Raw genomic sequence first — 144,179 nt, 5'->3', positions numbered from 1 at the left:
ACAGTTGTGATGAACAGTTGTGATGAACAGTTATAGTAAACAGTTGTGGTAAACAGTTATAGTAAACAGTTGTGGTAAACAGTTATAGTAAACAGTTGTGATGAACAGTTGTGGTGAACAGTTGTGATGAACAGTTGTGATGAACAGCTGTGATGAACAGTTATAGTAAACAGTTGTGGTGAACAGTTGTGGTGAACAGTTGTGATGAACAGTTATAGTAAACAGTTGTGGTGAACAGTTGTGGTGAACAGTTGTGATGAACAGTTATAGTAAACAGTTGTGGTGAACAGTTGTGGTTTACGGTTGTGATGAATAGTTGTGTGGTGAACAGTCTTTTTAAACACTTATGCAGAGCATTGGATATGTTCATACGATATTTCAATAAGTTCTACGGTTAGAGAAGCCCAGAAAAAATTTACATGTTATTGAAGGAATCGGCCACGATATATATCCTATATTCCGAAGACACCCGAGAAATTAAAACATCCTGTCTGCATATTCCCATAAAATTTTGGCTTAATGGAAATGTTTGAATTTTAGAATATTAAGTTAAATATTACAGCCATTTCGGATATTAGAAGACTCAATAAACGACATTACTTTGATTACTATCTAGGAATCGTTCAACGAAACCCCACTGGTATCATGAAATAAGTTTCTAATATACGATTTTCATGAAAACAATTATTGCGTACCATGTGACAAAATGGCTGCCGAAGCACTTTTAAAGCAGGGTCATTTCAATCAATCCCAATGAAGGAACTAGAGAAAGAGAATGTATTTTCGAAAATTCCAAGATGTTGGCAGAGAAATATTTTAAAGACTGAAATAGGACATCGTTCACAGAATGGTGGACGTGATACAGAGAACGTGGTGTAGGGTACAGGGTGTTGTGTAGGGTACAGGGTATGGTGTAGGGTACAGGGTGTTGTGTAGGGTACAGGGTATGGTGTAGGGTACAGGGTATGGTGTAGGGTACAGGGTATGGTGTAGGGTACAGGGTATGGTGTAGGGTACAGGGTATGGTGTAGGGTACAGGGTATGGTGTAGGGTACAGGGTATGGTGTAGGGTACAGGGTATGGTGTAGGGTACAGGGTATGGTGTAGGGTACAGGGTATGGTGTAGGGTACAGGGTATGGTGTACATGATACAGAGACCCTAGTGTAGGGTACAGGGTATGGTGTAGGGTACAGGGTATGGTGTACATGATACAGAGACCCTAGTGTAGGGTACAGGGTATGGTGTACATGATACAGAGACCCTGGTGTAGGGTACAGGGTATGGTGTACATGATACAGATACCCTTGTGTAGGGTACAGGGTATGGTGTACATGATACAGAGACCCGGGTGTAGGGTACAGGGTATGGTGTACATGATAGAGATACCCTGGTGTAGGGTACAGGGTATGGTGTAGGGTACAGGGTATGGTGTAGGGTACAGGGTATGGTGTAGGGTACAGGGTATGGTGTACAGGATACAGGGTATGGTGTAGGGTACAGGGTATAGGGTACATGATACAGAGACCCTGGTGTAGGGTACAGGGTATGGTGTACATGATACAGAGACCCGAGTGTAGGGTACAGGGTATGGTGTACATGATACAGAGACCCTGGTGTATGGTACAGGGTATGGTGTACATGATACAGAGAACCAGGTGTAGGGTACAGGGTATGGTGTAGGGTACAGGGTATGGGGTACATGATACAGAGACCCTGGTGTAGGGTACAGGGTATGGTGTACATGATACAGAGACCCTGGTGTAGGGTACAGGGTATGGTGTACATGATACAGAGACCCTGGTGTAGGGTACAGGGTATGGTGTAGGGTACAGGGTATGGTGTAGGGTACAGGGTATGGGGTACATGATACAGAGACCCTGGTGTAAGGTACAGGGTATGGGGTACATGATACAAAGACCCTGGTGTAGGGTACAGGGTATGGTGTACATGATACAGAGACCCTGGTGTAGGGTACAGGGTATGGGGTACATGATACAAAGACCCTGGTGTAGGGTACAGGGTATGGTGTACATGGTACAGATACCCTTGTGTAGGGTACAGGGTATGGTGTACATGATACAAAGACCCTGGTGTAGGGTACAGGGTATGGTGTACATGGTACAGATACCCTTGTGTAGGGTACAGGGTATGGTGTACATGATACATAGACCCTGGTGTAGGGTACAGGGTATGGTGTACATGATACAGAGACCCTGGTGTAGGGTACAGGGTATGGTGTTGGGTACAGGGTATGGTGTAGAGTACAGGGTATGGTGTACATGATACAGAGACCCTGGTGTAGGGTACAGGGTATGGTGTACATGATACAGATACCCTGGTGTAGGGTACAGGGTATGGGGTACATGATACAGAGACCCTGGTGTAGGGTACAGGGTATGGTGTAGGGTACAGGGTATGGTGTACATGATACAGAGACCCTGGTGTAGGGTACAGGGTATGGTGTACATGATACAGAGACCCTGGTGTAGGGTACAGGGTATGGTGTAGGGTACAGGGTATGGTGTACATGATACAGATACCCTGGTGTAGGGTACAGGGTATGGTATACATGATACAGAGACCCTGGTGTAGGGTACAGGGTATGGTGTACATGATACAGATACCCTGGTGTAGGGTACAGGGTATGGTATACATGATACAGAGACCCTGGTGTATGGTACAGGGTATGGTGTAGGGTACAGGGTATGGTGTAGGGTACAGGGTATGGTGTAGGGTACAGGGTATGGTGTACATGATACAGAGACCCTGGTGTAGGGTACAGGGTATGGTGTAGGGTACAGGGTATGGTGTAGGGTACAGGGTATGGTGTAGGGTACAGGGTATGGTGTAGGGTACAGGGTATGGTGTAGGGTACAGGGTATGGTGTAGGGTACAGGGTATGGTGTACATGATACAGAGACCCTGGTGTAGGGTACAGGGTATGGTGTACATGATACAGAGACCCGGGTGTAGGGAACAGGGTATGGTGTAGGGTACAGGGTATGGTGTACATGATACAGAGACCCGGGTGTAGGGTACAGGGTATGGTGTACATGATAGAGATACCCTGGTGTAGGGTACAGGGTATGGTGTAGGGTACAGGGTATGGTGTACAGGATACAGGGTATAGGGTACATGATACAGAGACCCTGGTGTAGGGTACAGGGTATGGTGTACATGATACAGAGACCCGAGTGTAGGGTACAGGGTATGGTGTACATGATACAGAGACCCTGGTGTAGGGTACAGGGTTTGGTGTACATGATACAGAGACCCGAGTGTAGGGTACAGGGTATGGTGTACATGATACAGAGACCCTGGTGTAGGGTACAGGGTATGGTGTACATGATACAGAGAACCAGGTGTAGGGTACAGGGTATGGTGTAGGGTACAGGGTATGGTGTACATGATACAGAGAACCAGGTGTAGGGTACAGGGTATGGTGTAGGGTACAGGGTATGGTGTAGGGTACAGGGTATGGTGTACATGATACAGAGACCCTGGTGTAGGGTACAGGGTATGGTGTACATGATACAGAGAACCAGGTGTAGGGTACAGGGTATGGTGTACATGATACAGAGACCCTGGTGTTGGGTACAGGGTATGGTGTACATGATACAGAGAACCAGGTGTAGGGTACAGGGTATGGTGTACATGATACAGAGAACCAGGTGTAGGGTACAGGGTATGGTGTAGGTTACAGGGTATGGTGTACATGATACAGAGACCCTGGTGTAGGGTACAGGGTATGGTGTACATGATACAGAGAACCTGGTGTAGGGTACAGGGTATGGTGTACATGATACAGAGACCCTGGTGTAGGGTACAGGGTATGGTGTACATGATACAGAGACCCTGGTGTAGGGTACAGGGTATGGTGTAGGGTACAGGGTATGGTGTACATGATACAGAGACCCTGGTGTAGGGTACAGGGTATGGTGTAGGGTACAGGGTATGGGGTACATGATAGAGAACCAGGTGTAGGGTACAGGGTATGGTGTACATGATACAGAGACCCTGGTGTAGGGTACAGGGTATGGTGTAGGGTACAGGGTATGGGGTACATGATAGAGAACCAGGTGTAGGGTACAGGGTATGGGGTACATGATACAGAGACCCTGGTGTAGGGTACAGGGTATGGTGTACATGATACAGAGACCCTGGTGTAGGATACAGGGTATGGTGTACATGATACAGAGACCCTGGTGTAGGGTACAGGGTATGGTGTAGGGTACAGGGTATGGTGTACATGATACAGAGACCCTGGTGTAGGGTACAGGGTATGGTGTAGGGTACAGGGTATGGTGTAGGGTACAGGGTATGGTGTAGGGTACAGGGTATGGTGTAGGGTACAGGGTATGGTGTAGGGTACAGGGTATGGTGTAGGGTACAGGGTGTTGTGTAGGGTACAGGGTATGGTGTACATGATAGAGAACCTAGTGTATGCTACATGGTATACAAATTGTCAAGTTAAAGGCCAAAGAATCACTTACGCTATATGAAGTCGACGTGAGTCAGTTAGTGTCGGATTTATGATGAAAAATCAACTTTAAATAAGGATCTTAATATTCAACCCTTATATCCCAAAGTTACTTTCAAATGTTCTGAATCATCTTGGAAATCCATAATTTTATTACGTCCCGGGGGCGGATGACAAATACATATTGTGCTGAGATGATCACACTTCGAGTATACTACTCTGTCTGAAGACTTTCGCTATTACTAACTTACACTGTACGACTTCAGTAGCTTAACATACTCACGGTTGACTTAAAAGTATAGAAAACCAAGTTATAATTTTAGTCCTAAAACCTACTTAGGGAGAGGAAACAACTTGATAGCTCTATCTTAGGGATCAATGATTTGAACAAACACAGACAGCTCCTGGTACGTCAACTTATAACAGATAAGGCTAACAGTGTTGTCGCCCTTTAATGTAATAGGCGAGTCCCCGTGTTTTGTCAATTCCAATGAATAGACAGTAAAATATATTTTACGTGATCTTGGTATTTATCCTGCGCTTTAAAACGGCGAATAATCACTTATTGGTAGTGCTGAAGAATACATATAATTTGTTTAAGTCAAAATAATCAAGCATGACGTAACTTAGAACCGTGTTACTGTTCAAGTTTTAAGGAATGCCAGCAGGTTTACAAATGTATAAATGTCAATACTATAGATATACTCTTTAGCGTCTCACTCAAAAATGACTTAGTTACTTCTTTACCACCCATCACACCTGGTCATAGACACAGGGACCTGACACCAAGCCAGAACCAACAATAATGTATATAAATTTTATATATGCTCAACTATAAAGCAACTTCGAATCGCAAAAACGCGTCTGTGATCTTTTGGTTTATTTGGTTTATTTGGTTTAACGTCCTATAAACAACCAGGGTCATTTAAGGACGTACCCGGTTTGGATGTGGAGGAGAGCCGGACAACCGACCTACGGTCAGTACCTGGTAACTGGTGTCAGGACAACTTAACCACTCGGCCACTGCGGCCCCTGTGATCTTAACGAAATAATATAACACATTTGGGCGGTATTTATTGTCTATAAATTTCACAACAATTGCGGAATTATATGAATCACTCTTTTTTGGCAAGATGGAAGTTCGCGAGAGGTCTGAGTGTGAAAGGAAACCCAGCGAAAGTCCACGTGGTCGGCCAGGTGATCCCATAGCATTTCCATGTCCTATCGGGAAATCGAACCTCGGCCTAGCATTTTCACTGTGCCACGCGACAGCCAGGAATTTCCAGTCGCGTGAGGAGTGGTTTTGTATTGTTTATCTAAGGACGACCTCCCCTGTGTGCGAGCTGCATCCGCGTGATGTGTATGTGTGTGTTTTGGGAGGTTAAGTTTTATGGTATTGGCATGTAAAATGACAAAGGGATTAGTCATTAAGTTTTCCCAACTTATAGACGACTTCTCCCATAATGCATATATATATAATGCATAATGGTAGTCAAATGATGACATTTAAGAATACAAACTATTTTCAAATATTATATTAAGTTTGTTTTAAATGTACATTATGTATTATGGCTCATAAATTGTAGATAAAATATTCATATATACATAGATACGAGAGAGAGAGGTGGGGGGGAGAGAAAGGGGTGGAGAAGGATAGATAGAGGATATCTAACAGTGTCTTCAGTAATACCAAATATATTTCACTCGTGAGGCTAATATTTTGATAGTTTTCACAGGTGAGCAGCACGAGTGAAAATATTAAAATATTAGCCACACTCGTAAAATATATTTGGTATTACTGAAGACACTGTTAGATATTCTGTTTATTTCATTTTTTAGCAAAATATAACGGGACAGCTTTTAATTTCCTAATCGGCGTTTCGGTTTTCACTAGTGAAACAATATTACTTTTATAAAGAAAATAACAATCGATATCTCACTGGTAAAAATGTAATAAAAGGTTATTTTAACGTATAATACTACCAGTATAAAGGTTATTTTAACGTATAATACTACCAGTATAAAGGTTATTTTAACGTATAATACTACCAGTATAAAGGTTATTTTAACGTATAATACTACCAGTATAAAGGTTATTTTAAAGTATAATACTACCAGTATAAAAGTTATTTTAACGTATAATACTACCAGTATAAAGGTTATTTTAACGTATAATACTACCAGTATAAAGCATAAGGAAGAAGAACAATTTTTATAAAGGAGACGAAAGATAAAATCGAAAATTACGTCGCCTCTTACGATCATGAAATGGGGACAATAGGTGCGATTTTTACGTTTTACCTGTAGGGAGAGCGTGAGCAATGCCACTTTATGACAGATCGTAGGCGATATTCCGAAATCCCGTTTCCGATTCAGGCATTTAGATGATAAAATATGACTGTTCCTTTCTCGCCGATAATATATGGTGATGAATGCAATAATTTAAGGATAATAAAAATACGAAAATAACTCCGGGAAAATTTCACCCACACCAAAGTTTTTAAAAGATATAACAACGCCTATGCCTAAACTACCAGTCGTAAGAGTGCATAAAGGCCGAAAATTAGTGGCGGAATATGATTGAGCTTCTTCGGAATGCAATTAATTATTTATTTTAACGTAAGAAAATAAAAAGTGAATTTCATTATTTCTGCGGGGTGATAACAGCATAAAGTACAGAACTGTTTGTATTGCCTACAAAATATACAAATTCTATTCTTGCTTCCAATTGATCATAATTACTTTTTGTCAGAGATGTAGCATCTAATATCTGCAATTATTTTTGTTAAAACAAAAAAGATATCTAGAGTCATTGCCCTTTCTCCTTTGTCTTTGTACTACTGTAAATCAATTTATTTTCGCGGCGAATCAATATCGCATTTTCATGCCAAATTACTTTTCGAAATGATTTAATTTTGCGATTTACAGTCATAGCAGGCCTACTGTACCTGTTCTTGAAACTTTTTCGCGGCGATTCATTTTCGCGAACTTTAATCGCCCGTGAAACACGCAAAAATTAATCCCACGCGAAAAAAAAGTGGTTACAAATTGTGGTAATGTGAAATCTGTACAATTCACAATATCACCTTTGAGGTTAGACGGTGTGCTGTTTGTGAACCTATTTTCACATAATCGATTGCTCAGAATGTTTCTTGAAACACCTAACCTTCTAATAAAAACACTAACCTGGAGTGCCTACAAACACAGGTTTTGGTCAGTATAACCCCTTATGGTATGATAAACTATATATCTTATGCAAGGGGGGGGGGGGGGGGGGGTATAGCCAGTCTTGCTCTAAACTCTGGTTTTCTTGCCATTATTTAGCCATATGACAAAGTCAAGCCAATAACGGGTTCCCGATATCTGCCGATATTGCTCTTCTTGATGCCGAACCCCAAGGAAGGGGGTGAGCTGATCAGGTTAAAAAAGAAAAAGAAAAAAAAAGAAACGATATTGTGCAGATCAAAGAAATTGTCAATCGTCACTTTTGATATTATAACTGCTATATGGTAACACACGCAAGCTAGTTAACCTGTAATTACATATACAGTGGAACTTCGTTAACTCGAAGTCGACGGGACCACGAGAAAACTTCGAGTTATCCGAGTGTTCGAATTAAGCGAGTTGTCATTTTCGGTGCAAAGTTTTGTCAATATTTGTCAACATTATATGATCATTATAACTCCGCTCTGTCGCTCATCAGTTCAGTGTAAAGACTGGTCAATACATGTAAATGTATATGTAATATTTCGTTCTGTCACTTGTAGTTTGGTGGGGTATTCGAGTTTTCCGAGTTCGAGTTAACGAAGTTCCACTGTATATGTATTAATCAAAATGATGCAGGTTCATGTTATTACCTTGATAAGCTACTTCGTACTGGCGCGGCTATAAGGAGAATGACCCTTTGCGGATACATTTATGTAATACACAGGCGAGATTGTCGCCATCTTTGATTCAGGACTAATCCAAAACTTAGTTGTGAAGTATAGCTTTCTCTGTACATTTTTATTTTTCGGCATAGCCGTATAATATTATTTTGTCCCCGGAAATGACGCGACAGGTGGCGTTACTGGTCAAGATGAAGTATGTGATTGGTCAATGTAGCGGTAAATGCAAAATGCAGATATGCAGTTAAAAACGGAACAAAGTTAAGATTGAATGCAAGCTGAATAAGTGGATGCATCTTTTCAAATGACACATTAATACAATTATATTCCTGATTGAAATGCAGTCGTATTCAGGCGCGTAGCTGGCTATACGCAAATACGCAGTTGCATACACATCAGTTTTCAACAACAAAAAACAACAAAACAAAACAAACAAAACAAAACAAAGAAAGAAAAAACTCTGTTATTTATATGAGCTTATCTATACACAAACTATGAATGCTGTCCCTAGGTGATGGTTCTAGTCAAACCCACTAATTGATATACATACTAGTCATTACGTGGTAGGGAACTGCAATCAATCGGTCGGTTAAAGTGGGACAAAGAAAATTCCGAAGACCTGTTTCTTTGGAAGAAATTTCAGCTCGCCCCGCAGGAACCATCAGCATCAGAAACAAGTCAAAATGGTACACCTGATGTAACAAAGCTCCCTGGTGGTTGTCAGAATTGCAAAATGCTTACGCTAACATTTTAGAGCATTCAGGACATAAAAGATCAATGACAAATTTATGCATTTTATATACAAAATGTGCAAGACATATATGAGATGTTGCAAGCAAATTCTAAATAGCACACAAAACTTAGTTTTGATATCCAACGGTTTACACAAAATATGGGGAAAATGAAAATAAATCCAAATAATTTCAAAATTAGTTGTCAAATAAAAAAGATGCCAGATATATATACTAACATAGACTTAAAAACTTAATATAGACTTAAAAGTGTTTCGATAAGTTTAAAATGAGCTTTGATGAAAAAAAAACGTTAAGTCCTAAACATAGGAAACTTAAATTAAAAGAAAAAAATAGAATAATTCGATAATATTAATTTTGCAAGCTTTACTCTACTAAATGATTATTAACTTGATTCTGGTTTGGCGTTGTCCACCTCTCTTGTCTTGATCAATCAGTCTATTTGGTATTGTACCTTCAAAATAGAGCAAATTATTTTCTAAATTCTTCTAATTTTCTTCTGTTTATCTCTACTACCATTCCCTTTTACAATACATATTTATTTTATACGATTCAGATTATATTTATAAATATGTCTCAAGTACACGTATTTGCCTTTTTGCAGTTAGACGTACATGTAAAACCATTTCAGGTAAAAGTGGATTTCAGTTGATTCCACGAGGAAAAGGGGTATCTGAAAGCTCTTTTACACATGTCAGACAATCTAACAGCTATATTCAGATACGTGCTGAATGTAAACTATATAGCATTGTTAGATCTCCTATCCCTTAAAATGTATTTATTATCTTATATAAGATATGTTATCGCGATAATATGCCGACACACAATACAACATAGAATTATAATTTAACTCATTCCATTATAACAATTATACACAACGAGAAAAACTTTTTTTTCCAAATATGTGTGTGTATTTCGGCACAAATTGCATGAAACTTGTAGAAAAAAATCTGATACTTTCTCAATTAAGAAAAGTAAAATAAGCGCCTATATCATCTATTGTTAAACGTACATGTAGTGAATGAGCGAATAGTGAAAATTGGAGATGATATCTCATTTACATATTTAAATTGCTCATTTAAATATGATTTAAAATTTGGGCATAGTAACATTTAAAAAAATTTTCTGGGGTCTGATCTAGCCCACCATCCTCCCTTTGGTGCCATTCCTATAAAGGACTACTTACAACCGGAAACCAGGGTACAGTCTGATTTACATATTTGTTACTGTTAATCTTAAAATGAGTTATAAAACATTAACCAAAAGAACAGGTCCGGAGTTGTATATGCGCATAGAGTTCAAAATTCACTATTGGAATTTTCCTCACTACATGACAGTTGGTAAGATGCAGAAATGAATCAATACTTTTAAAGAATCGTTTGCTTTCAAACGTTAGGTGAACGTTACTATACGAATGCTTAGGAATGTTATTGAATATAATGAAACACAGCTTTCTGAACGCAGATAGACACAGAAATCTAATTTTCAAATCTACAGATTTTGATATTATATATGAACTCTTTGTCTGATCTTCAATGAAATTAGTAAATTAATGTATTTTTAAATCATTAGGTTTGCACACCAATGCTGTCACGAATGTTTTGCCTTATATATCAAGGCTGCTAAATAGTGGGATTAACGTCTCCAAACGAGACCAAGTGTGGTTTTCCTGGCTTGCCTGGGTTGTCACATGAACACAGTTCCCTGGTAGTTAAGCTTCTGAACTCTGACCCCTATCTGAGAGAGTGTCCTAGGCTCGGCTATAACCGGAACAAGGACATTAATCCTCGTCAATCAACCCCTCTCTGAGTATAATGATAATCGTTATAATTCCAACTTTTAACTTAACTCTAGAATACATGTCGTGCTATGTTATGACCAACGGTACAGTTGAAAGATTCATTTATATTAAATTTAATTCGAGTTTACTGGAACTTTTATAACTACAACTGTATTTTTATATATAAATGTATTTTACCTACACATACCGTCATGAAAACATCACCAATTGTCTCAATGATCATCCCAAAACGTCGTGTTACGGTAACGCGACTTAAATACAAGGTTGATCTCAGGTTTTTGGTCTTGATTTCATTCTTTTACAGTCCTTCCCACAGGAAAGGTATTGCTTTGCCCAATGGACTATGGTTATGTACGTATGGTTATTGAACACATATTTTGATATTATGTAAACGTGTTCCAAGCATTCAAAATAAGGTAAAGTCAACACAAATTATCATTCTAAATGCTGTACAAGGCTCGTCGTTTCAAGAAAACAGAACAACGTAACTATTCGGACATCGTTAAATGACGGACTTAAATTGTCCAAACACTTAAAACTGTATATCATAATACGGTACTCATTCACCCCTCATTTCATTTCTCTGCATACACATACAAAATAACTTGGCTGCGCGCATGGTATTATCACCAAAATGATTCAAACTGATATCATTTTGTTATCTGTGCTGAAACACATTAGTTCGTTCATTTATTTCACCAGCAGTTTTATATTATAAACACCAGCATTAAAACTCTGCCGTTTATCTTTTTCGGCATAGTCGTATAATCTTCTTTTGTTCCCGGATATGACGCGACAGGTGGCGTTACTGGTCAAGATGAAGTATGTGATTGGTCAATGTAACGGTAAATGCAAAATGCAGACATGCAGTTAAAGACGAAACATTGAATGCAAGCTGAATAAGTGGATGTATCTATTCAAATGACACATTAATAAAATCATATTTATGATTCAATTGCAGTCTTATTATCACCAAAAATGATTCAAACTGATAAAATTTTGTTATCCGTGCTGAAACTGCGCATTTATCAATTAGTTCGTTAATTTATTTCACCAGCAGTTTTACATTATAACCACCAGCATTAAAACTATGCCGTTTATCTTTTTAAAAGATATTTCTTGTTTAAAGATATTTCTTGTTGGCACTATGTTGCGGTTCCGGCGACGGAACACGTTTCACTTGAGTAATTTGGTTGTAATGTTTCCATATCTCCTTATATGGAATTGAGGTGGTTCTCGAGGGTATAATAAGCCTAGTAGAGCAAATTATCCAAAATCCTAATTTCTCTTCCAGACATTGGATAAATTCATTATCACAAGAGTTACCTCCCTTCTATTGATATATATGGTTGAAATCTTGCAATTGATTAATTTCCATAAACTTCAGGTTGGTAACTATGTAGATATTGAAGAGCTTGTTATGTAGTTATTATGGGATGTTTGGAATTATCCTGTAATAGAGAAAGTGATAAATTGATCAATATCTATAAATCTAATTACTAAAGTTATTAGAAATCATAATCTCTATTACCAGATATTTTGTAATAGTGAAATTGAATATTTTGTTTCTCAGATCATTATAAGAATTGACAGTAGAAAGTGCTTTTTACTCTCTTATTGCCAGTTGATATTGTTGTTACAAGAAGAAATGTTTATTTATCAAACGAGTTCAATTCAAGTTTAGCAATACAGAATCATTCTCATTGTCTACTATTTACTGCGACAAAGGAACTGTCTTCTGCTAACTGCATACTGCTTATTGTCTTATATGTTATACTTCTGCTATTTACTGCTTATTTTATAATATATACTTCCACTGTCTATCGCTTATTGTCTCATATTAACTTCTGCTTTCTACTGCTTATTGTCTAATATGTGCTTCAACTGCCTGCTGCTTATTGTGTAATATGTACTGTCTACTGCTTATTGTCTAATATGTGCTTCTGCTGTCTACTGCTTATTGTCTAATATGTGCTTCCACTGCCTGCTGCTTATTGTGTAATATGTAATGTCTACTGCTTACTGTGTAATATGTAATGTCTACTGCTTATTGTCTAATATTAACTTCTGTTGTCTACTGCTTATTGTCTAATATTAACTTCTGTTGTCTACTGCTTATTGTCTAATATGTGCTTCTGCTGTCTACTGCTTATTGCCATGCACTGTCTACTGCTTATTTTCTAATATGTACTGTCTACTGCTTATTTTCTAATATGTACTGTCTACTGCTTATTGTCTAATATGTACTGTCTACTGCTTATTTTCTAATATGTATTTCTACTGCTTATCGTTTATTGTCTACTTCTTACTGCTAACAGCACATTGACTATTTCTTACTTCATATGGTTTAAACCTACTACGTTGTGTCTACTGCTTATTTTCTACTGCTTGCTGTCTGAAGCTTACAGTCAACTGCTAGCAATCAGATGTAGTCACTGTGATGAAGTTCGAACAATGAAGTATTGTCTGAACTAATAATCCATCTCAACGATTAGAAAGTGGGAGACGTTGACAGCTATGTACCTCGGCACAGTACGTTGTAGTTTTAACTGCAAAAATATAATTCAGGAAGGAAGAGAGCTTTATATCGCCGAAGAAATGTTTTGACAACACGATACTTAGAACGCACACACAAATATACGTTTATTGAAATCATTTGTGAGGTCCGCTCTAGTCTATGGATGTGAAACTGCTTATTGTCTAATATGTAATTCTACTATCTACTGCTTCTAAATATAAAGGGTGGTCGGATGACACAGTGGTAACATACCTGCCTTTCACCTAGGCGGCCGGGGTTCGATTCCCCGATCGGACGTGAAAAGGTATGGGGTCACCTGCCCGACAAGTGGGTTTTCCCCGGGTACTCCGGTTTCCTCCCACAGTAAGACCCCTCGCGCGCTTCTATCCGGGCCAACAAGCGTGATTAATATAAGTTAATATAACTTGTTTCGCAATTGTTGTAAAATAAATAAAGTTTACATTGTCTGATATATACTTGGAACTTGGAAGACAATGACATAGCGACTTGTGGTGTACAGATTGCCAAGGCTAGGTAAAGTAAACTTTGATTGGTGGAACAATACTGTCTGTCATATAGTTTCCATCGAGTTCACCCACGCAGAATCCTGATGCTTTCAGCTTCATCAACACGTATCCCAACCGACCCATCCATGAATCTGTGGATGTATGGATCCTCGATACAAATAAAATTCCCGGGGGCCACATTAGGCCAAACGAAATATGGAAACGGAATATTGTAATCCAGATAGAATGCCACGTAGATCTCGTCCAGATCCTTGTCCTGTTCAAAAATGTAAAAAAGATAAGTAAGATAATTTGATAAAATCAGCTTCGGACAATGGTCCCTACTTATCTGGAGAAACTCTGTTCTTAATCGTCCTTGAAAGTGAAATTAGACTCATTTTACTCAATGTTGGATATGATCGTCCCGAGTGTAATTATTCCAATATTTTATCTTAATCTCTCGCTCTAATATCACATGTGACTGACAAGAAACTTTTGAGAAAGAGTAAAGTTAATGTTGGGACAGAAATGTGACCACTTGGAGCTCATTCTAAAATAACGTCATAATGACGTTGGTAGTAAAATGACGTTTTAAGTTTTTCAAAATCATGTAAAATGAAGATTTTTTTCTTTTTCAAATGCCTTGTATATAAATATGATGTTTGTGAATGAAGTTACATACTCATCCAATTGCATTGATGTCATCGTTTGAAAAATCTACAATTTATCAATGTGTATTTCTATTTTTAGTTTGTATTGGGGTATAAGTTCGGGGCATGCTTTCTGAAACACCCTGTACAATGAAATTTAATGTAAAGAGAAAGGCAAAATATGACTGTCGGCTTGTTTTGGTCTAAAGTGAGCCCTTTTTAAAGGCAAACGATCTAAAACATATAGTTACATCAACATATTCTGAAATAACCATGCCTGTTCAAAATCATGATCAGCTAAATACTTGAAAGTCATAATGAAATATGTGATGCAAAGCGTTGATGTAACGTAGACTTTTCAATATGGCACCAAAATGACGTCATGCTATCCAATCTCTCCCTTAGTGCATTGCGGTTCGGAACCGGAACCGCAATGCACTCTGTGAGAGATTGCATGCTATCATGTGATCTAATTAACTACTGTATGAATGTTAACACTGGCAATATGGAAGTTTCATTAAGTAAATAATTACCAGTGAACTGCTGCTTTGTATAAATTCCCCATTACCTCAATATAGATACAGTGCCTCATCCGGTAATGATGATATCTGGAAATGAATGCCACGAGGACGGTTCCCGTTGCGCCAGGTCGCTCTCCGAAATACATGTAATCCGATGGGACATCGCCAATGTCATCCAAAATTGTCTGGAAAGGAAAATGAAGCCGTGCGTTGGCTTTTGCTTTATCAAGTGATCCTATTTTACGTGTAGCTCTAGAATTCAAATAGTCGAGACCGGCAAGGTACTCCAAGGCGCCTGGTATTCTTGGCCTTAGTTCAGGGTTTGGCTGGGGAGTGACTTTGCATGCATGCTTATGACGGGGCCAATCCTTACGCTGACAACTCTTCGAACAATAGTTGGTTTGTTTACAACCAGTGCAGGTTTTGACGTCATTTCCTGTTTTGCCACAAGCCACACATTGTTTAACGACATTGGAAGGTGTATCGCCTCCAGTTGCTACACTTTCAGTTGGCTTCTGATCTTGTTTTGAGTTTTCTTTACACGAAAAGTCGGTGTCCCTTTTTCCAGTCTGCCCTTTGGCAGTTCTTGGAACAGTAGGACGCTTTCAGACATACGGTACATCTGCGCAGGGAAAGGCTCTGTATTCCACAATAGTCACACTGTTGAACCATTTTCTATAAAGAAACGATGAATTTTATTTCTCTCACGCACAATTTTTATGTGACCAGCTATATGAGATGTAGGGGGATGGGCAAGTTTGCAAAGGTGTCATCGTTGTCCACAGGCATACGGCACAATTTATCGAGAATCCTATTTGGTATATGACCGTGGGTAAAATAATCACCCCCTCCTTCAATATACCTTACAATACATCGTATAAGATTTGTTATGTGTTCCGCCATTTGTAAAATTTGCTTTTTATGTGTGACCTCTTAGTAAACACTGAAAATCTGAAATTTGAATCCGTACCGTGCCTTTGGGCTGTCCAATTAAACTTAAGACTGACGCGCATGTGATCGTGGCGGACATTTTGTTGCAGACAAGTTGCGGTCAAGTTTTGGTCATATTCCTTCTATAATCAATTTATTGTTTTAACAAGACTGCTACAGAGTAATCATGTATCCCAACCGCTATATGGCGATAAAAAACCCAAAAGGAGTTGTTAGGAAAAAACAACTAAGGACAGTAACTCCTACAAAAATTATCTCAGAGATCTCATTTTCGAACTCAATCATAGGTGATTAGCACGTTTATAAGTCAAAGACCGATTACAGAGTAGACTAATATATAGAGAAAGGTCTGGAACTGCTCCGTCCTGCAAAAATTGGTCAATTTCATTCAAAGTGTCAAAACTTTACCAAAAAAGATTTTCAATGGCGATAGTCTTAATCAAAAGTTAAGATAGTAATTTTTAACATGACACCAAGAAATCATACCTAAATAGTCTATTAATTTTACGCGCAGCTTCGAGACGCTGAAAAGGGATGGATTTTCTTTAGTCGGACACGATCGAGAACATTTTTTTCAAACGGAAATGTCTATTCGCTACACAGAAAACGTAAATTGAATTGTAGACCATTGCGTTTTCTGTGTAGCGAAAAGACATTTTCTTTTGGTCGGAGGAGTTTCAGACCTTTCTCTTGATATATTAGTCTATAATCGGTCTTTGATTTATAAACGTGCTAAGCACCTATAACTCAATCAAGGTATTGCCAATATATATATATCTTAGTTTTGATTAAAATCCATCAACTGATGTAGATTTGATAGCGGTAACAGCATCAATGACCAATCAGAAAACCACTTCCGAATATATGACGGAAAGACCGGAGTGGTTTTCCGATTGCATCAATGACACGAACGCACGAACGGATACCAGCATTTCTCATCTGTAGGGTACCGGAATCGGCCGAGGTGAGCCGAATGCAACATTTCTATGTCCCTTGTGACGCGACAAAAATGTACAGTTAGTAATTGTCTAGTATGCAGTAGACAGATATTTCACCTTCATACAAGATACAAGATACATTGTACAAGAAACTTTATTTGTCGTCGAATATTTAGAACATTAACCTGAAATGAGTGACATTTCACCGGCAGTTGATTCAAAGATATTGATGCATGTTTGAATTAATTTTGAATAAATATATTGTTGAACTAACTAGAGATACTGATAGCTGCTGTTAATGTAACATAGATCCCTATTAGAATGCATTTCAATGTATTACGCTCTTGAAACCGGTCAAGCTAACTATAGAGATCTTGGCCTCGATTGGACGGTTCAGCCGAGACTAGTAACTATGTAAGCCATATATATAGGTTCCTGGTTTGGTACAGTATCTATCGGACATTGAAAACATAAGGTACTACGGCCTCTGGCAATTAAAACGGGTACAAATCGGGTATACAGAGAATAGCCAGTCAAAATTACTATGTACACGTCGCGTACTAGCCCGAGTGTCCCGACATGGTGTCAGGGCCAGAGGAAACTCGGGCTCCCCAGATGTCGCTGTTTGGTTTACATTACTTACCTGCCTTTTCTCAAGCACGCCTCAGTCTCACTACTAATGAACTCTCCCGAAAATGCCTTCAGACAGACGTTGTTTAATTTTTTTACCTCTATTCCAGGTATAGCTCACATAACGAAACTGAAAGTACAGATCCTTACTTAGAGATCAATGTTGATTTCAGGAAACCTAAATGGATGTTATTTATATTTATGTTTTTGCTGTCGGTATCCGTTCATTCTTCTAGAAATTTAAACTGAAATCAAATCAACAAAAAATATCGTTTATTTTTGCGGGTTTGAATGATAATTTATGTGCGTTGATTACATTCTTGTGATCCGGGAATGTATCCGAAATCTCGACGGTACTGAGCAGAGACGAAATTATGTGCGTGCACCACAGGGGCATGTCTAGTTTTATATTTTAAAAAAATTGTCAGAAATACCTATATTCTGTCCCAAGGAGAGTCCACTAATTCCCCTATTAGAGCACATTTTCTGTCCCAAGAAGGGTCCACTATTTCCCCATATGGACACTCTTTCTGTCCCAAGAAAGGTCCATTTTTCCCCCTACTGGGCAATCTTTCTGTCCCCATGAGGGTTCACCGTTTCCCTTACTGGACATTCTTTCTGTCCCCATGAGGGTCCACTATTTCCCCTATTAGAGCACATTTTCTGTCCCAAGAAGGGTCCACAATTTCCCCTATTAGAGCACATTTTCTGTCCCAAGGAGAGTCCACTATTTTCCCCTTTTTGACCACCTTTTTATCCCCAGAAGGGTCCACTATTTCCCCATATGGACACTCTTTCTGTCCCAAGAAAGGTCCATTTTCCCCCCTAGTGGACATTCTTTCTGTCCCCAGGAGGGTTCACCGTTTCCCTTACTGGACATTCTTTCTGTCCCCATGAGGGTCCATTATTTCCCCTATTTGACTACCTTTTCTGTCCCACCACAAGGGCCGAGCTTCTATATACCGGGTATATGACATGCTTACAATGAGCCAATTTCTTAGTTGATCAGAAGGGTTCACTATTTCCCCTATTTTTCATTGTACTGATCAGCTGTCTGAGAGGAGTGACAAGCACAGGTAGGTTCCTGTTAGGGCAAATGTCTATTTTAAGTAACAATGATCTTCATTTCTGACAGATCATGCAATCTTTAAATCAAATGAAACTTAATAAAGCTTCATGAAAATTTAACATAGAGATTCACTCGAGTGATAAGGAATGACAGGAAGGAGTTTCTATTTTTAGCAATGTCCTTGACCTTTGACTGATCACACTAACATTTGACCTTGTTTTCTGTCATTATCATGCTCATATAAAAGTCTTTGCTGTACCCAAGACCAATCTCTCCGTTTGCATTGGGATCCCCTCCATTCCAAGGAATCTCTGATAAAATTACCTGAACACATGTAAACAACTAAAATATAATTAGAACTGAGCAATACTCTCACCCTCAAACTCATAACTAATTCAAACTATTCTTACTCCAGGATCTAAGCCAAATATTTTGTGATTAGGAGAAAAATATGCAAAATGATTAGCAGGATTCCGTTTATAGACAAACGAGGCCGCGCATTTTGGCTAAACTATAAAACATACTGAAATCTCAGAATAAAAACTGTTAGCAAAGATGAAAAGTTAAGTGTGTGCAGACTACATAAGCCTGAAAAAAATTTTGGATGAAAATTGTGTGCCGAGTATGTACATATCTGACCCCTTCTGCTTGACGATCACATATCCGGCCACTATATGACTGGTGATATATGCACATGTATCTTGTGGGATCCCAGAGTACCTATCTGTAAAAACTAATGAAAAACTGTAGTTGTCCGGTGACTGGTGAAGTTTTGTCTGCAAACATAGGAAAATGGGCTTAACTGCAATAAAAATATGTGAATCACAAAATCAAATGCAAGTGTGGTGACTATACACCAACAAAGTTTCACGAAGGTTTGATGAAAACTGCAAGTTTTCATAAACAGGACAAGATTTTGTATAATTACACAGATAGACACATGTAAAGAAAAACATACAAAGAAAAATTGTTTTGGCAGTTTTTATATAAATCTGTTTGTTTTTACAAAATACAGGCATGTAGAATGTGGAGAAATGTATCAATTGTCAAATATGGAAACATCAAAATACTTCTGTAAAATGTACATATATATATATATATAATATACCCTATAACTAGCCAACATCATCAGCACCCAGGCTACCTTTTATATATTTTATACCTATATATATTTATAAGTTTAAAGTTACATACATATATAGCTTAATTATATGTTGACTAATTGTGATATTAGAGTTCACTAATTACCAGGTAAAAATCTTGAGAATTTTGGCATGATAAATATCCCGACTTAACCTATACTGATGGAAGATGTGTCACTATGTTTAGTACATAAGCATAGCATATACCGCACACAAAATCAATGGAATCTATATCTAGTAGTAACTTTGATACACGGATATAATGGTAAGAAAAAATATAGTGTTCACAGAACTTGGTCATCAAAATGTGTTATCCGTATCAGCTATATGAAAATTTAATGACTGACGATACAGCAGAACTGGACTGGGCTGATTAATACTGATTAGAGCACATATATATGTCTAGTTTAAAGGTCCCGGGTTCGAGTCCTGGTTTGGTAGTTGCATTTGTTCCTCTACACCAGTACCAGCATATACATATATAGATGTATATATAGCTTGTTCATGAATAAAATGACATTTATACCATATTGAACCCTATAACTGAACATTCTTTATAAACATTCATGTTTAAATGACAATTTCACCATATAATGTGGTGACATTTAATATTTGACAAATAAATAGAAAATATTTGAACTAAAGCTGTGGCCAAGGGGTGCTGATAATGTTGGCAGTACTGGTAAACTTATAATCACAAATCATTTTCTAACTCTTGTACATGTATAAAAGTCAAATATTTCAGTTAATAATATAGTAAATTTAACACAAGTTTGAAAATATTTTTTTCAAGTTCAAAACATTATGAAAAACTGAAAATGGCAGTCTTTGCACCACAAACACCCATTAACAGGCCTAATTTACATTTGTACAACATGGTCAGTGGTTTATGATCAGGCAAATAACCTGATGTTTAATTTATTGACAACCGTTTTAAAAACAATTTGTGAAATAATGGTCATAAAACTGCAATTTTAGTTAAGGTATTGAATTAATTCCATAATCTTCGTGTCATACTTATACATATGCATAATTTAAGTAGACTTAATGAATCCAAATATTATTGAACTCAAACGATATATTTTACCTTATTATAATATGCTCAAAATTTAGATATTGTACATGTGCTGAGAATATGCCATGTTATTAAGCAGCACACAATTGCAAACTGGTCAAGAATTTGATCACAAAAGTTTGCTTGCTACTACATATAGTATTTGAAAGTTAAATTTCATGACATATTTTTGAATCATGAATTTTCAATTTGTATGTGAACTTTAATGAATTATAAAACATAGTGTACATGTACTTTTGTTTGTTACATAACATCACTTTAACGGTATTATATCCTGCAATGAGTCCATGACACCAGACAGTCACCACATAAACTTGTAACTTGGTACATAGACATTATATGGTGATCACTGAATTACAATTGTTATGAATATATTTTTTTTCACTATTACCAAACAGCAACAGATGTATGTGGCTAGGCTTATTTCATATGTTGATAATGATGGCTATATGAATTATGTAGAAACAATTTCACAGATCCTAGCTATATATCAGTACATAACTCAATGATGTATAAATTAACATTGTTCACAAGTCCACCGACAGACCCATTTCACAAAATGATTCAAAACTTATTATCTATGATATTTAATAATATGCTGTGCATATTTCATGATTTAGTATGAAATATGCTATAAACAAATGACCTCAAAGCAATATAGATATATTTGACATAATTAAATATCTTCTGCATGTTGGAAGATCTAGAGCAATAAAAATTGTTGAAATTTTTTTAATGTAAAATGACAAATTTAAAGAATATATTTTATATTATGTATAAAATTCTTTCGATTTTCTACAATGCTTCAATAATTGTATTTGATAAAGGTCAAAGGAGTATATCATATGAACCCTTTGACCATAATGATGGTATATACGTATCTATGTGATAAAAACTGATCATGATCAGATTATACCAGGTAAATTCATATGAAAAATCTAATATATATATTCATCACTTTTATTTTTATAGAAAAAATTACAGAAAAAAGGCACAAGTTCACAAGATAACTTCATCTAAATGTTTTTTTAACTTCAAAATTCTAATCAAGTTCACGAGTTCCACTTGTGACAGCTGTACAGTCACAAACACATTTCAAGCTTAATGAAGTTTGGCAAATCAGCAAACTTCATTAAATGGTTTCATTTAAAAGTAATATTTATATAAAGTTATAATTATTCATGTGAAAAATGTATGTCTAGATTTCAGGGAAACAACTTGATTACTAAATTTTTAAAATACCTTAATTTGTTTTTTCACATCCATAATTTTAATTAATCGTGAGATAGTGACCATTGTAGCGCTAGCCAAAACATTATTCCAAATTAAACATAAAGGAATAGTATACGTATTTCTCAGTAATACTCAAAATTGCAAGGTTAAATGAAGTTTCATATATATGTATATTTCATTATACATTAAATAAAATAAAATAAATCGTTTTGTAAATTGAAATGGTCAATGTATTTGAGTGGAAATAATGTACCTCCTATGTGTTTAACATGGGGTGAAGCTAAAAATTGACAAGTTATAGCCTATATAAAAAAAATCATTTATATTTTCCACTGATCATGATGCAGCAAATATCTTTATTAACCAGTGAATGATGAAACTTCTTAATTGATGACATATTTATGTGGACAGACGGACCAGTACCATTAATCTAATTCTTGGTGATATATGAATTCCCTCTCTCTGTCGCATGGCAGGGTCCTAAAAATCAAGTATGAAAAAGGGGAATTCAACTTGCCATGAACCTACAAAGCTGGTAGCAAGTGCAAATTAAATGAAACATTTGTTTGTCTAAACATGATGTGAAATGGATCTATAGGGGATGCATGCATACATGTCATTTCTAAAATTCTCACATAACATATAATAGATCATATGATTTGTATCACATAGAACCAATGATTCATTTGTCATGGTCACCATGGCTAAAGACAGATTGTATATATATGACAGAAATAAAAATATATATATATTCACAAATTAGCTCTTTATAATGCACCAATGGAGTTGTTATCTTTAATATATAATTCTTAAGTCTTTTTCTTCATTTTTTATGCCACAGGCCTAAATTCAGTGTTGATAGAGTTCGTAGCTGCATGATCCGTTCAAGGCCTACTGTCGTGATTTTTGTACAACCATATAAGTCTATAGATTCAAGATTTTTAAGGTGATCAGCCACCAAACCTAAACTTCTGTCGGTGATTCTTACACACTGGCCAATATTCAAAGTTGTTAAATCATGCAGAGAATTAACTAGACGATCCATGCCATCATCACTTATGTTGCAGGCACTAAGACACAGTCTCCGCAGGCTGTAAAATCCTTGAGCAAGAAACACCAAGCCTTGATCACCAATCTTGTCACAAAAACTAACGTCTAATGCTACAATCCTGGCTGCACCTTCCGACAGATACCCGAGACCAGTGTCACTAACATTATCACAGCTTCGCAGGTTCAGTTCCTTCAAACTAGGCATTTTGGCAAGAAATTTCAATCCAGAGTCTGTGACACTCGCACAGAAACTGAGATTAACAGTCTTGAGATTCAACAAGCCAGAGCTGACATGTCTCAAGGCTTGGTCAGTGAGTTTTTGACAGTCTTGTAGTCCCAGATGTTCGAGTTCTAGCGTCCCAGATGCTGCATGCGGACTCAATCCAGCAAGGTGTCCTATTCCAACATCTGAAACATGTCGACAGCTCCTTAGATTTAATGATTTTAACTTCCTCAGGCCCCATGCTATCAGAAGGAGACCTGTGTTTGTTATATTACAACAGCCACCTAGCTCTAGCAGCTCCAAGTTTTTCAAACTTTGGGCGATACGCCCCAGGCTACTGTCTGTAAGTTGTTTACATAGACTTAGATTTAACTCTGTAATACTGGGCAAATCTTGTGAAAACGCATGACCGAGACCAATATCCGTTAAGGTGAAACATCCACTAAGATTTAAGGTTTCAATGTTTGGAATACCACAGATCACATCGCGCAATAAGCTACGTCTCAAACTTAAAATCTGCACTCGTTTGATACCACGTTTCACAAGACTTGGAAACAAAGAGGGATTTGCTCGCCGGAGGTGGAGTTTTGCGTCGATTCCTCGCCAAACCCTGCGACTGTAGGCTGCATCACGCCATGCGGTACAAACCTGTGCAACCCTTCCTTTGTCTTTCACGTCAAGATAGCTGAAAATAATTGTTAATACCTCCGGAAACAGACGAGAGATGTGAGCAGTGGGCACTATGCCCCAGCCCCTGGCCTCCATTTTGCATGGTTGCTGTGTGTCACGTGATAAGAAAATAAAGTACAGCACTGAAGAAAATACTCATCATTGATTGGTTGAAATTAGTTAAAGCCCGCGAGTTATGATAGGATTCCCCCCCAAGGCGGATTTGTTAGGTTACCAGCATAGGACAAGGCTTGCAATATTACATAAATATGGCAGATTACGGAAAATCAGTATAGTTTGGCCCATGTTTGGCCCATGATTTATCATACAGACGTTTGCGTGGAGACATGATGAACGTGTTCAAATTCATGAATGCAATATATATAATTAGGATTTGGCGGGAGGAATGTTCCATCTTAAACGTTTTGTATGAGTGATATATATAACCAGAGACCTATATACTATATAGGTCTCTGATATAACTAAATGTGAATAAAACGTGAAAAGACGTCCAATAAATCATGACTACGGGACCTCATCATTCAGCTTTTTAGCAACTCTGATGACTCTTACAATTTAGCGATGCTAACCCACTTACTGATTTTTGTTATTTATTTTTCTTTTTTTTTCTTTTTTTTTTATGAAGATGTCGATTTTGTTATAAAAAAAAGACTGGTTATACTAGTATAGTTATATACCAAAAATCCAATGTTTGGTATCAAAAAGGTGTTGAAACTATTTGCAAAAGTGCTACAAAAAAGAATAAATGCCTTAAGACAATTACAATTTTTGGTAAACATGAACATTTTATGTAAAATTCATACATGTTTATCCTACCTATAATGCAATACTATGGTGGCTCGTTAGGACCAAGTTTCAAATCTCGCATTCCCGCACTCTCGACCTTAGGTCGAAAACGCGAGAATGCGAAAACGCGACGGCGAGGGAGCGAAAACGCGAGAATGCGAAAGAGCGAAAACTCGAGAATGCGAAAACTCGACGGCGAGAATGCGAAAATGCAACGGCGAAAACGCGAGATCGATCTCGCACTCTCGCCGTCGCGATTTCGCATTCTCGCCGTCGAGTTTTCGCATTCTCGCGTTTTCGACCTAAGGTCGAGAGTGCGAGAATGCGAGATTATGCCACCCTCGCACTCTTGCTTCCTCGCATATAAATATATATAACCAACGTAATGTATATCGTTATGTATGTTCCTTACGCGAGGGAGCGAGAGTGCGAGGGCGGCGCACGTGACGGCGAGAGTGCGAGATTAATCTCGCGTTTTCGCCGTCGCATTTTCGCATTCTCGCCGTCGCGTTTTCGCATTCTCGCGTTTTCGCTTTTTCGCATTCTCGCGTTTTCGCTCCCTCGCCGTAGCGTTTTCACATTCTCGCGTTTTCGACCTACAGTCGAGAGTGCGAGAATGCGAGATTTGATTCTTGGCCCTAATGAGCCACCATACAATACGCATGTGAATTTTAGAGTGGTTTATCAAAAACTCACATTGAATTATTGGGAAAACTTCAATTGCATTGAAGCCGCCATGCAATGTAGTAACGGGTTGCCGGTATATGGAAGTAAGCAATCTCCTGTATTTTAAAACTGGATGGGAAACTTTAAGTAAACAAGACGACAGCGAAGAAAACTAACATTATTTTATAAAATACAAAACAAACTCCCTCATATCTGTTTACATTACTTTCAGGTGACAAAACTCCATATGATCCTCTAAGAAATAAAAATAACTATACCATACATAGCTATAATATTACTAATACTAGGTTATCGTTTAGACCAGTTCCCACATAAATTTGGAATAACCTTCCTGAATTTACTCAAAATCAGAGGCCAATGTTTCTAAGTGCAATAAACCCAAATCATAATAATCCTCCGAATTTCTTTGGTTAAGGTTCTCGTCACCCGAACATTTTATTAACAAAACTTAGACCTAATTGTAGCCAACTTAATTATGACCTGTATCGTGTGAATTTAGTAGAATCACCTACATGTGCATGTGGTTACCCATGTAAAAACTCTTTTCATTACTTTTTCCAAATTACTTGAATATTAGACGTGAAATGTTTGATAAGCTGTTTCACCATCAGCCTACGGTGGATGATTTGTGCCATTTCGTCTTTTCGCCCAGAAAAGACGAAAATAAAATATTTTAATTCTCGTCCTTTCGTCTTTTCGCTCTGAAAAGACGAAAATTAACAAACCTTAAATTACGACTTTTCGCCCCGAAAAGACGAAAATTAAGGACGAGAATTAAGATATTTGAAAAGACGAAAGGACGAAATGGTACAAATTAGCCACCGGACTGTAACCTTAAACTTATTATTGTGTGAAAATGATGAATTATCTAAAGTTGAATAAGTGACCGTTTCTAAGCATTACATTCGTGTGAACAGGTACAACTATATATGTTTCCCTGTCCTACCTATGTCACTCTTAAAGTCTACAATTTGTTGATATAGATATTGTGATTGGTTCATGTATTACGTATATCATTTACAATTTATAATAAATCTCTACAATTTGTTGATATTGATATTGTGATTGGTTCATGTATTACGTATATCATTTACAATTTATAATAAACCTCTAATGTATGGCATATGAATAAGAAACCTATAAAGTTCAGGAGTGAACTGACGAAGGATTGAAGGAATGTGTATTTGTGGACAATTTATAAATAATGTGTATTGGATGTGTAGCTAGAATGTGCCATGCATTAGTTTTTAATTAGTTTTAATTAAGTGTATTGAAATACATATATTGTGTACATCGTTTATGAACCCTAATTTTTAGTATATCCTAATGTAGCAACATTCATCTTACTCTTAGATCTCTAGATCTGTCTTTCTTCATGTCATTCTTCTTTGCTTTTTTTTTCTTCTTCTTTTTTTTTCATCATTATAAGTATACCGTGTCGCTATCATAATTTGTGTAATATATATTTGTGGAGAGGGCTTTTATAAGTTGTTAAAACTTGTGCCCAATCCAATTGTGTCTAAACAATAAAATACGTTCAAATCCAAATAAAAAAGGAAGGTTTATTTAAGAAAATTCGCGGTGTAAGTATATTATTCATTAAAATGGTCTCGAGGAAAAATGAAAATACCTAAAACCTATTTATAGCGAACTGCAAAACCTGTTTTTAAATGAAAACTAGTGAAAATCAAATAACTTATATATACATGGCACGAGCTTCGATATATAATAATAATGTATTCAAGTTAGTCTCCGAAGTTTATCCAATTTAATACATATACCATGCGTAGTGTCATAAGGTTTAAGACTTATCAAATTTGTAACTTTTTTCCAAAGTCTATTTATAGTGTAAATGCATTCCACAAGACTTTATTTAGTTTTGAGCTAGTTTAATAATCTTCCAATCTTCCCTGCTTGATTCCCAGGAAAATGAATCATTTGATATTATCAGATAACAAAAAAAATATCATTTTCATTATCTAATGTTAATTTATCAGCATTGTTAGAGCTGGGGATTATATTGATTAAAAAAAATAAAAATAAAAGATATGTGTCAGAAGTGGGATTCGAACCCACGCCCACATACGTGGACCAGAACACCCAACCCTATTTAAGGGAAGTGCATGCACTTGAGTCTGGCGCCTTAGACCGCTCGGCCATCCTGACTTCATACTAGTGAGCATTTCAAAATTGTATTTATAACTGTGTCATTGATACTGAGAAGAAATGTTAGATTATTGATACTAGTACATTAATTGGAAAACATTGGTGTTTAGTTTGCATTTTGTTGACAAATCAATGATACAAAAGCAAGTTAAATTAGTCCTAGTCACGAGGTATTTTTAGCAGTAAATTTTTACATTGCAATACGTCACTTCCGCAAACAACAGAGCCATGTGTGTCTACGAAATTTAATTCGTTATCTTGAAAGTGAACCAGGTATATATTAATATGATGTCTTATATTGGTGGTATAAATGATATTCGTTTTTATGCCACGGGAATGTCCTTGTCTATGCATATGGCGGATAGTATGTTAATCTGGGTGTTACTTACAAGTATTGACTGCTTGGTTCGGTTCGCTTGGTTGAGCCAATGCATGGCCATCAGCTGGCCATAACTCTCGCTTTTTGTCAGGAATGCCTTTTCTGGCGGACATGCTTCAATTTGCTACTGTTTATATAGCTATATATAGTTATTATAGTGGAATACCACTATAATAGTGAAATCAGGACTTCTCCCTACTCCTATAACATAAGAGGCCGCTGGTCGGCTCTTTTTCTATCGGATATGATTTTGCCGACTGCGACACGGCGCCTGTCAAAAGTATCTCGCTGTGTAAAACCTCTAACATTGTTGGAGTAGACTTCTCCCTGACCTGATGGCATATGTAGCTGATACAGTGATAGGTGTTTAGCACATGAAGATTGATTATGGCTTAATGCATATCAAATGCTTGGAAAATCTAAGTATCTTGTCACGCGATTTGCTACAGCAGAGCAAAAAAGCTGAAATAATTCTTGATCGCAACCTCTCGAGACTTTTCATGATCAACCATTCAAACAGGAAATTGGAGACGAGTACTTCAGAAGTTCAGTATAACATTTGACTGTCACACAGCTTATATGTGTAGTAGGAGTGAAAAAATGCATGGCCAGACCGGGGTTCAAAGCCCGGACCTCCGCACACTAGCCGGATGCTCTACCGATTGAGCTACCTGGTCGCCGATGATCGACCCGATCCGGTTCCGCTACACTCTTCCCTCCCTTTTAAAGTCTTCAACCCCGAACACTTCACAACTCACAACCCAGGTTCGAGTATTCCCTTGTCAAGTATTCCCCTCACTTGAAACAAGGTTTGGTCACGGGCACCAAATGTAGTAGGAGTGTAAAAATGCATGGCCAGACCGGGGTTCGAACCCGGGACCTCCGAACACTAGCTGGATGCTCTACCGATTGAGCTACCTGGTCACCGATGATCAACCCGGTCCAATTCCGCTACATATGTACTGGTCAATAGTGATATGGGTATTTGATTTACTGTTATTGTATAACTGGAGTGGGTGGAATCGGTTGGTTGGTGGTCAGGTATTTATCTCAAATGGTTAGGGTGTCTGACTTTGGTTGGAGTGAGTTCAAAACCCAGTCTGGCATTTGTCTTTTTCTTGTTGAAAAATTTGTTAGAAGAGGGAGAAATGTAGCAGAATTGGACTTGGCTGAGGGCTGGTGACCATACATGTATCCATTTAGACTTTGGTGGTCCCAGGTTCAAGTCCCGGTCTGGCTGTTGCTTTTTTCCTCTCCAGTAAAACTTACGAGAAATCATACATTGATAAATGATATGATACATTTATTAAAAAGATATTACATTTGTTATATAGAGATTACATAGTCATGTGATTAGCGTAGGCTGGTGGGAGTTTGATAGTCATGTGATTAGGGTAGGCTGTCGGGAGTTTGACAGTCATGTGATTAGGGTAGGCTGTCGGGAGTTTGACAGTCATGTGATTAGGGTAGGCCTGTGGGAGTTTGACAGTCATGTGATTGGCGTAGGCTGGTGTGAGTTTGACAGTCATGTGATTAGGGTAGGCCTGTGGGAGTTTGACAGTCATGTGATTAGTGTAGGCCTGTGGGAGTTTGACAGTCATGTGATTAGTGTAGGCTGGTGGGAGTTTGACAGTCATGTGATTAGTGTAGGCTGGTGGGAGTTTGACAGTCATGTGATTAGCGTAGGCTTGTGGTAGTTTGACAGTCATGTGATTAGCGTAGGCTGGTGGGAGTTTGACAGTCATGTGATTAGTGTAGGCCTGTGGGAGTTTGACAGTCATGTGATTGGCGTAGGCTGTCGGGAGTTTGACAGTCATGTGATTGGCGTAGGCTGGTGGGAGTTTGACAGTCATGTGATTAGGGTAGGCTGGTGGGAGTTTGACAGTCATGTGATTAGTGTAGGCCTGTGGGAGTTTGACAGTCATGTGATTAGTGTAGGCCTGTGGGAGTTTGACAGTCATGTGATTGGCGTAGGCTGTCGGGAGTTTGACAGTCATGTGATTGGCGTAGGCTGTCGGGAGTTTGACAGTCATGTGATTAGCGTAGGCTGGTGGGAGTTTGACAGTCATGTGATTAGTGTAGGCCTGTGGGAGTTTGACAGTCATGTGATTAGTGTAGGCTGGTGGGAGTTTGACAGTCATGTGATTAGCGTAGGCTGGTGGGAGTTTGACAGTCAGGTGATAAGTGTAGGCCTGTGGTAGTTTGACAGTCATGTGATTAGCGTAGGCTGGTGGGAGTTTGACAGTCATGTGATTAGCGTAGGCTGGTGGGAGTTTGACAGTCATGTGATTAGCGTAGGCCTGTGGTAGTTTGACAGCCATGTGATTAGGGTAGGCCTGTGGGAGTTTGACAGTCATGTGATTAGCGTAGGCCTGTGGGAGTTTGACAGTCATGTGATTAGCGTAGGCTGGTGGGAGTTTGACAGTCATGTGATTAGCGTAGGCTGGTGGGAGTTTGACAGTCATGTGATTAGCGTAGGCCTGTGGGAGTTTGACAGTCATGTGATTAGCGTAGGCTGGTGGGAGTTTGACAGTCATGTGATTAGCGTAGGCTGGTGGGAGTTTGACAGTCATGTGATTAGCGTAGGCCTGTGGGAGTTTGACAGTCATGTGATTAGCGTAGGCCTGTGGGAGTTTGACAGTCATGTGATTAGTGTAGGCTGGTGGGAGTTTGACTTTACCTAATAACCACCTGCTCCCTAGTTATAGGATGTCCACTAATATAAGAGAGCAAAAGATCACTAATTCCCTTTAATAAATTAATTGTATTATTCCCTCACTATTTTATTTTACTGCAAGGGCTGAAATTTTTTATTATTCCTTCTTCTGTATATATGTAACTTGTACAAGTACATGTATATGTATATTTTTCAAAGTAAAATGCTAGAAGTTATTAGAAATGTCTTGAAATATTTTTTAGTATATGGACATATGTTATAGAATTCATATTGAAGGTATACCAATAATATTCATTGTTTTTTTTCTTGATGGAATTATTTTACGTTTTGCATTTAAGATCACCAAGATGGCTGGACAGGAGCCAGCAGAAAAGAAAATGAAGCTGGAATTTGAAGAGGGCAATGGAAACGGTGTTGCTTCCAAAGATGCCATCAAATCAGAGGAGGTTCAGAATTCAAAAGATGATATTGAAGAAGTGGAACATTTTAAAGAGACAGATGTCGGAATACTGGCCTTCATTAGTGATTTACCAGGTTTTCAAGGCATCATAAAACAGAGGTAGAGTAACACGTTTAATATCACTGTTTATAAGATTTATTATAGGTGCCATGTTTAGACAGGGTCTGGTTTATACAGGGTTTGGTTTATACAGGTCAGGGCATCCAGTATACCCTTGAGAGTATGTTTTTGACTCTCCAAAATCAGATTTGACTCTTGAGATTGGAGGAGCATGTCTATTTGACATGTTTTGACCCTTCATATTTCTGAGAAATGGTGATTTGGTTTCTGAAATTGCTAAAAGTCAAGGGTCAACTGGATGCCCTGCAGGTGTTAAGATTATACAGGGTTTGGTTTACACAAGTATTCAGTTTATACAGGGTCTGGTTTATACAGGTGTTAAAATTATACATGGTCTGGTTTACAAATTACTAGTGTTCAGTTTATACAGGGTCTGGTTTATACAGGTGTTAAAATTATACATGGTCTGGTTTATAAATTACTAGTGTTCAGTTTATACAGGGTATGGTTTAAATTTATACAAGTGTCCATACAGGATCTGGTTAACAATGCAAGTAGCTTCTATCAATTAATTTCCTATATTTAGGAGATTTTTGTCCTGATCTCTCAGTTTTTAAATAAGGATACATAGTCAGACTTTGTATTCTTAACTGAAAAGCAAAGGTCATATTCAAAACAAGAAACAACATGTTCATCTTTCAGATTCTCAGATTTCATTGTGAATGAAGTAAATGAAAAGGGAGAAGTAGTTCATCTGAAAACTTTGTCCACAAAGTCAGTACCAGATACAGAGACCGACAAGTCAGTACCAGATACAGAAACGGCCAACTCGGTACAAGATACAGAAACCACCAAGAATTCTCCACCAACAGAAATTCAGGTGAATGAGGTTGACAAGGTCACAGATCACCCATACTGTACTTGTACTGTGGTCCAACTGTGGTCCAACTGTGGTCCAAGAACAGAGGTCAAGGTTGACAAGGTCAGAGATCATCCATACTGTACTTGTACTGTGGTCCAACTGTGGTCCAACTGTGGTCAAAGAACAGAGGTCAAGGTTGACAAGGTCAGAGATCATCCATACTGTACTTGTACTGTGGTCCAAGGTCAAGGTTGACAAGGTCAGAGATCACTCATACTGTACATGTACTGTGGTCCGAGTACAGAGGTCATGGTTGACAAGGTCAGAGATCACCCATACTGTACTTGTACTGTGGTCCAAGGTCAAAGTTGACAAGTTTGAAGGTCACTTATACTGTACATATACTCTGGTCTAAGTAAAGAGGTCAAGGTTGACAAGGTCAGAATGTACCCATACTTTACGTGTACGGTAGTGTAAGTACAGAGGTCAAGGTTGAAAAGGTCAGAGATAACCCATACAATACATGTACCGTACATGTGGTCTAATACAAGTACAGAGGTCATGGTTGACAAGGTCAGAGGTCACATATACTGTGCATGTAATGTGGTCTATAGGTACAGAGGTCAAAGTTGACAAGTTTGAAGGTCACTTATGTGGTCTAAGTATAAACACGGTCATGGTTGAAAAGGTCACAAATCACTAATGTTTTAATGTATTTAAATATATTATGTACAAATGTCAAGGCTTACAAAGTTAGAAGTCTCTAATGCAGTCTTAGTTCAGAGGTCAAAGTTGAAAAGGTCAGAAATCAGTTATGCTTATACATGTTCTGTGATCTAAATAGTATACTATACAGAAATTATCATGGGTAAACACAAAGTCATCATACAAGCATGACAATATGAAGCGATTTGCTATTGTCTTCAGTTTAATTTTCAGCTATTATTTAGCTATTTGCTATTATCCCAGTCATTAGTTTAATATTCAGCTACTATTTAGCAATTTGCGATTGTCTTGATCATCAGTTTAATTTTCAGCTGCTATTTAGCTATTTGCTAATTGCTATTGTCCCAGTAATTAGTTTAATATTTAGCTACTATTTAGCAATTTGCTGTCTCGGTCATCAGTTTAATCGTCAGCTGCTATTTAGTTATTTGCTAATTGCTATTGTCCCAGTCATTAGTTTAATATTTAGCTACTATTTACGATTTGCTATTGTCATCAGTATTGTATTTGCTATTTTTGAGTTTTGTCTTGTAGGTTGAGACAGAAGTAAAGCCTGTTGAACCCATTAAGTGCAGTCAGCTTCCTGATGCTGAAGTAGATGAACTCAACAAACTCATTCTCTCTACAGACACATCTCTGACAGTCAACCTTCAGGTGCGTACCAGTTTAACAAGAGAAGGTTCAAACATAAATGTCAATTTTATCTGGGTCAATTCAATTTACCGTAAATTCTTGAACCAGATATCAAATCACAAATATTAACAACAGATTCTGTCAAACTAACCTGGAACCTCATACCATACATTAACCATGAAATATTGACTTACAGGCAGGTGATGACAAGGAAAAGAGATGTGGCATTCATAGGGCCATAAGGACATGCTTTCCTAACCTGGAAAGTACCACTATGGATGTGGATGGACAGAAAGTCATTCAAGTGAAAAAAATACCTCCTCCTAAGAAAGGTGATTATGATCTGAACCTATCTTGTCTTATTGTCTTCTACACTATATAACAAAGATACTACTGTGGATAATTTTTTTTTTTTTTTTTAATTTAACTTATGTGACTTTACCTTCCACTAAACAGGGTATTTAGTATAATCACTGTGTGTGCATGAATTGTCCATGAAAAGCTTGTGTAAAAGTTTTGTCATGAACCCTCGGGTCAGATTAAGTTCTTATTCTTACCAAAACATCATGCCATGAAAGTCTACACCTGAGAAGATTTTGCTGTTATCGATCCAGGTTATAGGTCAAAGGTCATGCACAAGATATTTCATGAACCCTTGGATAGGGTTATTTCATATATTGTCAAATAAAGAGTATACAGAGATCTGTACTCAGGCTTAATAGTATATATTAACTAACACTAGGTATGTAAATAGGTGTTGGTCAAGGGAACGTCCTGATTTGTTGGGGATGATATATAATTATTTAATCATGCACCATGCACAGTGCCTTAGTTTCATGAACACAATGTGACAAATATATATACCATATTTCACTTAATATTCACATTTGCCCCTATAAGTTCACCCCACCTTTTTTCAGGAAAAGTGGACAGGTGCGCTATAATTGAAACATATAAATAGATCTTTATGTTACTAATCTGCTAATGTAACCTTCAGACTTTTAACCATGAAAAATATACATTGTATATATAAATGGAAAAAAAGATTTTCTCACTCATTTCATATGGAAAATTTACATGGTTTTAGTAAGAGCTTCCTTTTGTGTTTTTGTAAGTGCACACTGGGTATATTGGGTCAAATACAGTATAGCCATTTATATAATAATTGGGGGTTCATTTAGATATCAAGTTGTTTTCCTCTTCAATTCAACACAGTGAAATTTTCATATATTTATTTCTTTTGAGTTTTCCTCTAGACATCTCATCTTTGTTCTAAGATACAGATTTAAAGAGTAGTTTCATGTTTTTGATTTCAGGTAAAAGTAATCCGGGTCATCGCCATGGGAAGCATCATCGAAAACGACGCTGGTCTGGTGAACAAGGTGATTACTGTCGCTTCACCCTCTACAAGGAAAACAAAGACACTATGGATGCTATCTTTAAACTTGCTCATATGTTACAGTAAGTAATGCATCTGTCTCAACTGTATGGATAGATTCATCTTCGCTTCATCTTCGCTAGCCAAGGCTTCTGATTACGTTACACTCCACGAACCCTTGGCAGATATAGGCGACAGTTCTTGCCCTCTAGCCGAGATTCAAAATTACCACCCTTTACGCATGAAATTTTCGACCAATCACAACGAGCGTTACCAATTTACTTCATCAGTGATATTAACAAACACACATGGAGGCTTGTGTCATTTCGATGAGATATGTGATCAATAACTTAAATGGATTTATCAAACACTGCGAATGTTTCCCCAAAGATTGTATGTCTCTGTATTTTTGTTTACTGGGAAACCAAGCCAGAATGTAAAACGTGATTTGATTGGATAACCTGGGATTTCAGGGCGCGACAGTTTAAACACAACTATATCTGCCAAGGGTTCGTGGAGTGTAACATAATCAGAAGCCGTGGCTAGCGAAGATGGGAGAGATTTAGATTAATAGAATCTTACATTGGCCCGTGCTGTGGACAGGGACATCTCAACCCAAATGTAAGAGTTTGGCTGGTCATCATGAGGTTTGTAAAGTGCTGAATGGCCAAAATCTTACACAAGGGTTGAGATATCCCTGTCTGTAACAGAGTGCATGATTAATTAATTTCAAATCACTGCCTCCGCTAGGGATCGAACCCAGGACCTCTGGCTTACTATTCTCCCGCTCAACCGATCGAGCTAAAGAGAAGATCTCTCTAGCCGAGCGGTATATTGCGGCTAGTATTTACCAGGGTTACATACTCCCCCTCCAGGAAAGAACTCGTCCTCGAGTTTCCAGGGGTAACAGCGATGCTTTCGCAAGCAGCGATGAGTATCATTCCCGAGTCCCTACGTGGGCGCCAATGTAACAGAGCGCATGATTAATTAAATTTAAATCACTGCCTCCGCTAGGGATCGAACCCGGGACCTCTGGCTTACTAGTCTTACACTCAACCGATCGAGCTAAAGAGAAGATCTCTCTAGCCGAGCGGTATATTGCAGCTAGTATTTACCAGGGTTACATATTCATGGCACAGGCCCATGTTTGATTATTTTTCTCACATACAACTCTACTTAAAAAAGTAACGGAATGTAAAGTGTTGTGAAACCATCTCACCATCATCAACATCCCATCAAATGTGCATCGTAATTAATGATGTCATCAGTTTGTGACGTGGTTACACTACATAAATGATGACGTTACACTATTATGATTGGCAATATAGCACATTCCAGCTGTTGTCTTTCTCTACCCAATGTGACATCAATTTATCCGATTCCGAGCAACCACAGGATCTCCCTGTGGAGTATATGAGAAAGCTGCATGGTTCACTCTCAGGCCTTCCTGTAAATGATGAGAGTTTCATCATATTCCTGTGTCAGCGCCAAGTTTTCAGAGAAAAAAGTTTTTCTTGCTCAGACTCAATAAGCCTGGTTGAGTAGAAGTTGGTCAGGGACGAGTCCTCCAGTGTCTGTTACAGGTTTCTGTGTGAATACTTTTCGTTGTAAGGATCAAGTTGTATTGATTCTGTCATGCTCAGTAGGTGGAGTCATGAAGGTGGTAAAACAATAAGGGCTTTTCCATTAAAATGTCTACCTGACCCCAAGACTCCAAAATAAATCACTTTTATCCGTGGTTGGATTTCCTTACTATTACTTCTTTGTAATTTGTTAAATATATTCTATAGGTGGTACCCCTTAACCAAACCTGGAGTCCTGGGGTGGGGTAGATATTTTACTGGAATAGCCCTAAGGGCTGTTCCAGGAAAACACACAGGGGACGGGGGATTTAAAATTTGTATGACCCTCCCTTATATCCAGTTTTTTGTGAACGGTACCCTGGTATAGAAGCAATTTTAATGTAAAAAATGGTACAAAAATATCAGATACACCCAGAATAAATTTATTTCAAACCCCACCAATCCATCGATGTGATTTTATTAAAGTACTGTCCCCCCGTTCCATATAAGTTTTCCTAGAACAGCCCTAACTAGCTTATGTCATGTTGAGCTGATTGTTAAGAAATTTTAACCGTAAATGATATAATTATGCAGTGTTATTTTCAAGAAATCGCAAATATTTCATTCAACAACTGTATACATCTCCAAATATGTGCAATGTTCAACCAGAATTTACACAAACGAATGTAGATTCATTCATATCCCATTCGGACTACAATAAAATTAAGTGACTTTACAGTATCCATTTTATGCTAGACTGGTACAGAGGAGTTGTAGACGTTAATTGACCAATATGAATGATGAGGAATATTGACATGTCACTGCTTGTCTGATTTAGTGTCAACAAGGGAATCTTCCAGTATGGTGGAACCAAGGACAGACGGGCCAAAACTACACAAGAAATTACCGCTTTCAAGTAAGTCTCCGTTGAATTGAGGTACTTTGATCTGTCAGATGCAGCTCATAAGGTCTTGTGTGTGTTGTGATATATTTCTTTTTTTTATGCCCCCGCCATAAACTGCTGATGCAATCCTCAACAATTTTGTTTCAGGGTGTCAAGTGGCAGCAGGAGCATTTATGTCTTATTGACATTTTCTGTTTTTTTTTAATAAGATTCAGAATCATATCTGAGCGCCCATTTTTTAAACCTGCTTAAAACATGGACCATGAATTGAGCGCCCATTTTTTAAACCTGCTTAAAACACGGACCATGAATGTATTTTGGATATTGCAGATCAGGCAACTAATAGGATATTCACTTGATAATTAAGATCATAAATGGTCATCATGGATCTTTTTGATGTTATACAATGTAATTGTGAACAAGTTATTTTTTTCTATGTTTACTACTGATAAATTACACCATATGATTTGTATACAAGAACAAATCCAATTCACGTACATGTAAATGTTCCTTTCAGATTACGGATAGAAAAACTGGAAGCTGTCAGTCCAACGCTTTGGAATATGAAACTGGGAGACTACAGGTAATGTCAGGGATTTTACATCTGAGACAGACTGTTTTCTCGAGATAAAAAGTGACTTATCTTCACAATCTGATTAAAACCATCTGTTCATGGCTCCATTGACTTCGTATTACGCTTGAACATCTGAATGTGCCCCTAACAGGGTCACGTCCAGGTGACCTTTCAAGTTGTAAATACTCATTAAATTTTGACCAATCAGATAACCATATTTGTTTTGAAAACAGACTACGTTTGATACCCCTCTGCATTTAGCTACCAGCTATGGTATTCCGATTCGCTGTCGTGGTTTTTGCCAGCGTCCCCCTGATTGGATACTCTAAAGGTCACCAGGACGTGACCCTGATTGGGGCACATTCAGATGTTCAGGCGTAGTACCAAGTCAACGGAGCCATAAACAGATAATTTTAATCAGATTGCTTATCTTCACAAAATGAATTTTTAAAAAAAGATATTATCCGTTTTAAGAAAATATAACTTTATTTTCCTAATTTAAACAGACAAAGACTGTTTTAACGATCCAATAGAAAAACACTGAAAGGGCTACTGTAGGCGTGCTTTATTTGACACACTCAAATTTTAACACATTTCCGAATTTTAACAGATTCTACGATTCTTTAACCCACAATAGTGTTACATGTAAAAGTGATGCAGCAGCCATTTTAGTAATCACGAAGAAATTGAACTGTTTACCATGAAACTTGCTTGTGATTGTAGATATGTGGACAAACCTCTGCGGCTTGGGCAGATATGTGGAAACAAGTTTTCAATTGTCCTACGGTAAGATAAATAAGTTTTCAATTGTTCTACGGTAAGATAAACAAGTTTTAGATTGTCTTACAGTAAGATAAACAAGTTTTTAATTGTCCTACAGTAAGATAAACAAGTTTTTAATTGTCCTATGGTAAGATAAATAAGTTTTTAATTGTCCTACGGTAAGATAAACAAGTTTTTAATTGTCCTACATTAAGATAAACAAGTTTTCAATTGTCTTACGATAAGATAAACAAGTTTTCAATTGTCCTATGGTAAGATAGACAAGTTTTTAATTGTCCTATGGTAAGATAAACAAGTTTTTAATTGTCCTACAGTAAGATAAACAAGTTTTTAATTGTCCTACGTAAGATAAACAAGTTTTTAATTGTCCTATGGTAAGATAAACAAGTTTTTAATTGTCCTACAGTAAGATAAACAAGTTTTTAATTGTCCTACGGTAAGATAAACAAGTTTTTAATTGTCCTACATTAAGATAAACAAGTTTTCAATTGTCTTACGATAAGATAAACAAGTTTTTAATTGTCCTACATTAAGACAAACAAGTTTTTAATTGTCCTGCAGTAAGATATTTAAGTTGATACTTACGTAATTTTAACAATGATCCTACCAGTATACATGTACTTGTATACATATATATATAAATTAAAGATACAAAAATGTAAGACGATATGCACAGTCTGCATACATTCTTATTTAACTCTTAATATACATGGATTTGACCAGGGGCCAATGGTGCCAGATCAAGGGAGGTAATCAGAATGTGTATGAGGATAACCCTTGTGTCTTGCAGTCAGAGGAACTGTCAGGATCTTAATAACATGCTAATGTATACAAAGATTTTGCCATCAAAATTCCTCAGAAGAAAATCTAGTGTTTAATTATTTTTTAATTTATTTTCATTTTGTAGAATAGATCTAGTACATGTTTATGCAGTACAGGTCCCATTGACCTCTTGTTTTGTTGTGACAGAAATGTAACCGAGCCTGACGACACGAAGATCAACCAATCACTGGCCTCTCTTCGTGACTACGGCTTCATCAACTACTTTGGAATGCAGAGATTCGGCACCACAACCATTCCCACGTACCATATAGGAAGGTATGTATAGTATGGGCGGTTACAAACTCAGCGATAAAAATTCAGAAAAAGTTAATAACTGTTTGAATCATTCAAAATAGAATTGATATTATTGTGCTCAGTGTAATGTAATTACAAGAAATGTAATTATGAATTTTACAACTCAGAACAAAACGATTTTACAATTGTGGGTGCCAGGATCCGGCTGGAATTGTATTTTGGCAATGATTTACCCGATTACCAATAAGTCATTTGAATTAAAATAATCGTTCCTGAAAATCAACAAATTCACAGCAATCCAGACACGTGGATTCTTTTACACTTGTCTTAAAAGATTGAGAATCAGAGAAGTTTGGATTCCTTTGATGAGAGATAAGATTGACTACTAAAAGTATTATAATCACGACTTGGATACAAGATAATGACGTTTATTTTACAGGGCGGTACTTAACAGTGAGTGGGAGGAGACGGTGAATCTTATCATGAAACCTCGACTATGGGGTAGGTATTATTGTCATATTACACTGAGTTATTTACCTACAAAAAGTAGTGATGGGATGCTGGTAGCAAATTCACAGACCATTAAATCAATTATGATTGGAAAGGCCTTCCGATGTAATTAATTGATTTTCATAATTAGCTAACTGTTCGTTCTATATCTAGAAAATGTACATTCTTGGTTGCAGTCATATTATATTTATTTATGTTGTGAATTTAACTTTAATGCCCTACTTAGCTAGAATTTGAATTTATGAATGAACTGTTTCAACAATGGATATCCTTATTATGGATATTATTGTATATATGGACTTTGAAATTTGTGGAAGTATTTATATAAAGTGATCAATTGTGAAAAAAATTACAGTCAATTATCAGATGAACTGATGTTAAACGATGAGTAAGTCAATCTGATCGTTGTCCTGGGGGCCACGATAGCTCAGTCGGTAAGAGTGCCTGGCCACGTAATCTCAGGTGAAGATCCGATTTGTGTGGTTGGATCTCAGGAGGGGGAGAAACTTGCTGATCTGTACTGTCATGGTTGTGTTCATGGGCAAGACACTTTAACCTAATTGATCTGGATTGCATGTGGCGGGTCTCTCGTATGTTGTGCAGTGAGTTGTCACCAACTACTACAAGGAGACTCCGCCTCAAAATGACATTTGCTGTTCACGGGATGATAAATCCAGCAAACAAACAACAAAACAAACTGATCATCATTTATAATCAATAGGAAAGAGTGTAAAATTCTTTTTAGAGGAATTGTAGTGTGAAAATGTTGTACAAGCAGAGGATCCACTAGCTTTCGAAGTCAATGGTTTTCGTAGACATGATGGATTTGATGATAATCTATGTGTGATAATTTCCAGAACACGGAGATATTGCAGAGTGTCGTCGTTTGTGGTGGGAAAAGCGGGATTGTAGCGCTGCCCTGAAGTCCTTCCCCAAACGTTACGGAATAGAACGCACCCTCCTCACTGGCCTCAAAAAGAACAGCAAGAATTTTTGTGGGGCCTTCGGAATGGTAAGTCAGACTGAAAGTATGTGGTGTCCTTAAGGGTATTTAGGGAGACACACTGTTTTGGTAGGTTAGAGGAAAATCCAAAGTGTAAAATGAAAAAAAATATGCCTCCCTTTTGCATCCATTTTGGGGAAAAAAAATTGGCCTGAGAACAAAACTTTTTTTTTTTTTTTTGGCTTCTGTTACTATCACTTTTATACAAAAGCTATAACTGCATGAAAAATAGACCTCACACAGCAAGTAACATATTTGAAATAGACTATAACATATGCCATGAATATCACTAGCCCTCCACCTCTGGATGGCGAGTTCAAAACCCAAGTGGGGCACTCGCCTGGTACTGACCATAGGTCGGTGGTTCTTCTCCGGGTACTCCGCCTCTCCACCTCCAAAACCAGGCACATCCTTAATTGACCCTGGCTGTTAATATGACGTTAAACAAAAACAAACCAAACCACAAACCAATGCCATGAATATATTCAGTAATCGGAGACACTTTATTGTGTGAAATGTTTTTTTTCTGTAGATACCGAGGAACACACGGCTGATGTATCTCCATAGTTACCAGAGCTATATATGGAACTGTGTTGTGTCACGCCGGATTCATGAGTTCGGGATGAGGCCAGTTAAAGGAGACCTAGTGCTTCCGTCACAGTCCGCAGATATGGAGCAGAGTCTGGACGGAGATGAAGGTATGCTGGGACCGTCTGTACCCATCGGGGTATCCAGTCATAGAATGGGAGATAAAAGTGCTTTGGTTATAGGGCACCACCTATTGTAGAATTTATTTAACAAATTGAATTGTGGTTATAGGAAGGCAATCCAACCATGGATAAAAGTGATTTATTGTGGAGTCATGGTGTCAGGTAGATATTTTAATGGAATAGCCCTCCATTATAAAGTCAGAATTAATAACAGTCCATGGCTGAAACTATGATAATCCTAGATGATTCAGTTCAAATCAGTAGAAAGTTTTCAGTGAAAATAATCATTTTGACAATTTTAACACATATCATTCATATTTGATAACACTCCAGTTTATTTGAGTTCATTACGGTAAAGTTTTAAAGCTTAAAAAATCTGGTGGTTCCAAAGTACTTTAGCACCTAGGCTGCTAAAATAGGAAATAAAAAAAATTGTAAAATTCAGCTTTTTCTCAGTGGTCAGTGTAGGGGTGATAACTGTGTCACACATCAGTAAATAATTGTTATTAATTATCTGGTCAGGAATAGAGTTGGGTTCATTTTTACAGAAAAATCTTAACAATAGGTATAGGGAAAGGGGCACTCTAGGAGTAATGGCAAATACACTGATAAAAACAATTCTGGAACTGACATGGGCCTTGTTACTAGTTCAAGGTTTGTCAATCTGCTGGGCAATCGCAATGGATCTTTAATGACAGCTGGAGAATGATTTCTTCAGGTTTGTGTTTTGTAATAAAAACTCTTACATATCTGTCACATTATCTGTTTCCAGATGAGGATGAGGGGGATGGGAAAAGATTCCAGATGCAGCCCATCGTAGTGAACGAGTCCAACATCAAGGACTACACAATTTACGATGTTGTTATGACGATTCCCGGTTACGATGTGATGTTTCCGGAGAATGCTGGTAGGTTATAATGTATATGTCAAAATGATTATATGATAGCTAGGACCATTGTATATTAAATATCCATCTGTTTCATAAAAAAGTATTCGCAGAATTTTTGCAATTCAAGGATTAAAAGATACCATATTTATTCTGCTGTAAGCCCAGGGGACCAACACCATACTTTGACTCAAAGAAAAGGCGAGGATTATTGCTGGACAATGAAATTATGATATTTGTTAGCATTTTGGCTGGACTGCATTGTATATATATGGAGGGGCTTATTACCAGACATGGGCTTATTACCAGACATGGGCTTATTACACGACATTGGCTTTTTATCAAACATGATTTTATTAACAGACATGGTATTACCAGACATGGGCTTATATTCAGACAAGAAGTTATTACAAGACATGGGCTTAAAATCAGACAAGGACTTATTACAAGACATGGGCTTATTAACAGACATTGGCTTATCAACAGACATGGGCTTTATTTATAGACATGAGGTTATTGCCGGATATTTATGGTATGTTACAAAATGATAATTTCCTGGCTTTTAAATAAGTAACAGACTTTTTGGTGAGATGACAGGGAATTTTCATATTAGATAAATGATATCAAATATGATACTAATAGATTCCTATATTGATTTAATATCAAGTACTCTTTTAAAATTCATGTGATTTTTTTATGTTTGAATATGGAAATATATGTGTAAGGTATATATATAGAATAAAAATGTTTCACTTGTTTTGCGTATATTTTGATCTTTTCGTCGTGTGCAGCACTAGTATAGTGAAATGATAAGCCACTAACTGTTATTACTGAACACACTATCAAATTACGAAGTTTTACTTAGTTATATATCACAAGTCAAGATATTACATAGTAAAAGTTTTTCCTTCTGTTTCACAGCAAAGGACTGGATTACGGAGATTCTGGAGAAGGATAAACTCACTATAGAGAGTTTCCGACATAAAAACAAGTTAGTACATATTCTAAATTGCACATTACCAGAGGTTTCATCTAATTGTTGTCTCATAATTATTCAGTCACTTTTCCCACTGCCCATCGTTCAGTCACTTTCCCCACTGCCCATCGTTAGGTCGCTTTCCCCACTGCCCATCGTGCGGTCTGTTTCCCCACTGCCCATCGTTCGGACACTTTCCCCACTGCCCATCGTTTGGACACTTTCCCCACTGCCCATCGTTTGGACACTTTCCCCACTGCCCATCGTTAGGTCGCTTTCCCCACTGCCCATCGTTAGGTCACTTTCCCCACTGCCCATCGTTCGGACACTTTCCCCACTGCCCATCGTTTGGTCACTTTCCCCACTGCCCATCGTTAGGTCGCTTTCCCCACTGCCCATCGTTTGGACACTTTCCCCACTGCCCATCGTTAGGTCGCTTTCCCCACTGCCCATCGTTAGGTCACTTTCCCCACTGCCCATCGTTCGGACACTTTCCCCACTGCCCATCGTTTGGACACTTTCCCCACTGCCCATCGTTCGGACACTTTCCCCACTGCCCATCGTTTGGACACTTTTCCTGGTTTTTAATCTACCCTGGTTTCTTTTCTATTATCATAAACAGTTATTGATTTTGTCAATGTTTATTTTGTAACATAATTGCCAAGTTATTGAAGAGAGAAATATGATGTACATGTTTTGATAATGTAAGAAAGCGTAAAAGGGATTAAGGTAGAGTGTGTACATCCATGTGTAACAACCAGTGTATTTAAAAAACCTTTAAATGTCATACATAAAAAGTTGTGGTCGGATGGTGAACCAGTTATAATGCATTTGCTATCTCCTAGGCCTTAATGAAGGAGTATCACCGACATGACCATGTAAGTTTCTCTGGGTACTCCATGTATCCAGTTTCCTCCAATAGTGAAACCCCTCACGCACCTTCCATCTGTGCCAACATGAGTAATTAATTTCAGTTGATAAATTGTTTTGCAATTGTTGTATTATAATAAGTCTATACTATTTTAACAAGAAAGTTGTAAACAAACACTGAATATCTGTGGAATCGATTCTATCATCAGTCTCGTCACGCATTTTCTGTTTTCTATACCAGGCAGTACACATTGAAGGGGACGTACAGGAAGATGCTGGCTCGGCCGACGGACGTCACCTGGCAGATCTACAAGTATGACGATGTGACGCTGCCGTTAGTGCTGAGCGACGTTGACAGGCTCGAGGGCATGTCTGAACCAAAGTCTATACCAGGTAGATCTTGTGAACCTGCATTTTTTGGTTACCGAGTCTTCATCCACATTGAACAGATGTTAATCTAGACCATTTTTACAACTGAAATTAGTTAGTATTCCCCACTGAATAAAAACAAATTCCCCATCAAGAAAAAATGCCATAAAACCGGGGAAAAGTTTTCCAAAAGAGGGGAAATCCCTCAAATTTTGATGAAATATGTAAGAATTATAGCAAATTATAGCTGTCAAATGTTAAAATTTAAAGAATAACTCAAGACACTTTGGCCCCTTCATTTCCCCTAAATTTCATAATGGGTAGTATTCTCCAAATCCTAGATTAGCCCCTGTTGAATGTTGTTTCAATTGATATATTTGAACTCCTCAAAAAAAAAAAATCACCAGTAGTTCTTTTCTTAAAATTTTGCAAGGAATTCTAATGAGTAATTACAACTATAAAGCAAGGTCTGGTCTGGAAAACCACTGTAGTAGCATGATAGTCGTCTACCAGATAGGTTTGTCTTTCGATAACATAGGAATGGTGGTGTGGGGCCGCGGTGGCCGAGTGGTTAAGGTGTCCCGACACTTTATCACTAGCCCTCTACCTCTGGGTTGCGAGGTTGAAACCTACGTGGGGCAGTTGCCAGGTGCTGACCGTAGGCCGGTGGTTTTTCTCCGGGTACTCCAGCTTTCCTCCATCTCCAAACCCTGGCACGTCCTTAAATGACCCTGGCTGTTAATAGGACGTTAAACAAAAACAAACAAACAAACAAAACCAAAGGGATGGGGTGGTATTAAAAAGTGAAAAAAACAAATTGTGATTTCTTAGATTCAAAGAAATCCTGATTAAGATTGTGTATTTCCAAGGACCATGTTTCCTATCCATCTGTATGTAAAATTAATTTAAATGAATTTGGAGAGGATACAAAAATTGTATCATCTTGCACTCAGAAATATGCAGTCCAACTCATTTCTTGTTTGCTGACAGTTGAAAACCTGGATCGTAGATTGTGTATTTATTTTTACATCAAATTTTGAAGCCGATAACCCTATGTTGCAGGTGCTGCTCTGAAGGCCCTGAAACTGGTGATGACACTGCCGCCAGCTTGCTATGCGACCATGGCTCTCCGCGAAGTTCTCAAGATGGATACTTCTTCTGCACACCAGTCCACACTTAACCAGACCGCTGACACCAAACCTAGCACGGACAAACCAATGGACACTTGACCAATCGACATTTAGTTGTTGTTAAATGTTAAACTTGTGTCTGTAGGAACTAAATTCTTTAGGCCAATAAGCACTTCAGAACAAAACAATTTTCGTTTTTCTGTTCCTTGAAATTGAAGAAAACTAGATTAGTGTCAATTGGTGCGTTGTTCTTAGGTGTGATTTCGCCCTTAAAGCTGAATGTGCACCGTTGTGCTGGTTTAAATTAATTACCGCAAAGAATTATTGTTCCGGTGGTACTACTTGGAAATGAACTTTTAGACTGCCATCAAATGGAAAATATATTTTCCTACAAGTTTGTACTAGAAAATAAACTTTCATACTACTGAGCAATAGGCTACTGAAGCATGGTATTGTTTGACTTTGTACCTTAAATGAGATATGTGCCTGAAAAGTTCCTGGAAAGAAAATTGTCCATATTTGAGTATCAACCCACTCCGAACATTATATCAGTCTGCTAAATGTTGAAAGCTTTACCTTAAAACTTCCAATGTTAGGATTCTGAAATGATATGCAACCAAAGAGATATTTTGCAGTTCAATCAACAGTCAAAGAAGGCCATCACTTAAAAAATAATGGTGCTAAATTTTAACATTCTCATAATATGCAATAATTTTTGCAATTTTTATTTCAAACTTCTCAAGGGCATACCTTACAGAACCCTAGGGGATCGATACCATGTGTTTATTAATAATTTATTTAATTATGGCTGATATAGTTATACCGGTTTAACCGAAACTTGGTAGGAATTACTAGTTAAGACTAAGAGATTTTTAATACATTTTTGGGTTGATTCGAAACCATCATGACAGTTGTGGCAGCCATAATGTTGTCCAGTATTACTATTAATTGTATAATTATGAACAATTGTTTTCTGAAATCAAAGAACTAACTTGGTGATCTGTTTTAGATGATATATACAAACTAAGGGATAATTTTGGGTTTTATTTCAACTTTTTAGATGAAATCCAAGTTCGCTGGCATGTTTTGGATAATTGTGCAATAGATTCTGTCCCTTGAAAAACAAATTCTGGCTATCAATTACTCAAATATAAAGAGTTTTATATGCACACAAATATTTCATCAACTGTTGTTATACATATTTTTTTTCTGGAATTGATCACAGGGACTTGGTACAATTTCCTTATAACCTTCTCCCTATATGTATCAAGAGATGCAGACTATGGATTACGAAATTGTGGCAAGGCCCTGTGAAATATCTAGTATATTATAATAACATCTTTCAACTTGTCACTGAGAGGTCAATCGACAGCAGTAAAATTAAGTGAAAAATATCGGCTACGTTTAGAGCAGGAACATGCTGAAAGGTACACTGTACATGTAATGATATCATTATCTATAAATTTACATTTGTATTTCTTTGTCTTTCTGATTCTTTGTTCACCGTTCAAACATTTGTAGGTATTGTGGCATTGTCTGTCCGTAGTAAACCTGCATGCCCTTGTATATATAGACATCTTCATTTTTCAACCAACCTCTTTGAAATTAAGTAGGCTTTACAATCAAGATTATGTACATTTGCGATTGAATTAACCTAAGCAGCCATGATAGCTCAGTGGGTTAAAGCACCGGCCACGTAACCTCAGATGAAGATCTGTGTTCCAGGAAGCTGAGAAACAGACTGGTCTATTTTGTCATGGTTGTGTCCTTGGGCAAGACACTTTACCCTTACTGCCATGGATGGAATGCGACGGGCCTACCCTATGTTGTTCAGTGAGGTAGTCACCAACTACGACAAAGAGCCTCAAAATGACCCTGGCTGTTCATGGGACTAAAAACCTAACTAATAAACGAAACCGGACCAGCATTTTGATTCCACTTTTTCTGCAATAGTTATAATTGATTTAGCTGCATTACAACAGTATTATAATAGATTTAGCTATATTACGACAGTATTATAATAGATTTAGCTATATTTCGACAGTATTATAATAGATTTAGCTGTATTACGACAGTATTATAATAGATTTAGCTGTATTACGACAGTATTATAATAGATTTAGCTGTATTACGACAGTATTATAATAGATTTAGCTGTATTATGACAGTATTATAATAGATTTAGCTGTATTACAACAGTATTATAATAGATTTAGCTGTATTATGACAGTTATTTCTCTTTGTTAATGTCAGTATTACAATGTATATTTTGTCCAGACTTCTTTGTACTGTATAGTGCGTTTTATCCTCTTGGATGGTAACAGTTTGTGGTGGTGAGCTATCTCCCCATATCTCCTGAGCATTATTCACAAAGCTCCAACTTCATGATCTAGTCAGGAAAATAGAAAACATTTGTTAGATATTTATTAGTCGCTGTTCCCATTGGGCAAGGGGGCCTAATCTTGCAATTTGTCCGTCTGTCCGTCCGTCCACACATTATCTTGTCTAGGCTTTATCTCTTGCACTTTGACACAGAAACTTCATTATTGAAGAGAAAACGTTATTTGGGGTCTACCTCGTACACTACTTGACCCGGGAACTTCATACTTTTGGCCTAAGTTCACCTAGGTGAGGTGGTGTGTCATTTGTCAAAATTGGGTCACTCTGACCTACATTAGATCTTAAACCTACATCAAAGAAAATTTGTCCAAGCTTATCACATATTCACACGGACCTATTTACCTTTGACCAACATCAAAGAAAAGGTTGGTCGGGGTTGTACCTTATAGACAAGATTGTTTTTATGAATTCATTGTTTGTGCATACTTGCCATATACCATACATTTGTACTTTCAAATCTGGTAGGGGACAGTAATTCACCAATTTGTCTTGTTATTTTACTAGTAAGTTTGCTGCCCATACAAACAACTGAACAATTAAAAGAAAAATGCAAAAATTTATTAAGATATCTCCATCAAATTGCTTCACGATCTTTTGGTGGCTTGGGTTTCCTGTACTTGTCTGCCGTACTGAAAAAAAAAAGAAAAAAAATACAACTTGTATACTACACGAACTTACCACAATATATTGTTCCCCATGGCATTTTCATGTGGTTGTATAATATACGATATTTAAAAGATTCTGTACCTTGAGGTCTCCGACTGATTTGGAATGGGGTACCAACTTGAGTGTACTTAACCTTCAGTTATAGGGGGGAGTGTACTTAACCTTCAGTTATAGGGGGATTAAGGTTCATACAATTGCCCAAAGTATTTTTGCTGTAGTATGTGGCCTCGTGTGTTGAAAACAGTCTAGATGAATTAGGGCACTCCCCCATGTGTTTAAAAGCCAATTGTTAAACTAAGGGGTTAGACCAACATTTGGTTAAAATGGCAACCCCATCCTTGATGAATGTATGAAAATGGTATTTACATTGTAATATTAAGTCCATGTGGTTGCTAGGCCTTTTACATTGTAATATATGAGTCCAGCTAGAATCGTCTTGTATACAGTGTATTTTCTAATTTAAATTCAGGAACAGTCATAAATCAATGAAGGAGAATTCTTACAACAGATGTTTGTTTACAACCAGTGACGCTTGGTTCCTGTTTATCAACACAAATCCACAAGTTGTCTGGGATCTTACTCTTCAGATAACATTAATTTGAGTCCTCACATGTATTGTTCTAGAAATGTTCTCCATAAAACTTACGTATATATTTTAATGTAGAAGACAGATATACTTACTTTGGGTACCAGATAACTCTTCAGATAACATTAATTTGAGTCCTCACATGTATTGTTCTAGAAATGTTCTCCATAAAACTTACGTATATATTTTAATGTAGAAGACAGATATACTTACTTTGGGTACCATTGATGTTTGGTCGTGTGGAACATATTAGCCAGTTCATGTCGCGTTGGTCCGTCCTCTCGGAACCTCAGCAATTGTTGGCGCTGAGCCTGCACACTCAATGCAGAATCTCCCTGGAACAAAACAACAATTCCTGATTAATCCATCTTTATAAAATCTTCCAGGAAATGCTCAATCAAACAATGAAGTTCACAATAAAATACATTTTGTGTATGTTTTTGATATTTTGTTAAGAAAAACATAATTTGAAAGAATCTAAGATTCAAATTGATGATATTATGAGAGATATTTAAATATACAGCTTGACCCTTGCTAACCTATGTCAGAGATTTTAATATTGTATCCTACTAAATTACACCTCTGTGTATAGTCTTTTTCTTTGTATCATTTTGAACAATTGTCGTCAAATGCGGGGAGTAAACTGAAAATTACAAATAAGTCTGATATTAAAATCAGACCTTGTAAGTCTGTAGATACACAGCTGCACAACATTGTACACAAGATATTCCCACAAACCATAAAATCATAGAAAATCTATACATATATATATATAACAAAGTGTTACTGTCCTGAACAAAATCACAGGCATTTAATCAGAATGTAGAAAAGTTATGAATTACCTCCCCTAGTTCTACTTCATTCCTGGGCAGTGGCTGAAATGTAAAACATAACAAGTCAAGACATCACACGGCACAAGGGATAATAAGACATGGATGATTGCTAGAAGTGGTGGATTGAAAAATGTGGTGGACCACAAGATGTGGATTTCAAGACGTTAGATCACAATATGTGGTGGATTACAAGATTTGGTGGATCACAATATGTGATGGATTGCAAGACCCGATGGATCACAAGATTTGGTGTATTGCAAGACGTAGTGGATCATAAGATGTGGTGGATTGCAAGACGCGGTGGATCACAAGATATGGTGGATTGCAAGACGCAGTGGATCACTAGATGTGGTGGATTGCAAGAAATGTAATGGGAAAAGTCAACATCTTACAATATCAAAATCAATATACAAATTTACTGTTGCATCATTTTTTCTATGCATCCGTGATGTGTAAACCATTGTTTTCTGAAGCTTGTTGCTGGTATAGATATTTTCGTTATATTATTACCCTATCAAGCGTGTCTTCCTCCCCCTCTAATTATCAACAAATGAAAGCACATATCTTCAATTACAGCAACATCTCAAAAACTTTTAAATAATCATGACATATTATCAATATTACCATGTTGTTTTGGCATTACAAGACCAATATGAAAAAGTTGTTCAAACATCGGAACAATTTGGACAACATCTCAAAGACCTCATTTCTAATAATGTATCGCTTACCAAGGTGTATTCATATGGATATACTGGTTCTGGATGGAAACAGACAATAGTACCAGTTTTTGAAGACTTCCCAACTTGAGGCAAACAATTCCTGAAATACAAATGTCGGAAGTTACAATTAGCTTGACTTATTACATGGTTGGTTATTTGCCTAGGGGATTTAATTTCACTACATTCGTTGCCGTTTGAATATAGCACCAACAAAATTAACACCAAGAAAATTTGTACCTTGATAGAAAAATAAGTAGAAGTACATTCTGCCGAATGTTACAGGTTGGTTATGTGTGAAATTAATACCTACAAACTAGTACCGCCTTGAACCACTGAGAAATATTAATTGTTTAATTTAGCTCCACAAATTTTAACAAATATTCAGTATAATATAATGGTACAACAGGGCTCAAAGTGGCACCTATTTCAGTGGCCATGTCGCCTTAAATTCAACATTGGCGACCAGTTATTGACCTATAAGGCGCCTGCATGGCCACTAAAAAATTTGTGTGAATTTGCGATTTGGTTAATCTTTCAAAGGTTGCAGTCAACGCTAAAATGATGATCACAATAAAAAAAAGTTACAGAGATGTTATGCTGATCTAAAGAATTAAGAGTTGTTTTTTTACCCAAACTTACGACAACGAACTAGACCAGATGACTAACTTTTCCAATTGGCACCTAGATTTTATGACTTAATTGCAATTGGTAGCCAATTAATAGGCCACCTGGTAAAAAATATCTACTTTGAGCTCTGTTACAAGTAAAGACTGGATTAGGGGCATCCAGTTGACTCTTGATTTTTAGCGTTTTCAGAAGTCAAACGGTCATTTCTCAGAAATTTGAAGGGTCGAAACATATGTCAAATAGACATGTTCCTTCAATCCCAAGAGTCAAATATGATTTTGGAGAGTCAAAAACATACTGTCAAGGTCTACTGGGTTCCCTGCTGGATGTTATATTAATGAACCAACCCTGATTGGTGACTTATCAACAGGCATATTATTAGTAACACACCCTTGACTCGTTACACATCTATAAATTTAACATAAGTGACAGTACAATCAAACATGGGTTACCAACGACAATGCAACAGAAGCTAAAGCTGCCTACAACTTGATGTTTTAAAGTGTCATTATCGATACACATTCAAGTGTTGAGGAAATAGTCAAAGCATGACAAATAAAACTTAAAGATTTCTGATAAATCTCAGCTTGTTAGTGCAGATCTATACCTCCTAAATATATACTTACCTATCAGTGTGGTCATCACTTGATGAACTTGACGCTGCCCTAGACTGCACTGGTTTGGAAACTCCTTTAAGACAGAAGAATTTAGTATAGTCTGATAGAATTATTGTTAGTACAGGATTGAAGTTCTCACACGATTCAATAATAACACAAGCTTCAACATAGTATAGTTTGATGGAATAACGTACAACTCTCAACTCAGTACCCAGAAGTGTTAATTTTTTTTTATCTTTTACTTTGGGTGGGGTAGGGGAGGGGGGGGGGGGGGGGGGGGGGGGGGGAGCTTTAAGTTTGCATTTGCAAAGTGATTAGATTACAACTTTACCATTAACTTCTCAAATACCCTCTCCTAACTTCAAAAAAATATTTTAAACAATGCATTAGACAAAAACAATTCAAAACAGATAATTCAAATCTAAAACTGTTTACATGACTTTGTATTGTAACAAATAAATTTTATTTATTTCACAACAAATCTGAAACAAGTTATATATAATGTTAACTTATGATAATCACTCTTGTTGGCCCAAATGAAAGCATGCAAGCTCGAGTCTTACTGTGGAGAAAAAATTGACCACGGCACCTTTACCTTTCCTATCCTATAGGGGAATCAACCTTAGGTAACTTAAGCGAGTGTGTTACCACTAATGCTTCTTGACTTGATAACGAAGCACCTGTCTAAGTTAGTCAAAAAATTATTGGAATTTATAGAGCCGAAGATAATTTCTCTCTAACCAAGCAGTATATCGAGGCTATTTTTTATATTCAGACATCGTTACGTACCTACTCCTGTAACATAAGAGGCCGCTGGTCGGCTCTTTTTCTATCCGATATGATTTTGATCTACTCTCCTCTTTTAAATGTTAATTATTTTATTTCATTTATGAAAATTGCATATATGATGTTCATCTGACCTGGTTTTACACTGCAATTATTGGTAAGTGATAATGGTGGCATGATTTCTTCACCTACATGTAAAAAGCTATATAATGTATATATTATAGTAACTAAGTTTAATCAGAGACCTATATAGTATATAGGTCTCTGGTTTAATGTTATTATTTTTGAAGAGGACGATGCGCATGTTCTGTCAAAAAGATTCACTTGGTATAGATGTCCAAGTCGGCTAATTTGGCTTGTTGCTAAACAAAAGGAAGATATTCAATATGTACTTAACTTACGAAATAATACCATGCGATACATACCTCGTAGGAGATATCGATAATATCGTAAAGAAGAAAATGTCAAATTCCGTGTTGGGGCAGACATGTTGAGGACAAACCGGAAAATTAGACCGGAAGTCAAGAGCTTGGAGTAAAAACCAGAATTCCGTTTACCAGACGGTATAAAGAGTCCGGTTTCGGGTGGTTGACCAGCATACATTTACTTTTTAAAGCATATTAGAATATATAAGCATTATATCTAAAAGAAATATGTTATTTCTGGTATTATTTACTGTATGACAAGCCATTTGGATGTTTACCCATTTATTCAGATATTTGTATCAATTTATATCGGTACTGGCAGAAACGTGTACATGTAGATTTCTATATCAGCTATCTGATATACACGTCTTTGGTACTGAGTAGATATCTTTTGATTGACAAAATACAGATATCTGTATCAAAATTACAGATTAGAGGTATTTGTATTTTGAATACATATAGATTGTATTTATGTATAAAATAGAGATATCTCTATATTCTATTATATAGAGCTACGATGACGAACGTATTTGACGGGCTACCATGGTCACATACCCAAGACGTACGTATATTGATTATTATCGTGAGCTATATTTTATGTCTACTTTAAACAATATGTATGTATGTGAATAAAGTAAATTCGTTATTATGGTTAGGCTCAATAATTATGCTCTTGGTTACTGCGATTTCAATGTACCGGGAAAAAAATGATTACTTCACTTTCCTTGTTATGTCAGTTTTTGTCATCGTCGGAGACCCACGGTTGATTGCACTTCGTTACGCCCCCCCCCCCCCCCCCCCACCACCACACACACAATGGTATGAAAATCTGAAAATGCGATATCCAAATATCAACTCAGGTCCCTGTGTTTCCTTCCTGATTAACATTGAGTGAGTCGAGTCAGGTCTGCGTTCTTCTAAGGCTTTGCTTTTATTCATATTACATCCATGCAATTACTTTCTTTATTATATTTTTTAGCAATTCCTGATTGGTTGAAATTAGGTCACATTATCACAAATAAAATTTTTACAAAAACAATGTATAACACGGTCACCATTTTAGACATCTGTGTCATCGAGCCCACCAACGCGCTCGATGATTCGGGAAGCTTGAAATAAACGTTAATAAAAATGAATAATACATTGGCACATTGTGGTTTTGATAATTGTATTAGTCAATTTAACATTTTAAGACAAACTTTAACATTTTGCTTTTTATGGCTAGAAAAATGTGTTCATGATGAACACGCCTTACATTTGGTGTTCTTACAAAAGATGACTACCGATTGACCTAATATTCAACCCACAATCTGCACGGATGACCATGTTGCGTTTTGTTCTTCAACTGAAATAATTCTGATTCACTTAAATAAAATACTTCCAGTTGGGAAATATAAAGTTGATCATTATATCTGACTTTTATCTTTTATTTTGACCACTCTGGTTACTTATATTAAAAGTAACAGCAAAAATATATTTAATAAAAAATATTAATGAAAAATTTTCTGAGAAATAGCTTTAACAATCTTTACTTGACAAAATTCAAAATGGCTACCTGTTGGCCATCTTAGGTTCCAATCAGTCTCAAATCAGTGATCATTTCTGTATCTTACATATACATAGTCGACATCTTAGGAAGAGTGCAAAATCGTTATTTTACAACTCATTTAGCAAATTTAATGTTCGTAAATTCAGCCTTTTTATGAGAAGTCAAACATATTTAAATGTTTCATGGGCACTTACAATATAGACATTCTGTGTCACTCTCTGTCAACTTTTAAGAAAAAGCTGAAAGAAGTACTGTTTTAGGCAATTGTTGCTATCTATTTTATGAAATCATTTCTTTTTTCTTTGTGACTATATTACAATTAATTTACATGTTGTTGTCAATTCTATTATTGGACCTTACGGTCTGTTGAATTGAAATTTTGATGTCATTTTGGAGCTATGTGGATCTTTTTTTATAACGTAAGTATTTATCAACCAATCATCTGTCTCAGACAACCAGGTCTTTACTGGTTTGGTTTCTTTAACGTCCTATTAACAGCCAGGATCATTTATAAGGACGTGCCAGGATTTGAAGGTGGAGGAAAGCCGGAGTACCCGGAGAAAAAACACCGACCTACGGTCAGTACCTTGCAACTGCCCCACGTAGGTTTCGAACTCGCAACCTAGAGGTGGAGGGCTAGTGATAAAGTGTTGTGAAACCTAATCCACTCGGTAACCACTGGTGACTGGAAACGCAAAACAGGCGACAACCAATGCCTTCCAATTAAAACCACAAAAACGAACAAGCTTTCAATTAAGCTATGGCACTTTTTAAAGAAGCCAGATTCTGCTAACTAAGCATGATTAGGATACAGTTTTCGTTACTGTTAGATTGTCGTTATAAAAACAGCCTTCACTGGAATACATAGCCGAAAGGTCTCTTAATTGGCAACAATACGCACTTCATTAAGGCCTACATTGATTTCAAATAATGCAATTGTACAAACTCTGCATTGTAAATGTTTCATCGGCAAATGCTATTGTACATCTGTATTTAGAATTATGCGGACCTCAATGTCGCTACATTCTCCACATCCTGGTTTACCTGATAACCTGCTCTTAGTCTAAAATACAAATAATACATTGGGGAAATTAAACATGAACTTAGATTCCGTTTTCCACATGAGACAACACAGAGGCAGTACAGTAGCACGCCATTTCAACTTCCAATCACTCTACAAACTTGAAACGATCGGAATACTACTAGATACACCAACTTTTTACCATGACACCACTAGGGAGCAATGTCCAAGGGTAACTGTTGTATCCTACTAGATAAACCAACACTTTATCATGACACCACAAGGGTGCAATGTCCAAGGGTAACTGTTGTATCCTACCAAATACACCAACTCTTTACTATGACACCACTAGGGAGTAATGTCCAAGGGTAACTGTTGCATCCACAGTCAGTCATATTTGCCACGTGGACTGCAGACGACAACAAATAAACGTGAACAGGGCCACTAGAACCACCTCTAATACAATACACTAACAAAGGTATTCATCATACACCAACATATCACTCCTCCGTTCCACTACAACTCTGTCTTAGACACAATTCTCTTACGTCAAGACACGCCGATCTTCCTTCTAGTAACATTGCCAATTCTTTCTTGTTTTCACAAAACAAAAATATATAAACTTAAACCTTTGTCTCATTTCCCACATTTGTTCCAATTTTTCCACTTTCAGTGCAGTCATACAATAATAATACCACATTCAACAGCAACACTACGCCATCCTCTGCCATCTTGCGCCACTCTATGCAGCCGGGACTCTATATAAAGGGCTGCAGACTCCGTTCACTGCTCCTCAGCTGAAAGACCGCAAGGCCTTAATAGTGAACGTAAAACCCGTTAAATAAATAAATAAATAAAGAACCGTTCACTTTACTTTTGATGAGTTACCTCTAGTTCCCGTCACAACAAAGACGATTAGTCGGTGTCTTTTCCCAGTCAGTTTGTATTTTTAATTCTTGTATTGATACACACAAATACTGAAATACAATTTTTAAACAAAATACTGCAAGATGTATACAAAGTTAAGAGTACTGAAATGATAAGAAAAAGCAATGACCCTTTCAGCATGTTAAAATACATATTATTTAGTTTATAACGTGTGTAAAAATAGTTCAAAATGAAACGCTGGTCAGGAGAGTGCTACAATATATCACCATTCAAAATGTCAGGAGAATGCTACAATATATCACCATTCAAAATGTCAGGAGAGTGCTACAATATATCACCATTCAAAATGTCAGGAGAGTGCTACAATATATCACCATTCAAAATGTCAGGAGAATGCTACAATATATCACCATTCAAAATGTCAGGAGAGTGCTACAATATATCACCATTCAAAATGTCAGGAGAGTGCTACAATATATCACCATTCAAAATGTCAGGAGAGTGCTACAATATATCACCATTCAAAATGTCAGGAGAATGCTACAATATATCACCATTCAAAATGTCTACCAACTTCAAAGCAATCTGTTATAGTCTGAAAGGAGAGATCTCCTGACAGACAAGAATCAAATACTGAAATACAAGAGTAGCAAGGGTAGAGAATAATATGTGTAACTGATCGTACACATTTTTAATACTATACTCCGACTTTGTTCAATGACCTTGACCATCAATGACCGATTTCGCCCATACCACAGTCAAGTCTTGAAAAAAAAAATCAGTAAATATGTCAAATGGTGACGGCAATATAAACCTGTGATAGTGTCAATGACATTGCTTGACTAAGCTGATGCTAATACTACTGGTAGTCAAATTTGACCAAAGTATGTTCCTTGCAAACATACCTTTGAAGTTTCATTAAAACTAAATATGTCGGTCAAACAGCTACTAGAGTGATGACAAAAAAAGTGTGACAGATATGAAAAAAAAAAATATTTCAATTTATTCCCAGCTTCACATATAAAGTACAATATGTATTACTTTATATTTACCATTGTATGGCACTGCCACTATATAACCCTACCAATTCAGTTGCGAGTTCATCAGCTTATGAACTGCCAACTGAAATTTGAATTTGAAAATTTCAGAAAAAAATCGCACGATAAATAAAAAATCGCAGATGGTAAATATAAGCATTGAACGGCTTTCAGTTGGCATTCATAGTCAATATGAATGCCAACTGAAAGTCGTTCAATGCCTAAATGTACCATCTGAGACATTTTGCTATTAGTCCTCCAACTCTATAATTATATTGAGTGAAAATTCCCGACGTCTTCTCTACTGTTTCCAAAATTAGGGCTCGGTCTTTCAGCCATGGATGATCCTGTGAGCTCTTCAAAGGTTGATAAAGTACTTTAGTTATCAAAATAGCTAATATTATATCAATTGAATACTTTGTAAGTTATAACAATTTTGTGAATAATCCTGAAACAGTTTTCATAATATAACACATATCTCGGAGAGATTTTGACGCCCACAAGTGTATGATGCTATAGCATTTTGGTTTTACCTGGGTACTAGTACTGTATATGAATCGGATTTTTTCTGTATTTTTGTCCTCTTCATACAGAAATCTTCTATTTCTGTTCAGCGCCAAAATTAAACATGAACAACTTGAGGTAAGGATTAAACTAAAAATTGCTCTATATCATTTTAAAAACCGATAGAGAAATTGTGATGCACTAAAGCAGGAGTAATGCAAGTGAAATGTATACCACTTAGTGTGCGAGCTTTAATTGTGAAAATCCAAGATGATTCTCTATCAGCCACTTCATTGTTCATGAACAGTTAATAAGTGACCACAGCCAGGCAATCCTACTGGGTACTGCTACCATGCTTTCAATATTATCACATCACTAGCTCGAATATAGCATTTTGATGGGTCTTTTTGTAAGAAAGTATGTTTTCTGGTCAAGCTGGACAATAGACAGTCCAATAAAGTCAATGAAAGTAGGAATGGACATCTTGATATTTTTTACGTTGGTGACGACCACCATTTTAGATATTTTTCCACGTCTCTGTTAAAACTCTTCAAGTCCCAACAAATGACGCCCATGATATTTTCCTACTCTTAAACTTAGATCAAGCCTTGAACGAATTCAAACTAATTGAAATTTCAACTTCAAATCACTGATCAAAAGATTATTTACTGTCCAAGAGATGGTTAAAATACCCCACACCAAATTAATTATGAGAATGTCGAAAATATGATTTTGAGTTGAATATGAAAACGAAAGTCACATATCAACTTTAATAAGCTGGTACGTCTGCAAGTCGGGTAGAGGCTTTTTCACGTTTGATAGTTTTTAGCTTAGGCCTAACCCTACCGACCCTATATTTTTGTGTCTACCCTGCAACTCAGGTAAATATGTTTGTGTGTGAAGAAACCATTTCCGATTTATCTTACTTTGGTTGGCCATAGTAATTTGTTTACATATGATAGAGAAATATCCTAACTTTGTCTTGATTTGTCAAATACATAACAATTATCACTGGCTTGGCCAGTTTACTTGCAGAAAAGATGAGAAATTTGAGAAAGCTTCATTTGACGTCATAAGGGATATAGAGCCTTGATTAAAATATCGTTTGTCCTATTCTTGCTCAGAATTATGAACTTGGGAAGGTAAGTAAGCAAGCAGGTATGTAGGTGAGTAGGGTAGGTAGGTGATTATTTACCTTTTTTTTTTATTATTTCACAGCATGATAGATACATCGTGATATTGCATGTACTGTATGTTTAATCTAATTAAATTATACAACTGTTAAAAGTAATTAACATGTTTTTATTTGAATTAAGCGCAGAGAATTATTAATATTCAATGCTTACATCACATTTGAAAAAAAAATGACTTGGTGTAATCAAAATTCAGAAATACCGACTTGTATTGCTGTAACAACCAGGGTTAAATTAAGTTACAGGTAAGTGATGCATGAGGGTTTAAAACAAAGTACATCTCGTGACAAATGTCGTTGTTTCTCTTAAATTGCAAAGAAACTTTGCATATATAAAATATTTATGACATATTAAATTATCTGTCATGGTAAAGTACTGCATAGTAGTCTCTCCCAAGAGAGGGGGTTTTATGTCGTTACCCTTGTATCAGCCCCAACATTGATTTATAAATATTAATTCACTGGTTCGAGTGTTGGAATGCATCAGCAAACGCCTTGATAATTGTACTAGCTAGCGTTTTAATATTTGGCTTGAGGGTTGCTGTGGAGGTTAAGTTAACTATTATTTCCCAGAGCCGAACATATTTCATACTAATGATAATGTCAATGCTTACTACAATGTAAACTTAAATTAACCAGAATTGTGTCTATTTTACTTTTGACTATTTTAATGTTTGTAATACATTGGTATATTGAAATATAGATTCCACTTGGTGAATTACTTCCTCAATGCTAGTGGGAGCTTCAATGTGATGTTCAATGTACGACAAACGTTGTAACCATAACGGCACTTCTGTATATATTTGGAACAAAGGTTTTTCACACATATTAATTCTTCTAAAGTCACGTTTTTAGACACAAGCTGAATGCCATCCAATTTACATATAGATGTATCTTGAGTATGCTTCTTCTGGCTAGGGTGCTTCAATACACTTGTGCCGAGTAAGATTTGAGAAATAACAAAACGATTTTTAATCAATGATGAACCCCCCTCAAATGTTTTGATGTCGTTTATTTGTCAAGGGATAGTTACACAAACATGAAAAAATAGATATTTCAATATAAAAACATCTAAATTAGATACAATGATTTTGTTATAATTGGTATATAATCAGAATTTACGGAATTCAGAGAGCTTATCTAAAATATGTTTTGTGACACAGTTACAATAATATCATTGTATTAGTGTTTATCTATGTCGTGCCTGGCTTGTTTTCTGTTCAAATGGTCAAAATATTGTTGTATTGACAATTTTCATGAAAAATATACTAGAAAACTGTCTAATTTGAGCCTTTTCATATTGATTTTTTTTCTGAATTCTCTGAATTCTTTAGTTTTACAATGCACACAAAATACATAGGCTTGTTAGTTAACCATACAAAGGTAAGCGTGTGGCTAACCCGTGTAGACTTATTCCAGGCTTGTCTTGACACAGACGACATGGGAAAAGTGCACGAGCGTTTCCATTCAGACCAAACGTTCGTTGGCTAGTCAACTGCGATAAATTTCTCAAATTTTCATACAAACTGATTTTGCCAAATACTGATTGGCATAAATATAAACTCTTTTAGCGTCCCGTTATTACATTTGATGGTATTGCATTTTTTGGAGATACAACAGTATCAAAGTTTATTCACGATTGTGGCTTTAAATTGATTGAGCAAGGATATGTTTAAAGTATACTATATACTCGTAACTATGAAAAGCCTATGTAATGAGTATTTTGAATTTCAGTATTTTATCTAATTTTACAGGTGTAGGAACCTACGTCACATGTATGGACTCGGAAACACAAAAATGGCGTCTCCATGGCCGGTTTCGGAGTAGGTTTTTGCATATTAGTGTTGTGTTCCGTTCAAGTTATATTATCGACACATAGCCTATTGAAGATCTACACCAAAAACTAAAAAAAAACACTTAATATAAAATCATATATGGATATAGGTAACACACTCGACGATTTTTCATGAAATTGGCTATAAATGGCATGATCGCACTATATATTGAAATCATTCTATCCTCCGATTAATCTAAATGTATCAAAACATGAATGTTGTATTTTAAAAGAAAAACAATCAACCTAAACAAAATTATATCGATAGTACTCCAAAATAAATGGGATATCGTCGACACATTTTGACGATGGTTTTGTATTCGTCAGCAACATGACTAAGTTCAAATTATCACTAGACGGTGGTCGATGCGGGGACGGACTACATAGTCCTTTTCTTAAACGGTGAATTGTGTGCGACGCTCCTTATCCGTTCCTTCTTTGTCCTGTTTAGTGTTAATTTTTGAACTTAGTACAATCCTAACAATTATAGGCCAATGACATTAACCTATGCATGCTGTAAAATCCTAGAACACATTATAGTATCCATCATTATGAACTATGCTGACAACATAAACATCATTTACCCACTCCGACACGTTTTTCTCAAATTAAGATAATGCGAGATTCAGCTTTCATAGACTGTAGATGACGGAGAGCAGGCGATGTCCTCATTGTTGACCTTTTTTTCTACTCTGTTACGAGCTTAGAAACTATTTAGTCAACATCTGGATAGAAAGTTTACATACAGAAAACAGTGTATATTTATGAGTGGCCAAAAATTGAACCCTTCAAACTAACATGTGGAGTGCCTCAAGGCTCTGTCATCGGCCCATACTTTTTCTTCTATATACAAATGACATCCCCAATAACCCTAACTCTAGATTAACTGTTTGGCTTTTTTGTTGACCATCATGTATCTGACAGTAAGTTCTAAGTCAGATTCAGATAGCTTACAGAAAGCCTAGACAAGTTGACACTCTGAGAAAGTCGGTGGGATATGTCATTACATCCTCATAAATCCTATCAATCTCCATCCATAAAAACCCACAGCATTTCTCTTACAAAATACATGGAAAGGAACTCAATCATGTAACAGAAGCAAAATTCTTTGGAGCAACTCTCGAGTCAAATCTCAAGTAGGAAGCACATATTAGTAATATCTGTGCAAAGGCAAACTCAAACCTGGGCTTTTTAAGAAGAAATATCAAAATAGGTTCCAAGAAAGTCAAAACGCAAACATACTTCTCCTTAGTAAGACCAATCTTAGAGTATGCTAGTTCTGTCTTGGATCCATACTTGAAAAATTACATAAATAAGGTTGAACTCAGAGCTTCCCATTCTTTCTCCAATAAATGTATAAACGACTATAGCGTTGGAGTTATGTTAACATCCTAGAGTGGCGCTCTTTAGCAAATAGACGAAAAGACACAAGGCTTGCATCATTTTTCAACCAAGCATGACCTAATGGCGGTAAAGAAAAACTTTTATTCAAGTCATGTGTTTTTCTCACAGAATTCCCACTTTCAATCATATCAATTTCCATACATTAGAAAATTCTCTTTCTTTCCCAGAACAATCACCGTCTGAAATGCTTTATCACCACAAATTACATCCTTTGATTCTCTAGATTCTTTCAAATCAGCTATTCTTCAATCATATCAGTAAACCAAAAAATGTATTCATTTTAAACCAGTATTTTTTTTATCTCTCAATTTTGCTAGTTATCTTCAATTTGTTGAAGTTGGGTAATATCCTATAGGCATAGATATAGTTAATAGTTAACGCATTAAGACGTTATAACGATATACTAACTCGTTTAATTGTTTTGGTGTCCTCAATCGGCCATCGTAGTTTGTTTTTTCGGCATAGCCGTATAATATTCTTTTGGTCCCGGATATGACGCGACAGGTGGCGTTACTGGTCAAGATAAAGTATGTGATTGGTCAATGTAGCGGTAGATGCAAAATGCTGATATGCAGTTAAAAACGAAACAAAGTTAAGATTGAATGCAAGCTGAATAAGTGCATGTTTCTTTTCAAATGACACATTAATAAAATTATATTCCTGATTCAAATGCAGTCTTATTATCACCAAAAATGATTCAAACTGATATAATTTTGTTATTCGTTCTGAAACGCATTTGTTCGTTAATTTTCCCCCCAGCAGTTTTACATTATAATCACCAGCGTTAAAACTATGCCGTTTATCTTTTTAAAAAATATTTCTTGTTTTTAACCTTAACGTATAATGCTTTGACCTTTAGCGTAAAAGGAATAAGGTCTTTAAGATAAACCGCGATAGCTCAGTCGTTTAGAGCGCCGCCTACGTAATATCCGCTGAAAATCGATAGCCGCGTTGTTTGACGCTCCGTGTTGGCTTGTGCATGTTTATCGGGAAGTTTAGAAACGGTCAGGTCTGTGCTGTCGTGGTTGTGTCCTTGGGCAAGACACATTACCCTTATTGCTCATGATGGTATGCGACGAGCCTCTCGTATGTTGTTCAGTGATGTAGTCACCAACTACTACACGGTGCCCCGCCTCAAAATGGAAATCGTTATCTTTATGCTAACAAGACACCGCGGTAGAGATGACTGGTCTCTTGTGTCTTTTTCTGTGAGGTAGTCACCAACTACAACACGGAGCCCCCCGCCTCAACATGACATTGGCTGTTCACGGGGCGATAAACCCTGAAAACAAACAAATGTTTAATCTTAAGTGTAAATAAACAATGATCGTCTAACATAATGACAGAAAAAGAATTTTTCATCTTAAATTCAAAAGCTTTTGCCAAAAGTAATTATAATAATGTTAATATTGTCAGCCACTACTGAGGGAACCATGTCCACTTTAAACAAACTTCATTCGGGCTGCACAAAATGGAACTTGTCAGTTGCCTCTGATAAAGACTAAATCCATGAACGGCATGGTTTGCGCTAGTGAATGTAAGTGCCTTTTTGCGATAAAAAAAAAAAGACAAAAAACATTCTCAACAAAAAGAAGTATTCCTTGTCGAAGCCAAATCGAATTTATTTATTCGTTAACTAACCGATACCATGAACTTCAAAATACATTATTATAAGTCATTGCCGATGTTAACTCCAAATTTGGTACGTGGTTTGTATCAAAAGCTTATTGGTTCAAATGGTAATGTTTTTGACTACATATCCTAGATTGACAAAGTTAAGGTGTCCCGACACTTTATCACTAGCCCTCCCCCTCTGGGTTGCGAGTTCGAAACCTACGTGGGGAAGTTGCCTGGTACTGACCGTAGGCCGGTGGTTTTTCTCCGGGTACTCCGGCCTTCCTCCACCTCCAAAACCTGGCACGTCCTTAAATGGAGGTGTTCTCTGAACGCCAACATTTTTTTTTAACAATAGATAGGTGTTGTTTCAGGAAACAATGGGGATGCAATTATATACTGTTTCATATAAGTTGTCCTTTTTTACCTGTACAGTCACCTGAGATTTACCTGTGTTTCACTAGGCATATATCAGAATTATATTTTTTCCAACTTTTTGTACATGCCCACATTCAACAAATAGCAACAAATATATGATACAATGTACCATGTAATAACATCATTTTTTTGTCTATATACTTATACAGATCACATTTACTAGAAATATTCAAAGAGTTAAATATAATTTACTTAGCTTGATCCTCTAAACGTTGTTTGATCAAGGGTAATAAACTGAGGATTAAGTCTCACCCATGTAAAACCCAATCCAAGTTCAAAAAGTTTCTGTTTTACAAACTCTAGCCAATTAGATTTTGGATAAGCTTTTTCAGTTTCTTGTGACAAAAATCTGTAAATTTCATTCAAAATACAATATGTACAATTATCATGATTTAATAAGAAAAACTAATATTTTATGTTTTTCAGTAATGAGTAAATACATAATCACGTTTTGAAAAGTAGGAAATTGAAAAGTAGGAAAACATCTTCTCTTAATATTTATTTTCAAAAATTCCAAAGAAACTGTTAATGTAATATCGAAATGGAGTTCATTTGAAAATCGTACGCTTTGCATAAGCATCTTGTATTTGTAAACAACAAGACAAAAATACATTACGTTAAAAAGATGGCAAATATAAATGATATATTAGCTATTCAAAAGTGATTTTCTCCAAAGCGTAGCATGAATCAATATCTTCCAAAACTCCTTAAAGTTAATACTATTGTAGTTCCGTTATTTTGTAAACCGATGGTCGGTGATAAAAGTATGAATTGATATATTGTAACTCTTGATTCTGAATAAGTTTGACACAACCAACAATATAAGATGATTTTCATCTACAACTTAATTATTTTCACATGGAGTATCTACCAGTATCAAAATTCAACGAATGTGCACTCAACCTATACGTATATTGCTGTTTGGACACACTTTTCTATATAAAGCTGCATATATTTAACTATTTCATTTATCTCATTAAACATTTTTTGGAAAAAAAAACAGTTATAATTTAAGACTTTAATTTTAAGACTTTGATAAATTAAAATAATATTTTTTTACATAAAAATCATGTTCACAAATATAATATTGTATTGCATTTTTTTTTTAGAAATGATCTATAAAATTTAAAAAAAAAAAAGTACATGATGTTTAATTTAAAATCCTTCAATTTACCTACAAGTGAGTATCAACAGGAAACTTTTACAGGTAAATTTACCTGTTGGCATTGAGACTCCTTTTTGGAAAAAGACTATAATCACTATCAAAACAAACTGCCCTACATGTAAATTCAAAATGTTGGCGTTCAGAGATACACCCCTTAAATGACCCTGGCTGTTATAATAGGACGTTAAACAAAATAAACCAAACCAAACCTACGTCACTTAATCCCACCAGGTAGAGGTGGTTTTAAGTAACCCCGTAGTTGCCTTGACGCTACGAAAAAAATATATTGTTCCGTCGTTTATACTTTTAGATAATGATATTATATCCTGTTTTCTTTTCCACTTTCAAAAGTAATATTTATCGTGTAATTTCATGTGTGCCCCATTATTTTCATACTTAAAATTGCCATCTCTGACAAGTCACCGCTATAACGGTATACGGTCAGATTTATTCAAGATATGAATTTGTCAGTCTCCTAATGGTTTGTGTTGTGACGGTGTTGAAAATGCATACCACTATCTTTTTATGTGTTCAAATTTCGTTAATCACAGGCCATTTTTTTCTAATTTTTATTGTTTTTTTTTGTTTTTTTTTTTTTTTTTTTACATGTACTACCTGAATGGAGAATCGGCATCGCATCTGTACTCCCTCGTATCTCATTTGATTCTCTTTAAATTATTTTCAAAATATTGAACTAAACAAGACATCTGTTATCTTGTTAAATTTAGTAAAAACACTTCTTGTCTCTCATCCACTTGTCATTTTGGGCAATAAAATACCCACATGTTTAAATCATATAAATAATAGAAATACATGTATATGAATTCTCTTTTTGTAGATGCGCGTGCTTTAAACAAGGATATACGTAACACTGGTATACACAGTTGGTATAGAACGCATCAGAAATATTTAATGTGCAGGATTTAGAATTAGATATGTCCTCATTTATAATTTTGATTAATAGAGACAAAAATAAACAAACAAAAACAAACAAAAAACAACAAAAAACCATCAAAAACAAAACAAAAACAAAAAAACAAAACAAAAAACGAATGCAGCATAAAAAGTAAGAAAAACTTACCACTTATTTATCGATATGCTGAATTCTAAAAATAAAATCAATTTTATACAAATCTATAAAAGAAGATGACAAAGGAAAGTACAGGGTATGCATGTACCTTAATCTGCATAACTTTAAGTTTGGATTGTGTGAGCAGGACCTGGAAATAACTATAAAAAGATTAAAAACATTCAAAGAATACAAAGACTATGCCAATTTGTCACTTCATAATGAACGGCATTTCTTTTTTTTGCAATTGTTCAATAAACCAATCGGTTACTCCAGATTGCGGAAGTATTTCACCCAGCATTAAATGAACACCCACATATTACAAATATCATGATTTTATTAATGTCTTTAGAACTTTGGAAGACAGGCCTGTATCCAGGCTGGTTTAGTAATATATGGTTCAATAATTTATTAATTATATATTACATTATTTGGTATTTCTATGATGTTCATGTTTAGTTATCAATTAAATCATAATGAAGACGAATTAAATTAAATTGATACATTAATTCCCAAATTCATTAAGATTTTACAACATAATTAAGGTGTCTGAATAAGGATTGTAGGTAACTCATTACGGACAGTTGTTTAAAACGAAAACAGCAACTGCGCAGTTTTTCACACTGAAACACATGCGTTTTATTCTGAAACGACAAAGAATACCTGCATAATAATGAAACCATAATTCAGACACAAAATCGATTAAAAGAGGGCAAAATATAAACAGAAATATACATTTGTACGTGGAATCCTAAAACACTATAATGAGAATAAGACCAGGTGTGCCGGGGGAGCAAGCGTCTTCTGCTTCCTTGATGACACCCGCAAACTAGAAGAAATCTGGATTGATTTGGTGACAATCCCAAATGAGGGTTAAAGTGGCGAAAAAAAAGAACTGTGGAAAGCATTTGTGAGGCATTATCACGCTGACTTACATGTATATATTCTTTTGAAGAATAGATGTCTTTTCAAGATTATGAGTTTGTAAAAAATAAATGTATTTGATATAACGATAAACCCCTTTCTAGTGTTCTGCTACAACATATGTGTGTCCAAGTTCACGCATTCTTATATCTAAAGTACACAGATTTAAGATATATCAATATGTAAAACATATTATAAAATGAGTTTGCATAGAAAACAAATAGAAAGAAAAAATGATAATACTTTTGTTCATATTGAGTGACTGGTTGGTTCGCCTACGGGTAGGGTTTCGTCTCACTGACTGAAGTTAGGGTTCTGTTTGATTCACTGTGCTCTAATGATAAGACGAATGGCTACATTTGCGAGGATTCGCTAGTTCGAAACCAAGCACGGGCGCTGTGTTGTATCCTTGAATGATTTGTGTTGTATTCCGCTGTGCCCCAGTCGACTCGGCTGTAAATAACAACGTTGTAGGGCACTGCAAGAAATATCGTTTGTAAGTAAACGCCGAAATGGCAGCTCCGGTTGTATGCTCCCCCAGGGAGTTGAGAAAGTCATTGTATGGCTTGTTGCCAAAGGCCCAATAACCACGATAGTATGTACATTTGCGAAACGCTTTGAGACGACTATCTTGCTTTGATTGTGCGGTATAGATAATCCCAAATTAATATTATTTAAGAAAAGTGAGGTTTATATCCCTTGGCTAAGAAACTGTCCTTCCTACATATTCAGACCTTTTGAATATACTGATATAGAAATGTATACAGTAAAACATACACACAAATAACAAACAAACAATAACAAAAAAAAAACAAAGAAAAAAGAAACGAGAGAAAAAAAGAAAACAAAAAACAAACAAACAAAACATTTTCAACAAGTACAGCACTGAAAGAAAGTTTTAAAATGTGAGCAGGATGGATACTTTTGCTATCATTAACATATATGAAGGACAGCGCTGACCTAAGATTATAGCGCTAAAAACAGCAGACAGATGGTTACTTTGAACTAGATATATCTTTATATGTAATTAATTATACTCCACTTCAGTTACCATGGGAACACACGCGTAGCAGGAATGTTGACCAATGATATACGTAATATTAAAACTAATTAATACATGGTGTTAATTTCAGGACTTACCTTTGGTTTTATCAAGGTTATGAATCCATAAACAGATTGAGCACTAGGTAATTTGTGAAAGCTCCATTGAAGTTGTGATCTCATCACTGAAAAAAATGTTAAAGGTTAGTTATATTTATAATGTTTTTCATTTAACAATTAACAGTGTTTTAAAGGTTAGACACAAAAAATTGTCCTTTATGATCTGCGTTCAGATTCATAGCCATTTGCGAAAGCTGTTGACAGACAGCTGAACCACGTCCACGTTCTCTGTGACAACAGAAGAAAAAAGTTCCAGCATTGCAGGTATTTCATTCACATAATAGCGCAATAATTTATTTATCAAAGCAATTGTATAGTCTAAGCATTTTACGAAATACATAATTGATGTTGTTATGAAATTTAGGCATGATGTTTGTTCGTTAAAGGTCGCTAATAACTCACAGGAGTAAACTGAAAAAAATGTCCGACATTCTGATTGCAAAAATGTTATGTAAATTCAAAATATGTTATCATAAATTACCAATTGAAACTGGCAGGTGGAAAAATATAGATAAGAGCTAAAAGGGTATGAAAGTTTGTAGAAGTAATAAGATTGGTGATGGATTATATTGTATTTTATAATGTCCAGGTTTTACTATAAAGAGAAGAAATTTACTTGGTAAATACTACTGTGAAAGAGTTAATATTTTGAACATTCTTCTGTTATGAACTTTTCAAGTATAAGAAAGCTCAGAAGTTTATCAAATGTATTAATGACAAAGTCTGTTCTTCTGTGTAAATCAAAAAACTACAATACAGTATATGCTGTTCTAAACACACAAATATATGCATATAACATTATGTTTATGTATTATCTTTGTACCATTTAGTTGGATGAGAAATCAATGAATCTTGAAATCCTGACTTCTGATAGATATTTCAAGAATAATATTATCGGGAATGGGGGGGGGGGGGGTTATAGTATTAAATGAAGTTTTGATACCTACTTTCTATGATTCCCATTGCTATTGATGGGGCTCCTGCTGTTTTAGTTTTCTTTTATGTTGTTTTCAAAATCTCATAATTAATCTCCAGTTGGCATAGAAGCCATGATGCCAAAGGGTATTCACATTTTTCGTCTACCACGATTTATTCCAAATTTTGTTTCTTAGCCTGGTGATTGTATGCGGATTTTTTTTGATTTTTTTTTTCATTTACTTCTTTAGACCATTCAACTGACGGCGGATGCTAATTTAATGAGTGGAATGTTTAGACCCAGTGTCTTAATTCTAGCCCAATATTTAAAAATTAATTTTCCCTCCTTAGTTCAGGATGCATCTCTTCTGCTTCCGCTTATCAAATAATTGAGGGTGTGTTTTAATTGCCCTTTAGATTTATCTTAAGACCTTTATATTGAATAACATCAGGCGTTCTGGGTACATTATTCGAGGCCGAATTGTAAATTCGTCATCCATAATCGATTTTCTATCTGACCTTATATAGATCTAGGAGGATGTTTTCGTCTGATTCTAGGTGGTTGTCTAAAAGAAATATTAAGGTGTTTTTTCATCGATTTCTTTAATATAGTAGATGTGTGAGCGGCAAGAGAGTTTTGAATTCAATATAATTTTGATTAGCGGCTCATTAAAGCTTAAATATCTCACCGATATTATTGAACAATCATTACTGAAAATGGCAATGAATATCATGTTTGATGTACTTAAAAGACAGCGCAGTCAGTTATCCCATCGAGATGTCGGATGATTATACCGAAAACCAAGTCCGAGCGAGATACTGTCCCAATATAACTAAAATATAGATGGTCATTCTCACTAAGTTACATGCACATCTAACGACTAATACGGTATTTTACTCTTTTTTTGTATCCGAGTGAAAATGTTCTAACTGAACATTCTTATCTTCATTCTAAATACTTTATATAAAATATAATTTTAATCTTGAATATTTCTTTCAAATATGACCAAGAAAAATTAATCAAATGGGATTTAATGGAATTTAATGTACGCAGGCTAAAAGCCTCTATGTCCATATCAGTAAATAATTCACAAAAAACATTATGTAAAAGCATATTATACAACAGAATATCAATAATGATATATTACATCCCCGTAGTGATCAACCATTAGTCTTTCAAATTTAATAATTGATTGAGAATTAACAACATGTATCAAACACTATATGTAAACAAAAGTTATTCTCAGTTCTGTATTACAGCGGTTTTTATACATCTTAAAATTATGGCCCCTGGTTTGATGTCAAAGAAAATAAGTATGAGGTTACTTTGTTATCAAAAACTTATTAATTGCTTAAAAATGGTAATCAAGTCACCTCGCATCTTCCTTTACTTCAGTGCAAGGATATTTAACTTTTGAAAACACTCTCTGTTGGATGGTTCTTTCAGCCCTTGGACGACTTCCGTGGCTCTTCGTTGCACATTTTCTATCATGTTGATATTCTTCTGTTTGTATGATTCCATGTACACACCGCAATGTGGTCTGACTAATCCTTTGAACAGTTGTTGTAACATGCATTCATCAATGTACATAAAAGTTCTTCTGATGTTGCCCAGTACCGAATTTGCTTTATTAATAGCGTTTGCATATGCGTTCGTTCGGAAGTCCAATTTATCATCTACTGATATGCGCAAAATCCTTTTCCAATAAAATATGTTCTAATGTGATTTGTTCTCCGTTTTGTCCTTTTAATTTATATTCATGATGGCCAGATAATTTAATGTGGAGTACCTTTGTTGGAATGGAATTTCAATAACCGATCATTCAACCTCTTCTGAAGTTGATCTAAATCCGATTGTAGAGCTCGTACATCGTTATCATTTTTGATTTTGCGGTATAATTTCGTGATGAAATCCTTGAGGAATTGCGCTGAGCACATCGTAGGATTTCGATGTGGCTCCATTAAAAACAACTGTTTGGTGTCTATTGCTAACAAAATGTTCTATGCATTTTACAGTTTTATGACTGATTCTATATTTGTACAATTTGTGTATGAGGCGATGGTGGGGATGCCTTGTCAAAAGCCTTGATAAAGTCTATGTAAATTACATCTTTATCTCCTCCTGTATCCGACATCTGTGTCCATTCGTCCAGAACTGTTAATATTTAGAGTGTTGTAGATCTTCCCGGTGGGAACCCAAATTGAGTGTTACTGAATAAGTAAATTTCTTTGCATATGTTGTACAATACTGTCTCGAATTAGTTTTTCCATTGATTTAGCTATGCTATTTGTGAGATTGACTAGGCGGTAATTTCCTGGGTCGGTCTTAGGACCTTTTTTTTTGTAGATGGCTTTGATATTTGCGTCCTTCCAAGATTGTGGCAATTTTCCTGTCACCAGAGATTTACTAAATATTATTGATAGTGGCTTTTTCAAAACATCTCTTAGTTCCTCTAATGCTTTTGGGTGCATTTCGTCTGGCCCGCATGATTTGTTACTATTCAATTTTAATGAAAGCTTCATAATATTTTCTTCCGTGCAAGATGTATCCTGGAATGGTTGGCTAACTGTCCTCTGCTCGAAGTTTGGTATTTCGCCTGGTGGTGCTTTGGTGAAGACGCTTGTAAAGAAATTGACCAGAACATCTGCCTTATCTGCGTCACTTGAAGCAATTTGTGTTATGTCACCATTTAGACCTTTTAAATCTGAGATTCCTGATCTCACTTTCCTTTTTTCATTAATATATTTCCAAAAGCGCTTTGGTTGGTGCTTAACGCTGCTCACTATATCCTTTTCCATGTCTTTTCTTGCTTTCCTCAGTCCCCGTTTAGCTTGATTTCTTAACGTTGCATCTTGTTGATTTTCCTTGTAGCATCTTCATTCAATGCCAAGTTTCTGGTCTTGTTATGGGTGTTTCTTTTCCTCGATATGAATTTGTCGACTGCTGATTTAAATATTTCCGAAAAAGTCGTGTATGCCTCCTCAATATCAAGCTCTGACAATATATTCCAGTTTACTTTCTGAAGGGCCTGTTCCATGCCGTTTAAGTTTCCTTTTTGGTAATTATATCCGGATCTGACTTTTGATTTGTTTTGTTGGTTGTTGTTGTTGTTGTTTTTTTTTTTTTTCTCATCTATTTCTGAAGTATATACTAAGAAAACAGCATATGTTCACTTTTTCCGACGGGACATTCATAATCAATGTCGCATACCATATCCTCTTCATTGCTTAGGAGCAGGTCCAGGGCACTCGGAACTCCTCGGATGTAACTGCGCAACATCACACAGCCGAGGAGTTCCGGTTGGGTCCAGGGTATTAAATAATTTCCTGGTCGTAGACGTGTGTTGTTTGTAACATGTCGGTATAGGTAGCTTTCTCTTAAAAGTTCTATAAAGCTTTCACCCTTGGTGTCTCCCTTTGTAAGCCAGGTTTTCCAGTCAATTTTAGGAAAACTGAAGTCTCCGAATATTAGGAGCGAGTGAAATGATTATCCGCTGACATAAACTTGATTATTTTGTACATCACTCCATTGTTCTCCTTTTCTGAGTTCCGGCTTCTGTATATACAACCAATCAGGGCTTGACCATTTCCCGGGGAATTTATTTTGATCCCGATACTCCCTTTAAAATGATTTGCATTGGTTACTTCGACAGGTTTATGACTTCCCTTGATATATATACCTACAATGCGATAACGGTTGGCATCCGTTACATTAACAAACAATTCATATCACGGTATATTGAGTTCTGCTTTACTCGACAGATATCTACAGTTGGTCTTTTTTTTTCACTCAAAACACAATAATCCGTGAAAACATCGCCGAATTTCTTCTTCGGGACGCCATTTTACAAACTGTTCCCTCAGCCTGTCCAGATTCCTCATTTACATACGGAGTTGAAAGGTGATGCGTTTATATAATCGACTGTCACCTGGTGCACGTGTTGGGGTCAATCCTGGTATATAAGTTCTGCTTTACAGTTTTTTTGCATATATTTCAGTTATTCCTATCACATCTATATCTTTATCCTGTATTCTTGCTTTTAGTTCGTCTAATTTGCTTAGAAGATTGGCTGCATTCGTGTAATAGCAGTTTAAATAGCTTTTTATTCCCCATCCGGAGTTTTGGTTTTGATCATCACGATTTTATGGTTCCAAGGGGTCAGGGGCCGTGAGTGAGTGTTTTCATGGGATGAGTGTTTTCTTGGGATGAGTGTTTTCGGGGGATGAGTGTTTTCGGGGGATGAGTGTTTTCGGGGGATGAGTGCTTCCTTGGGATGAGTGCTTCCAGAGAATGAGTGCTTCATTTGGATAAGTGTTTCCTTGAGATGTTTTCGTGAGATGAGTGTTTTCGGGGGGATGAGTGTTTCCGGGGGATGAGTGTTTTCGTGGGATCAGTGCTTCCTTGGGATGAGTGTTTCCATGGGATGAGTGGTTCCGTGGTATGAATGTTCCCCGAGGATGAGTGTTTCCCGGGGATTAGTTTTTCCGGGGGATGAGTGTTTCCGTGGGATGAGTATGTCCTTGGGATGAGTGTTTCCGGGGGATGAGTGTTCCCCTGGGATGAGTGTTTCCCTGGGATGAGTGGTTCCGTGGTATGAATGTTCCCCGGGGATGAGTGTTTCCCGGGGATTAGTTTTTCCGGGGGATGAGTGTTTCCGTGGGATGAGTATGTCCTTGGGATGAGTGTTTCCGTGGGAAGAGTGTTTCCGGGGGATGAGTGTTTCCCTGGGATGAGTGGTTCCGTGGTATGAATGTTCCCCGGGGATGAGTGTTTCCCGGGGATTAGTTTTTCCGGGGGATGAGTGTTTCCGTGGGATGAGTATGTCCTTGGGATGAGTGTTTCCGGGGGATGAGTGTTTCCCTGGGATGAGTGGTTCCGTGGTATGAATGTTCCCCGGGGATGAGTGTTTCCGTGGGAAGAGTGTTTCCGGGGGATGAGTGTTTCCGTGGGATGAGTATGTCCTTGGGATGAGTGTTTCCTTGGGATGAGTGTTTTCGGAGGATGAGTGTTCCATGGGATTAATGTTTCCTTGAAATGGGTGTTTCCGTGAGATGAGTGTTTCCGGGGGATGAGTGTTTCCCTGGGATGAGTGTTTCCATGGGAAGAGTGTTTCTCGGGGATTAGTTTTTCCGGGGGATGAGTGTTTTCGGAGGATGGGTGTTTTCGGAGGATGAGTGTTTCCATGGGTTTTTAATTCCGATATCGATTTTGTTTTATCCAGAATGATCTCTTCTCCGACAAGCAATTTAATACGTTAAGCACTCGAGTCATTAGACTTCAAACGTTGATCAACATGAAATTGATTTCTGTAAACAGAACGTAATCAAGCCTTAGAACTCGAGCGAGAAATGTCTTCGTATTCTCAAAATATCAGGTAATCATGTTGAAATAACTACATGATTAATATTGTATTACCACATTACCATGTACTCGAGACACTTAATGTCATTACAAAACCACAATAAAAGATTTACATGACAGGTTGGTGACTGTGCCTGCGGTTAAGACATCTTATAATTTAGTCCTCTTCCGTAAAATGAACTGGGGTTGCTTGACAACCAGGTTAACCATACCCAAACAATGTCCCTTTTCATTGTCCAGTCATTTTTCAGTATTGAAATCTTTCAAACTTACTAATAGCGAAGGATGTGACACGCCTCGTTTAAATTGGATTACTTAACTTCATTAGAACCAATATAAGCAACATGTTATCGCTGGCTCGAGTAGTTGTTCAATTTATAAAGTCTGTCTCCAATTAATTCGCTGCAGTCCAACTGGAATACCGTTTATGGATTTCGAAAATTTCCCAGGATCTTTGGATTAATCTTGCATATCCATTCCGAATGAAATTCTCATCCATCAAAATGTTTGATTTTTGTTTTACTCATTACACCCCCATTCTCCATTGTTGACTTTGGAGGCTAGATCTAAATCTAAGGGGAAAACGGTGCTCCTCTGTCGGCTGACCTGTCTTTATTCGTACGAGGTTATTTATAAAGAAATCTTTTCAAGTACAGTTGTACTTCAATTTCACCTATAGGTATAGTGACGATGTGTTATCTATAGATACATACAAAACCTTTTGTTTATCATGTCGATCTGATATACCTTGTAGAACTTGAAGTAAAAGACACTAAAGACTCTTCAACATCACCCGCTCACCTCTATCTTTACTTACCATGTAACCAACATATACCAAACGTGATGATTTCAATTTCCCGATTGTTAACTTTCCATTTCTGGATAGTAACATCCCTGTTTCCTTTACCTCTGTTTACATGTCCCAGTTAATTCGCTATTCAATGGCTTGAATCATTATCACGATTTCCATGACAGATGTCGGCTAATGAGAAATTAACACCACACGGTTTCGAACGAAGCAGATTTATGGAGCTTTTTGGTCATCATCATCATCTCATTTGGAAATGTTCTATTTCTTAATGCAATATGAAGTCAGACGTTTTTCATAGTTGTCGGCTTGTCTAAAGGTTCCGTTGTCACCAACCTATCTCTCATTTTAGATTGGGCCTAGATATATATGGCGGATATCATCGATGAAGCAGAAGGCGCTGACTAGCCAGGAACACCTGGTCTTATTATCCTCTTACTTTTCCAGGAGTCTCCGTGCAAACGCATCTTTTTGTCTATATTTTACTCTCGTTTAAATAACTTTGTTTACAACATCGCGGAGTTATTCAGGATGTGGCTTTCCCCCCTTTTTTCAGCTGGTAAGTTAATGTTCCCTCCAAACAACGAAATCGAGCTTCGAAGCAGTGAACTTTTTATTGAATAATTAACTACTCAAATACCCTCTCCTTCGTGGTCTGTCTCACACTCTCTTCCCTGGTCCGTCCTACCCTCTCCTCTGTAGTCCGTCCTCTTCTCTAATCCGTGGTCAATCCTACTCTCTCATCCGTGGTCAGTCCTAACCTCTCCTCTATGGTCCATCTAAATCTCCTTTGTTCCGCCCTACACTCTCTTCCGTGGTCCGTCCTTCCTTATCTTCCGTGGTCCGTCCTACACTCTCCTCCGTAGTCCGTCCTAATCCGTGGCCCACTCTACTCTCTCATCCGTGGTCTGTCCTACCCTCTCATCCGTGGTCCTTCCTACTATCTCATCCGTGATCTGTCCTACCATCTCCACCGTGGTCTATCTCATCCGTTCCTCAGTAATCCGTCCTATCCTCTCCTCTGCGGCCTGTCCTACTCTCCTTCGCCTCCGTTGTCCGTCCTACCCTCCATCGCCACCGTGGTCCTCCCTACACACTCTCTACTGTGGTCCGTCCTTCCTTATCTTCCATAGTCCATCTTACAAGTTCATCCGTGGTCCGTCCTTCCTTATCTTCCATAGTCCATCTTACAAGTTCATCCGTGGTCCGTCCTTCCTTATCTTCCATAGTCCATCTTACAAGTTCATCCGTGGTCCGTCCTTCCTTATCTTCCATAGTCCATCTTACAATTTCTTCCATGGTCCGTCCTTCCTTATCTTCCATAGTCCATCTTACAATTTCTTCCGTGGTCCGTCCTTCCTTATCTTCCATAGTCCATCTTACAAGTTTCATCCGTGGTCCGTCCTTCCTTATCTTCCATAGTCCATCTTACAAGTTCATCCGTGGTCCGTCCTTCCTTATCTTCCATAGTCCATCTTACAAGTTCATCCGTGGTCCGTCCTTCCTTATCTTCCATAGTCCATCTTACAGTCATCCGTGGTCCGTCCTTCCTATCTTCCATAGTCCTCTACAATTTCTTCCATGGTCCGTCCTTCCTTATCTTCCATAGTCCATCTTACAATTTCTTCCGTGGTCCGTCCTTCCTTATCTTCCATAGTCCATCTTACAATTTCTTCTGTGGTCCGTCCTTCCTTATCTTCCATAGTCCATCTTACAATTTCTTCCGTGGTCCGTCCTACACTCTCTTGATTGGTCCGTCATAATAACTCATCCGTGGTCCATTCTACAATTTTCCGTGGTCCGCCTTTCCCTATCTATCGTAGTCCATCTTGCACTTTCTTCCTTGATCCATTCTACTCATTCATCCGTGTTCCGTCCTACCCTTTCTTCCGTGGTCCGTCCTACTCTTCCTTCGTGGTCCGTCCTACCCTCTCCTCCTTGGTCCCCCTGTCCGTAATCCATCCTATCCTCGTCTCCGTTGTCCATCCTACAATTTTCCGTGGTCCGTCATTCGCTCTCTTCCGTGGTCCGTCTTCCCTCTTCTCCGTAGTCCGACCTACATCGTCTTCCTTGGTCCGTTTTACATTCTCTTCCTTGGTCCGTCCTTTGCTCTCTGCCGTGGTCCGCCCTACCCTCTTCTCCTTGGTCCACCTCTCCGTAATCCATCCTATCCTCGTCTCCGTGGTCAATCCTACCATTTTCCGTGGTCCGTCCTTTGCTCTCTGCCGTGGTCCGCCCTACCCTCTCCTCCTTGGTCCACCTCTCCGTAATCTATCCTATCCTCGTCTCCGTGGTCCATCCTACAATTTCTGTGGTCCGCCTTTCCCTATCTGTCGTAGTCCATCTTGCACTTTCTTCCTTGATCCCTTCTACTCATTCATCCGTGTTCCGTCCTACCCTCTCATCCGTGATTTGTCCTACCATGTCCACCGTGGTCTATCTCATCCGTTCCTCAGTAATCCGTCCTATCCTCTCCATCGCCACCGTGGTCCTCCCTACACACTCTCTTCTGTGGTCCGTCCTTCCTTATCTTCCATAGTCCATCTTACAATTTCTTCCATGGTCCGTCCTACACTCTCTTGATTGGTCCGTCATACTAACTCATCCGTGGTCCATCCTACAATTTTCCGTGGTCCGTCTTTCCCTATCTGTCGTAGTCCATCTTGCACTTTCTTCCTTGATCCCTTCTACTCATTCATCCGTGTTCCGTCCTGCCCTCTCATCCGTGGTCCTTCCTACTCTCTCATCTGTGATCTGTCCTACCATCTCCACCGTGGTGAATCTCATCCGTTCCTCAGTAATCCGTCCTATCCTCTCCTCTGCGGCCTGTCCTACTCTCCTTCCCCTCCGTTGTCCGTCCTACCCTCCATCGCCACCGTGGTCCTCCCTACACACTCTCTTCTGTGGTCCGTCCTTCCTTATCTTCCATAGTCCATCTTACAATTTCTTCCGTGGTCCGTCCTTCCTTATCTTCCATAGTCCATCTTACAAGTTCATCCGTGGTCCGTTCTTCCTTATCTTCCGTAGTCCATCTTACAATTTCTTCCGTGGTCCGTCCTTCCTTATCTTCCATAGTCCATCTTACAATTTCTTCCGTGGTCCGTCCTACACTCTCTTGATTGGTCCGTCATACTAACTCATCCGTGGTCCATCCTACAATTTTCCGTGGTCTGTCTTTCCCTATCTGTCGTAGTCCATCTTGCACTTTCTTCCTTGATCCCTTCTACTCATTCATCCGTGTTCCGTCCTACCCTCTCATCTGTGGTCCTTCCTACTCTCTCATCTGTGATCTGTCCTACCATCTCCACCGTGGTGTATCTCATCCGTTCCTCAGTAATCCGTCCTATCCTCTCCTCTGCGGCCTGTCCTACTCTCCTTCCCCTCCGTTGTCCGTCCTACCCTCCATCGCCATCGTGGTCCTCCCTACACACTCTCTACTGTGGTCCGTCCTTCCTTATCTTCCATAGTCCATCTTACAATTTCTTCCGTGGTCCGTCCTTCCTTATCTTCCATAGTCCATCTTACAATTTCTTCCGTGGTCCGTCCTACACTCTCTTGATTGGTCCGTCATACTAACTCATCCGTGGTCCATCCTACAATTTTCCGTGGTCCGTCTTTCCCTATCTGTCGTAGTCCATCTTGCACTTTCTTCCTTGATCCCTTCTACTCATTCATCCGTGTTCCGTCCTACCCTCTCATCTGTGGTCCTTCCTACTCTCTCATCTGTGATCTGTCCTACCATCTCCACCGTGGTGTATCTCATCCGTTCCTCAGTAATCCGTCCTATCCTCTCCTCTGCGGCCTGTCCTACTCTCCTTCCCCTCCGTTGTCCGTCCTACCCTCCATCGCCATCGTGGTCCTCCCTACACACTCTCTACTGTGGTCCGTCCTTCCTTATCTTCCATAGTCCATCTTACAATTTCTTCCGTGGTCCGTCCTTCCTTATCTTCCATAGTCCATCTTACAATTTCTTCCGTGGTCCGTCCTACACTCTCTTGATTGGTCCGTCATACTAACTCATCCGTGGTCCATCCTACAATTTTCCGTGGTCCGTCTTTCCCTATCTGTCGTAGTCCATCTTGCACTTTCTTCCTTGATCCCTTCTACTCATTCATCCGTGTTCCGTCCTACCCTTTCTTCCGTGGTCCGTCCTACTCTTCCTTCGTGGTCCGTCCTACCCTCTCCTCCTTGGTCCCCCTCTCCGTAATCCATCCTATCCTCGTCTCCGTGGTCCATCCTACAATTTTCCGTGGTCCGTCTTTCCCTATCTGTCGTAGTCCATCTTGCACTTTCTTCCTTGATCCCTTCTACTCATTCATCCGTGTTCCGTCCTACCCTTTCTTCCGTGGTCCGTCCTACTCTTCCTTCGTGGTCCGTCCTACCCTTTACTCCTTGGTCCCCCTCTCCGTAATCCATCCTATCCTCGTCTCCGTGGTCCATCCTACAATTTTCCGTTGTCCGTCATTCGCTCTCTTCCGTGGTCCGTCTCCCCTCTTCTCCGTAGTCCGACCTACACTGTCTTCCTTAGTCCGTTTTACATTCTCTTCCTTGGTCCGTCCTTTGCTCTCTGCAGTGGTCCGCCCTACCCTCTCCTCCTTGGTCCACCTCTCCGTAATCCATCCTATCCTCGTCTCCGTGGTCCATCCTACAATTTTCCGTGGTCCGTCCTTTGCTCTCTGCCGTGGTCCGCCCTACCCTCTCCTCCTTGGCCCACCTCTCCGTAATCTATCCTATCCTCGTCTCCGTGGTCCATCCTACAATTTTCCGTGGTCCGCCTTTCCCTATCTGTCGTAGTCCATCTTGCACTTTCTTCCTTGATCCCTTCTACTCATTCATCCGTGTTCCGTCCTACCCTCTCATCCGTGATTTGTCCTACCATGTCCACCGTGGTCTATCTCATCCGTTCCTCAGTAATCCGTCCTATCCTCTCCTCTGCGGCCTGTCCTACCCTCCATCGCCACCGTGGTCCTCCCTACACACTCTCTTCTGTGGTCCGTCCTTCCTTATCTTCCATAGTCCATCTTACAATTTCTTCCGTGGTCCGTCCTTCCTTATCTTCCATAGTCCATCTTACAATTTCTTCCGTGGTCCGTCCTACACTCTCTTGATTGGTCCTTCATACTAACTCATCCGTGGTCCATCCTACAATTTTCCGTGGTCCGTCTTTCCCTATCTGTCGTAGTCCATCTTGCACTTTCTTCCTTGATCCCTTCTACTCATTCATCCGTGTTCCGTCCTTCCCTCTCATCCGTGGTCCTTCCTACTCTCTCATCCGTGATCTGTCCTACCATCTCCACCATGGTGTATCTCATCCGTTCCTCAGTAATCCGTCCTATCCTCTCCTCTGCGGCCAGTCCTACTCTCCTTCGCCTCCGTTGTCTGTCCTACCCTCCATCGCCACCGTGGTCCTCCCTACACACTCTCTTCTGTGGTCTGTCCTTCCTTATCTTCCATAGTCCATCTTACAAGTTCATCCGTGGTCCGTCCTTCCTTATCTTCCAAAGTCCATCTTACAATTTCTTCCGTGGTCCGTCCTACACTCTCTTGATTGGTCCGTCATACTAACTCATCCGTGGTCCATCCTACAATGTTCCGTGGACCGCCTTTCCCTATCTGTCGTAGTCCATCTTGCACTTTCTTCCTTGATCCCTTCTACTCATTCATCCGTGTTCCGTCCTACCCTTTCTTCCGTGGTCCGTCCTACTCTTCCTTCGTGGTCCGTCCTACCCTCTCCTCCTTGGTCCCCCTCTCCGTAATCCATCCTATCCTCGTCTCCGTGGTCCATCCTACAATTTTCCGTGGTCCGTCATTCGCTCTCTGCCGTGGTCCGCCATACCCTCTCCTCCTTGGTCCCCCTCTCCGTAATCTATCCTATCCTCGTCTCCGTGGTCCATCCTACAATTTCTGTGGTCCGCCTTTCCCTCTTCTCCGTAGTCCGACCTACATTGTCTTCCTTGGTCCGTTTTACATTCTCTTCCTTGGTCCGTCCTTTGCTCTCTGCCGTGGTCCGCCCTACCCTCTTCTCCTTGGTCCACCTCTCCGTAGTCCATCCTATCCTCGTCTCCGTGGTCCATCCTACAATTTTCCGTGGTCCGTCCTTTGCTCTCTGCCGTGGTCCGCCCTACCCTCTCCTCCTTGGCCCACCTCTCCGTAATCTATCCTATCCTCGTCACCGTGGTCCATCCTACAATTTTCCGTGGTCCGCCTTTCCCTATCTGTCGTAGTCCATCTTGCACTTTCTTCCTTGATCCCGTCTACTCATTCATCCGTGTTCCGTCCTACCCTTTCTTCCGTGGTCCGTCCTACTCTTCCTTCGTGGTCCGTCCTACCCTCTCCTCCTTGGTCCCCCTCTCCGTAATCCATCCTATCCTCGTCTCCGTGGTCCATCCTACAATTTTCCGTGGTCCGTCATTCGCTCTCTTCCGTGGTCCGTCTCCCCTCTTCTCCGTAGTCCGACCTACACTGTCTTCCTTAGTCCGTTTTACATTCTCTTCCTTGGTCCGTCCTTTGCTCTCTGCAGTGGTCCGCCCTACCCTCTCCTCCTTGGTCCACCTCTCCGTAATCCATCCTATCCTCGTCTCCGTGGTCCATCCTACAATTTTCCGTGGTCCGTCCTTTGCTCTCTGCCGTGGTCCGCCCTACCCTCTCCTCCTTGGCCCACCTCTCCGTAATCTATCCTATCCTCGTCTCCGTGGTCCATCCTACAATTTTCCGTGGTCCGCCTTTCCCTATCTGTCGTAGTCCATCTTGCACTTTCTTCCTTGATCCCTTCTACTCATTCATCCGTGTTCCGTCCTACCCTCTCATCCGTGATTTGTCCTACCATGTCCACCGTGGTCTATCTCATCCGTTCCTCAGTAATCCGTCCTATCCTCTCCTCTGCGGCCTGTCCTACTCTCCTTCCCCTCCGTTGTCCGTCCTACCCTCCATCGCCATCGTGGTCCTCCCTACACACTCTCTTCTGTGGTCCGTCCTTCCTTATCTTCCATAGTCCATCTTACAATTTCTTCTGTGGTCCGTCCTTCCTTATCTTCCATAGTCCATCTTACAATTTCTTCCGTGGTCCGTCCTACACTCTCTTGATTGGTCCGTCATACTAACTCATACGTGGTCCATCCTACAATTTTCCGTGGTCCGTCTTTCCCTATCTGTCGTAGTCCATCTTGCACTTTCTTCCTTGATCCCTTCTACTCATTCATCCGTGTTCCGTCCTACCCTCTCATCCGTGGTCCTTCCTACTCTCTCATCCGTGATCTGTCCTACCATCTCCACCGTGGTCTATCTCATCCGTTCCTCAGTAATCCGTCCTATCCTCTCCTCTGCGGCCTGTCCTACTCTCCTTCGCCTCCGTTGTCCGTCCTACCCTCCATCGCCACCGTGGTCCTCCCTACACACTCTCTACTGTGGTCCGTCCTTCCTTATCTTCCATAGTCCATCTTACAAGTTCATCCGTGGTCCGTCCTTCCTTATCTTCCATAGTCCATCTTACAAGTTCATCCGTGGTCCGTCCTTCCTTATCTTCCATAGTCCATCTTACAAGTTCATCCGTGGTCCGTCCTTCCTTATCTTCCATAGTCCATCTTACAATTTCTTCCATGGTCCGTCCTTCCTTATCTTCCATAGTCCATCTTACAATTTCTTCCGTGGTCCGTCCTTCCTTATCTTCCATAGTCCATCTTACAATTTCTTCCGTGGTCCGTCCTTCCTTATCTTCCATAGTCCATCTTACAAGTTCATCCGTGGTCCGTCCTTCCTTATCTTCCATAGTCCATCTTACAAGTTCATCCGTGGTCCGTCCTTCCTTATCTTCCATAGTCCATCTTACAAGTTCATCCGTGGTCCGTCCTTCCTTATCTTCCATAGTCCATCTTACAATTTCTTCCATAGTCCTATCTCCAAGTCATTTACAATTTCTTCCGTGGTCCGTCCTTCCTTATCTTCCATAGTCCATCTTACAATTTCTTCCGTGGTCCGTCCTTCCTTATCTTCCATAGTCCATCTTACAATTTCTTCCGTGGTCCGTCCTACACTCTCTTGATTGGTCCGTCATAATAACTCATCCGTGGTCCATTCTACAATTTTCCGTGGTCCGCCTTTCCCTATCTATCGTAGTCCATCTTGCACTTTCTTCCTTGATCCCTTCTACTCATTCATCCGTGTTCCGTCCTACCCTTTCTTCCGTGGTCCGTCCTACTCTTCCTTCGTGGTCCGTCCTACCCTCTCCTCCTTGGTCCCCCTCTCCGTAATCCATCCTATCCTCGTCTCCGTTGTCCATCCTACAATTTTCCGTGGTCCGTCATTCGCTCTCTTCCGGGCCATCCTACAATTTCTGTGGTCCGCCTTTCCCTCTTCTCCGTAGTCCGACCTACATTGTCTTCCTTGGTCCGTTTTACATTCTCTTCCTTGGTCCGTCCTTTACTCTCTGCCGTGGTCCGCCCTACCCTCTTCTCCTTGGTCCACCTCTCCGTAGTCCATCCTATCCTCGTCTCCGTGGTCAATCCTACAATTTTCCGTGGTCCGTCCTTTGCTCTCTGCCGTGGTCCGCCATACCCTTTCCTCCTTGGTCCACCTCTCCGTAATCTATCCTATCCTCGTCTCCGTGGTCCATCCTACAATTTCTGTGGTCCGCCTTTCCCTATCTGTCGTAGTCCATCTTGCACTTTCTTCCTTGATCCCTTCTACTTGGTCCCAAGGTTCCTGGGTATCTTGGTCTCTGGGTCGTTGGTCCCTGGTCTCTGTGTCCCTGGGTCTCTGTATCTCTGGGTCTCTTGGTCTCTGGGTGTCTGGGTCTCTTGGTCTCTGGGTAGCTAGGTCTCTGGGTGTCTGGGTGTCTGTGTCTCTTGGTCTCTTGGTCTCTGGGTGTCTGGGTGTCTGGGTGTCTGTGTCTCTGTGTATCTGGGTCTCTGGGTCTCTTGGTCTCTTGGTGTCTGGGTGTCTGGGTCTCTTGGTATCTGGGTGTCTTGGTCTCTGGGTCTCTTGGCCCCTAGGTCCCTGTGTCCCTGGGTCCCTGGGTCCCAGGGTTCCTGGGTTCCTGTGTCTCTGAATCTCTGGTTATCTGTGTCTCTGGGTTCCTGGGTCTCTAGGTCTCTGGGTCTCTGGGTATCTGGGTTTCTGGGTCTCCGAGTCTTTGGGTCTCTGGGTCCCTGGGTCTCCGGGTCTCTGGGTATCTGGGTTTTTGGATCTTCGGGTCTCTGGGTCTCTTGGTCCCTGGGTCCCTGGGTCCTTGGGTCCCTGGGTCTCTTGGTCGCTGGGTCTCTTGGTCGCTGGGTCCCTGGGTATCTGGGTCTCTGTATATCTGGGTTCCTGGGTCCCTGGGTCCCTGTGTCCTGTGTTCCTGGGTCCCTGGGTCTCTGGGTTTCTGTTTTCTGTGTCTCTTGGTCTCTGGGTCCCTTGGTCTCTGGGTTTATGGGTCCCTTGGTCTCTTGGTCTCCTGGTCTCCTGGTCTCTGTGTTTCTGTGTCCCTGGGTTCCTTGGTCTCTGGGTCTCTAAGTCCCTGGGTCCCTGCGTCCCTGGGTCTCTGGGTTTCTGGGTTTCTGTGTCTCTTGGGTCTCTTGGGTCTCTTGGGTCTCTTGGGTCTCTTGGGTCTCTTGGTCTATGTGTCTCTGTGTCTCTGGGTCCCTGGGTCTCTAGGTTTCTGGGTCTCTTGGTCGCTGTGTCCCTGGGTATCTGAGTCTCTGCGCATCTCTGGGTTCCTGGGTCCCTGGATCCTTGTGTCTCTGGGTCCCTGTGTCACTTGGTCTCTGGATTTCTGTGTCTCTGGGTCTCTGGGTCTCTTGGGTCCCTTGGTCTCTGGGTCTCTGGTTCTCTGGGTCTCTTGGTCCCGGAGTCTCTGAGTTTGTTGATCTCTTGGTCTCTGGATTCCTGGCTCCCTGGGTCTCTTGGTCTCTGGGTCCGTGGGTCCCTGTGTCTCTGAGTGTCTGGGTATCTGGGTCTGTTGGTCCCTGGGTCTGTTGGTTCCTGGGTCTCTGGGTCTCTGGGTCTCTGGGTCTCTAGGTCTCTTGGTCTCTGGGTCTCTGCGCATCTCTGGGTTCCTGGGTCCCCGGGTCCCTGGGTCTCTGGATTTCTGTGTCTCTGTGTCTCTGTGTCTCTGGGTCCCTTGGTCTCTGGGTCTCTGGTTCTCTGGGCCTCTTGGGTCTCTTCGGTCTCTGTGTCTCTGTGTCTCTGGGTCTTTGGGTCTCTGTGTCCCTGGGTCCCTGGGTCTCTAGGTCTCTGGGTCTCTTGGGTCTCTTGGGTCTCTGGGTATCTTGGTATCTTGGTCTCTTGGTCTCTTGGTTCCTGGGTCTCTGTGTCCCTGTGTCCCTGGGTCCCTGTGTCTCTGGGTTTCTGGTCTCTGGGTCTCTGGGTCTCTGGGTCTCTAAGTCTCTAAGTCTATGAGTCTATGGGTCTCTGGGTCTATGTGTCTCTGGGTCTCTGTGTCCCTGGGTCTCTAGGTCTCTGGGTGTCTGGGTCTATTTGTCTCTGGGTCTCTGGTTCTCTTGGTCCCTGGATCCCCGAGTCTCTAGGTCGCTGCATGTGCACTTTGGTTATTGAGAACATGTCATTTAATGACATATTTGACCCCGTTGATCTTTAAACGTAGGTCAAGGTCATTCTGCATGCAACAAACTACTACGTTTATTCAAGGTCGCAGGGGTCAAATATACCAATATGTTTAAACAACTTCTTCTCAATAACCAAGAAGTCCAGAAACTTATAATGTGTTTGTAGGATGCTGGGTTGAAGGACTACCAAGTTTGTTCAAATGAGTTATCTTTGCCCACAGTCGATGTCACAGTGGGTAAAATTGGCTAAAATCTAAATGAATTCTTCTCAACTAACTATAATAGGCCCAGCTAGAGAGACCTAGCTGATATTAGACCTGAAGCATACTGGAATGATGGATCACAAAACTGGATTTAAATGGATCAATCTAGCCTACTCTGATATTAGAATAAAGTGACTTATCTGCATAAATGACTTGGATCAACATCAAAGATTCATTAGAAGCAGATGAGCGATACAGGCCTATTGGGCATCTTGGTTTTTTTTTCTTTCGATTGTACATGCTTTTGTTTTTGTTTATGTTTTTTCCAATATCGTGTTTGTCTGACTGACTTCTTTCCCGATATCAGGCTAGCTAGGTCATGTGTCTGTGCACGTGCACCAAGCTCAGATGTACCGTTGAATGTGCGTAGTGCTGTATGTGTGCGGCTACAATGTACATAGTGCAACGTGAACAGGTAAATACATCGATCCGCAGCAGTCTGATTTTACATGCATAGCAAGATACTTTGTAGCCTTTAATTAAATTTCAAAATTTCATATTTTTGTAAGTCCCTAGCATAGACCTTGCTAACAGTTTTTTTTTATTGATGCTGATTCTCAAAACCCTTTTTTATATATATTATACATAATAAATTATATATTTATGTGTATTTTTTTTTAAATATTTATTTTCAATGATAAATTACGAAAATGTACGACGACAAGCATTATGTATTGTAAATGGGAACTAAGTCGAGATTAATTTCTAATATTAGAGACTGGTTGTTGTCTTTATTTGGACCATTACGTCAATGATTTAATTACGCTGTATTCATTAAACTCGTTATGTTTTGAACGGTTAATAATAGGTCCTGTAGAACCTATCACATTGTTTTCAATAAAGCTTTGAGTATGTAGACCTATACATTGCTTGAACTGTGACTAGTTACTTATGTCGATAATATAAATCTATTTAGCCAGATCTGGTACCGAGCACACCGCAAACACGTGAGCATATATTTATAATGTGACGTCACAGGATGTCAGCGATGGACACGTGAGGAAAAGCATGACCCTAGCTGTTGACAGTTATCACTGTACATTACGACTTTTGGAAGCGGACGTGCTATCCTTCTGTGCTAAAATGTAATTTCTAAGTGTAATAATAGTCAGAATTATATTTCAAAACATGGACAATGAAGACATACATCCGTGTAAAAGGATGAAGGTGGACCCAGCCGATCGGTAAGTTATTGTTTATTTTGGGTTGGAAAACGTGACCGTCTCGTCTGCTAGAAACGTGTTGTACTCATACAGCCTGTATTTCTTTATAGCATTCAGTTCTTTCTTTCATTTCTTGATAATTATTGTTATTTAACCCTTTTTCATGTATTTAAAGAAAAGTTCGTTTGTTTGGGGGTTGTTTAACGGAATATATGCTGGAACGAAAAGTAGGTCACATGTTTCCCGGCACGTGGATGGGCACCTGTGCCTTGGTTTAAAATGTATTTTTAGATACACACTACACAGCTAACTGTAGTAGATATATGCGTCTCGGAGTTAGCCTAGTAGCTAGGACGTTTTTCGTTATCGTTAATATTTGTCTTTGCATTATATATATAAGATACAATTACACAAAAATTAAGAATTTAATGTCACCAGTATCTGTTGTAATGTAAAAACAGATCATTTTAAATGCGGCTTGAAGTACAATGATTGAATCGAAGTTGACAAGTAGACTTAGCCAATTTAGAGTTTGAAAATGTCCTCAGAAAATGTATATGATTGATATCAGCTATTCCCGAGTTTGGTTATTTTACATATTATATCATACAACTTTATTTTGAACAGATTTTTGTCTAATTTTGACCTAATAAAACTTTGCTGATGCTAGAATTGAGGAGGAACTTGAATGTTATATTTTTTTAAATTTTTGTCAAATAAATGTCACTATATTATTTAATATAGATATAACAAATATAGTAATGCGATTGATGAAGGAAGAATTTTTATGACTCGTGCACTGACCGGATATCAAACTCATTACCTATGTACCTGCAACTTCTGCTGCTGTATGTGTCACTAAAAAAAAGTTGCATACCCCAACATGATCATATTAAATATTGCATATACAGTACTAGTAACAGTTTTAAACCAGATATAAAAATATAAAAATAATGGGAACAAAAACACTGGGTATATATACGTACTGATCATGAGTAGACTCTACATTTCCGTTAGCCATATAAATGTGAATGTAGAAGGAAACAAGAGTCATACCACATTCATGTAGAACATGTAGAAAAATACAATTTGCTTTAATTTCTTGGAATTGTTTTTGAAGTCAAAATGTCAAATCAACGTAAGATATGAGATATTTTTGATATTAGGCCAGAGAAGTCGTAATGTCAAACACCAACCTGAGCAGATGGTTTCTTTGATATTAGAGATTATTATTAATGTATAGCCATGTGCACACACCACATTCTCCTTCCAGACCTGTCCGTTTCTAGTTTGTTTATAACACTTTCCTATTATAAGTCCATAGATTAAATTTTATTGGTGAGAGTGGCATGATACCATGGATACATACGTATATCGAAAGCAAGGAATCATTAACATTGCTACTTTTTTTTTCTTTTCTTTTTAAAATTGGTATCTGGTTAAAAATATCATGGCCAGTTGAAGTTAACCGGAATATGAATTTTATAATTACCTCCACAACAGCTTTATCAAAGATCAAATGTTTGTTACCAATGGTAAGAGTTTTGCAGAAAGTTTTAATATCATTTAAGCTATTATTGGGATAAAAAATAAAAATGAAGTTCAGTCCTTCATATTAATTTATATATAAATTAATTAAATGAAATGGGCCTGCCATACAAAAACTAGTGCTTCACTTATTCACTTATACCTTTACTAATTATGTACAGTATCAAGGGAGATGAGAGCTTTTCCTTTTCTTTGATGACATTCCCATGATAGAAAGATATCTGTGAATGCTATCTGTTTTATAATCATTTTCTCTTTCTTTCTTTTTTTTTTTTGTGGTGGACTCGATCGGTTGCTGTTTTCTTTCCAGCACATTATTTTCTATTCTTTTTTTTTTTTTTTTTACATCAGAACATCAGCTTTCTCATCACTATATTATGGGCTTGGAGATCCTTAAATGGGAGCCTCATTAGCATTCTATCTCGTCAACCTGACAATTTAGATCAGTCATAATTTACATCTATGATTAAATGTGACTTTTCACTTTTCAGAATCCAGTGTTACATGAAATCTAATTCGAGATATAGTTAGGGACAGTCTTAAAATTACACTTTGTTCAATTTAATGCAAAAATTGTGATTTGCTTCAGCAGTGCACGTGACCATCTTTAATATGGTTGACATATTTTGTGTACAAAAAATATCAACAAGGCAGTTTGGATTATACGTTTTTTAAATACAGCTTTTCATTAGTCACTATACAAATATTTAGCTTGCAATTTGTGGCTGTATAACGTTTTTTTTATGGGAGGCGTGCACGTGTCTCACATTATAGCATCAATCAGATTGGCTGATTTTCTGGAAGCAGTCGTTTGGTACCTCTAGCGGACACTCAATCACGGGAGACAACTCTTACATAATCAGCACAATACACAACACATTTATCTTGATAGTATTTTTGAATGGTGCAATTGTTTGTTATCTTAATTTTCATTTTTTTTTTTTTTTTAGTCATCTGAATTTCTCCATCTCCCCAGAGGAGTGTGAAATGCTGTGTGTAAAGAAACCAAAGATACCAAGGGTAAGATTACAAGTCTGCTATTCGGGAGAATGTTATATATTATACTACCAACTATTCACCCTACATTTCATTCAGAACTTCAACTCAAGTTTTGTAATTATTTCTTTTTGAAATCATGCAATATACAACAGCCTTAGTTTTCAATCGATCAAAATCTATAAATATCTTAATTTGTTAAAAATATAAGACCGGTACCCGTGTTATAAATTTACTGACACAAATATGGAGATAATATTACATTATTATTTTTTTTCTATTTAAAGGAAAGTACTTCTTGCTTTTCACTTTTCGATGATTGCCATGTCTGTATAAAGTTGATGTTATTCTGTTTTTAATTAGGACCCAATGTCCCACAGAATTATCGAGAAGAGGAGACGGGACAGAATGAACAACTGTCTTGCAGACCTCAGTCGACTTATTCCTTCAAATTATCTAAAACAGGTAAATATTCATCAGTCTCAGAAGCGTATGTATAATTTATGTCTATGGTATCATAGAAATGTAGATCAGCCTGGTAAATTAAAACACACAAATCATAGCAGTATAACCGTATACTAATTAAGGAGTTGATATCTTTTAAGTTTTCATGTTAATGACATCCTGAGATATTTATATGTATTAAATATCTTGCTTTGGTTTTTTTTATGATAATTGTTAAGGCCATGATCATGTGTTGGTGTTTTTGGGGACAACATACAGTCTGCACTACATAAATGTTTCATTAGGTCGCCTGAGACAAAGTAACCTTTTGCGATTGCCTTTTGTCTGGTATATATAGACGTCTTGTCATGTGTCGTAAACACTTCATATTTTCAACTTCTTCAAATAACCAAGATGCCCAGGGTCATGATATTGGACCAGTAGCATGCTGGGGTGAATGGCTACAAAGTTTCAAATGAATAACCTTGACCTACTTTCAAGGTCACAGGGGTCAAATGTGTTAAAATTTTAAATCCTGTAGCATAATAACATAGTGCAATCAACTGTGGGCATCTGACAATGCTAATCCTGAATGACTATGGAGTTTGATTTGATTTGGTGAAAATAATCCTGTTTTATTATGAATTGTTGGATGATTAAAAATATTAATGACATGATATTAATATTTTTCAGGGTCAAGGTCGCATTGAGAAGACGGAGATTATTGAAATGGCTACACGACATATCTCACACCTCCAGAAATTAAACAAACTCTTTGGTAGGACATTTTTTTTGGTTATACCTAATAATAATTAAGATACAACCATTTATACGCTTTTATTTCACCAATGAATGCATACTAACAGAGGCATGTGTTACAACTGTTACTGGTGTTCTTTACAATAGGCTGCTAAAGTTTATGTAGATGTTCTTATTGTGGACCTCTCAATACTTGTTATATATTTGTACACTGCGACAAACTTGTCTAAAAAACCAGAGACCTCTATGTAGTTCTCTATTCAGTTGTAATCATTCTCAGTCATGACTAAGTTTAAATATTTTGTTTGTATGTTTGTACAACTTATTACGGCAGTTTTTTTGCTTGTGTGACGAAGCAGTGCGGTTAATTCAGAGATAAGTTGCGTTTTTGCATCCTTGAGCCACACTTACCGGTAGGATCAGGAGAGTCATATCCAGTATTTGCAGTTATAATTCAATGAGTGTCATTTGTAAAGACAGAACGTATATGTGTAATGTAATCACAACATATGCATCACCATTGAGTGGATTCTTAATGGCCACCTACTTTGTTGGTTATTTTGAATTAGTACCATATACACATATCGTACACTGACTGAGTCCTATCTACGAGTCCTGGCTTACTCTTGTAATCTTATTCCTGAAGTGAGCATGCTGCCTACAGTAATAACTTATCCTTGATTGGCATACAGATGCATTTGTACAAACGTAAATATACTTGGGAGTCATGACTGATGAAGATATAACTTGTGTTATGTACAAATTTGTCGCAGTCTTCAAATATTTCACATTTATTGATAAGTCCCCGGTATAAACGTATATGTAAACTTCAGATTAAACTTAAGCAGCTTAATGCAAAGAACCCCAGTAATGGTTGTAAAAAACCATTACAACCTAACAACAAATATCCCTTGTTTGTAGAGTAACTGCATCGCCTAACAAAATTCTTTTTCAAGTCATGCATTTGTAAGGTTAGGACATTAAGACTGGGTAGTAAATTTGAACTGACCTATTTTGAAGGTTAAAAAATGGAGATAAGCATGCATGCGTGCATTGGCCAGTTTGTTCATAGCGCAAAGCTTGTGTGCAAGATAGATGATGAACCACTGGACAGGTTAAGTTCATATTCACAACATAACATCACAGCATCAAATTCTGCTCCTGATTAGATTTTGGTTGTTATTGGTGAAAGGTCAACAGATTTATATTTGTTTAGTTCTATTCACATTTGATATCAATATATCAAGTCCTTCACTTCCTAATTATATTTGGTGGTCATTGGTCTAAATTAAAGGTCAAATGTCATATTTGACCACCATTGAAGGTCAAAGGCCATATTTGACCACTATTGGAAAATCAAAGGTTTGTGCCATGAGGCAAGGTCCTACACTTGATTAGATCTTGGTGATCTTTGGTAAATATTAAAAACTGAAAGCCATTCATATGAAGAAAATATGGCTTTGAAATGTTTAAAAGGCTTTCAAATTAAATGTATAAACTTTTGGCCAGAATACAATAATACAAATAATTTGAATGTACATAAATATAACATAGATATAATGTGTAGAAATATGAATATCACAGTGACTGCAGCACAAAAATACCATGTGAAGTTCTTGATTGATCCATTCGAAACACTACACAGCAGTTCGAATTCATAGCCCATTAAGGACAAATTTTATGGTTGCCTTCACGTAATCTTTTTCTTTGCATTATGAATTCTTGTGTTTATAATCCTGGCATGCATCATTCAACTGGCCATATTTCTTTACAGATTTTAGTGTATAAATTCTCAGAATGTTCATAAGCTTCAGATATACAATTGACAAGTTCAAAAGTCCTATTACAGCTCAACTATATAATTTGACGGGCATTTTTTTTGACGTCGAGGCATGCGCAGAGACTTGGGCGTCGCATTCGGTGGAGACGGATTTAAGGGCATTACATTGTATTAGAAATCACGGAGAGTTTTGAAAGATAATTCAAATGAATTATGTACGGTCGGCCGTTTGAGCTTATCTTGGGAAAGTATTCTAGGGTTTTATAAGGTAATGTAGATTATTGCATGCTTTCTCTGATGTTTTTTGTTTTCAATATCACAATGTTTAGCACTACAGTTTTAGTTCACAAGCAGAAGGAACACCAGTGAATTCCACTTAAGTACTGAGCATATTTCTGTTTGATGAATATAATTTTTGGGAACAAAGTCCGTTACTTCCAGTAATTCAATGCATTCCTATTAATTTTATTTGTGAAATGTACTGTATTTAAGAGGAATTTACTGCACAATGCATGAATGTCACTATTGAGCCTGTAAATCCATTTTCTCAACATCAGCCATCTGAGCGAAAGTTCTAGTTTTCCTTTTTGATAATGTTTGCAGTATCAATGTGTGAAGGCGACTTGTCCTCACTACCCACGGTAGTGGCAAAGATGGGTAGAATATAGAGCCATCATAATGAACTATTTTGAATTCATTTGGCTGTTGAACACTCCATTCTTCTCATGTTGACATGGAGTAGATTATTTACGTATATAGAGTTATTTTCCATCATAGAGTTAATTCCCTTGTCAAGGTACTCATAAGTCATTTATCATTTTGATGTTGTGTTGTCATGGTAACATTGGTGAAGTGAAGTGTATGAATGACTGTGTAAGTGAATACTCATTGTAGTGAAAGATCTTGATTTTTTTAGCTCATCTGGCCTGAAGGGTCAGGCGAGTTTATGGCATACTACAGCGTCTGCCGTCGGTCATCCCTTAACTTTTTACATTTTAATATTCTTCTTCAAAATTACCAGGCCAATTTTGACCAAACTTGACATGGAACATCACAATAACATGGGGATCTGAAATTTTGAGAGTGCAACCCGTGGGGCCTAGGGGTGTGGCAAAATATGTAGAAATATGAAGTAATCTTTAAAAATCTTGTTCTCTTCTAGCAAAGAGCAATGGCACATATAATTATAATCACCCTCTTTTCAATTTATGAAATGAATGGCCCTGGGGCTCAACGAGTAAAGTGATAGGGTGGGGGTCAATATTGTGTTATTGTTATGCAATTATCTATTTATACATTTTATTCTCCTGCAAAACTACAGAGCCGATTTTTTACCAAATTCAACACGGAACATCACTAGGGCATGATGATAGTAATTTATACGGCTGTACACCCAAGGGCTTGAGGGAAGGGGCCAGTAGGTAAAAACAATGAGTTAAGCTTTAAAAATCATCTTCTTTTCTTACTCTTACGTATCTTAGAGAGTACTGGCTTATCTTGGGGAAGGGGAACATCTTAGAGATTAATGGCATATCTTGGGGAAGGGGAACATCTTAGAGAGTACTGGCTTATCTTGGGGAAGGGGAACATCTTAGAGACTAATGGCATATCTTGGGGAAGGGGAACATCTTAGAGAGTACTGGCTTATCTTGGGGAAGGGGAACATCTTAGAGACTAATGGCATATCTTGGGGAAGGGTAACATCTTAGAGATTAATGGCAAATCTTGGGGAAGGGGAACGTCTTAGAGAGTACTGGCTTATCTTGGGAAAGGGAACATCTTAGAGAGTACTGGCTTATCTTGGGGATGGGAAACATCTTAGAGATTAATGGCATATCTTGGCGAAGGGGAACGTCTTAGAGATTAATGGTATATCTTGGGGAAGGGAAACCAGTTTTGTATAAAAATTGGGTGTGGCCCCCTTGGTTGGGGCCCAATAAAGGAAGTATAGCAAATTCTTTAAAATCCTTCCTCTTTCATAGAAATGAAAAGGATTTGATTCATATTGGGTCTGAAGCATCCTTTGATGAAGTGGAACCAATTTTGTATCAATATGTGTTCTGGGGCCCAATTTTGGAAATCTTTATTTTTACAGGAATGGGTATAGGCAATAGCATCTGACTTAAAGTGAAAGGTCAAACAATTGTCCAAGCAATAACTGTAATTAGGCCAAGGAAATTTCCTGTCTTTTATTTTGCGGTATGACAGGGTGGAGTGTGTTGCATACCATTTCTTAGTCTGTTCACCGAATGACAAGGTCTGATTGAGGTCAAAAGTCATTTTTTTTTTATTTTGGGTCATAACTTCTTACTTGGTGAATAAAAGTACATTAACGAAATTTTGCGAATAAACGTATGATTGCAAGGTGGCATGCTGTATACCATTTCTGATTTGTATGCTCGAGTTTACATCTTCATTTAGGTCAAAGTAAATTACATATTTTTCTTGGATATTACACTTATGGTCAATGACATTTTATGGATTTGATGAACATTGGCTAGACTGCATGCTGCTTACCAGCTTTGCTTCTGTGGTGTAATTTAATACATGTTAAGACCTGTTTTTAGGACTCTCATTTGTGAACCTTTTTAAAATGTCATCTTATCAAGTGTGACTCATATCATTTATATTTCATATGCAATTTGCATGCATGTGTCTTCTAGCTTGTATGACTTTTTAGAGAGAATAATCCATCAATTTCACTGATTTTTCTTGTTTTGAAATCATAGAATTAGAACAGCTGTAGATAGTTTGTAAAAGGTTTGACTCAAATAATATGCTATTGAAGTAAAGCATTTTAACAATAATTATCACAAAACTGGTAAGTAGAGAAAGTAGGGAATGAAGTTATCAGGATTTTAGTAACACAATCTGGAGACTTGAACAGTAAAGAACATCCTTGGGTGAAGGGATTTAGCAGGAAGATAAGCTAGACGCATAATGTGTAAATATAGATATACATATGTGTGTATTAATTTTTTATACCTTTTTGTACCATTTTCAATATAAACAGTAACAAGTTAGCAACCTTGGCTCCAAATGAGTCTATCCCGTAATTAATCAAGGTGGGCAACACAGATTTTGTTGAGGAGATAATTTGCAGAAATTGAAAAGGCAATTTTGTTAAGATATAAATTTTTGAGACTTACCTTGTAACTGAAATATACATCATTATTGTCCTATTACATTGCATTGACTTATTTCTGGACAAAATATGGTAATTGAAATTAACATATTCACCAAATAAAAGAGCTAAGATACAGATTATATAGAATAAGGACAGTCTCAGAATCATATGTTTGCCTGATGCATATATTTATAAAATTTCTCTTCCAGGAGAAAACGAGGACATGATGAGTCATGATAAGAAGCAGTGTTGTAAAGGAAAGTTTTACTTGGGCTTCAAAGATTGTCAGGATGAAGTCATGCGATTCTTTGTGGAGCAAGAGGGATGGGAGGCAAACGATCCTCTGTGCTGTAAAATTATGTTACATCTGAGTCAGTCCAGTAGCAAGTTCATCAGTTCAGCTTCAGGTAAATTTCCCATTAAGAATGAGAGGCAAATAAAATTATGTTACATCTGATCAGTCAGTCCAGTATTAAGTTCATTATAATTCAGCTTCAGGCAATTTGTTCTGTATCATTTATTTACGCCTTTCGGAGTTTAGTGTTGTTGTATAATTTAATAACTGTTGTTTCAGGTATAAATCAAAATTTTGTCTCAGTTCTGTTGTAAAAATTCTATAAAGCCCATTTTACTGCCATTCCAGGTAAAACATCAAACCCCTGTGGCATGGATGATGTTATCATCACAGACGAGTGTAGCAACCAGAGTTTGTCCACTTCAGATCAGGGTTCATATTTGATGTCTGATTCTGGTAAATATTCAGTCCATCCAGAAATGTCTCCACTCAAACACAAGGACAATTCAGAAGGTTACATATCAGACTTTCAACAGCATAACAATAGCCACATGACTTTGGTGAAACCTGAAGATGGTTGTTTGGGTGCTTTGGATGAGGCATGTTTAACGTATACGGCACAGAAGGTGCATGAGAATAGTGCCTCCTACCCCAATAGACAAGAGTATGACAGCTGTAACAGTAGTGATTTCAGCTCTGTCAGCAAAACTAACGCTGCCTCAGACTTTGATCAAAGCGGCAGTAATGTGTACAAATTCAAGCACAACATCACAAAGCGCTTTTCGCAAGAGGAGAAGCACCACAATCCGACTGAAGCTAGAGAAACGAGAAACTGGCACTCGGGTGATGGCGTAAGTAAACCGAACAGAAAGGTGTCACGTCATCAGTCGCGCAGTCCAAGCTCAGACGATACCGTTTATCCCGATTCCAGCCACAGCTCAGATGGAGTCGAACGCCGGTGTAAGACGAGTCTGAAACTGCCTAACACCAGCAGCACTCCATTGCCTGCATTTGTGCTGCACCCAAAAGGAACTCATTACATACCACTGTCAATCCACCCATCTCACATCAAAAATATCCTTCCCAAAGAGTCTTTGAGAGACAATTCAAGCCTTCCCGCTTTTCATCCTATCAGTATTCCTGTGAACTTTTCAGGTCCCTGTGTTTCCATTAAGAACTTCTGTTTACAGCCCTCATGCTCCGTCAACGGTGAAGAAACAGCAGAACAGTCAGACCAGATTCTGCAATGTTGTTGATAACTTTGATAAGATGTTCTACGTTATCATAATAGAATCTCTAGTATAGTAAAAGACTTGTATCATTCTAGAGATGAAAATTTTACTGAAGACGATTTCAGTCTGTTTAATGTATGTCAGTACAATAGATGATGTTGTGAATGATAGCTCTGTGAATCTAGAAAAATGTTAATTCGCCATACCTGTAAATTCCCTATCAGGAAATAGGTAGAAGTGCCATTGTTATTGCTGAAGTTAGACTTCAGAGTTTCCTGCTACATATTCTATACAGGGGTAACCTCATTTAAATAGCCTGGAACTACGTTCTGGTTGACAAAGAATGATCAGGCCAGGTTTAACCAGTAATCTTTTTGTTGAAGGTTTTATTCCACCAAATTTGACAAAGGAAAATTGGCAATATTGTACTAGTTCTTCAAGCACAGTTATGTTTCTTTTAATAACTTTTTTTTACTTTCTTTTCAGTTTTTGTCATGGTTTCCAAAATATAGGTATTTTTGTGCTTAAAAGTATCGCTAAATTCCATAGCTGAATAAATTTTTTTTAATTTATGAATATTTAAGCATTATCTTAAAAGATGTTCAGATATTTTGTTTCCATTTTAGAGGCAAAATACTCCATTTTAAAAGTAAGAAAATAAATTTTTAACTGTTTTTAAAACTTTTAGAAAGAATTGCATTTCTTATTATTAGTTTGTTGAAGACATCACATGTTCAATGTGTTTGGTATATAAGTGTTAAATGTTGTATTTTTATTTTATTTTTATTTTATTTTGAACAAGCAAGAGAGCCATCATCTTGATATTGGGCGTGTGGTATGCTGGAAATTTTATGCCTGTGAAATCTGTTCAAATGCATAAACTAGCTTAGTCTCTTATTGGAATGAAGAAGTATTGAACTTCTACATAAATGAGTTAGACCTACTTCAAAGTTACAAGCATTACTAGTAGGTGACTGATACAGGCCCATTGGGCCACTTTTTATTGGATTGCTAAATAAACACAGATTATGTTGACTATAAGATGAATACAAGATTTGATGCTCTTGCGAGGGGCGACATGGAGTGATCTCAAAAAAGTCGTGGAATCTTATGCCAGACTTGAGAAAACTTTATCATACCTTCAATGGAGTGAATGATTGCCGTCTTCTTCCTCCTCTGGCCTCTGACAATGATGTTACCTCAATGAATGGCATTGTTTTCAGTGACATAATTACACTGTTGACATGACCTCCTACAATTATCATGTCAGGGGGATCCCTTTGTCTCAACCCTCTCTCATGTGTAAAAATGTTGATCTGTCTGTTTGTGGTAAGAGAAAATTTGAGATATTGATTCTGCAGATACTGACAGCTTTCATATGATGTAGATGTACAGAAGTTTAGAAGCAAGGGAACATTTGTCATTGTATAACACAAAATTTAAAGTCCCTATTTGTAATTTTGTATCCCCAACTTAGTAAGGGGTATGTAGTTAATATTTTTGTGTTCCTATGGTAGTGAGTCCATATGTCCGTAGTAAAATATTATGTACAAAATCAATCATGAACTGCTGAAATAGTGAGTTCATATTAACAACATACTACCACTCATAAAATTGGTGGTCATCAGTCCAGTTTTAAGGGTCAAAGGTCACTAGACAACTTTTTGAAATATTTTGTCTGTTATAACCATTTCCAAATTAGAGGGCATGCATTTGTGAGGCCCTAAGCAATTAATCCGAGAAGTTTCCCAATTTTTACTTTGGAATATTGCAAAATCTAGTTATCCTGTTTAAAATATAACATCAAACCATTATGCCCCTTCTCAGCTTGAACGTAGTGGAACTGATGGCCACTTGTGTTGTGCCTATTAAGACTTGTCTACAATCTTCTCCAGTCTTTAATGGTAACAATGGGAAATAAAGGAAGCCATATTGGCTTATATGTAGTGATATCGTTTGCTTGTCATGTGTTTTGGTCATCCACCATAGGAAGACTAGCGATGAAGGTGTACCACATTGCTACCGGAAAGTTAGCCATCCGTGGTCCCGGAGGTGTGTGTGTGTCCATATCGACAATTTCAAACAATGAGTATTTTGTCATGAGAAACACTTCAGAACATTTGAATCAGTTTTGGAGAACTTTTATGAAAAAAATGTGTGAAGATATTTGTATTGTTTAACTTTTAAGTACCAACTGAAGCGAAGTCTCCTGTGGGTTATTGTTAAGATATATATATTGTTTAATTGTAAGTACCACCTGAGACGAAGCCTCATGTAAATTATTGAATTTACATCTTGTCCATCATCATCTGTTCATCTGAAAAAAATTCCTGGCCAAATGCACTAAATTGTGAAGTAAATGCTCCCCAATCCTTTAGCTTTGATGAGCTGGGTCAAAATAGGATGAATTCTGTAAAATTTTGCTGGATTCAAATACTACTCCTACAAGAAAGGGTCAGTTAGTATTACCATCAGATATCACAGGGGCTTATAAGTGGGGGTCCAGATCGGGCAAATTGGTTAAAACGTCAACAATGTTCTTCTTCCGGCCTAGAGTCTCAAACAACCTGTATCCTAGGTAACGATAAGGTAACCCAGATATGCTGGAGTCTCCAACAACCTGTGTCCTAGGTAACGATAAGGTAACCCAGATATGCTGGACTCTCAAACAACCTGTGTCCTAGCTAACGACAAGACTGTTTTTGGCAGTTTGCCTCTGTGGAGTTTCTATGATGCTGAAAATATCTACCTCAGCTATTGGGGCACTGCATAGTGGGACTCTAATTCAGCTATTGGGGAACTGTTTGATGGGACACTAACTCGACTATTGAGGTACTGTTTGGTGGGACACTAACTCAGATATTGGGGAACTGTTTGGTGGGACACTAACTCGACTATTGAGGTACTGTTTAGTGGGACACTAACTCAGATATTGGGGTACTGTTTAGTGGGACACTAACTCAGATATTGGGGTACTGTTTGGTGGGACACTAACTCAAATATTGGGGTACTGTTTAGTGGGACACTAACTCAGATATTGGGGTACTGTTTAGTGGGACACTAACTCAGATATTGGGGTACTGTTTGGTGGGACACTAACTCGACTATTGGGGTACTGTTTGGTGGGACACTAACTCAGATATTGGGGTACTGTTTGGTGGGACACTAACTCGACTATTGGGGTACTGTTTGGTGGGACACTAACTCAGATATTGGGGTACTGTTTAGTGGGACACTAACTCAGATATTGGGGTACTGTTTGGTGGGACACTAACTCAAATATTGGGGTACTGTTTAGTGGGACACTAACTCAGATATTGGGGTACTGTTTGGTGGGACACTAACTCAGATATTGGGGAACTGTTTGGTGGGACACTAACTCAGATATTGGGGTACTGTTTGGTGGGACACTAACTCAGATATTGGGGTACTGTTTGGTGGAACACTAACTCGACTATTGGGGTACTGTTTGGTGGGACACTAACTCGACTATTGGGGTACTGTTTGGTGGAACACTAACTCGACTATTGGGGAACTGTTTAGTGGGACACTAACTCAGCTATTGGGGTACTGTTTGGTGGGACACTAACTCAGATATTGGGGTACTGTTTGGTGGGACACTAACTCGGCTATTGGGGTACTGTTTGGTGGGACACTAACTCAGATATTGGGGAACTGTTTGGTGGGACACTAACTCGACTATTGAGGTACTGTTTAGTGGGACACTAACTCAGATATTGGGGTACTGTTTAGTGGGACACTAACTCAGATATTGGGGTACTGTTTGGTGGGACACTAACTCAGATATTGGGGTACTGTTTGGTGGGACACTAACTCGGCTATTGGGGTACTGTTTGTTGGGACACTAACTCAGATATTGGGGAACTGTTTGGTGGGACACTAACTCGACTATTGAGGTACTGTTTAATGGGACACTAACTCAGATATTGGGGTACTGTTTGGTGGGACACTAACTCGACTATTGGGGTACTGTTTGGTGGGACACTAACTCAGCTATTGGGGCACTGCATAGTGGGACAATAACTCGACTATTGGGGTACTGTTTGGTGGGACACTAACTCAGATATTGAGGTACTGTTTGGTGGGACACTAACTCAGCTATTGGGGCACTGTTTGGTGGGACACTAACTCAGATATTGGGGTACTGTTTGGTGGGACACTAACTCGACTATTGGGGCACTGTTTGGTGGGACACTAACTCGACTATTGGGGTACTGTTTGGTGGGACACTAACTCAGATATTGGGGTACTGTCTGGTGGAACACTAACTCAGATATTGGGGTACTGTCTGGTGGGACACTAACTCAGATATTGGGGTACTGTTTGGTGGGACACTAACTCAGCTATTGGGGTACTGTTTGGTGGGACACTAACTCGACTATTGGGGTACTGTTTGGTGGAACACTAACTCAGATATTGGGGTACTGTTTGGTGGGACATTGGGGTATTGTTTGGTGGGACACTAACTCAGATATTGGGGTACTGTTTGTTGGGACACTAACTCAGCTATCGGGGTACTGTCTGGTGGAACACTAACTCAGATATTGGGGTACTGTTTGGTGGGACACTAACTCGACTATTGGGGTACTGTTTGGTGGGACACTAACTCGACTATTGGGGTACTGTTTGGTGGGACACTAACTCGACTATTGGGGTACTGTTTGGTGGGACACTAACTCAGATATTGGGGTACTGTTTGGTGGGACACTAACTCAGATATTGAGGTACTGTTTAGTGGGAATCTAACCTGTTGGGAACTGCTACTGTCCTCTCGGGGTTAAAGGTCATCCTGATATTATTATTTTGTACCTGATATTGTTAATTGATTAATGTACAGATGTCTGATTTGAATATGTTATACATATCTGAGCACATTTACATATTGTACAATATTGTAGATGGTCTCCTTTTCGTTAATGTTACAGTGTGATATTATGCATTGCTGGTTAAAAAATTAAAAAACAAAAAACAAATATATTTCTTGAATAATTTCTAGCCTTCCATTGTGCTATGATGATGGGCTGTTCCAATGACTCGGTGGGTGTCTCGCAACTTGTCTTACTAAAATAATTGTTGTAAAAGCCACTTCATGAGAAATACTCGAAGGAACTTTAATTCTACTTTCCTATGTAGATTCCCAATATTCCCATTATTTTTATTCACATTCTGTATTGAAACTGGTCAGGAAAGTGAAATGGTTTTTAAAAACAAATTCCAGAAAAAAAGGAAACAAGGGCACCCAAAGGGGTGATGATTTCAACTAAGTTCCCAGGAGTAGGACAAAGTCAGTATATGCCTGCATCTATGAGAAATGGATTGAACTCCAAACGAATATAAGATCATATTGATGGTGGCCATGGCACATCTGCCTAAAGTTTTCTGGAATGATGTACCGCTGAGAGTGCGCTATGGCGAAATGGTGTGTTCTCCATTTGCCCACTTTTTTTAGAACAAAGAAAAGTGTATACTTAGGAGAACAATGGAAAACCAATTATAGTCAGTTCCATAATAATTTTACCTGTGTTTACCTGTATGATTTACCTGTGCTAAAAAGTGGGCAAAAAGAGAGGTATATTTATGGGGTGTTCTCTGAACGCCAACATTTTTTTTAACAATAGGTAGGTGTTGTTTCAGGAAACAATGGGAGGGTAATTATATACTGCTTCATATAAGCTGTCTTTTTTTTTTACCTGTACAGTCACTTGAGATTTACCTGTGTTTTACAAATCATACAGTAGAATTGTATTTGTTTTTTTCCCATTTTCTTAGAACACACATGTATGCATTCAACAAAATGAGCAATTAAGTAATATAGAACATATATAGTTTTAAAAAAAATAGCAACAAATCTATGTAATAACAACATTTGTTCATAAATGTACTTATATATGCCACTTACAGTTCCATCATAGCACTGAATAGTTTTTGTTAACTAATTACTTGAAAAGTTTATTTCACCAATCTCAGCACTAAGAAATCTATACTTATTTATTAATATTGTACACATAAAATACATATTAATACGATAAATGAACAATGCATGTTAATATTCAAATGGAAATGATTAAATATATATAATAAAAAGCCTTACATAGAGAAAGTAAGAATATCTGAAATAAAAACTTACATGATATTACATTACATTACAAAATATGTATATAGAAAGTTGAAAATGACTGGACACACATACATGTACATGTACCTCTCAACAAAGGCAATATAGGAAGCACCTATGGAAAACCAATCCACGTTATAATGCAAGAACAAACCCCATTCTGATAATGTCTAGCAGAATACTGATTTACATGTTGATATGGACTCTAGATCTCTGTTTTTGGAGCTTGACCGTGATATCTATCTACGGATGAATTTAAAAGTGCTATAAAGCTTCTGAAGGCATACGGCATTGACAGTCTCAATATTACAACGAAGATTTCGTAAATCAAGCCTTGCTTACTATTTTTAACAATTGTATTGGACTCGGGTGGAAATGGAGGCCTTTTACGAAATGCATTTTTGACGGAAAGAAAATAGAAATTAACTTAATCGGGTTTTCTTCCCAATTGTGTATACCCAGTATTATAATGTAATTAAGTATTGATTAAAGCTATTTAGTACTAAGAACTGCATTGAGATACTTTTTTAGTATTAAAATGTATTATTGACAATGCACGACAAGATATGTTTACATTATTTAGTAGATTATATATCACTACAACGTTATCTATATAAATATATACCAAAACGTACAATAATTGCTTTGAGTAGAATACGTTTATCAGCGCATACTCTGAATATTGAAATTCGTCGATGTAAGTGAACGCCTGTGTAGAGTTTGCAGCTCTGGTGACATAGAAGATGAATATCACTCTTTGTAATTTGTCAAATTTTCAAGTCCTGTATTGAGAGGTAGTCAATAACATGCGACCAAAGTAGTAATTAGTAGTTATTAAATGTGTACCTGGTTGTACAATGGAACATTCAAGTTTTGGGAAGTTATATTTTCAGGTATATTGCTGTTTGTGCAGACTTTTATGTAGCTGTATATATTATCATCAAACTTTCTAAAGTAGTGAAATTAGTCTCAATTAATTCAAATTATCCATATGCCTATATGGAAATTAATGTTGCAACGAGAGAGTTAAATCATTTTATTTATCTAAATGCAAATGTATATATATTTTAAAAATGAGCATAAATGATTTTTTAAGACTTTAATAAGATAAAATAAAATCATAATTTTGAACATAAAGATAATTTTCAAGCAAAAAAATATTGTATTGTTTTAAATTTGAAACTATACTAGATATCAAATAAAATAAATATTTTTGATATACATATAAATACATGATATTTAATTATAAATCATTAATTTCACCTACAGGTAGTATCAACTGGTAATTTTTACAGGTAAATGACCTGTTGGCATTGAGACTACTTTTAGGGAAAAGACTATAATCGCTATCAAAACAAACTGCCCTACAGTTAAATTCAAAATGTTGGCGTTCAGAGATACACCCATATTTATGTACCTGAGAAGTGGAGAAAATAACACTAAGTTATAGTTTTTTTTTTTTTTTTATCATTTATCCGTGAATTTCATCATACACACATCATATTTACAAGCATATATATATAAGAAAGAACACACATTAGATAGTTAACATATCCACAAACATTATACATAAGCACTGGTAATACATTATAATATATATTATATACTAAAAACATTTTTTCATACATTTTATATTACATTCTTCAGTTAAAAAAGAACATCATATTCACACATATATATAATATTAGATACATAACATATTTACAAACATATATAGCACATTATACATTAAGCACTAGTAATACATTAGCAGTAACATATTGCATTTTTTCATTACACTTGCATAATATAATACAATTTACGTAACATTTCAGAAAAAAGATATATCTCTCTATCTTTATATGCAATATTATTATTTTTTCATATAAAGTACTGTATATTTAAATATAAATACTTATAAACAGGTACATTGCGCATCATAAATAACAACAAAATAATAATACTGTAATCAATGTGTATTTTTTCCTATATAAAGTACTGCATAAAATTATACATGTAGCTACTTATATGTTATAGTTCCTTATAGGTATGAGCCATGTAGCACAGGTAACACTGGTGAAAATCCCAGGTAAATCACAGGTAAAAACAAGGTGAACTACTCTGAAATAGACTATAATCCCTATCACAACATTTCCCCCATATTGTGATTTTAAAAAGTGGGCAAATGGAGATACAGCCGGCGAAATACCCGATGTCAACATTCTACCAATAACACAAAGCATTACTGTCATCCAAAATATCTAAATACATTATTTTCCTTTAGGAAGTTTATTCTTTGTCAGCAATTACTAGCCCGGCATACCTGACACAGCCATCGTATTGTCGCTCGCCGTTTTGCGCGGTGGGGCCAATTGAGGTCGATACGATTTGCACCTCGAGCTTTTCCCCATTCAAGTTAGTGACACAATAGACCTACACATGTTACGTACAAAACATCATAGGAGAAATTAGAAAAAAATATCATTAGTTGAAGAATTTCATTAAAAAAAAAAAAAATCATCAGCGCTGAAGATACCGACCTGTCATGCGCACTCTCCCCGTATAGGCTACTCTGGAACCGTTCCATCATTGCAGACAGAAACTGGGTCCTCTTTTGTTTGGCATTTCGTAATGGCAAATTTGTTTTGGTAACACAACTTTTCTCCGAACTGAATTGAGGACTTTATTATGAAGGACCTCAGTTTCAAACAAAAGGAACTTTTCACAGTCAAAGTCGACAGAAAATACCAACCTGTAATTCATGCTAAAAATCGAGAGAAAAAACAAGTGTAAAATATGAACGCATTAAAGATTGACACGTGGTCTTTTTCCATGATACGTGCTGAAGTAAGGCCAGGTTGTGCTCGTTATAAAACCAGACCTTAAGACGTTGGAGCTTCGTTGATATCGTTGGATTTTCAGTTGTTGAACTCTTTTGACTTCAGTGCAAATTGAATTACAGTGGACTCTGCCTAACTCCAACTGGATTGCGCCCTACGTCATTTGACCGGTTTATAGATAGTTTCGGATTGTGGAGAGTTTTCTTTTTTATCATTACATGTACAATATAATTGTGATATAGTTGTGTTATATATCAATGTATACACACAAATCTTGAAACCTCATTTAAATTTAACTCTCTGTACCAGAGACCTATATACTAATATAATTTAGTATATAGGTCTGTTTTATACGAACAGTGTTTATTTTATAGGACAACATAGGTACACTTCTTAAATAAAACTTATCTTTGAAGGATATTTTTCGCGGTGAATGGAAGATCACCAGCAAAACCTTGTGACCAATGTCCATCATCCAACGGAACTCTGATCCTCTTTTTTTGAAACAAAGTTTTCAAGATCGCTAGATCCATCATATAAGTTAAACTCTACCTATATGTCATAGCATATACAACACGAAACTCCTAATGTTATCGCTTGTATGTGAAACCCATCTTAATCTACATTAAATTGTCTTACATACAATGTATGTAATAGGAGAGAAGAAAATGGGGTTCGAACCCGGGACCTCCGAGCACTAACCGAATACTCTACCAATTGAGCTACAATGTTTGTTTGTTATTGTTTAACGTCCTATTAACAGCCAGGGTCATTTAAGGACGTGCCAGGATTTGAAGGTGGAGGAAAGCCGGAGTACCCGGAGAAAAAACCACCGGCCTATGGTCAGTACCTGGCAACTGCCCCACGTAGGTTTCGAACTCGCAACTCAGAGGTGGAGGGCTAGCGATAAAGTGTCGGGACACCTTAATCACTCGGCCACCGCGAGCTACAATGTACCTGGTCACCGGTGATCGACCCAGTCCAATCCCGCGTTCGACAGGGGGGGGGGGGGGGGGGGGGGGGGGGGGGGAACTATCAATAAGAAGGAGCCAATTGCGTAATGCCACGTCAACTAGTCATGGAATAGCCCGAGTTTCCTCTGGCCCCGACACCAGACATGGTGTCCGGGCCAGAGGAAACTCGGGCTAGTATGTACGTCCCTGAACTGGTATATACAAAGGAGTTTGCGGTATCTATGGTCAGTTGGAATGACATTGCGCTTTGTGGTTTGGCTATCAGTTCTATACAAAGGAGTTTGCGGTATCTATGGTCAGTTGGAATGACATGGCGCTTTGTGGTTTGGCTATCAGTTCTGGTTTCCCCTTTTTTTCGGAATTACGCCAAATCAGAAGAACAGATAAATTAAGTTTTCTGATTCGTATACCTATCTTGGTACTCCAAAAAGTAAAACCGATATATATATAGAGAGGGGAAATCGGTTTTATTAGAATTTGTATCTAGAATTAATATATACTGTCGTGGTTGTGCGACTCGAGATACCTCGAGAAAGCTTATATCTATTATATCGAACGTCAGACCAACGTTTGAGTACAGATCGTAAGAGTTAAATCCCTATGTGAGCCTTAATGAAATATAAAGGAGAGATAACTAATCTTAATGTGATAAAAAGAAAAACCACGTGTACATGTGTTGTATTTTTTTTAAATTTTCATGGTAAAGTCATGTTTTTATTCTTCCACAATATAATTTATCAAAATATATCTCTGCGAGAAAGATTATATGACTTCGTTCGTGACAAAATAGGTTTTATATTCAAATGTTCATTTTTTTTTTTATATATATATATATATATTTTGGTGAAATCAAAATGCGACCAAAAATAAAATTCTGACATGTAAGTATGCATTTTCCTCTTCTGTTACACACCTAATTAACAAACTTAAAATCCGGTCATTTGACACAGTTATATTTGGATTATGTTGCTAAGTGAACCTGACAATTAGTTCCCATTGTGATTCCGTATGTCCTTGCTGCTCTTAGTAAACAGATGGAGTTTTATCTATCGAGTGTCATAACCACATTTTCTCCTACAGCAGTGCCATTTATGCCTGATCCCAAATATACAGCAATCTTTCATAGAATTCTATATCTTTCCTTCACTTTACCACAAACCAGTATACAGCTGTACTTATTTTCCGAAAATTACGTGTACTAGTTCAACGTGGTCGCTCTGAATGACCACAACGTGCGCCTGCACGTGCGGCGCGGACTACAAACGCGCCCCCTATCGGCACGCATTCAACATAGGAGAATATAATTACGTTCTAATTCGTTTCCTCAACCGACCGAAATAATAATCTGATGTGGGAAGGGAGACAACTCGAAAATATTGATCACTTCCTCGACTTTTACCATGCCAACAGCAACTGGGAGAGCAAATCGATACTGCTGTGAAGGAATCTAACACGCCTGCGCAGTGAAAAAAATCGATAAACATCAAAGACAAAGGTTTCAGAAAATGGCTTCACCGCCTGTGCTCTATTCAGAATGGATCCGTCAGTAGGGTAAATGCATATTTGCGGGTAGATGTTTTATTTTCCCTGGTAACGTGACCGGGACCGGCCCAGTGATGATGTTCCAGTATTATTGGTGTCGCCGCCGATCGATCCCCTGGTCCTGCAGGTTGTGTTGTGATGGTAAGTAATACAGCAGTCAATGGTGCTGACCATATTCTGTCAATCAATGACACTGCTATGTCAACTTTGTATTACTGAGTATTGACCGTCATTTTGATCCCGATAATGTAATTCTTGCAGCTATACAAACCAGTTATTGTAAGCATGTCCGTACGTATCATTCGAACGCCGGCATGAACCGGAATAATATACACGACTCATATTTGTTTGACTTTCCATTCAGTTATATATAAAGGATTTACTGAGATACCGCAAGATGTAGTTTAGAAAAGTCGGACAACAGACAGACGTCGTTTTTTCTTGTTATTTCTTGCCACGACCTATAAAAATCTCAATGCTTTTAACAATAACGCTATTGTTCACAGAAAATGCAAGCAATCTTCATTTGATGCTGTCCACCAAATGATAGTGATTATCCTGTCTTTGATAATCGAGAGGGTTTGCAAATGTACGAGATATAATTAAAGTTGCGATAACAACACGAAGCCTGTGTTGTCATTAGGGAGGAGAGTTTCCGTAAACTACCTATTGTACCTTCATGCGAAAAAAGAGTTTCGTCAAATACATTCTTTTCACAAAACACCGTGGCTTATCCAATGCCTTTCCTGTCATTTTATCTGGTGCTATTACCACACAGGGAAATACTCCTCTATTATGAACATTCGCCCTCGGTTAATATTGCGTTCTACCAGGTCGGTATAACATCATGTTAACCGAACCAAAGGTTCTTATTTCTATATTAAGTATGAAACTAGTTTGCAAAAGGAGGGACTTGCATCATTTTCATCTTAATAACTTTACACTTGCAAATATTAAAAAAAAAAAAAAAAAAAAAAAAAATTAAATACTGAAAACTATAAACGGTATAATAGCTTGTAATTGATGTTAATTCTGCATTGGGATCTTGACCTGAACTTTTCAAGTTGCCGACCGCTCGGGGCACGTGGTCCTTGGCAGGGCCAAAAATGGGGTTATACATACAAGTAGTGCATTTTCAGTTTCGTCTAAGCAACCCTTGCATTATTTTACTCACACAGTCATGGAAGGTTGAGATGAAAACACGTACCCAGGAAGAAACTTGTTTGTTTGTTTGTTTTTGTTTAACGTCCTATTAACAGCCATGGCCATTAAGGAAGATACAATATGCTAAGATAGATGACACTGCATGTGTCTGTGGTAGCCAATTACTATTGATTATTAAATTACTATCACGTAAATACCATCTGGCGTTTACCTCACAAGCTGGATTCAATATTCTTATTATTGCTGTTTGTGTTTTGTTAAAATAATTATTTGCTCAATAGAGTAAATGAACCTGCGATATCAATTTTCCTTTTGAAACAGATAGGATTACAACATCTCCTTGTTGTATACCAGACTGTACATTAAACTATAATAGGTATATCCTTTTTAGCATGTCGGCAAAAATAGATCGCTTTCATTAGGAGTCTTGTTGATTAAATAGTATTTTTTCATACATGTGATACTACTGTTGTACGCCGTGGTATTCATTTTTTAAATTATCTTTCTAAGCTTTGAAATATTTGTAGATCATTGTTGTTGCTTTTAACATGACAAAGAACAATACGTGCTATTGTTGTAACGGACGTAACAAAGTAAGTATGAGTTTAATCATCAATGGAGATCTCCTTTCCTATCTGTGGAGAATGATAGCGTAGATCTGTAACCTTGCAGGTGACAACCCTGTGTACCACAAATTCAGAAGAAAATATTATACTGATCACATCAATCCTCTGATAGTGTTCAAACAATATCTACTACAGAGAAGACCTCTTCCAGGACAATTTCAACGAATATAAATCTTTAATTGCCACGTGCATCATTGTCGCATTGATTTATCTTATTGCAATTGTAAAATTAAGCGGACCGAGGGAACTGATACAATGAAAGCGATTCCTTCCATAATGAAAGCTGAAATATTTGCTTAGACATCAATTTTAATTCAAGACAAATTTAGGCACTGTTCCTCACACTTAATTGACGAATGGATTGGTCTGGAAGGCATTGCTTAACTATATTCTGCACAAAGCTCCACAGAAATTGGGGCATCTGAATCACAGACCTTTACAATTCCACAGAGATATAGCCAGGTAGCATGGGCTTGATTTAGGATCTTCAACTGCATTATCTAATGAGGATCACTCCCACTTCACAAGTGTACACAAACAACAACTCTTTGAACTTTTTTTGTAATATACAGACATATTTGTATTCAACTCCAAATAGAAATTGTAGAATTGTCCCATCTCTTTATCACTAGCCCTCTACCTCTGGGTCGCGAGTTCGAAACCTACGTGGGGCAGTTACCAGGTACTGACTGTGACGGTGGTTTTTCTCTGGGTACTCCAGCTTTCCTCCACCTACCGGCTTTCCTCCACCTCCAAAACCTGGCACGTCCTTAAATGACCCTGGCTGTAGGACGTTAAAAAAAAACAAAACAAAAAAAACAACCTATCTCTCCTTCCTGTAAAGCTGCGGACTTGATTCTCTTTGTCCATTCTATCTGGTCTTCGGAATTCCTAAAATTTCTTTTTTTTTGTATTTTTTGTATTTTTAAAGCATTTTCATCAACAACATATGATGTTCATAATAAAATAATTCATTCAAATTCCCTTCCATCATCATCATCATCATCATCATCATCATCATCATCCTAAAATATCTTGTAGCACAGACTGTTTATATACGACCCTGGCTGTTCACGGGGCGAAAACTACCAAACAAACAAAAATCGTGTTTGAGTAAAATAATAAATCTTAGAAGAAACTGAAAATGCAATACTCGTATACATACGACCCCATTTTTGGCCCTGCCACCAGGCCCTTAAATGTTTGGCTTTTATAAACTGAATTTTAAAGACCTATACTTTTTTGGCGGAAACTGCAAACAAAAAATACTATTTTTACTCCAATATTGAATTTGTATGAACTTTAACAACGAAATGTTCATATCTAAATCTGTGACCCTTGAAATTTCTATGAGCCCAGCCCACTGAATCTTACTACCAAAGACACCCAGCAGGACAACCCATGCGGTCACATTATACAGACAGATAGAGAGATGAAGGTTGATGGACATCACGGGAAAATTATATGAGTGTCAGCATCATTAGAATTATTCAAATTTCTTGAGCAATATTAAGTGTGATGTGTCACTACCTCGGTTCACATGTTGAGGATGAGGCATTATCCTGGATTGACATCTGATCTAGGAGACTGCGTTTTTGATCCTCCAACATTCTGCCAACAAACTTATGTAAACTATATTTATGTTACAACAATTGCGAAACAATTTACAATATTAACTTATAATAATCACGCTTGTTGGCCCGGATGGAAGCGTGCGAGGGGTCTTACTGTGGGAGAAAACATGAGAACCCCGGGAAAACCCACAAGGTCGGGCAGGTGACCCGTACCTTTTCACGTCCGATGGGGAAATCGAACCCCGGTCGCCTAGGTGAAAGGTGAGTGTGTTACCACTGTGCTACCCGACCAGCCAGTATACAGTTTATATATACATATATATTTATAAAACCGTCACACAGGCGCTTGTATGCCGGGAATGATATTTTGAGTATCTTTCTTCTTTACGGAATATTAGTTTATTGTAATTTTCAAGGAAGATTCATCATTTTGATGTTTGTTCCTGAAGTTGATGTAGAAATCAATGTAATAGATATCTTGCTTTTATCCAATAAATGAATCTTTAAAACATTAGAAGTTGGAGAAACTGCTACAATTTCCAATCATAGAAACGAAATCCTCATTTTCTGGTTAGTACTGGCCTGTGGTCCGTCTTACCTTTGGGGACGTCACGTGTGAGAATCAAAAGTGTTGTCCGTACGTTACATCTAGAGCTAGACCACTAGTTGATTCGTGGGGGTGATTGTCGAGACTAGAATAATAATTGTCTTAAAAACAAAAGGTTCTCTGTCTTCTGTCGATTCAGCGTCCGGAGCCAATTGCACATTGCTCTTGTAAAGCCGCTGCTTTTGTCGAAGCTGTCTGAACAGTCGAATACGACATCATTAAATTCCCTAGTCATTTCAGATATTATAATAGCATTATAGCTACTGTATAACGGCCGTAATTAGTCTTTAACGAACATGGTGCCAATAACTTTAGGATTTGTCTCAGTGGGGCGAATAGAAACATTTTCTCGTATGATTTCACTGTGGTGAGTATACTAGGTCAATAACTACCACCTGTCTATAACTACCACCTGTCTATAACTACCACCTGTCTATAACTACCACCTGTCAATCACTACCATCTGTCTATAACTACCTCCTGTCTATATCTACCACCTGTCTATAACTACCACCTGTCTATAACTACCACCTGTCTATAACTACCACCTGTCAATCACTACCACCTGTCTATAACTACCACCTGTCTATAACTACCACCTGTCTATAACTACCACCTGTCTAAAACGACATCCTGTCTATAACTACTACCTGTCTATAACTACTACTTGTCAATCACTACCACCTGTATACGTCTACAAACTGTCTAAAACGACATCCTATCTATAACTACCACCTGTCTATAGCTACCACCTGTCAATCACTACCACCTTTCTATAACTACTACTTGTCAATCACTACCACCTGTCTATAACTACCACATGTCTATAACTACCACCTGTCTATAACTACCACCTGTCAATCACTACCACCTGTATATAACTACTACTTGTCAATCACTACCACCTGTCTATAACTACTACTTGTCAATAACTACCACCTGTCTATAACTACCACCTGTCAATCACTACCACCTGTCTATAACTACTACTTGTCAATCACTACCATCTGTCTATAACTACCACCTGTCTAAAATGACATCCTGTCAATAATTACCACCTGTCTATAACTACCACCTGTCAATAACTACCACCTGTCTATAACTACCACCTGTCTATAACTACTACCTGTCAATCACTACCACCTGTCAATCACTACCACCTGTATATGTCTACAAACTGTCTAAAACGACATCCTGTCTATAACTACTACCTGTCTATAACTACTACTTGTCTATAACTACCACCTGTATATGTCTACAAACTGTCTAAAACGACATCCTATCTATAACTACCACCTGTCTATAACTACTTCTTGTCTATAACTACCACCTGTCTATAACTACTACTTGTCAATCACTACCACCTGTCTATAACTACTACTTGTCAATCACTACCACCTGTCTATAACTACCACCTGTCAACCACTACCACCTGTCTATAACTATCACCTGTCTATAATTACCATCTGTCTATAACTACCACCTGTCTATAACTACCACCTGTCTATAACTACCACCTGTCTATAACAACCACCTGTCAATCACTACCACCTGTCTATAACTATCACCTGTCTATAATTACCATCTGTCTATAACTACCACCTGTCTATAACTACCACCTGTCTATAACTACCACCTGTCTATAACTACCACCTGTCAATCACTACCATCTGTCTATAACTACCTCCTGTCTATATCTACCACCTGTTTATAACTACCACCTGTCTATAACTACCACCTGTCTATAACAACCACCTGTCAATCACTACCACCTGTCTATAACTACCACCTGTTTATAACTACCACCTGTCTATAACTACCACCTGTCTAAAACGACATCCTATCTATAACTACCATCTGTCTATATCTACCACCTGTCTATAACTACCACCTGTCAATCACTACCACCTGTCTATAACTACTACTTGTCAATCACTACCACCTGTCTATATCTACCACCTGTCTATAACTACTACTTGTCAATCACTACCACCTGTCTATAACTACTACTTGTCAATCACTACCATCTGTCTATAACTACCACCTGTCTATAACTACTACTTGTCTATAACAACCACGTGTCTATTACTACTTCCTGTCTATATCTATCACCTGTCTATATCTATCACCTGTCTATAATTATCACCTGTCTATAACTACCACCTGTCTATAACTACCACCTATCTATAACTACCACATGTCTATAACTACCACCTGTCTATAACTACCACCTGTCTATATCTACCACCTGTCTATAACTACCACCTGTATACAACTATCACCTGTCTATAACTACCACCTTTCTATAACTACCACCTTTCTATAACTACAACCTGTCTATAACTACCACATGTCTATAACTACCCCCTGTCTATATCTATCAGCTGTCTATAACTACCACCTATCTATAACTACCAAACTATCTACAACTACCACCTGTCTATAACTACCACATGTCTATAACTACCACCTGTCTATAACTACCACCTGTCTATAACTACCACCTGTCTACAACTACCACCTGTCTATAACTACCACATGTCTAACTACCACCTGTCTATAACTACTACTTGTCTATAACTACTACTTGTTTATAACTACCACCTGTCTATAACTACCACCTGTCTATAACTACCACCTGTCTATAACTACCACATGTCTATAACTGCCACCTGTCTATAAATACCACCTGTTTATGACTGTCAACTGTCTATAACCAGAACATGTCGATAACAACCGCCTGTCTATAACTATAACCTGTCTATAACCATAACATGTAGATAACCGTAACCTATCTATAACCGTAACCTGTCTATAACCATCACCTGTCTATAACCATAGCCTGCCGATAACGATCGCCTATCTATAACTATAACCTGTCTATAACCTTAACCTGTCTATGACTATAACCTGTCTATAACCATCGCCTGTTTATAACTATCACCTGTCTATAACCATCACCTGTCTATAACTATAACCTGTCTATAACTATAACCTGTCTATAACCATAACATGTCGATAGCTATAACTTGTCTATATAACCTAACATGTCTCTAACAACCGCCTGGTTTTAACCATAACATGTCTATAACCATAACCTGTCTATGACTATAACCTGTCTATAACCATCGCCTGTTTATAACTATCACATGTCTATAACTACCACATGTGTATAACTATCATTTGTCTATAACCATAACCTGTTTATAACCATAACCTGTCTATAACCATAACCTGTCTATAACCATCACCTGTCTATAACCATCACCTGTCTATAACCATCACCTGTCTATAACCATAACCTGCCTATAAGGACATAGTAAAAGATCGAACTATATAAAATGTCCCTGAATGTCGATCTATGTTTCAAGCTGGCTCTGTTTCTAGTTATGCTATCAATACAACGTGGTTTAATCCTTTTTCGATATATTTCCGGTGTGTATGAGATCGTGAGAAAAACATCAGGGGAATTCCAGATTAGTACAGGCCGATTTCGACTTCGTTGTCATCCATAAAAACTAAAACTCTGTTAGCGAAAAAAAGGATTATTAGAATTTGAAGATTAATATTATTGATTGTAATAGTGTGTTTGTTGAAAATCGGAAATAGGTAGGGCTAGCAGATTACACCGGGTGTGTAGGTTAGGGACCGGGAATTGGAAATCTCGAGCTCGATATACAAGTCTGAATTATATTTGTTTCTTTCCATATTTGTTGTTTGTTTGTTGTTGTTGAGTTTTTTTTATTTTTTTTTTTTTTTTTTACAAAGTTTTATCTGTCTTGTGTCAACAACTATATACATATAGGGATAGTGCATGTGTGTTACCGTACGGGTTCGCCAACAGGAAACTCGCTAGGTCGTGTCAAGTGTGTATCAGATGCGCGTTTGTCTGCTATAGATTGACACACTGCACTGTACACGTGTGGTGGTGTGTGGACGATGTTTGCACTCGGAGGTAAGTCGAAACTATGACGTCACTAACTTTTCACAATTTAACTGTTTCAACTGATATTGGCAATTTCTTATATATAATATTCGACATTTTAGAATATTGTTACTTTGTAATTAGTATGACTATATAAGGAGGCTTATATCGTACGTCGATGAAGCGTGTCGGAGTTATATCTAAAGCTGTTTAATTTTCATACATAATGACCAATTGTTATATTTGAGTAAGAATATCAATATAAATGGACAGATTATGTCCATCAGAGAATGATAGATTCAGTCATCAACGGAAAATTACCCGATATTAATACGATACATATATATTGAGATATGACAGATAATCATACACACATGCACACACTATGGAGGCTGGTGTACATACAACACGCCTACATTCTCACACATGTGTTGTGTGTAGTAAGAAATCGACGTCTTATCACTGAACAATGGGGTCAGATTGTAGGATAACTTAATCTTCTCAGAGTAAATAGGGCTATCACCTATACTCGAGACCTCCGGAACAGATCAAAATCATGGCAGATCAAACTTAACAATAATACGATACATTGAATTTAGATTTTTCAAAATTATGCGTATGTGCGGTAAACTAAGATTGTACATAATAATTATACTGTGATTTTCGTCGAAATCCACATCCTGGGACGTCACGTGAAAGGGGTCTACATTCATTACATCGTACTTTGCCGAATATATTATGATTCTTTTGTTTTGTCCAGTGATTTCCGATATGGCCGCCCCGTCCTGAATATAGATGAGTTTCGGAGTATATGATGTACTGTATATAACGGCCTTAGCCGTGATAAATGTCCAGAAACCCGCATGCATAAATATATGTACCATTAATATCCAATAGTGTCTGATCGTCAGGGCACGAACTGATTTTATATTCTGTTGTGGGAGAACATCAACGCATATGGCTGTCATATATATATGTATAGATGTACGCATGTGTACACATCTGCCGTACGAACTAGGTCGAGACCCCTGCCCTCAGTCTAATTAGGGTAACGCTGCCATCATTATTACGAGACGTCATCCCATTAACCACTGCGATCTTAAGTTACTTGTGGTATCTGGTAGCTTACTAAGTAATCCGTTCCCATACATATTGGTCTTAAACACTATTTCAGCTTTTGTTTTGTTCGGTTGGTGGTGGCTTTATCATACGGTGGCTGATATGTATCATTTCGTTATTTCGTCCCTAATTATCGTGTTTTCGCAACGACAAAATGAAGAAAAAAACACAAAAAACAACAACAACAACAACAACAACGAAAAAATGAACCGCAAAAATGAAGTCGCTGTTGAGGGTCGTAATAGTTCAGTCATTTAGAGCACCGGGCACGTAATCTCGGGTAAGATCCGAAGTTCGTAGTTAGAGCTTCCAGTAGGTTGTTCAGTGAGGTAGCCACCAGCTACTACAAGGAGACCCGCCTCAAAACGACCCTTTCTGTTCACTTTGCGATTAACCCAGCAAAAACGCAAGTCTATTGTATTCCGCCCAAAATCATCTTTCGCCCCGCCGCGCGAGATAACAACAATCTTCACTTTGTCGCACGTGGAGCGAAAAGACGACACGTGTCGTGATTTCGTAACTTTGATCTAGTTTTACTGTCAGTGTCCATTTAATCAAGACAATTAAGTTTAGTCACGACATCGGTCATTCAACCCAAATCTCGTTACAAATCGCAGTCACGTGTTGACGACCTTATAAGCGGATTCCAACCTGTAACTGCGGTAGGGATGTGTAATATGATAAAATATCTATATCTAATCCCCTTAGCATAGGTTGTACAATGCTTTAAAGTATAACCCTATAGGGAGCATTATCGGGGATTACATATTATGGTTGGTGTAATGTATACTGAGTCACGCGCCGACTGTGTCACAATATCATCTCTACGATTAAAGCTTTACATTACCTTATTTTTACTTTTCACGAATTAAATATATTTTATATTTGATATATTTTCCCGTACGGAATGTTGATGGAATCCACTCAGATTGAAATATGTTGGCAACTTAAACGAAAAGTTGACTGCGTAACCAAAATACACGCTAGGTGGCGCGTGTGTGGGTGTGTCGCCACCTGGTGTTAGCTCAAATGTAGCGGCAGAAATCCGGCTTTTACAATACTAAGGACATATGCTATACCCGGTATATAGTAATAAAGGGACAGGATCTCTCTGGTTTTACACAAGACGTTGTTTTCCCTAATACATTTTTTTTCTTACGTCTAAACTTTATTTGGTAAAATCTTAAGAACATGAACCAACTGAAAATTGATTGTCTATAACCATAACATGTCTATAATTATAACCTGTTTATAATTATAACCTGTCTATAACTATAACCTGTCTGTAACCATATCATGTCTATGATTATAACCTGTCTATAAATGTCTATAACCATAACCTGTCTATAATTATAACCTGTCTATAACCATAACCTGTCTATAACCATAACCTGTCTATAACTATAACCTGTCTATAACTATAACCTGTCTATAACTACCACTTGTCTAGAGTTATTAACTGTCTTTTATATTTTTATTTTTACAAGTATTTATTTATTTGTTTTTTTAACGTCTAAAGTTTATTTGCCAGAATCTTAAAAACACGAACCAACCGAAATTGATTGTAGAAGAAAACAAATTGTTGTGCTGGAACCCATAAACTGCATCCGCACTGCATCTATGAAATCCAAATGGTGGAATATTTCACCCCGAGAAATGTACATATCTCTGCCATAAAATTCTATTTCACACCAAAATGTTTGGTGTCAAGCAAAACCAGTTCATTGTCAAGCAATGGACGTCAAAACCATTTGATTAATTCGTTTTTATGTGTTTTTTATTTCGTGCTCCGTGTTTTATTTAACGTTTTTGTAAATATAATGAAAACATAAGATATTTACTTCTATGACTTGACAAAGTAGGATTGCTTTCATTGCAAAAGAAGGACGCGCATATACAGAAAATATGCTTTGTTCCTGCATCATTCTCCGGCATATAATGGCGGCGGGTCACGTGACCAATTCTGTTTAGTTGAATCGTCCTTCTTAATTCAAACCTATCCAACTGCTATATGTAACGTAATAAAAAAAGAGTTATGTAATCTTTGATAGTACTTGCTATCAAGCTGGTTAATACGGTTAAGATTCCAACCTTTGGTATAGATCAATATCATATTTGTTTGTGTTTATCTCCAGTAAAACTATTGCTTTGGCCCACTCCCTAACTATTCTAAGGTAGCAGTGTACAGTAAAATGCCCAATTCTGGAAAATAAGGCACATGTTTTAGATATGTAAACATAGCCAGTTAACCATACATACTACATTTACTAAAATATATACATATATTTGTAATCTATACAACGTTTGCAATTTTAATACAACTGTAAGGATAAGTTATCTTATATTTTCTGTTTTTCAGACCTATGAATCCCATGATATGATTATATAACCACTTCAAAAAACTTTAAAAATTGCGAAATATTATGATATTTGACCCAAAATGACACAATTCCCTATGCATTTATTTTCTGAAATCCATTTGGAATTGAATATCTCTATCCCAAAGACAGAATTAATCTTGTTTTGACATATGTTCATCATTAAGCTTTTCCAAAATCTCGCTGAAGGCAAAACTAAATTTCCGGTGTCAACACACTTTCGGAGAATCAGGAAATTTCTAATCCGGAACCGATATATATTTCTTTTTTTAGCAAATGTGAAGCCTGTATTTACTACTTCATAATGGGTATACAAGTTATAGTATAAACTTATTTTTGATTTTTTCTATGTCTATCATAATACAGCAGTTTTGCTTAACAAAAAAAAAAAAAAACACGGCCAGACTGTCCTACTGTAGCATGTTTCCTAACAAATTGTTTATTTGAATCTAATCGGAGTACCCCCGGACCCCACACCCCTAACTGAAAATCCTGTATCCGCCCCGGCCTATCACCAGTGTAATAAATTGTTATTATTTTGACAACAAATGAAATTCAGTCCATGTATATATGCCTATTTAAGACCTACAAATAAAAACAATAATTTTATACCGTCAAAAATTGTCGTAATGAAGCCAAGAAGCTACGAACGTTTGAACATTATGATCTACTTTGCATATACTTGACCTTGATCGCAGTGCATTCTGGGAGAGATTTACATACAGAAGAAAACACACATGGTGGACTTATTTTTATTCAGCTGGGACAACAATATATTGCATGTTGCCTATCATAACTACAAATTTTAATTGCGAGCTTTTAATGCAAGCAGAAAATAAAAACTAAACAAACATTTCAATATTATTGCGAAAAATCACGATCCTGTGCATGTTGTCACCCTCGAACATAAAACGCTTTCTTAGCGTTATCCCCTTCGGACCCATTTCGCTGGATTGATACAGGTGTGATTTATCAACAGGTTTAAGCTGATTAACTATAAATAATGAATCTGCAATCACTACATATCACAAAAGAAATCTTAACCATTGATTCAATCGCATCATATGCTTACAGTTTTCAGTAAAGATGACAACAGACCGAAACGTTACACTACGTACGTGTGCACGCTACACAGTTGCCTCTCCAACAAAAACTCAACTGTGTCATTTCCGCATGAGTTCCGATTTCGTTGTCGTTTATAATTCCACCTGTCTGTTGTCCGATTGAAATCTTCCCTTTCTTCGTTCTCTTTCATAATCTAATTTATGCTTCCTTCTCTCTGGAGATGTTAGGCTAGCGCATGTTACCTTCCTCGCTTCGCCATGTGGTTCCTACTCGTTTGTGTTTCTGTTTTCGGCGCATGCGCACTTAGTATTTCATTCAATGTGGAGGCGGAGCGAAATGGAATTTCTTCGGGACGCAAATAATTTTTTTATTTATTTTTTATTTTAAAGATAAATAAGAAGATGAAACGTTCCGAGGGTGGTAATATTGTTAAGTGTGTAACTTTTATTGCTGAAGAAAAATACATGCGAGTCTATTCGTGTTTTTAATTGATAAAAAATACGGTCTGTCGAAGGTGTGTAGCACCTTTAACACTTAAATATTACACAAAATTAGCTATAATACAGCTAAATTCCCGTTCAGGTCCACTCGATCCCAAGGCGGTCCCGTTCAGGTTGGTCGGTTTGATTGGCAAATTATTTCATTTTTTAATAAAATCTATTTTGACATGTAATAACATCCCTCCTTGCATAAAACAGACTAAACTTGTCTCATCTCATTATTGGAAACAAGTTCTGGCCAATTGTAAAATCACAGCAATGACCTTCATTCAAATCTATAACCATAACCTGTCTATAACTATAACCTGTCTAAAACTATAACCTGTCTATAACTATAACCTGTCTATAACTACCACTTGTCTAGAGTTATTAACTGTCTTTTATATTTTTATTTTTACAAGTATTTTTTTTTTTTTTTTTAACGTCTAAAGTTTATTTGCCAGAATCTTAAAAACACGAACCAACCGAAATTGATTGTAGAAGAAAACAAATTGTTGTGCTGGAACCTATCAACTGCATCCGCACTGCATCTATGAAATCCAAATGGTGGAATATTTCACACTGAGAAATGTACATATCTCTGCCATAAAATCTATTTCACACCAAATAGTTTGGTGTCAAGCAAAACCAGTTCATTGTCAAGCAATGGACGTCAAAACCATTTGATTAATTCGTTTTCATGTGTTTTTTATTTCGTGCTCCGTGTTTTATTTAACGTTTTTGTAAATATAATGAAAACATAAGATATTTACTTCTATGACTTGACAAAGTAGGATTGCTTTCATTGCAAAAGAAGGACGCGCATATACAGAAAATATGCTTTGTTCCTGCATCATTCTCCGGCATCTAATGGCGGCGGGTCACGTGACCAATTCTGTTCAGTTGAATCGTCCTTCTTAATTCAAACCTATCCAACTGCTATATGTACGTAATGAAAAAGAGTTATGTAATCTTTGATAGTATTTGCTATCAAGCTAGTTAATACGGTTAAGATTCCAACCTTTGGTATAGATCAATATCATATTTGTTTGTGTTTATCTCCAGTAAAACTATTGTTTGGCCCACTCCCTAAGGTAGCAGTGTACAGTAAAATGCCTAATTCTGGAAATTAAGGCACATGTTTTAGATATGTAAACATAGCCAGTTAACCATACATACTACATTTACTAAAATATATACATATATTTGTAATCGATACAACGTTTGCAATTTTAATACAACTGTAAGGATAAGTTATCTGATATTTTCTATGTTCTATGAATCCCATGATATGATTATATAACCACTTCAAAAAACTTTAAACATTGCGAAATATTATGATATTTGACCCAAAATGACACAATTCCCTATGCATTTATTTAAAATTGTATGAATCTAATCGGAGTACCCCCGGACCCCACACCCCTAACTGAAAATCCTGTATCCGCCCCGGCCTATTACCAGTCTCGCCTATGGTTTTGTCCATTTCCTAGCTTACATATTGTATATTCTGTATATATATATGTTGTTGAAACTTATGCTTCCATGGACATACTAATAAGCCGTATGGCTTCAAGTTGAATAAACTGTTGAACTATTAAATGCATCATACAGCCCGTTGTGTCCTTCTGGGACTCCTCTGTGACCTGTGGGTAAAATAAGTTGTCACAAACCCCTGTGCCCATGAGTACTGGTGTGTTGCAATCCAGAGGCTAATTTGTAAATAATCAGAAATATCATTCAAAACCGGAATATCGGTAATTTAATCTTCGTTTAAATCTCGAGTGACATCTCCGTTTGCATTTAAAGATGCTACCCCTCCGACAGAGTGTAATAAATTGTTATTATTTTGACAACAAATGAAATTCAGTCCATGTATATATGCCTGTTTAAGACCTACAAATAAAAACAATAATTTTATACCGTCAAAAATTGTCGTAATGAAGCCAAGAAGCTACGAACTTTTGAACATTATAATCTACTTTGCATATACTTGACCTTGATCGCAGTGCATTCTGGGAGAGATTTACATACAGAAGAAAACGCACATGGTGGACTTATTTTTATTCAGCTGGGACAACAATGTATTGCCTGTTGCCTATCATAACTACAAATTTTAATTGCGAGCTTTTAATGCAAGCAGAAAATAAAAACTAAAACATTTCAATATTATCCGTTGCGAAAAATCATGATCCTGTGCATGTTGTCGCCCACGAACCGAAATGCTTTCTTAGCGTTATCCCCTTCGGACCCATTTCGCTGGATTGATACAAGTGTGATTTATCAACAGGTTTAAGCTGATGAACTATAAATAATGAATCTGCAATCACTACATATCACAAAAGAAATCTTAACCATTGATTCAATCGCATCATATGCTTACAGTTTTCAGTAAAGATGACAACAGACCGAACGTTACACTACGTACGTGTGTACGTTACACAGTTGCCTCTCCAACAAAAAAACTCAACTGTGTAATTTCCGCATCAGTTCCGATTTCGTTGTCGTTTATAATTCCACCTGTCTGTTCTCCGATTGAAATCTTCCCTTTCTTCGTTCTCTTTCATAATCTAATTTATGCTTCCTTCTTTCTGGAGATGTTAGGCTAGCACATGTTACCTTCCTAAATGGAATTTCTTCGGGACGCAAATAATTTTTTTATTTACTTATTTTAAAGATAAATAAGAAGATGAAACGTTCCGAGGGTGGTAATATTGTTAAGTGTGTAACTTTTATTGCTGAAGAAAAATACATGCGAGTCTATTCGTGTTTTTAATTGATAAAAAATACGGTCTGTCGAAGGTGTGTAGCACCTTTAACACTTAAATATTACACAAAATTAGCTATAATACAGCTAAATTCCCGTTCAGGTCCACTCGATCCCAAGGCGGTCCCGTTCAGGTTGGTCGGTTTGATTGGCAAATTATTTCATTTTTTAATAAAAATCTATTTTAACATGTAATAACATCCCTCCTTGCATAAAACAGACTAAACTTGTCTCATCTCATTATTGGAAACAAGTTCTGGCCAATTGTAAAATCACAGCAATGATCTTCATTCAAATCTTGAGTGACATCATTATTAATTTATTTTTTAATAAAAAATAATTTTAATATGTGATAAAATCCCTTCATGCATAAAATACTGAGAAATTACACGTTTATAAGCGAAAAACACCTTCAAACCCCCCATTTAATTCCATTCATGACTTTAGGAGGACCCCAAAAATTCCGTAAGCCTACCGCTAACTGTAAGTACATGTTTGTTAATGTTGATGAAGCAGTCGATGCTAATTATTTGATATTTACTTTCGTTATATTTTGTTTCCATATTCAATTAAATTTAGATGTTAGTTATATGTTTATTTTTGTGGTAGTCGCGTAATATGTCTGCAGAACGACAACAGGAATCCTGACTTGAGGTGACATACGTATTTGCACGAGAAGGAATAACATTATCGGTGAACATACATTGGTTATAGAATTTCGAATTCAAACGCATGGCTTTCATTGCCAAATGCTTGTTATTTAGGGAATGAACTTTACTTTTTCAACATTCATGAGGTCATATTTACCATTGTATGGCACTGCCACTATATAACCCTATCAATTCAGTTGCGAGTTCACCAGCTTATGAACTGCCAACTGAAATTTGAATTTGAAAATTTCAAAAAAAAAAATCGCACGACAAATAAAAAATCGCAGATGGTAAATATAAGCATTGAACGGCTTTCAGTTGGCATTCATATTGACTATGAATGCCAACTGAAAGCCGTTCAATGCTTAAATAACAACATTGGCTTCTGGACATGTTCCATGAATCTCGTTAGCCCATTGTCAACATCGGTATTACGGGACAGAGAATTCAACCGCATGGGTTTCGTTACCATGGAAACCACACTAGGGCATTTTATTGGTCGGGTCATTGGTGGATTTTGATTAAATTGGGACTCAAGCACGGAATCTCTGAACTCGAGACGGACTCTTTTAACATCATCTTGAACATTTGTTTTTCGCCATGATTTAAACGTAGTTATCGCCCCTACCTACACTTCATTCCATCGATCTGTGACAACGACTTTCTGCATTAACTTATTACAATGACAGGATAAAATATCCTTTTGAGAAATTCTTTGTATTTTTAGTTTCTTATTTTTTTTATATAGAATATATTGACTTAGATCTAGTTAATCATGAAAATATGCTCTTTACCAAAATCTCTCAAAGTACCACACAGCTATATAGCTAGATCAATTTACATCTACTGTCCCCCACACTTCGGACGGTATATATAAATTGTTTCTGCTTTTAAAATCGGGAAATGACACTTCATGCTCGCCATGTTACATTTTGTTGGTCTTCCGTGAAACATTTCCGTCTACTTCATTATCATTTGTTGCTTTGAATATTATGACGTCATATCTGCTAGGCGCCTCCTGTTGTGTCGTCATTTCCGGTTTTATCTCGATACTAGCTATCACAATCCTCGTGGTTATCTTAAAAGTGTGGATGGTAGTTATTAAGATAGTACACCCAGATATCGGAGTTAAAAGTCCACAAGCTCAATGTTAGACTGATGGCAAATTGCGTTGTACATCTGGTTCATTCTGTAGGTAAGTATATATGGATTATAAATATGTAAAGTGTTGTCTTGACTAGAGACGACCTTTTATGAACATGTTTACTGTATAAATTTACATATTTGGTCGTTCTATGCACGCGTTCATATTCACATCTAATTTCGGGTATAACTTTTTTTGTGGAACATCACTTAGATACAAATGTACACGTTGACGTACACCGTTGAGTGAAACTTTATAAATACGTGTACAAATTTGTAAACGCATGTACAAGTTTATAAACAGGTGTACAAGTGTACGCATGTGTAATTGTTAATAAACACATGTACAAGTATGTAAGCACGGTTATAAACATGTGTACACATTTGTATACACGTGTACAAGTTTATGAACACGTGTACAAGTTCATAAACACGTGTACACATTTGTAAACGCATGTACAAGTTTATAAACACTTACAAACGCATAAACACGTATTGGTTTATAAACACGTGTAAACGTTTATATACGCATGTGCACATTTGTAAGCACGTATACATGTTTATAAACATGTGTACAAGTGTATGAACATGGTAGGCTGAACATTGTAAATTACATAAATTATTTCTGTGCCGGACGATCGAACCCGGAAACTGAAAACCGTTCTTTCCCTGTGCTAGATGTTTCGTTTCCTTGTATGATGTTGACAATGGGCTTTAAAGTGATTGTAACAATGGGCTTAAAAACAAGTGGTTGTAACAATGGGATTCACAATTAAGCCACCTGCTAGCCTTCCCTACTATATCCTTCAGTAGAATACTTAAACTTAAGGCGAAAATAACACATTTAAAAAAAAAACATTCAATAGATAGAAAAGTCCGCTGGATGACTTTATGACAGGGTGTTATTGGGTGAGTGGGGGACGGCGCTGGGGGCATCAAAGAAGGGTCTTATTGGGTGAATAGGGAGGCGCTAGGGGACATTTAAAAAAAAAGGTCTGATTGGGTGAATGGGGAGGCGCTAGGGACATTATAGAAGGGTCTTATTGGGTGTTTTGGGGAGGGTGCTAGGGGACATTATAGAGGGGTCGTATTGGGTGTTTTGGGGAGGGTGCTAGGGGACATTATAGAAGGGTCTAATTGGGTGTTTTGGGGAGGGTGCTAGGGGACATTATAGAGGGGTCTTATTGGGTGTTTTGGGGAGGATGCTAGGGGACATTATAGAAGGGTCTAATTGGGTGGGGGTTTTTTTTTGGGGGGGGGGGGGGGGGGGGTGCTAGGGGACATTATAGAGGGGTCTTATTGGGTGTTTTGGGGAGGGTGCTAGGGACATTATAGAATGGTCTAATTGGGTGAATGGGGAGGCGCTAGGGACATTATAGAAGGGTCTTATTGGGTGTTTTGGGGAGGGCGCTAGGGGACATTATAGAAGGGTCTTATTGGGTGTTTTGGGGAGGGTGCTAGGGGACATTATAGAAGGGTCTTATTGGGTGTTTTGGGGAGGCGCTAGGGGACATTATAGAAGGGTCGTATTGGGTGTTTTGGGGAGGGTGCTAGGGGACATTATAGAAGGGTCTTATTGGGTGTTTTGGGGAAGGCGCTAGGGGACATTATAGAAGGGTCTTATTGGGTGTTTTGGGGAGGGTGCTAGGGGACATTATAGAAGGGTCTTATTGGGTGTTTTGGGGAAGGCGCTAGGGGACATTATAGAAGGGTCGTATTGGGTGTATGGGGGAGGGTGCTAGGGAACATTATAGGGGGGTCTTATTGGGTGTTTTGGGGAGGGTGCTAGGGGACATTATAGAGGGGTCTTATTGGGTGAATGGGGAGGCGCTAGGGACATTATAGAAGGGTCTAATTGGGTGTTTTGGGGAGGGTGCTAGGGGACATTATAGGGGGGTCTTATTGGGTGTTTTCGGGAGGGTGCTAGGGGACATTATAGAAGGGTCTTATTGGGTGTTTGGGGAGGGTGCTAGGGGACATTATAGAAGGGTCTTATTGGGTGTTTTGGGGAGGGTGCTAGGGGACATTATAGAAGGGTCTTATTGGGTGTTTTGGGGAGGGTGCTAGGGGACATTATAGAAGGGTCTAATTGGGTGTTTTGGGGAGGGTGCTAGGGGACATTATAGAGGGGTCTTATTGGGTGTTTTGGGGAGGATGCTAGGGGACATTATAGAAGGGTCTAATTGGGTGTTTTTGGGGAGGGGGGTGCTAGGGGACATTATAGAAGGGTCTTATTGGGTGTTTTGGGGAGGGTGCTAGGGGACATTATAGAGAGGTCGTATTGGGTGTTTTGGGGAGGGTGCTAGGGGACATTATAGAAAGGTCTTATTGGGTGTTTTGGGGAGGGTGCTAGGGGACATTATAGGGGGGGTCTTATTGGGTGTATGGGGGAGGGTGCTAGGGGACATTATAGAGGGGTCTTATTGGGTGTTTTGGGGAGGGTGCTAGGGGATATTATAGAAAGGTCTTATTGGGTGTTTTGGGGAGGGTGCTAGGGGACATTATAGGGGGGTCTTATTGGGTGTATGGGGGAGGGTGCTAGGGGACATTATAGAAGGGTCTAATTGGGTGTTTTGGGGAGGGTGCTAGGGGACATTATAGGGGGGTCTTATTGGGTGTATGGGGGAGGGTGCTAGGGGACATTATAGAAGGGTCTTATTGGGTGTTTTGGGGAGGGTGCTAGGGGACATTATAGGGGGTCTTATTGGGTGTTTTGGGGAGGGTGCTAGGGGACATTATAGGGGGGTCTTATTGGGTGTTTTGGGGAGGGTGCTAGGGGACATTATAGAATGGTCTAATTGGGTGAATGGGGAGGCGCTAGGGACATTATAGAAGGGTCAAATTGGGTGTATGGGGAGGGTGCTAGGGGACATTATAGAAGGGTCTTATTGGGTGTTTTGGGAAGGGTGCTAGGGGACATTATAGAATGGTCTAATTGGGTGTATGGGGAGGGTGCTAGGGGACATTATAGAAGGGTCTTATTGGGTGTTTTGGGGAGGGTACTAGGGGACATTATAGGGGGTCTTATTGGGTGTTTTGGGGAGGGTGCTAGGGGACATTATAGAAGGGTCTTATTGGGTATATGGGGAGGGTGCTAGGGGACATTATAGAGGGGTCTTATTGGGTGTTTTGGGGAGGGCGCTAGGGGACATTATAGAAGGGTCTTATTGGGTGTTTTGGGGAGGGCGCTAGGGGACATTATAGAAGGGTCGTATTGGGTGTTTTGGGGAGGGCGCTAGGGGACATTATAGAAGGGTCGTATTGGGTGTATGGTGGAGGGTGCTAGGGAACATTATAGAGCGGTCTTATTGGGTGTTTTGGGGAGGGTGCTAGGGGACATTATAGAAGGGTCGTATTGGGTGTTTTGGGGAGGGTGCTAGGGGACATTATAGAGGGGTCTTATTGGGTGTTTTGGGGAGGGTGCTAGGGGACATTATAGAGGGGTCGTATTGGGTGTTTTGGGGAGGATGCTAGGGGACATTATAGAAGGGTCTAATTGGGTGTTTTTGGGGAGGGGGGTGCTAGGGGACATTATAGAGGGGTCTTATTGGGTGTTTTGGGGAGGGTGCTAGGGGACATTATAGAAGGGTCTTATTGGGTGTTTTGGGGAGGGTGCTAGGGGACATTATAGAGGGGTCGTATTGGGTGTTTTGGGGAGGGTGCTAGCGGACATTATAGAAGGGTCTTATTGGGTGTTTTGGGGAGGGTGCTAGGGGACATTATAGAAAGGTCTTATTGGGTATATGGGGAGGGTGCTAGGGGACATTAAAGAAGGGTCTAATTGGGTGGGGTTTTTTTTTGGGGGGGGGGTGCTAGGGGACATTATAGAGGGGTCTTATTGGGTGTTTTGGGGAGGGCGCTAGGGGACATTATAGAAGGGTCTTATTGGGTGTATGGGGGAGGGTGCTAGGGGACATTATAGAAGGGTCTTATTGGGTGTTTTGGGGAGGGCGCTAGGGGACATTATAGAAGGGTCGTATTGGGTGTTTTGGGGGGGGGGGGGCGCTAGGGGACATTATAGAAGGGTCGTATTGGGTGTATGGGGGAGGGTGCTAGGGGACATTATAGGGGGGTCTTATTGGGTGTTTGGGGGAGGGTGCTAGGGGACATTAAAGAAGGGTGTAATTGGGTGAATGGGGGGGGGGGGCGCTAGGGGACATTATAGAAGGGTCGTATTGGGTGTAAGGGGGAGGGTGCTAGGGGACATTATAGGGGGGGGTCTTATTGGGTGTTTTGGGGAGGGTGCTAGGGGACATTATAGAAGGGTCTTATTGGGTGTTTTGGGGAGGGTGCTAGGGGACATTATAGGGGGGTCTTATTGGGTGTTTTGGGGAGGGTGCTAGAGGACATTATAGAAGGGTCTTATTGGGTGTTTTGGGGAGGGTGATAGGGGACATTTAAAAAAAGGTCTGATTGGGTATATGGGGGAGGCGCTAGGGACATTATAGAAGGGTCTTATTGGGTGTTTTGGGGAGGGTGCTAGGGCACATTATAGAAGGGTGTATAAGGTGTTTTGGGGAGGGTGCTAGGGGACATTATAGAAGGGTCTTATTGGGTGTATGGGGAGGGTGCTAGGGGACATTATAGAAGGGTCTTATTGGGTGTATGGGGAGGGTGCTAGGGGACATTATAGAAGGGTCTTATTGGGTGTATGGGGGAGGGTGCTAGGGAACATTATAGATGGGTCTTATTGGGTGAATGAGGAGGCGCTAGGGACATTATAAAAGAGACTTATTGGGTGTATCGGGAGGGTGCTAGGGGACATTATAGATGGGTCTTATTGAGTGTTTTGGGGACGGCGCTAGGTGCATTAAAGAAGGGTCTTATTGAGTGTTTTGGGGACGGCGCTAGGGGATGTTATATACACCAAACCAGACCTTTTGATACATTGCAACATGCCCCTATGAATACATGTGTTTTTACATTTCCATTGAGACGGCATTCCGAGGGATGTCACTGTGTTACGGAGGAAAACAAGAAATCGCTGAAAATGAATAGAGGAGATCGAAAAAACATGGCGAAGGATTGCCAGCATTAACCAGTCGTGTTGTTACATATATCCTGTACACTATTGCAGTAATCAGACACAACGTCGTCTAGAGCCGTTCTATATATTATTCAGTTTACCTCTAATTTGCACTTCGATCAATAATATAAGGAATACCTCGGGGTATATTGCTTCAAGTCCCTTAGTTACTTGGCGATGTACAGGGACAAGAAAACAAATTGATCATGTAGCTTTATTTATTTTTTCTATCTTATTTAAAAAAAAATATATCTTTAGAGTAGATCAAATGAGCGAAGGGTTTTTAGTCTAACATCAGTTTTAAATCAAATATTAAAATGTCTTTCAAATATAACCTGTTACCAATTTTAAAACGAGGAAATGTTTTACCTTTGACCTTCAGTCCATGTAATTGTATGACCTATAGCCTTTGGGTCCCGTATGACCTCTGACTTTATCTGTGTGACCTCTGGCCTAGTCATAGCATGACCTTTGACCTAAAGTCCTTTATTTGTGTGACCTCTCGCCTAGACATAGTACTAGGTATTATTTTTGACCTAAAGCCCTTGTGTCTGTGTATGACCTTTGACCTACACCCCTTGTGTCTGCATATGATCTTTGGTCTACAGTCCGTGTCTTTGTGTCGGGTCTGACCTGCATTCCCTGTGGCTGTGTATGACCTTTGACCTAACATTTCTTGTGTTTGAGAATGACATTTGACCTAACATTCCTTGTGTCTCAGAATGACCTTTGACCTAACATTCCTTGTGTCTGAGAATGACCTTTGACCTAACATTCCTTGTGTCTGAGAATGACCTTTGACCTAACTTTCCATGTGCGTTTGAGAGTGACCTTTGACCTAACATTCATTGTGCCTGAGTATGAGACTTAGTTCTGACATGAAGTCCTCGTGTTTGTGCAAGAGATCGGTCTGAGAGCTTTGACCTACAATCCCGGTTTCTGGATACGAGAGACTTTGGCCTTTATTTTTGATTCAATACATTTAGAAGATCGATAACGAGGTTTAAGCAGTTCACATGGGTCTGGCACAAATTATCAACCCCACTGGCCGTATATTTTGCTATACATTGTGTATTTAATTTGTGCCAGGTCTCTGCGAACATACAGTTCATGTAGCTCGGTGCCTTCATATGGTACTATGTAAGAATACGGTAGTGTGGTGTGACACGTGTTGTAATCACTTAGCGCGCGTGTGACACGTGTTGATCACTTAGCGCGCATGTGACACGTGTTGTCATCACTTAGCGCGCGTGTGTTACGTACACATGGTGATCAACGTGATTTTGTACCAGGCATTACGTGTGACTTTCGATAATAATCCGTCAAATCGAAACGAGAAAACGATTGTCAAGCCATCAGAGAGACGATAAGCTGGTCGCTTACAGAAAAAAATGTTTAGTCGATCTGTCTCTTTATGTAAATTCCTTTTGATATATTTATGACGTCTGCATCAATTACATACAAATTCAGTCGGGAAATTTTGCTGAAAATCACTCGAAGAGATGAAAGGGTTTGGGAAAAGCACAGGGGTTTGGCTCAAATTCCTTAGCCCGGTTAATTGTGTGTTTTATATACATGTAGATGTAATACAAATCCTGGTATACACGAGTCCCTGTTCGTCCCGATCAAGACTTGTGAGTGTAGCGTTCAATATGTCTAGCATTATTCCAACACCATCACTGAACGAAACACGTGCATTTTTTCGATTCGTTATCTTAATCATGTATGAAATCACTAGAAAGTAACATTTCGATATGAGTGTTATTCCAGTTACCCTCATTAACCTACGGATTTAAAAAAAAATATTTATCGATAATATCGTCATTTTTCACAGAAAACAGAAAACAATGGTTATTATGTATTGTCCAGCAACACACATATATACATAGATATGATAAACATCACGTGGATATGAATTATGTATTATTTTACATATTATTTTTCAGTGCGCGGCTTATATTTTACTAAAACATACCTCTCTTTGTGTTAATATTGGACATTTTCAATGTTGATTATACGTGTGCAATCAGCCATGACGGCTATTGATAGAGTTTATGACTTTTGTGGGTGTAGCATACGATGCATGCTTTTTGCACAAATGCATGGATTACAGGTGTGTGGAATATACTCGTAGAGTAGAATTTGGTTGCATTTGAATATCGCCCCACAGTGAAAGTGCGTTCTCAACCCAGTCCATGTATACAGTACATTTTGAACAACAACATTCAGCATTGAATTGGATTCAATTCAAATCATGGGTTTGGTTTGTTTTTATTTAATGTCCTATTAACAGCCAGGGTCATTTAAGGACGTGCCAGGTTTTGGAGGTGGAGGAAAGCCGGAGTACCCGGAGAAAAACCACCGGTCTACGGTCAGTACCTGGCAACTGCCCCACGTAGGTTTCGAACTCGCAACCCAGAGGTGGAGGGCTAGTGTTAAAGTGTAGGGACACCTTAACCACTCGGCCACCGCGGCCCCCATCAAATCATGGGATTGATTTATTGAAGAAAGTGATTACAGTACATTTCTGGGATTATACATGTGAGAAAATGAAATGAAAGATACCGCACAATTAAAGTGTGATAAAAGCAAGATTTCAACAAAAACTTTAAACTGTTTTTATCAAAAGTTTATGATCGTTGCTATATTTCCGGGATAGTACTAGAAACTGCTCAAAGATTATACGAAAGAATTTGTGTACTGTTGTTTATTGTATATTGTTGAAAAACGCAAGATTTCAACTGCAACACCAAAGTGTTTTAACCGAAATTACGAATTCAAATGATCCATAAAAATGCTGGAAATGCGTCTCTTAGTAAAATGATTGGATATATAGGTATATAGAAGTATGTTGCTATGTGCTCATTCAAAAGCTTACTTGAAGCTTTCCAATCAGTTATCTCTTGCTCTCAAATAAGTTACCTGTAGCTGTCCAATAAGTTACATGTAGCTGTCCAATAAGTTATCTGTAGCTGTCCAATAAGTTACCTGTAGCTGTCCAATAAGTTACCTGTAGCTTTCCAATAAGTTACATGTAGCTGTCCAATAAGTTATCTGTAGCTGTCCAATAAGTTATCTGTATCTGTCCAATAAGTTACATGTAGCTTTCCAATAAGTTATATGAAGCTGACCAATAAGTTACACAAGCGGACTAATAAGTTACCTGTAACTGGTCAATAAGTTACCTGTAGTTATCCAATAAGTTTCATGTAGGTGTCCAGTAAGTTACATATAGCTGTCCAATAAGTTACCTGTAGCTGTCTGTGTTACCTGCTATTTAAAATGTGACTTTTTATTTCCATATTAAGTTTCGTTATTAGATCTCTCGGCAACAGCTTGTGATAGGACTTTGAGGAGAATAATAGGAAATCCCCGATAAGCTTAGGGAAGAGATGTGGTCACGTATTCGTGTTACTGGTGCTTTTCGTTCCACCTGTCACGCATTAATTATGATTTCCGGACTCGGGCAGCGGCTTCGCCTAACCCAGATGTTACACCGACTTAGTAGTGTTTTCCCCATAAATATATATATATGTCATTGTTAACGTCATTGTAGGATGTGAAGGTTCTTCTGACCAGGCGCTTCTCGTGAGGATAACACAAATGTTGTTAATTTGTGATTTTCGTCTTTAAAGTTGTCTCCCATTCGAACTATGTAATCAGTTAGTATATCTAATTACTTAAAATATGTACATCTTAAATTGTCATCAACTTGCTAGCCTGTTATATCCAGTGATACGGTACGAGTTACTAAAATACGAAACTTTTAGAAGGATGTACATCACAAAGTTATATATATATGTGGCATGTAGCCTTAACGTTGTAATAATTGTTTAATGTGTCGGTGTATACTAATATATGTATTCTATTTTTAGGTGATGTATGTGATGTTACAACATTTTCCTGGAAGCCACACCTAGGAATGATGACGAAATCTTAGAATGCTTAACCGGACTCCTGCATCACCGGAAACTGTGTAGTAATGTGGCTGGTAGCAGCAATTCCGCCGGATGTAGAATGTTTCCCCGGCTGCCCACAGTGTACAGATTTCTTTGTGTGTGCCTCGTTCTGAGTGTGATATTGTACACGTTTCTGATACAAAGGACCAGTAAAACGGTTGTCTCCTCGGCTAAACTTCCCTGGCAAGAATACGTCATCAACAATCCCAAATTCGATAATGTAGAACTCATCCCGCGCAAACCGGAAACTACAACTTTCAACCGTCCGAACCCGCAGAAAAAGCAGACGACAGATTGGATTGTCGTGAACACTACACCCGCTGACCAGGTTGTTAACCCACACAATTTTGGATATTTGTTAAATCCGGACGAAATATGTGAAGGGAATGTGTATCTCATCATATACGTGCACACAGCACCGCCGAATTTCCACAAACGTCAAATGCTTCGACAAACTTGGGGACAAAAATCTATCTTGCATCAATACAGATCCAAAATGGTGTTCGTTATGGGAGCCGTAGCGGATCGTCGCGTGATGGAGAAAGTTAAAATGGAGCATGCGCACTACGGGGATGTCGTGCAGAAGGATTTCGTGGACTCTTACCGGAATCTAACATATAAGGGCATCGCGGCACTAAACTGGGTTTCTACCTATTGTTCTAACGCCACGTATGCCCTTAAAACAGATGACGACATTATGGTAAATATATTCCAACTAGTGTTCAAACTGACCTCCGAGATCGAGAGTCGCTTTGGAACGAAAGATTTGATACTCTGTAACCAATGGTTACGGATGAAGGTTCTTCGCGACAAGAAAAGCAAATGGTACATTCCAAAGGAGGATTTTGAACCAAATTACTTCCCACCATATTGCTCAGGATCAGCATTTATTCTCAGCATTGACGTCATAAAAAAGATGTCGGCCGTTGCGAAATACGTGCCATTTTTCTGGGTTGACGATTATTACGTCACGGGTATGCTCGCGAAACGAGTGGGCGTTACCCAAAAACGACTAAACGAAGCTTACATTCTTAACGGCAAAGTTGTTGTGGACCGATTTAAAAACGACACAAATAAGAAATTATTATTTTTCCACGTGGGGAAACTAAACACTATTTATTCCATGTGGGACACATTGAGAGAAAGAATGAAAATTCAAAGGGACAGCTTCACGTGGAAGCCTGGTAGCTGAGATCTCGTTGTCGTAGTGTATTATTAGATTTTTTCATTGTGTCATGAATTTTGCTAATCAAATTTAATTTTTAAATAGTAAACACGTTGTTTGTTGTTATTTTTAAACGCACGTCATATGTTGACACACCACAAAAACATTATTTACTAGAAAATTAGCTTTAAATAGGTATTTCCATAAATACTAGTACTAGTAATCTTATATTTTACCTGAAAAGTTTATTCAATGATATTATTTCTTTCCATAATATGGAAGGCCTGTGGTTTTTCTCCGGGTACTCCGGCTTTCATCCACCTCCAAAACCTGGCACGCCTTCAAATGACCCTGGCTTTTAATAAGACGTTAAAGATATTAAACCAAACCGAAATCATGCAATAGATCAAAACAATGCCTTTTGACCTTCTTATTTCCCTATCCGTAGAAGGTATTCTTAACAAGGACTCCCGCGGTGTTCATTATATACAGCCGAATTTTAATCTAGCCCCGCAAAACGTCTGAAAATGTGTTATACACACTAGGGGAGGTCCGAAATACATCACTGTAACTAATTCATAAGTCCCTGTGCATCAAAGAACTGATTTATTCATGAGCTCAGATTTTCTCAAACTCAGGAAATATCCAAATTCACTGTAGCTATTGAAGGTCGTTCAACCTCAAAACAGACATATTTTCAAGTGATTGAAGATTGTTGCATGCAATTTGCCTGTTAAATTAATCGAATTTTGGTTATAAATATATATTGGAATTTCAAGCGAATCCTAATCCCAACCGACTTAGTGGATAAAGGGAGGTAACTCATATTATATTAGATGTTTTTGTACGTGATAGATTGTTTGTTTCATGTCATTTTGAGGCAAAAACGACAGGCGTATTATATGTTAAGCAAAGAAGAAACATTGATAGAATGTATTCTTCGTTTCTTGATTAATAACTTATAATACAATTTTAAAAAAAAAAAAAACACTTCAGATTTTATTAGTAGTGACATAGGTATTTTTTCCCTTTCGTCCTCTTCAATAATATGGTACACGGACACTTTTCGGGTCACTGCTTTAGATAAATCTGTAGCACCAAGCGAAAAATAATTTACGTACGCATGCTCTTAAAATTCATATTTAAATGCAAAGTTCCAGAAAATGCATTCGCAGAACACCAGTCCGCAAGATATCAATTGGTTTAAACTTTATTTTATTCAGGCATTTCAAAACATATAAAGTTACAAAATTGAATGTACAGAATAGGAAATAGAAAAAAAAGTGTCTCACACACTTATGTAAACCTATCACCTTATCATAAACAGCAAATATATTAAGGATGGACAACATATTATCTGTCATATAAGACCATATAATAACAATGAATAACAAAAGTTTAAGCAAGGAAAAGAAAAGGAAATGGTGAATACTTGGTGTAGAGTTTAAATTGTTGATACAGACAACTTGACTTTAAGTACAAAAACATGCTGTCAATTTGAAACACATTTATTCACTTTTTAAACTAGAAGTGACGGAATATAGATATGGGTAATTGGTTATCGGGACTGCATAACCCCGATCACAATGATCCCGGACACAACGGCGACTATACGAGTGATGCACATATTTACTGTATTACTGCCGACGGGACTTAAAAAACAATACCCGTTGAATGCCATAAAGTTTTATACGTTTCGTGTGTTGGAGTAAGATTTTCTTCCCCTTTTACGAGTGGAATACCATTCACAAGTCAAATTTTGATTTTTATGAGAGTTTGACGAATATCATTAATCAAGAGTTACTTAAGTAGTCTCCAACTCATTTAACAAAAAATGTTATGATGTTTATAAAGCCAACACAGTTTTAAAGAAATCCTTCGAAAAATGTCGGATCTCGGGACAAAAATCAAACAGAAATATACAAAGGAGAATCACTCATAAATACATGAAGTTGAATCAAAATGTTGTACAGGGAAACACAATATCAATAGATATACCATGATTATAAAGCCTACCAAGTTTCAAATATTCGGTCAAAAATGTAGGTGATCACATTAAAAAAATAAATTACTGAAATAAACAAAAGTTAATATTTTTTGCATAGTCGAATCAAAATTATTTTTTGAGGAAATACAACAACATGCATGGTTTTAATACATAAAACGTTTCAAAGAGATTAGTCAATAAATGTAGAAAGAGATCTCCGGGAAAAAAAAAAGTCACACTGAAGATACCATATCATAAAACTTCGTCATACATCAAATCAAATATCGCCGACCATCGCATTGTATATTTTCATTTAGATATATATCTACATACATATATCATTTCCGTCTACTTATTGTCTAAAAACTATTTTTTTTTCTTATCTGACATAATTATATGGAGGTTATTTAAACATAGATACAACATGGTGTGGAAAAACCAGAAATATATCAACCTTTCATTTCTGCCAAGGTAACTGTGACATGTATACCAAGGGCAGATAACTGTCTCAGGTATACCAAGGGGAGGTAACTGTAACAGGTATACCAAGGGGAGGTAACTGTGACAGATAGACCAAGGGGAGGTAACTGTGACATGTATACCATGGGAAGATAACTGTGACAGATAAACCAAGGGGAGGTAACTGATACCAATGTGAGGTAACTGTGGCAGATATACCAAGGGGAGGAACTGTGACAGGTATACCAAGAGGAGGTAACTGTGGCAGATATACCAAGAGGAGGTAACTGTAACAGATATACAAAGTGGAGATAACTATGACATATATACCAATGGGAGGTAACTGTGACATATATACCAAGGGGAGGTAACTGTAACAGGTATACAAATGAGAGGTAACTGTGACAGATAAACCAAGGGGAGGTAACTGTGACAGATATACCAAGAGGAGGTAACTGTGACAGGTATACCAAGAGGAGGTAACTGTGACAGATATACCAATGGGAGGTAACTGTGACATATATACCAAGGGGAGGTAACTGTGACATATATACCAAGGGGAGGTAACTGTGACATATATACCAATGGGAGGTAACTGTGACAGATATACCAAGCGGAGGTAACTGTGACATATATACCAAGGGGAGGTAACTGTGACACATATACCAAGGGGAGGTAACTGTGACAGATATACCAAGGGGAGGTAACTGTAACAGGTATACCAAGAGGAGGTAACTGTGGCAGATATACCAAGAGGAGGTAACTGTGACAGGTATACCAAGAGGAGGTAACTGTGACAGATATACCAAGGGGAGGTAACTGTGACATATATACCAAGGGGAGGTAACTGTGACAGATATACCAAGGGGAGGTAACTGTGAGAGATATACCAAGGGGATGTAACTGTGACAGATATACCAAGGGGAGGTAACTGTGACAGATATACCAAGGGGAGGTAACTGTGACAGATATACCAAGGGGAGGTAACTGTGACAGATATACCAAGAGGAGGTAACTGTGACAGGTATACCAAGAGGAGGTAACTGTGACAGATATACCAATGGGAGGTAACTGTGACATATATACCAAGGGGAGGTAACTGTGACATATATACCAAGGGGAGGTAACTGTGACATATATACCAATGGGAGGTAACTGTGACAGATATACCAAGCGGAGGTAACTGTGACATATATACCAAGGGGAGGTAACTGTGACACATATACCAAGGGGAGGTAACTGTGACAGATATACCAAGGGGAGGTAACTGTAACAGGTATACCAAGAGGAGGTAACTGTGGCAGATATACCAAGAGGAGGTAACTGTGACAGGTATACCAAGAGGAGGTAACTGTGACAGATATACCAAGGGGAGGTAACTGTGACATATATACCAAGGGGAGGTAACTGTGACAGATATACCAAGGGGAGGTAACTGTGAGAGATATACCAAGGGGATGTAACTGTGACAGATATACCAAGGGGAGGTAACTGTGACAGATATACCAAGGGGAGGTAACTGTGACAGATATACCAAGGGGAGGTAACTGTGACAGATATACCAAGAGGAGGTAACTGTGGCAGATATACCAAGGGGAGGTAACTGTGACAGATATACCAAGAGGAGGTAACTGTGGCAGATATACCAAGGGGAGGTAACTGTGACAGATATACCAAGGGGAGGTAACTGTGGCAGATATACCAAGGGGAGGTAACTGTGACAGATATACCAAGAGGAGGTAACTGTGGCAGATATACCAAGGGGAGGTAACTGTGACAGATATACCAAAATGAGGTAACTGTGGCAGATATACCAAGGGGAGGTAACTGTGACAGATATACCAAGAGGAGGTAACTGTGGCAGATATACCAAGGGGAGGTAACTGTGACATATATACCAATGGGAGGTAACTGTGACAGATATACCAAGAGGAGGTAACTGTGACAGATATACCAAGAGGAGGTAACTGTAACAGGTATACCAAGGGCAGGTAACTGTAACAGGTATACAAAGGGGAGGTAACTGTGACATATATACCAAGGGGAGGTAACTGTGACATATACCAAGGGAAGATAACTGTGACAGGTTTACCAAGGGGAGGTAACTGTGACAGCTATACCAAGGGCAGGTAACTGTAACAGGTATACAAAGGGGAGGTAACTGTGATACCAATGGGAGGTAACTGTGACATGTATACCAAGGAGAGGTAATTGTGACAGGTATTCTAAGGACAGGTAACTGTAACAGGTATACCAAGAGGAGGTAACTGTAACAGGTATACAAAGGGGAGGTAACTGTAACAGGTATACAAAGGGGAGGTAACTGTGACAGATATACCAAGGGCAGGTAACTGTGACAGATATACCAAGGGCAGGTAACTGTGACACATATACTAATGGGAGGTAACTGTGACAGATATGCCATGGGCAGGTAACTGTGACACATATACCAAGGGGAGGTAACTGTGACACATATACCAAGGGGAGGTAACTGTGACAGATATACCAAGGGCAGGTAACTGTGACACATATACTAATGGGAGGTAACTGTGACATATATACCAAGGGGAGGTAACTGTGACATATATACCAAGGGAAGATAACTTTGACAGGTTTAACAAGGGGAGGTAACTGTGACAGCTATACCAAGGGCAGGTAACTGTAACAGGTATACAAAGGGGAGGTAACTGTGATACCAATGGGAGGTAACTGTGACATGTATACCAAGGAGAGGTAATTGTGACAGGTATTCTAAGGACAGGTAACTGTAACAGGTATACCAAGAGGAGGTAACTGTAACAGGTATACAAAGGGGAGGTAACTGTGACAGGTATACAAAGGGGAGGTAAATGTGACAGATATACCAAGGGCAGGTAACTGTGACAGATATACCAAGGGCAGGTAACTGTGACACATATACTAATGGGAGGTAACTGTGACAGATATGCCATGGGCAGGTAACTGTGACACATATACCAAGGGGAGGTAACTGTGACACATATACCAAGGGCAGGTGACTGTGACAGATATACCAAGGGCAGGTAACTGTGACACATATACTAATGGGAGGTAACTGTGACAGATATGCCATGGGCAGGTAACTGTGACACATATACCAAGGGCAGGTAACTGTAACAGGTATACCAAGGGGAGATAACTATGAGACATATACCAATGGGAGGTAAATGTGACATATATACCAAGGGAAGATAACTGTGACAGATATACCAAGGGGAGGTAACTGTGACAGGTATACCAAGTGCAGGTAACTGTAACAGGTATACCGAGGGGAGGTAACTGTAACAGGTATACCGAGGGAGATAACTGCGACGGGTAAACCAAGTGCAGGTAACTGTGACAGATATGTATTGTAGCGCGTCACGTTTGTGTACCAAGGGGAGGTAACTCTGACTGTCATAGACGAGTATTATAAGGTGCCACTCATCAAACTGTCTACAGCTAATTTTACCAGGGGGATGTAAATCAGATTAACATATACATTAACTATGTATGATCTGCATCACGTGACCCATCGATTAACAACTCATTCTCATAAATCGCTGGAAATGTAAAAGGATTTAATTAGGACGTTTGACAAACAGTGTCACGCCACTCAACTTCTTTGAAAAAAGACGCGT

The 144,179-nt window shown here is 38.1% G+C and overlaps 9 protein-coding genes, 1 long non-coding RNA gene and 1 other non-coding gene across 14 annotated transcripts; 4 read left to right on the top strand and 7 right to left on the bottom strand.

Annotated features, from left to right (window-relative positions):
• Positions 1–13,484: 13,484 nt before the first annotated feature.
• LOC117330944 lies at positions 13,485–15,721 on the bottom strand (the record flags this gene model as incomplete). The annotated part of the gene is made up of 2 exons (XM_033889518.1): positions 13,485–14,222; positions 15,164–15,721. Coding segments are annotated over 2 exons (750 nt in total), but the record flags the coding sequence as incomplete, so codon positions are not given.
• Positions 15,722–19,669: 3,948 nt separating this feature from the next.
• On the bottom strand, positions 19,670–24,205 carry LOC117330942 (F-box/LRR-repeat protein 14-like). Its single transcript, XM_033889517.1, has one exon. It carries the CDS (start codon positions 24,190–24,192, stop codon positions 22,978–22,980), a length of 1,215 nt encoding a protein of 404 aa, XP_033745408.1. The 5' UTR covers positions 24,193–24,205; the 3' UTR covers positions 19,670–22,977.
• Positions 24,206–27,641: 3,436 nt separating this feature from the next.
• Trnal-caa lies at positions 27,642–27,756 on the bottom strand. The gene is made up of 2 exons: positions 27,719–27,756; positions 27,642–27,687 (listed from the first exon to the last, which is right to left on the bottom strand). It is a non-coding gene; the product is annotated as a tRNA-Leu (tRNA).
• Positions 27,757–27,958: 202 nt separating this feature from the next.
• LOC117330940 (pseudouridylate synthase 7 homolog) lies at positions 27,959–47,760 on the top strand. Its single transcript, XM_033889515.1, has 17 exons — positions 27,959–28,029; positions 31,151–31,371; positions 32,035–32,212; positions 33,455–33,574; positions 33,750–33,885; positions 34,870–35,014; positions 37,332–37,409; positions 37,915–37,980; positions 38,695–38,757; positions 39,724–39,852; positions 40,271–40,332; positions 41,199–41,353; positions 41,877–42,042; positions 42,827–42,961; positions 43,862–43,931; positions 45,028–45,179; positions 46,218–47,760. Exons 2-17 carry the CDS (start codon positions 31,160–31,162, stop codon positions 46,382–46,384), a joined length of 2,034 nt encoding a protein of 677 aa, XP_033745406.1. The 5' UTR covers positions 27,959–28,029; positions 31,151–31,159; the 3' UTR covers positions 46,385–47,760.
• A 1,467-nt stretch (positions 47,761–49,227) lies between these two features.
• LOC117330941 (39S ribosomal protein L42, mitochondrial-like) lies at positions 49,228–54,165 on the bottom strand. Its single transcript, XM_033889516.1, has 6 exons — positions 53,945–54,165; positions 52,743–52,806; positions 51,499–51,589; positions 50,780–50,812; positions 50,151–50,272; positions 49,228–49,314 (listed from the first exon to the last, which is right to left on the bottom strand). The coding sequence occupies exons 1-6, from the start codon at positions 54,120–54,122 to the stop codon at positions 49,260–49,262; spliced, it is 543 nt and encodes a 180-aa protein (XP_033745407.1). The 5' UTR covers positions 54,123–54,165; the 3' UTR covers positions 49,228–49,259.
• An 18,702-nt stretch (positions 54,166–72,867) lies between these two features.
• On the bottom strand, positions 72,868–73,458 carry LOC117331241. The gene has a single exon (XM_033889841.1). The coding sequence runs from the start codon at positions 73,456–73,458 to the stop codon at positions 72,868–72,870; it is 591 nt and encodes a 196-aa protein (XP_033745732.1).
• A 1,501-nt stretch (positions 73,459–74,959) lies between these two features.
• On the bottom strand, positions 74,960–75,844 carry LOC117331240 (splicing factor 3A subunit 2-like). Its single transcript, XM_033889840.1, has one exon. It carries the CDS (start codon positions 75,842–75,844, stop codon positions 74,960–74,962), a length of 885 nt encoding a protein of 294 aa, XP_033745731.1.
• Positions 75,845–85,880: 10,036 nt separating this feature from the next.
• On the bottom strand, positions 85,881–88,032 carry LOC117331239 (proteoglycan 4-like). The gene is made up of 3 exons (XM_033889839.1): positions 87,988–88,032; positions 86,563–87,191; positions 85,881–86,529 (listed from the first exon to the last, which is right to left on the bottom strand). The coding sequence occupies exons 1-3, from the start codon at positions 88,030–88,032 to the stop codon at positions 85,881–85,883; spliced, it is 1,323 nt and encodes a 440-aa protein (XP_033745730.1).
• Positions 88,033–88,620: 588 nt separating this feature from the next.
• LOC117330938 lies at positions 88,621–100,929 on the top strand. Its single transcript, XM_033889513.1, has 6 exons — positions 88,621–88,817; positions 91,295–91,364; positions 91,704–91,805; positions 92,478–92,562; positions 97,660–97,857; positions 98,094–100,929. Exons 1-6 carry the CDS (start codon positions 88,762–88,764, stop codon positions 98,999–99,001), a joined length of 1,419 nt encoding a protein of 472 aa, XP_033745404.1. The 5' UTR covers positions 88,621–88,761; the 3' UTR covers positions 99,002–100,929.
• A 2,600-nt stretch (positions 100,930–103,529) lies between these two features.
• On the top strand, positions 103,530–103,971 carry LOC117330939. Its single transcript, XR_004533422.1, has 2 exons — positions 103,530–103,687; positions 103,723–103,971. It is a non-coding gene; the product is annotated as an uncharacterized LOC117330939 (long non-coding RNA).
• Positions 103,972–110,393: 6,422 nt separating this feature from the next.
• Positions 110,394–138,204, top strand: LOC117330937 (beta-1,3-galactosyltransferase 1-like). Of its 4 annotated transcripts, none has more exons than XM_033889511.1 (2): positions 110,394–110,589; positions 136,847–138,204. In XM_033889511.1, exon 2 carries the CDS (start codon positions 136,989–136,991, stop codon positions 138,120–138,122), a length of 1,134 nt encoding a protein of 377 aa, XP_033745402.1. In that variant the 5' UTR covers positions 110,394–110,589; positions 136,847–136,988; the 3' UTR covers positions 138,123–138,204. The 4 variants fall into 4 exon arrangements, with proteins under 4 accessions (XP_033745402.1, XP_033745401.1, XP_033745399.1 ...); XM_033889510.1 differs by lacking the exon at positions 110,394–110,589 and adding an exon at positions 118,271–118,374; XM_033889508.1 differs by lacking the exon at positions 110,394–110,589 and adding an exon at positions 127,852–127,997.
• Positions 138,205–144,179: the final 5,975 nt, after the last annotated feature.

Source organism: Pecten maximus, chromosome 7 (assembly GCF_902652985.1).
Source record: "Pecten maximus chromosome 7, xPecMax1.1, whole genome shotgun sequence".
Classification (NCBI taxonomy): domain Eukaryota; kingdom Metazoa; phylum Mollusca; class Bivalvia; order Pectinida; family Pectinidae; genus Pecten; species Pecten maximus.
This window is presented reverse-complemented; position numbering and strand designations above follow the sequence as displayed.

Excerpts from the sequence above, each read along its gene's own strand:
- LOC117330942 (XM_033889517.1), bottom strand. The coding sequence starts at position 24,192 with ATGGAGGCCAGGGGCTGGGGCATAGTGCCCACTGCTCACATCTCTCGT.
- LOC117330940 (XM_033889515.1), top strand. The coding sequence starts at position 31,160 with ATGGCTGGACAGGAGCCAGCAGAAAAGAAAATGAAGCTGGAATTTGAA. Across the intron at positions 33,575-33,749 it reads CTCTGACAGTCAACCTTCAG|GCAGGTGATGACAAGGAAAA; the intron begins GTGCGTACCAGT and ends ATTGACTTACAG. Across the intron at positions 35,015-37,331 it reads AAACTTGCTCATATGTTACA|TGTCAACAAGGGAATCTTCC; the intron begins GTAAGTAATGCA and ends TGTCTGATTTAG.
- LOC117330941 (XM_033889516.1), bottom strand. The coding sequence starts at position 54,122 with ATGTATGCTGGTCAACCACCCGAAACCGGACTCTTTATACCGTCTGGT. Across the intron at positions 50,813-51,498 it reads ATCCATATGAATACACCTTG|CCACTGCCCAGGAATGAAGT; the intron begins GTAAGCGATACA and ends TTTACATTTCAG. Across the intron at positions 50,273-50,779 it reads ATGAAGTAGAACTAGGGGAG|GGAGATTCTGCATTGAGTGT; the intron begins GTAATTCATAAC and ends GTTTTGTTCCAG.
- LOC117331241 (XM_033889841.1), bottom strand. The coding sequence starts at position 73,458 with ATGGAAAAGGATATAGTGAGCAGCGTTAAGCACCAACCAAAGCGCTTT.
- LOC117331240 (XM_033889840.1), bottom strand. The coding sequence starts at position 75,844 with ATGGAAACACTCATCCTCCGAAAACACCCATCCTCCGAAAACACTCAT.
- LOC117331239 (XM_033889839.1), bottom strand. The coding sequence starts at position 88,032 with ATGTACATTGTAGCCGCACACATACAGCACTACGCACATTCAACG. Across the intron at positions 87,192-87,987 it reads AGCACTACGCACATTCAACG|AGACTTAGAGACCCAGAGAC; the intron begins GTACATCTGAGC and ends TCATAGACTTAG. Across the intron at positions 86,530-86,562 it reads CACAGAAATCCAGAGACCAA|GGACCCAGGAACCCAGAGAT; the intron begins GTGACACAGGGA and ends ACAAGGATCCAG.
- LOC117330938 (XM_033889513.1), top strand. The coding sequence starts at position 88,762 with ATGGACAATGAAGACATACATCCGTGTAAAAGGATGAAGGTGGACCCA. Across the intron at positions 88,818-91,294 it reads AAGGTGGACCCAGCCGATCG|TCATCTGAATTTCTCCATCT; the intron begins GTAAGTTATTGT and ends TTTTTTTTTTAG. Across the intron at positions 92,563-97,659 it reads GAAATTAAACAAACTCTTTG|GAGAAAACGAGGACATGATG; the intron begins GTAGGACATTTT and ends TTTCTCTTCCAG.
- LOC117330937 (XM_033889511.1), top strand. The coding sequence starts at position 136,989 with ATGTTTCCCCGGCTGCCCACAGTGTACAGATTTCTTTGTGTGTGCCTC.